The sequence below is a fragment of the Elgaria multicarinata genome, chromosome 7, assembly GCF_023053635.1.
Source record: "Elgaria multicarinata webbii isolate HBS135686 ecotype San Diego chromosome 7, rElgMul1.1.pri, whole genome shotgun sequence".
NCBI classification, from domain to species: Eukaryota; Metazoa; Chordata; class Lepidosauria; order Squamata; family Anguidae; genus Elgaria; species Elgaria multicarinata.
In genome coordinates, this window is record NC_086177.1 from 7871479 (window position 1) to 8015126 (window position 143648).

General features: G+C 49.7%; 1 protein-coding gene across 1 annotated transcript; it reads right to left on the reverse strand.

Moving 5' to 3' along the window:
* Window positions 1-87903: 87903 nt before the first annotated feature.
* LOC134401336 (uncharacterized) lies at window positions 87904-91639 on the reverse strand. Its single transcript, XM_063130179.1, has 5 exons — window positions 90689-91639; window positions 89903-90562; window positions 88408-88566; window positions 88067-88144; window positions 87904-87985 (listed from the first exon to the last, which is right to left on the reverse strand). The coding sequence occupies exons 1-4, from the start codon at window positions 91268-91270 to the stop codon at window positions 88121-88123; spliced, it is 1425 nt and encodes a 474-aa protein (XP_062986249.1). The 5' UTR covers window positions 91271-91639; the 3' UTR covers window positions 87904-87985; window positions 88067-88120.
* Window positions 91640-143648: the final 52009 nt, after the last annotated feature.

Genomic DNA, 143648 nt, shown 5'->3' on the forward strand with positions numbered 1-143648 from the left:
AGCCCGGGATACCCTGTACATCATCTGGATGCACAGGGACGAGCCCGGGCCTCGCACCGGGCTAAAGCTTCATCTAGCAAGGCCCTAAGTCAGCAACAAAAAGTATTTCTTTAGATATGTGAGTAGTAAAAGACAGAGGAAAGAAATGGTGGTTCAACTGCTTAATGAGGAGGGCAAATTGATAACAGATGACAAAGAAAAGGCTGAAGTGCTCAATTCCTACTTTGCCCCAGTCTTCTCCCAAAAATGGATCTATGACCCCCCTGGAAAAAGTGAAGTGCAAGCTGAAAGGGCAAGATTGTAGTTTGAGATTGATAAACAAATGGTCAAGGAACATCTAATTTCTTTGAACGAGTTCAAATCTCTAGGGCCCGATGAACTGCATCCTAGAGTACTAAAAGAGCTAGTGGAAGAACTCTCAGAAACACTGTCTATTATCTTTGCGAAATCATGGAAGACGGGTGAGGTGCTGGATGACGGGAGGAGGGCTAACGTTGTCCCTGTCTTCAAACAGGGCAAAAAGGAGAAACCTGGGAACTACAGACAAGTCAGTCTGACACCCATCCCTGGGAAATTTTTGGAGCAGATTATAAAGACAATCTGTAAGCACTTTGAAAACTAGGGGTGTGATCCTCTTCTCTTAGGATCGAAGAAGCAACAGCGAATTGGGGTGATCTGCCTTTGCCTGAGTCGGAGGAGAAGTGAGTCGGGGGGCTGGAGAAGCATGGTGAACAGAAGCGACCATAGGCAGAGCACTCCACTTTTCGCGGAGCGATCCGCCCGCCATTTTGGATTTTTTCGCCCATAGGACTGCATTGCAGAAAAGATTAGTGGATAACTTTTTTGTTTTTAAAGCTATCTATTTGAAACTTGGTGTGCTTAGAGAGTCGCGGGTGGGGGGTCATTTTGAGCCTATTTTCAGCACTCTGCGTGATGCAGTTTGCTTGCTATTTTTTTTAAAAAATAGGGTAAAAAAAGCGGGAGGGGTAAGGGTTTTTTTTTAAGCGATGACAGGCAGATTCAACTCCCAATCCTGATGAGAAGTGATCACCTCATGAAGCATCCTCCAATCCCAACGTTGGAGGGGGGACTAAGGCAGAGCCACCCTGACACCTTTCTTCTTTCTGTCTCTTTGTGGGTTTGGTGTTCGTGGAGAGAGGAGTTAGTTAGTTGCTGCTGCTGTGTTTGGAGTTGGAGGAGATAGGTTAGGATTTAGATTGGGGTGTGTGTGTGTGTGTGTGTGTTTGTTTCTGACTGTTTGCTTAGTTTGCTCTGTTTTTTTCCCTTACTTTGATTTTATATAAACTTTATTTTTCATTTTTGGAGTGTTTGTTTGGTTGGTTGGTTTCCCACCCCCCACCCCCACCCCCTTCCCCCTCTTAAAGCCTTGTTCTGTGACTGTGTTTCATCTTCCTTCTTTCTTCTATATAAAATAAAAAATACAAAAAATACAAAAAATATATATCCTCTGTGTGTGTGTGTGTGTGTGTGTGTGTGTGTGTGTGTTACTTGGACTGTGTGTGTGTTATTGTGTGAGTGTGCTGTGTGCACTGCTTGTGAAGTGCAAAAAAGCCAATAAAGTTTGAGCATTTCTTCAAATCCAGTTTGGGCAAAGCATACACACTTGTCCCATTTCCCCAAATATATATTAGTATTAGATTATTATTATTATTATTATTATTATTATTATTATTATTATTGCTATTATTATTATTATCATCATCATCATCATCATCATCATCATCATGAGAAGAGAGAGCAGGCGCATGTCTGTGGCTGGGCGTGCTGAAAGCAGTGGTGGTCAAGGGAAGGCTCAGGCTGGCACCAGTAAGCAGGCAGCCTCTCCTGCTGTGAAAATAAAATGGGCAAGTCCTTGGCTGGCTGCTCCTCAACAGAAGCAGGAGAAGCAGCAGGCAGAGGCACTCTCTTCTCCAACTTGTGCCCGGCGTTCTCTTTTTGAGGGTGGGAAAAGTGCCCCTTTGCAAGAGGCAGGCGGCAGCAGTGCCATTAGAGGAGGAGGAGGAGGAGTATCCCCAACTCCTTCATTATTGTTGAGGCCACGAGCCCGCTGATGGACCTGTCTCCAGACCTGATAGACGAGGTCCTCAGCACAGTGGAGGGGCAGGAGGAGGAGGAGGCGGTCCTCCAGGATGTGGGGGCTGAGGAGGAGCAGCAGCAGGCCGAGGCTCTCTCCTCAGTCTCATCCCACCCCTCTTCCACTGTAACCCCTGTTTCTGTGGCGACACCAGAGAGCTCAGCAGGCAATTGGTGTCGCCACAGAAGCGAAAGACCAGCATAGTGTGGGACCACTATGAGGTGGGAGTGGATCCCCGCTTTGCTGTCTGTCGCCACTGCAAAGTCACCCTAAGCAGGGGTTCAGCTACAGGGCATTATGGAACCAGAAGCATGAAGATGCATCTGCAGAGGCAGCACCAGTCGATCTCGCTGGGGAAAGAGGTGGGCACTTCCAAGGCGACTGGTTCCAGGGGAAAGCCGAAGGCTTCTGTTGCTGCTACTGCTGCTGCTGCCACTGCCACTGCCACTCTAAGCTCTCCATCTCCCATCCCCACGAGGGTTAGGCAGGCAACCCTGCAGGACATGGGGTGGGGGAAGTATGGACCCACAAGATGGCGTTTTCCAACGCCCACCCAGATCACCACGTGCATCAGTGAGATGGTGGCGTTGGACGACCAGCCATTCAGCCTCGTCGACAACACAGGCTTCAAGAGGCTGATGGCGCTTGTGGTACCATACTATAAGCTGCCGTGTCGCACCACCCTTAGCAGGCGGGTGGTGCCTTCCCTGTACCATTCCTGCAGGGAGTTAGTGCTGGGTCGTCTGTGCCAGGCAGAGGCACGGATGGTGCACTTCACCTCAGACATTTGGTCCAGCGAGGGCGGAGTGCACGTTTACCTGTCCCTGACGGCTCACTGGTGGGCAGCCGTGGGGCAGGAAGCATCCAGCACTACAGGGACTGGCAAGGACGGCTACTGCTGGGCCCTCCTCCACACGCAAGTGATGGACCAGTCCCACATGGCAGGGGAGATTACGGAGGCCATGAACCGCATGGTGGGTGGGTGGCTAGCTGGGCAGAAGGTCACCTGCGGTTACATGGTCACGGACGGGGGAGCCAACATGATGAAGGCGGTGCGCGATGGCAGATTTGAGGGTGTCTGCTGCATCGCACATGTCTTGAACCTGGTGGTGAGGGATGGCCTTGGAACGGGCAGCAAGGCCATCCTCGGTCCACTGGCCGGTATCCGTAACCTCCTGGAGAGCTGCAGAAAGGTGGCAGGGCATTTCCACCACAGTGTCAAGGGCAGTCGCTTGCTGTGGGAGAAGCAGGAGGAGTTGAATTTCCCGTAGCACAGGCTAGTGCAAGACGTGGTGACACGCTGGAACTCCACCTACCTCATGCTGGAGCGTATGGTGGAGCAACAGCGTGCCATCCACGACTTGTTCAGGGTCAGGGACATGGGCGTCCACCCAGCCCTGGGCAAGCAGCAGTGGGACGCCATGTCCAAGCTGGTGGTGGTCCTCCAGCTGTTCCTTAAGGCCACCGAGACCCTGAGCACTAGCTCTGCCCTCCTCAGCCAGGTGATCCCTGTATGCAGGCATCTCCAGAAACAGATGGGGTACAAGGAGTACAAGGATCCCGTCACCGGCAGGCGCTTCGAGCCCAAGGTACGCGAAGTGGTGACTAGGCTGAGGGATGGCCTGACGCGGAGGCTGGAGCCCATCCAAACAGACAGGGTCCACATGTTGGCAGCCATGTGTGACCCTCGTGTGAAGGATGGGCTTTGTGGGCCAAATACCAGGCAGCACTGGGTGGAAATGCTCGTGGGCGAAGTGCGGGCGGCACGGGCCAAGAGGGTGGGGCAGAGAGAGGCAGAGGAGCAGGCCACTGCGGCGTTACACCCCACAAGTCAATTCCAAATGTATGTCTGCAGTGTGTAAGTCTGCGGTTTTTAGAATGTTGGCCTGAGTGGACGGAGTTAGAATGTCTTGGGAGGGGGGAGGAGTGATATATAAGGAATGACTGAGGGGTTGAAAAAACTTTTCGGGGGGACTTGTTAGGTACTCTTAGAGTCTGTAGTGCTCTCTGTGTTTATGGTACTTAAGTTCTGGGAAATTTGAGGGTCAGTGTAGTGAGTGGTGTCTTTAGAGTGTGGTGTGCACGTAGTGGATGTATGTTAATCAATACTGAGAATAAAGAAAGTTCAAGAGTGATTGTGTGAGAAAAAGGAAAGCGCGTAGGTGAATGAGTGACAGGATTGTATGAAAGGTTTCAAAAAGATTTTAAAATGTTGTTAGTTGAAACAAAGCTTGTGAAATAAATTTTGATTGTTTGTTTTAAAACTACCACAAAAATCCCACGTGTCTGTTTGGCATTTATCATCTTAAGTTTACACATTCAGCACCCACTCTGACAATCATTCACCTAAGCAGATATAACTCACAGCGCATTATTATATATATTAAAATCCTTCTCCATTTTAAACCCCTTTCTCCACATAGTTTGGAGGAAGGTGGTTTTTATCCCTTGCCTCAGGCGTATCAAGCGGTGGTGCTTGGCTTGAGCAGGGAGTAGCCTCAGCCGGGTCTGGTGTTCAGAGCCTGTGTCGTGGCAGCCACCACTCCCCGCAACAGCAGCAGCAGCAGCCGCCTCACCTACATCCCTCCCAGCAGCAGCACAGGCCAGGGGTATTGGGAAGAGGCTCTGCACGCCGTGGTTGGGCAGAGACCCTCCCCAGCCACCGGCCAGGATGACGCTGCAACCGCCGTGCAGCGTTACCTGGCAGAGCCCATGGAGGAGTGCACCATGGACCCCCTGGCCTACTGGTCATCCTGCCGCCAGATTTGGCCGGACCTGGCGCGGGTGGCCATGGATCGACTCAGCTGCCCACCCACCAGTGTTCCAAGCGAGAGGGTCTTCTCTATGGCGGGCGACATAGTGACCCCTCACCGCTCTCGCTTGGAGCCGGACTTGGTGGAGCAGCTGGTCTTTCTGAAGAGCAATCTGCCCCTGCTGGGATACCCCATCCTCAAGCCCTCGTGGGAGTGACAGGCAGGCTCCCCTCCCTTTAATTCCACCCCTCCTTCGGTTGGCAGGCAGACTACAGTTCTCCGTGAGCCCCTGCCAAAGGAAGAGAGGCAGGTGGCTACTAGGAGGAGGGCTTTCTCCACTGTGGCACCCTGGTTGTGGAATGAGCTCCCCAGAGAGGTTCGCCTGGCGCCTACATTGTACTCCTTTCCTCGCCAGCTGAAGACCTTTTTATTCACTCAGTATTTTAACACTTAATTTTAACTTAAATTTAAATTATACTGTTTTAACTCTGTATTTTAACCTTATATCAATTTTGCTGCGTGGTTTTATCCTGGTTGTGCTTTTTATACTGTATTTTGTATTTGTGTTTTTAACCTGTTGGTTGTTTTATTATGGTTTAATTTTTGTGAACCGCCCAGAGAGCTTCAGCTATTGGGCGGTATAGAAATGTAATAAATAAATAAATAAATACAGTTCAGGCAGGCAGGCTTTTTTATCCTTTGCATTTTATTATTTAGTGGCTGCATTTCAGTTCACAAAATCAACTCTGAATCATTTGATTCTTCTTTCAGTAAGGTGATGCCTTCTTCGTCTTACAGGCAGGCAGGCAGGCTGTTATAGTACTGCTTATACAATTCAGTCTGTCTCTTCCTTACTACCACAGTAGTCGTAGCAGGCACTGGCAGGCTGAATCTTTCCCTAAAGGAGCATACTTCATGCCTGGTGGGCATCAGCATCACCATGAGCCTCTGCAAAAGCTGTAGGCAGAGTTTGTCACTGTGTGTGAGAGAGAGAGAAACTGTGTTTGCTTTGCTCACATGCCCGTCTGTGTTTGGGTGAGGTGCAAGCAGGGGGCAAGGCAATGCCTGGCACCACCACCAGTAGCTAGGCTGCCTCTCCCGCTGTGAAAATCAAACTTGCTAGTCCTCGGCTCACTCACCACAATGAGTTTCCAGAAGTGTTGGCTTTGAGAAGCTACCTCACACTGCAACTCATGGCAGTCATTGACTCCACCACAGCCACTACTTTGGAGGCGGTGGTCCTCCAGGATGTGGGTGATGAGGAGCAGCAGCTGGCCGAGGCTCTCTCTGCAGTCTCATCCAACCCCTCTTCCTCTGTAACGTTCATGGCTATGAGAAGCAACCGGACACTTCAATTCATTGACTTCACCTGTAGCAGTCCACAGGTTGCCCTTTGGAGCGCTCTCTTGATAGAAGATGAAGTGCACGTGATCCAGATAGATGCCTTTGAGAAGCAACCTGTCACTTCAATTCATTTTCTTCACCTGTGAGAAGGAGCTAAACTCCAGCAGTCTGCGGGTCGCCCTTTGGAGACCTCTCTTGACAGAAGATGAAGTGCATGTGAACCAGGTTCATGGCTTTGAGAAGCAACCTGACACTTCAATTCATTGACTTCACCTGTGAGAAGGAGCTAAACTCCAGCAGTCCACTGGTTGCCCTTTGGAGAGCTCTCTTACCAGAAGATGAAGTGCTTGTGATGCAGGTTCATGGCTTTGAGAAGCAACCTGACACTTCAATTCATGCAACCCATTGACTTCACTTGTGCTTTGGCAGTGGGCTGCTTCACCTGTATCCCTCCCAGCAGGAGCACAGGCCAGGGGTATTGGTCACAGGCTCTGTCTGCACGCCATGGTTGGGCAGAGACCCGCCCCAGCCACCGGGAACAGGAGGCAAACTCCAGCAGTCCACTAGTTGCCCTTTGGAGGGTGCTGGCTGAGGATTGATTTTTCCAGGTCATCCGACACTTCCACTTTGCACATTACTGCAATGCTATACACTTACAGGTGGATCATCCAGCAACGTTAATGCTCTGCCTGCCTGCCTGCCTGCCTGCCTGCCTGCCAGCCCAAGCCCGCCTGCCCGCCTGCCCATGCCCGCCTGCCTGGGAGCCGTCCTTATGAGGTAGCTGGAACTGCTGGGACTGACTCCCCCAGAGATCTATGGCTTACTTGTACAAGGTACCAGCTCCTCTGTGCCCACCGGCCCATGCCCGCCTCTCTGCCTGCCTGCCTGCCTGCCTGCCCATGCCCGCCTGCCTTCCTGCCCGCATGCCCATGCCCGCCTGCCTGGGAGCCGTCCTTGTGAGGTAGCTGGAACTGCTGGGACTGACTCCCCCAGAGATCTATGGCTTACTTGTACAAGGTACCAGCTCCTCTGTGCCCACCGGCCCATGCCCGCCTGCCTGCCTGCCCGCATGCCCATGCCCGCCTGCCTGGGAGCCATCCTTGTGAGGTAGCTGGATCTGCTGGGACTGACTCCCCCAGAGATCTATGGCTTACTTGTACAAGGTACCAGCTCCTCTGTGCCCACCGGCCCATGCCTGCCTTTCTGCCTGCCTGCCTGCCTGCCCATCTGCCCATGCCCGCCTGCCTGGGAGCCATCCTTGTGAGGTAGCTGGATCTGCTGGGACTGACTCCCCCAGAGATCTATGGCTTACTTGTACATGGTACCAGCTCCTTTGTGCCCACCGGCCCACGCCCGCCTCTCTGCCTGCCTGCCTGTCTGCCTGCCCGCCAGCCCATGCCCGCCTGCCTGGGAACTGTCCTTGTGAGGTAGCTGGATCTGCTGGGACTGACTCCCCCAGAGATCTATGGCTTACTTGTACAAGGTACCAGCTCCTCTGTGCCCACCGGCCCATGCCTGCCTTTCTGCCTGCCTGCCTGCTTCCCAGCCAGCCCATGCCCACCTATCTGCCTGCCCACCTGCCCATGCCCGCCTGCCTGGGAGCCGTCCTTGTGAGGTAGCTGGATCTGCCGGGACTGACTCCCCCATAGATCTATGGCATATCTCTGCCTGCCTCTCTGCCCGCCTGGTGCCTGGGAGCTGCACTACATGATGGGCTTTGTGTTTCATGCCCACCAGCCTCCGGCATGCTTGCTCCCAGTCCTCCTCCTCTGTGCCCGCCTCGCAGGGATGGTTTGTGTATGTCTTGCTTTGACTCAGGGGATAAGTCCTTCCTGCGCTCACTTAGAGATTTTGAAGTTCCTAATAATTTTTTCAAGTGTGGAAGAAAATTCATATTTAGGTTTATCTACTCCCCAGTTCATGGCATGTTGGGATTTCCTTTGAAATGGCCATGAATAAAGCCCATTGAGCTGTCTGCAGCTTTAAAAATCCCCGAGATACTGGGGTGTCTGATTTTCAAAAATTCCCCAAAAATCAAGGGAGGCTTGGATTTGCTTGAGGCTTGGCATGCATGTGTATACATGCATCAGGTGTCATGGTGCCTAATTTGACATTTCTAACATGAAAATTGACAGAGTTCTAGCATGGGACTTGAATTGGGGTGAGTTAAAAGGTTAAACCCCCGCCAAAAATCAGGGGATGATGGGATTTGCTTGAAACTTGCCATGAATGTGGATCTAGATGGCATCTGTGAGGATGCCTGCTTCAAAGTTTTTTATCTGTCAAAATGGAGAAAAACCCATGTCTGAAAATGGGGTGTACGATTTTCAAAAATTCCCCCAAAATCAGGGGAGCCTTGGATTTGCTTGAGGCTTGGCATGCATGTGTATACATGCATCAGGTGTCATGGTGCCAAATTTGACATTTCTAACATGAAAATTGACGGAGATATCAAAAGGGGTGTGAATTGGGGTTAGGGATGATACTTTAGGTTAAAGCCCCGCCAAAAATCAGGGGATGATGGGATTTGCTTGAAACTTGCCATGAATGTGGATCTAGATGGCATCTGTGAGGGTGCCTGCTTCAAAGTTTTTATCTGTCAAAATGTCGGAGTACATCCCATGTCTGAAAATGGGGTGTCCGATTTTCAAAAATTCCCCGAAAATCAGGAGATGCCTGGATTTGCTTGAGGCTTGGCATGCATGTGTATACATGGATAAGCTATCATGGTGCCGAGTTTGAGGTTTCTAACGTTAACAGAAAAAATGTTGTAGGCTTTTTTGGATTTTAATGCAAGCCTATGGGGGGGAAGCGGAGCTCCAATCCGGATCCGGAGTTTCGCAGCGAAGTGGAGCGTACCGTAGGCGGATCGGAGTGGATCTGATCTGGAAGTTGCGAATCTGGAAGAGAAGTGGATCGGGGGGGTCCGTGCTCACCCCTACCATTTACACAGACCATTTTTAAAAAATTTCCATGAAGCAGGTCAATAATTTAAAGGAGTGTGTACATCAGTGGATATTAAAGACTGTTCCAGTTCAATTTTTTTCTGTGAAATAACCTCCCCGCACCAAAAAAGAAGTGACTACTGGACATTGCGAATATGTTTAAAAGAAGCATTAGCTGTATTGCACCACCAGCAATTAGCTGAATTAGAGCTCCATCCAACGAGCGTTTTACTGCATGCTCTTTACTGGGCACTCACAAATTGCTCACATGACATCGTCTGCCTCTCACAAATCTTCCGCCCCTTCTGGCCTTTGTTGCACCGCAAACCCCCCCAGAGAAAATCCGGTAGCTTCTCTCTCCTACTGGATTAAATGGGGCTAATTACTTCCTGTTTTCAGTAAATTTACTCTGGAGCGACAACAGAGAAGGGAGAGGAGCTGCATGTTTGACCTAGATGTGATCCCTTATTCAATCCATTACTATAGAGACATTGTGGTGACCAATAGACACGAACCAATGGTTTTTTTTTCTGAATAAGACACAGCCAAACATCCATAGACACAAAAAGTAGACAACAAAGTGGCATCCCATTGACTAGGCATTTTATGGAGGTGGCCACAGCAGTATCTCAAATTCCCAAATGCTCACATGGGCTCAAAATGGTTGGGGACTCATGGCTTAGGATGTGGCATGCCAAGTGATGAACCAATGTTCATTCATACTGAAGTATCCCAGGGTGCAGGACACGGAATTATGGGCTCAAGTTACAGGAAGCTAGATTCCGGCTGGACATCAGGAAAAACTTCCTGACTGTTAGAGCAGTACGACAATGGAAAATTCCTCAGCCATCTGGGCCCCATAGAAATCTCAAAATTTCTGGGACTTTAGGTTTACCATTTAGGTAAAACTTGATGGCATCCTAGGGATATATGGCACTTTCTTGAGGTGCTCTTTTGCCAGCCTTATTGAAATGCTCTTGGCATCTTTCACAACTGAGCATATATATTTTTTTCCCAGAGCAGGACCTCCAAATTCATTTTGAATTTCACTCTATATAAAACGTTAGAGGCAATTCTTTCCTTTTTTTTCTTTGTTCCTTCTGCCCATAGTAGATCCCTGCTCGTGATCAATGAGCCATCCCACACATTTGACACAAGCAGACCCTGTACTTTTGCATGCCACAGTTCAACAACATTGAGGTGGTTTGCAGGGATGTGGGAAAACATTGCAGGTTCCTCTTCAGTGGACCAAGTCAAATGACCTGTTCACCAAAAGCAAGAAGCTTCCACAGGCAAAAGGGAAAAAAATACAGACTCCAAGAAGCAGACAGGTTGCATGCAACAGAACTGGGTGATTATACATCTTTTACTGGCTGCATCACTTGATATCCTCTTAAAGCTAGACATGCTACCATGTGAGATTTAGGGCCTTGCTAGACCAGGTGTTAGCCTGGTGTGAGGACCGTGCTCATCCCTGTGCGTCCAAACGACGCACAGGGGATCCCGGCCTCAGGCAGGGGTCACACCGCCCTGGCACCGCGCTAACGGGAACTGCTGGTAGCGTGGTTCTTCCCGTGGTCCCGACCTCAGGTTGGGCTGAGGCTGGGACCGCGGGCGTGTAGCCAGGTCCGCCGCTTTTCCCAGCTCCACAGGACCGCTGCGGCCATCAAGGCTACGGTGGGGACATCGGGGGGGATCGGACTTTGCAGGGGTGGGGGTGGACGGGAACGGAGAATGGGGCCTGGGGGGGCGGGCGGGGATAGGACTTTGTGGGTGGGGGTGGGGGGACGGAGAATTAAAGAAATAAAAACCCGTACTTAACTTTTGTGGCTCCTGCCGCTTGAAAAATAATAATAATGGCGGCCGTGACGGCTCTCCTCCAGAGCTCGTCGCGGCTCCCATCTGAATAAGAGCGAGACCTCGGGTTATTCCTAACGCGAGATCTCCCCTCCTCTCCTCCAGATTGTTACACAGGTCTAGCAAGGTCCTTAGAAGACTCACCAGCCAGGAAGCAAGACAAGAACCTCTTCTTAAACAAGAACAAACACATGAAACTCCCGAGTCCACCCAGGTACAACTGAGTTCAGTGGCAACTAGTAACTAAATTTATTTGTTTATTTATTAGATTTATCGACTGCCCGATTGACAAACGCTTTGCAATTACAAAAACACAAAACAGTAAAATAATGACCAGCGCAGTAATACAGCCAATGACAATATATAAAAGAAGAAGACATGAAAAGCCTTAAGAGTGCAGTCATACGGGATCCCCACTCTATAGATGGTTCTGAGACCAGAAGCCTCCATCTAGCCCTGGCAGTCAGGGCGAGGGGCGGGAGGGAGGCATTTTTGCCTCCCTTTCTTGCTTTTTCGCATTCTTAGCTGGACGGGCCTCTGCGCCTCTCAGAGACTCTTGTGGACCAGGGAGATTCATGTCTCCCTTCTCCCCTTCCTTCCCTGCCTACCACCACACTCCCTTTCCTCCTCGGGACAACTTCCATGGTCACGGCTGTGGCTTCAGAAAAGGAGCCACCACGTTGGGGGGTCTCTAGTTAACAGAGCCGGGGAAGATCCCCGCTCAGACCCCCCTCCCGCCACATAGAGATGACAGTTCTGTCTATGGCCTGTGGGGGGAGCTGTCTGTAATATCTTATGGCTCATCAGACTGAAGAGCTGTAGGATTGCGCTGCAAAGAGTAAGCAGTAAACCTGTAATAAAGGCAGCAAATTGAAGATCAAATGCCTGGCAGAAGAGGAAGGTCTCATCCTAGCGTCTAGATGCATAGTAAAGATGCCAGGCAGATCTCCCTAGGGTGGGCGTTCCACAGATGGGGTGGGTGGGGGCTACCACAGAAAAGGATCTTTCCCTGGTAGCCACCTGTCACATCATTGTGCGCAGTGACACCCAGAGAAGAGCTTTCGAAGATCATCTTAGCGGTCAGGCAGGAACATTTGGGAGAAAGTGCTCCTTCAGGTAGACTGGTTTAAGGGCTTGGAAACCTACTGGGTTGAAGATCTACCCCAAGCAGGATAGAACACTTTGAAAATGGTATGAAAACCGTATATGGAGTGTGTGTGTCCCAACAGTTGTCAAAACCGTTTGAAACTGTTTTAAAGTAGGAGTGTGTCGATCCCGCCTGTGCAACCAGTGCAGTTAACGCAGCGCTGGAATAAGAGGTTCAAAACGGCCAGTCCCAATCGGCAGCTTTGTTGCTCTGTTCTACATTAACTGACGTTTCTGGCCCAGCGTCAGAGCGAGCCCCATGTTCCGTGCACTGCAATAATCCAGGCGAGCGGTTGCAGCTGGTATGTGATAAGGCTCGGGCAGTAGCTGATCCATGAGCCGAAACGGATCAGAGGCACTTCGTACCACGGTGGCTATTTGTGCCTCAAGTGACAGAGCTGGATCTCTGAGCATCCCCAGACTACAAATCTGCCTGTGGCATTACCCCACAGTTCTGTTCCCTTAGGTGTGTCTGTGGCTTTGTAGGTCTAGTGAGTGCAGAATGTGGGACTGAGTGGGTGGGGCTGATGATGCGGTGAAAGGGGGCGGAGTATCAATGGGGGTCCGTTGGTTAGGAGTGGGGAGTGTCCGTTAGGGGTGTCAGTGGTGTGGAGAGTGAAAGGAGATGAGATTTTAAGAGACTTAAGATGACTGTTTTTATTAAAACTAGTAGTTTAAGCAGGTTAACTTGAATTCGAAGTAACTAAGATCTGGTAAACAAAAATAAACATTTTTATCTTTTGTTACCTCAAACCACGTGTCTGCTTGGCTTTATCACCTGCTCTACAGTTACTATCATAAACACCTTATATAAAACCTTCAGCTTATTATCAGGGAGGATCTCTTCTCGATCCTCCCAGAGTGCAGGACACAGAATAACGGGCTCAAGTGAAAGGAAGCCAGATTCCAGCTGGACATCAGGAAAAACATCCTGACTGTTAGAGCAGTACGACAATGGAATCCGTTACCTGGGGAGGTGGTGGGCTCTCCCACACTAGAGGCCTTCAAGAGGCAGCTGGACAACCATCGGTCAGGGATGCTTTAGAGTGGATTCCTGCGCTGAGCAGGGGGCTGGACTCGATGGCCTTGTAGGCCCCTTCCAACTCTGCTAGTCTATGATTCGATGCCATACACAGTAAAACCTTTCCAGATTCTAGCCTTGACCCTCTATGAGGGAAAGGTTGGTGTTTTACCCTCCCCTCAGGTTGTTCAAGTGGTGGCGCTTGGCTGGAGGAGGGTTTGTGTGCAACAAGACCTGGGCTGTGAGGCCTGTGTCGTGACACTGCCCTTTCTAGCAGAGAGCAATCCCATTTAAAGCAGTTTGAACATGATGGAACTGGAGAGATGAACTGCTCACTAACGGAACCTTTGTCTTGTCTGAAACCTTTCACCATTTCCCCCTTATCTATACAGCCTCTTTTGCCACCCAATCTTGGGGGCCTGCAGAAGGGGGGGGCTGCATAAGGATGAGGAAATCAACAAAGTTGCCTCCCCCGTTTCCACCAGCAGGTTCCGGCATCAGATTGCTATCCATTGGCAAAAGAAAAAAGAAAAGAGAAAAGGGAGGCATATTTTGTGCATACAAATATTTATTTTTTTACTTGGGGCGTTACTAGACGAGGCTCTAGCGCGCGTTACCTTCCGCAGTCATGTCGAGGCTTCCAGATGACGTTCACGAGGATCCGCCGTTATCCTGCGGCGAAGCCTCTTTCTCCCGACTTTAAAAAAGTGAGTTTTAGGGCGCCTTTTCCTGCCGTCCCGCGGTAATTTGGAGTACGTGTGGGAGGATGTGAGGTCACTGCGGTCCGCACTGGGCAGGAAAAGGCGTGCTAAGGGGGAGTGGTCAGCGGCTTCGGTCAAGCCGCCTCCGCCATTTGCGCGCAGTCTGCCAGCTGGGGCAGCGCGGCGGAGCGTCTTTTTTTTTTTACTCACCCACTGATAGTTTGCGCAGGAACGGAGGAACGGAAAAGTGGCTAGTGTGCTGCTGGGGTGTGTGGGGGATGGGTGGGGGATGTGCGCCTGTTCTAGTGGTTTTTTTTTATTTCCCCAGTGACAGTTTGCGCAGGACCGGAGGACCGGAAAAGTGGCTGGTGACTCCTTGCGGTGGGCAGCTACCGTGGCCGCATAATGGCGGTGCTGTACGCTGCCTGTTAGTGTGGGTACCAGGCTGGCAGAGGGCAGAGCTGTTTGTGGGCTGCTGCCATGGCTACGGCCAGATGTGGGTTGGCTCCTTGGGATGGGGCACAGGGCACAGAGGCGGTCATCGCCGCCGACACCTCAGAGGCATGATGGGAGATGTAGGCACAGAGTGGCCATGCAGACGATTGACCTCGGGTCATATGACACCCGCCACGACCCCCATCAGGAAGTGAGCGCATCAATGTTGACCCTCAACAGCACCAGCAGCACTTCAGCTGGCACTGGCACTGCCGCCGCTGCCACCGCCAGGGCCGGCGGCGGCATCGCTGACGGCTGCGCAAGTTTGCGGTCTTTCGGACGTGCGCAAACCGTGCAGCGAGCGAAAAAAAAAGCCGTGGCAATCAGGCCGGTGTGGCTGCGCAACCGTGCTCGCGGCGGCAGCAGCACAACCGGCGCAAACTTCCGCCACAAATCGAAGGCAGGTGTGGAGCATGAGGCGTCACGGCTGAACGGGAAAAGCCGCTTTCACCGCTCCTCAACGACAGAACACCCGGTAGGTCTAGCAACGCCCTTGGTGTGATTGGAGAAAGTGGTTTTAAACCGGCTGAATACCTTCCAAATGACATTATTTGCATATTCAGCAACAGGACATCTTCAGCATTACCCTCCAACCTAATGAACTCAGCATGGGAGGCGTTTGGCGAGAGGTGGGTAGCATTTCCCCTTGAATCTCCAAGGAATTTTCCTAATCAGAACCATCTTTTTTCCTTCTAAGCACTATTCATTTTTTCCCAGTTCTTCTAATAATTATTCATGTCTTCCTGGAGCTACATGTAGACGGCAAGACGAGCTGCAAGGCTGGCGTGTTTATTTGTGTGTTTGCTTTGGAGTGATGATTATGTGTCTAGTGAGGGCATAAAACAGGCAGAATTCCTCTCTTTTCCGTACATTATGGGTAGTTGGAGGGGTGACCATGTGCATGGCTGTTGGGGATGGAAGAGATAAGGGGGCAGGCTGTGGTTTTGCCGTCTTGCTTGCTTCGAACAGGCTAGCTACAGGCCACAGGTACTAATTTGTCTAGACATTAAAGCCTGTGAGACTTTCCCACTTCCTTGGGCTCCTCTCATGGCCAAACTCTGAGCTCCATCACACGGGGAGGAAACACGCTCCCTACCATCGCTTCTCCACCCATGTTTTTGTGGCTCAGTTGTTGTTGTTGTTGTTGTTGTTGTTATTTACTACATTTATATACCACCCCATAGCCGAAGGTCTTTGCGCAGTTTACAAAAGTTTAAGAAGAGTGAACATTAAAAGCAAATATACAATATTTAAAACCGTGAAAAGCATAAAATACAAACAAAAACAGATCATATCCGTTCAAAACAACTATTCTGGGGTCAGATATAAAACTCAGCATATGCTGTTCGATGCCTGGTTCTGAGATCCTCCCCCTGGTTCCACACGACTGCCCCACGTCCAGGGACAGCACAGGCACCTTTTTCTGTTTTGAAGCGGCAGGGCAAGTCCCACAAGAGTGAGGCCCCACTCCGTTAGAAATGTGTAGGGCCTCACCCCCTGCCCCTCCCTGCCATCCCAGGGCTGGTGAAATTGCTGCCTCCCCTGATGGGCACAGAGCCGTGCGGCATCCCTCTGTACCATTTCTGGGGCTGCACTTACTTGCAAGTAAGCGTGGCACCAGGCAGGACGGGGGCCCACACCTCCCCTGGTCACAGGACGATCCTGAAACTATGGGAAGAATCGGGTTTTCCCAGGGTTTCTTTATCCCTGGGAAAACCCATTCCCATCCCCCCTTTCACCTGGGAGTCCCTGTGCATCATTTGGACACACAGGGACTCAGCCATGACCAGCCACCAATTGGGCTGGTGTAGAAATGGCCCGAGTCATCACTGTCTTCTCCCAAGAGGCTTAGATACCTGCAACAGGGAGGGGAGATGTTTAAAGAACTAGAAGAAGGATATAGCTCACCGTGAATCCTTAAGCCATAAGTTGTGGCCTTTTGTTTCATCCCCCAAATGTGTCTATTCTGTCTACATCCCTGTGCCTGCATGAGAAGCTGCAAGCAGTTTAACAGAAGCAACTAGGGATGTGGAAACCAGAAAAACCCGAGTTTACCCAGGTTTTCTGAATCCCACCTTGACTCGTGGGGCTCCATCCGACGAGCGCGTTACTGGGCACTCACAGATTTTTCGCAGGTACCACACGTGACGTCGGCTGCCTCCCATGCCCCTTCCGGCCTTCCTTGCAGGACAAAAAAAAAAAAAAAATCCCTCTGGGATGAATTACAGATCCTAGCACTGTTTTTCATCTATTAGCCGATATTGAAGCAAATATCTTGTAATCTATAGGAGTCGGGATTGGTTGGATCCTTGTTAGGTTTAAATAATAATAATAATAATAATAATAATAATAATAATAATAATAATAATAATAAATTTATTTGTTACGCGCCTCTCCCTCCAGATCGAGGCACGGTACAACATAAATGCAAATGCTATAAAATACATATAATTAAAACATTTAAGACTAATTCATTATTAAAAGCAGCACATTATTAAAAGGCATCTTAAAATTCCAGCTAAAATAAAGGGTTCCCCACTCCCCCCTGCCCCCGATTCCACCCCACAATGTCTGATACCCCCTGCTGGCCCCCTTGCTTGCCAGCTCGCTCCATCACTCGCTACCCTTTTGCTCGCCCGCCCATCCGCTCGCCATGTCTGATGCCCCCTCCACCAGCACCCCGGCCGCCATCTCCCCACCCTGGCTCCACTCTCCCTCCCATCTCTCCTGCTGGGTCCGCTCTTCCCCCCCTGGCCCCCATCTCTCTCCCCCCCCTGCGTGATTCTCTTGCCCCCGGCTCGATGGGCAGCTTCTCCCAGCTACTCGTGAGTAAGCCGCGTAGTTGGGAAAAGCCGCGGAACCAGCTAGACTTTCCACAGCCCCGGGCTCAGCAAGTGGATCCGGTTAACCTGGGTCAAGGGAGGGTTTAGCCCGGCCTGACCCCGGGATCCCGTGTGCGTCATCTGCACGCACAGGGGTGAGCCCGGGTTTCAGCCCGGGCTGAACTCTCATCTAGCAACAGCCCAAGTATTGGGTAGGGAGGTTCCATTCAGAATAAGTGGGAAGGGGGGCTTACCTGGGGGGAGGGGGGCTTACTTGGCTCCGTCGTCTACCACAGTCCATGCAGCGGTGGGCAGCGGAGCCAGGGAAGAAAGCCATAAAGACTAATCTCTTCCGGCAGGCCTACCCAGCTGAATTTTAAGATGCCTTTTTTAATGGTGTGCTACTTTTAATGATGCACTGGTTTTAAACGTTTGAATTAGTTGTATGTATTTTATGGTGTTTTTATTTGTGTTGTACCCCACCTAGATCCAGAGGGAGAGGCAGGAAACAAATAAATAAATAAATAAATTATTATTATTATTATTCGGCCCCCAATTTTGTCCCCCTTTCCCCATTTACCTGCCTCCGCCGTCTGCTGTGGAGGCAAGTAAGTGGGGAAGGAGGGGCAAAATGGGGCCGAATATCAATCCAGACCTCCGGATCTCACTCGGGATCTGGTTCCGGAGCGGATCGGGGGAGGTCCAGATCGACCCGAACTGGTTCAGGCCCAATCTGGAAGGTCTGGGTTGGGAACCAAACCGGTTCGGGGGCCCTGTGCACAGCCCCATTTGAAACTAAGAACAAATCCCAACCAATCAAAATTAAAACCAGCAGCACGTTCCCTTTTCCACCTCCTCGCTGCCTTTGCGGGGGGGGGGCATTCCGTTCCATCGCTTTCTAGAGCGATAGCTTGCACCTCAATTTAACAAATTGCTACCCGCCAATAATAAAGTATAATGACTGTTTTTAGTAATAACATTCTCTTTCTGTCCGGGGGTGGACAGTCACACCTATGTGTAGTAATACCTATGTCGACCACGTGAGATGAGATTCTTTCACAGCCTTACTACATTTTCTTCACATACTGTTTTGGCCCTCTTAAATGATTGGCATAACAATAGACTTAGGGCGTGGCTAGGTGGGGGGATTTCCCGGGGATTTTCCCTGGGCATTTACATGATGCACAGGGGATCCCGGGAGCGGGGAGGGCTGAACCCTCCCTTGGCCTGGGATATCGCCTTACCCTTTTCACCCGCTTTTTCCACGGTCTTGGGATGATCCTGACACGGCCGAACGTGTGGCCGGGTGTCGTGGGTTGTCCCGGCTCTTCATGCGTAATCGCGAAGAGCCGAGACCTGGGCATGGGGCACAGATCTCCTTTGGAGCTTTGTGCCCATTTGGGGTGGGATGGGGGAGCAGGGAAATGTATTTCTAAAAAAACATTACATTTTGCGTTTGTGTGCTCGTGCGCTCCTTCTCCTTTAAAAAACAAAACAAAATGGTGGGTGCAACGTCCTCTCCCTCCTGGGACATCATGTGCCACGCGTAGACAGAGGGGGAGATCTCACAATAACCATATCGCGAGAACCTCCCCCCTCCATCACGCTAGACCCGGTCGGTCTAACCATGGCCTCAGATTGTTTCTGTTACTATCCTTCTACGTGAAGGAGAAGTCCAAATAAAAGTGCTTAAAAACAGTCTACGCTTAATGTTCTATATGTCGGCTCATATTACGTCATGTCTCCTTAGCTTTTTTGCCCATTCATCTTCATCTATTTGGTAAGGATCCCAGCACAAGGGTTGAGCCCTCCAGTATTGGTCCTCTATCCCTGGGTCTTTGGTTGCGCCTCCTGTGCATGATTTCCCGGCTTCCTTCGTCTTCAGACTCCTCCCCATCCTCTTCTCTGTCTGCATCTTCAACGGAGACCCCTTCCGGGAGTTCTAGTCTCAGATCTTTCCATATTCAAGCCACTTCTTGCTTGCTTGTCGCTATTGGTGTGATCCCTTCATTTGGCACCATCAGATGGAAGGAACCACCACCACCCCAGCAAATATCTGTAGTCTGCCTTTTGCAGTTTGAAGGCGTCGGGTCTCAGTTGCCGCCGTCACGGCAGTATCTCCAGCACCAAGTCTTGCAATATCATTACAGCTGCACCATTCTGCAGGGTTTCCTTCAGTTCCCTCCGTCTTTGCTGCAGGATCTCTTGCAAAGCGCACAATTCCGTCTCTAGGAGAGTTTGCAGCCTTCCTCCTCGGCCCCAGAGCTCTGTGAGCACTTCCAAAGGCATCTGGTGCTGTTGGGAAATCCGGGACCATGGAAGAAAAGCCGTTTTGCTAACAGGTCTTTCATGTTGTCTCCTTCTGCATCTTCTGCAAGGCCACGCAGGCGCAGGTTACATCTGTGACCTTGGTTCTCCGTTTCTTCCAGTTTGTATTTTGTTTCTGCATTTTGCTTTCTAAGATTCTCCTCAGGCTGTGTGATCTTTATTACTGCTGTTGTTTTTCACTTGTTCTATCGTTGTGTGTAAAGTCCCCAGTTGAGTTTCCAAAATCGTTGTCCACGTCTCCTTCCGTTCTTGCTTAAAAGCAGTAAGGGGCTAATCTATTTCCTCCTTAAGAGCTTTTGCCCAGACATCTCGCCCTCAAAGGTCCTCAATGATGACGGCCTCTGGATGAAAGGGAAGAAAAGAAGAGCTTCAGAGCCTGAAAGCAAGGGGAACTGCAGAGGTCGCACTCAGAAGCGACAGTCCTTGGGGGTGTTTTAGTGAGATTGGGGAAAGAGGTTGTTCAGCCTCCTTGGGGGAATCTCTCTCCTCAAAACTGGAGGCTGTGGGGTGCTAGGGGCAAATACTGATGAACTGTCTTGGGACAGGGAAGGCTACGGTTCCTTCTTTCCTTCTGGACCTCAGGTAGCCTAGCACAGAGCCTCTTTCGTGCCCCTGCCCTGCATCTCCTCCTCCTCTGATGCCAACTTACCCCTTTGGCGATGGAGGAGCTCTTGATAGGCCAGGAGGGCTTCTCTGGCCTGCTGACGGATCTCCTCCCTCTCGTGAGAGAGCAGCCCTCCAACTTCCCCCAGGAGCCTGCGAATGGTGGATTCTTCTCCCGACATCTAGGGGGAAAAAAACAAGACAGATCTCTACCCACACTTCTCTCGCGGGTGGACCCTTGGCCTCACGGGGCCTCTGTAGGACAAGCCCTCCATGGGAGCTGTCATGGGACCTGGCATTGGGATGGGGGGTTAACCCTTTGCCCCTGACAGTGGCCCTGGTTTGGTGGCCCCCACCCTTGCTCCTTCCATGGAGGAGACAGCTCCCTTTCCTCCAAGAGCAGCTTGGGTCCACTGCTTTGGAGTCTCCTCCGGTCCCAGTCCAGGGCTCCAGCCATGCCCGCAAGTATTGCTACTCACATCCAGGTTCTGTATCTTCTGGGCAAATTGGAGGAGGGCTGTCCCACAGCTCAGGGCCCTCCACCTTTCCACGTCATCCACAGACTGGGCCCAGTAATGGATGTGCTGTGGAGAGAAGCAGGAGCTCAGAATCCAGGCCGGACCTTCCCATTTGCATTGGGGGCTTTGAGTTGGGCATCCTCACATGCCTTGCGAGCCAAATCAAAGTCCTCCTGCAACCCCACTCACCTCCAGAATGAAGAGCAAATGGCCGACGGTTGGCTCTCCGGTCAGCAAGCCCCTCAGCATGAACTCCGCGGTTTCAAATCCGTACGATTTGAAGAGGCGCTGAAAGGAAAGCGAGCGTTAGACCAGAGTGCCGGCACTGAAGCCCCTGCCTGCCATTCGCCCATGAGTCTCCCTCCTTCCGGGTCAAGGGAGCCATGCTATGCCTTCGTCTTTAACAGAGGTGGGCGAAAGCGCGCCCTGCTGGAAAAGGGCCCGAGAGAGGAAGAAGCTCACGCCACACCAAGGAACTTTGGGGCACGAAGGTCTCCTCCCTCCCTCCTCCCTCCTCCCTCCTTTTCCCCTCTCTCTGGAGGTCAAGGAGGGCGACGGAGACACAACATCATCAGAGGGGCCTGCAGGCCTGAAGGTTTTGCCTCCCCCCAGGCCGCAGAAAGCCCTGTGACTCCGCTTCGCCAAGGAACCCGCCTTCCTCTAACAGTTCCCTGGGCATATGCTGCAGCTAAGGAACACGGGTGCCCTTCCCGCCTTCCCTCCGGAACAGACACCTGCCCCCGAGCCTATAGCAGACGGCCACAACTTCTGGTCCAGAGGGGAGCCAAAGCTCCGGAAACCGCCTCTGCCCATCACCAAAGCCTTTGGGGAGGATTTACCTGTTGCCGAGGGGCTGCTCCAGGCCTTGGATGGTTGAGGACCTCATGGAGAACCAACCGCAAGACGTGGGACTCCAGCTCCCGGTTGAAGGCTCCCCAGGTTTGGCTGGGAGGAGAAAAGAGAAAGGAATTGGCTGTTATTCAGGCTTGTCCAAGGACCGTCGGCTGGCTATCCCCCCAGCCCCACTCACGCACACAGCCCTGTCCTTCGGAGAGGCCTTCCGTGCTGGCAGAGAGCACTGCCTAGAAAGCTCTCCTCCCTCCTTGACCAAAGCCGCCAGAGGGGTGAGGGTGAAGAGACCAATCCGTGTCCCCCTGCAGACCCCATCAGCCATCGTCGTACCTGAGCCCGTAAATGGCCTTCATGGCACATGCCAGGAGGCAGTGTGGCAGAGACTGTCCCGGCCTGGTTTCCATGGCCACCTGGGGGAGATGGCGACAGGGAGAAGGCAAACGATGAGATTCAAGGCCCTCTCAAGGCCCAGCCTGCCCCAGGAGGGAGATTTCACCAGCCTTCCCAATGGCGGGCAGGGGCTGCAGCGCACTCACCGCTATGGCCTCCACCAGTTCCTCCGCGGAGCAGGGGAACGCCTGGGCCCTCCCCCTGCTCTTCCGGGTGGCTGTGCACGCTGCGATGACGGCCCGGAGGAAGAGGAATTTCGCCTTGCAGTCAAAATGCTGGAAATTATAAGGAAAGGATTGCTAGTAAAACTCTGCCCCCCTCCCCCCTCCGTCCCCCCCCTCACAACGTTGTTCGCAGGCATCTCACAGGTCATGGAGGCGGAGGAGAAGAGGAGATGAGCTGGGCTCCATCCCCCTCCCCGAGCGTGACCAGGCCCTCTGCCCTGCCAGTCCTGGAGGCCCCAGCCACCACGGGCCCTAAGTGACCTGTACCTTTTCTCCAGCTTGGACCTGCTGTGCAAAGGCGAAGATGGTGTCCATCAGGCCAGCGAGATCTTCCTCCGTACGGGTCTGCGGCAAAGAGGTGGTGGAATCCAAGCCTGCCGTAGAGTCAACAGAGGGAGGTCAGGGCTGGAGGAAGGGCTGTGTCCTTCCCCCTTCCAAAGACAGGCTGCTGCCTTCCTGTGAGGCCTTGGGCCTCCGGACAGGCCTCCCCCCAGCCCTCCCCCCAAGCCCTGGCCATCACCTCACCTGATCCCTCCGATGCGGCCTGCTGGTCCACTTCCAGGGCCTCCAGCCTCCGGCGCAGGGTGCACAGGTCCAGGGCCTTCCTCCGCGCCGGAGGTTTCAGCCCCAGTGGGTGGACTTGGATCGTCTTACAGCAGCAGAACTGCCTCCAGAAGGGCCTTGGAGGGGCTGCAGGCGATGCCAACCCTTTCTTGAAGCTGCTGCCTTCCTCTGGGTGTACTTTATTGCGCTGAAAAAGGGTTCGCAGCTTCTTCAGCCTAAAACAGAGAAGGCGGAAAGTGAGAAATGGGGAGTGCAGGTCCTAAGCCCCAGGCAAGACTGCTCTGAGTGGAGGCCGAAACACCTGGAGACCACATTGGGTCACATGAGGTTTCTTCAGAATGGCCATAAGAAAACAATGGGCCTCTCTGGCAGCCCCAGAAAATCATGGGGAGCCCCAAAATTCTCGTAGAGGCTTGCAATAAGGCCCTAAGCATGCTAAGAGTTTTTGCTGCAGGCGTGCTCCATGGAACGGCCCCTATGCTGCGCACAGGTACATGGGGTTTCTTCAGAATGGCCATAGGAAAGCATGGCGCTATCTGGCAGCTCCAGAAAATCAGGGGGAGCCCCAAAATTCTCGTAGAGGCTTGCAATAAGGCCCTAAGCATGCTAAGAGTTTTTGCTGCAGGCGTGCTCTAGTATGCTTAGGGTCTCTTTACAAGTGTCTATGAGAATTTTGGGGCTCCCCCTGATTTTCTGGGGCTGCCAGAGAGGCCCATTGCTTTCTTACGGCTATTCTGAAGAAACCTCATGTGTCCTTGCGCAATGTGGGGCCCATTCCAATGGAGCACGCCTCCAACAAAAACTCTTAGCATGCTTAGGGTCTTATTACAATTCTCTATAAGAATTTTGGGGCTCCTCCTGGTTTTCTGGGGCTGCCAGATAGGCTCATTGTTTTCTAACGGCCATTCTGAAGAAACCTCGTGTGCCCGTGCGCAGCTTAGGGGCCGTTCCAATGGAGCATGCTTGCAGCAAAAACTCTTAGGATGCTTAGTGTGTTATTACAAGCCTCTTTGAGAATTTTGGGGCTCCCCCTGTTTTTCTGGGGATGCCTGACAGCCGATTGCTTTCCTATGGCCATACTGAAGGAACCTAATGGGCCCATGCGCAATGTGGGGGCCATTCCAGTGGAGCATGTCTCCAGCAGCAACTCTTTGGATCCTTAGGGTCTTAGTTCAAATCTCCATGAGCATTTTGGGGCTCCCCCTCTTTTCTCTGTGCCTGCTTGTGACAGCCTAAAGCAGTGGTTCTCAACCTTCCTAATGCCGCAACCCTTTAATACAGTTCCTCATGTTGTGGTGACCCCCAACCATAAAATTATTTTCGTTCTTCTCTACACAATCCATTGTCATGGGATGGTTTGCTAATGAAAATAATACATAACAATAGCTTTAATAATACAAAAGATGATACATGACATAGTTCAGTCAATACAGTTTCCTAAGACCATCGGAAATATGTGTTTTCCAATGGTCTTAGGCGACCCCTGTGAAAGGGTCATTCGACCCCCAAAGGGGTCTCGACCCACAGGTTGAGAACCGCTGGCCTAAAGCTTTCCTATGGCCATTCTGAATGACACCCCATATTCTGGCTATGCGCAGGGGGGGGCAAGTTCAATGCAACATGGATCAGGCACAGAGTCTTAGGATGCTTGGGTTGCTAATGTCAACCTCCTCAGGGATTTTCAGCTTCATCTGGTTCTTAAGGGGCTTAAACTCTTTGGATCCTTAGGGTCTTAGTTCAAATCTCCATGAGCATTTTGGGGCTCCCTCTCTTTTCTCTGTGCCTGCTTGTGACAGCCTAATGCTTTCCTATGGCCGTTCTGAATGACACCCCATATCATGGCTATGCGCAGGGTGGGGGGCAAGTTCAATGCAACATGTAGCAAGCACAGAGTCTTAGGATGCTTGGGTTGCTAATGTCAACCTCCTCAGGGATTTTCAGCTTCATCTGGTTCTTAAGGGGCTTGTGGTATCATTCCCATGTACCCCTATGGCTACTTTGAAATGCAGGCCTGCATTGTTGTGAGGAGAGGGTGCTGGAGGGGGGGGGGCATATGTAAACATGGTAATAATCTGTGGCAGTTTTTGGCAACCCCTCCTCCGCTTATTTTGGCCTTTTTGAACTGGTGGCTCTGAAGCATTGCATGAAACTGCAGGCACCTTCCCTTTATTGTATTCGGTTTTCTTTTTATGTTTGGAGATGATCCCTAGAAACCACTGTGTTGGGGGTCATAGGAATTGTTCCCCAAAACCACTTTGTTAGTTTGTATTTTGATTCTGTGTGGTTTTCTATGAAAACTAAATGTTTAACTCCTTTAAGTTATTTATTTATTTATTTATTTATTACATTTATATACCGCCCTATAGCCAAAGCTCTCTGGGCGGTTTACAAAAGTTAAAAACAGTAAACATTTTAAAAAGTTTGTTAGCTGATAGCATGATGCTAGGTTTGAGGAATGCAGCCATTTTTATTTTTATGTCTATTCTTTGTTCATTATTAATATTTGACAGTCGTATAAAGAAAAAATAGTTTCAGTTGAACCTGTTGGCAAATTGTTTAGAAAAGAGTAGTTGGCATATTCAGGTATTTTCCCATGTAGTTTTTTCTTCCTATTAAGTTTTCTAAGCTCTTCAGAACGGCCTTAAATGTTGTAGTCCCAACAAAAACTCAAGTGTTCTTCTTCAATTCACCGAGAATACTCTCTGTTCTCTTTGTTCCCAATACCAAGAGGAGGCTCTCTCTTCACTGATTTTAATTTGAAGATGATCCCTAAGCTCCTTCAATGGTTTCCTATGGCCATTCGGAATGACACAATGCATTTCAATGGCCATTCGGTGTCCTTCGGTTTAGTATGTCCCCGGAATCCCCCCACATACCTAGCATCATTTGAGGGTGTGGCGGGGGGGGGGATACCGCTAAGCCCTCCCCTAAATGCCGAGGACAATTTGGAGAAAATTCTGCCAAGTGTCCTTTTTGTTGTTGTTCTTATTGTATTTCGACAGTGCCCCAAAGCCCAAACTCTCTGGGCCAATTACAGGGTTCAACAGTGGGTACCCTGGGGAAGGGGTCTCAGGTAAGATTAAGAAACCACCCCCCAAAACCCTTCCAGCCCCACCCTAGGTCAGCAGTAGGACAGGCCTTGGACCTCAAGCATTTATAACACAGAGAGAGCGAGAGAGAGAGAGAGATTTTGACCTGGCCATGAGAGAGAGGTGGGAGAGCCCCCCTAGGGTGAGAAGGAGACTCTAAATAAGTACTCACATCTTTGAGGATTCAGTGTCTCCGTCTAGCTCCGAAACCTCCCTCTCTCAGCTGCCTCTAACTATCTAGAAACTGGAGTTCTAACTCTATCTGATGGTTTCAACAATCCCAATGTCACTGACTCTCTAAGCTGTCTCTACCACCCTCTACCGCTCTCCACCACCTTCTCCCACACTCTCTAGCTCTCTCTAACTGCCAAACGCGCTCCCACTCTCTCCTCCGCTCCCTCTCGCTCTCTCCTCACTACCCACAAAGACCTCCTCCTCCCCAGGCCTCCTGCAGCCCTTCCAGCTGGGGGTCGTGTCACAATGGAAGACATGCCGCCATCACTTAGCAACCGTGCTCAGCCATGGCCAGTGTTCCGCTCAGTACTGGTGGGTTTAGTGGGGGGCTAGGGCCTGTGGTTTACAAGGGTGCCCAACATTGGCCTGGCCTCCCTAGCCAGGCCCGTTTTGTGGCCACCCGAGTTCTGCCCCTCTCTTCCAGGCACATGGGTGCCCCTGCAGACTCCTGGATGCGTTGTCTGCTCAGAGGGAGCGTCACCACGGGAAACCCTCCAGCCAGCTAAGGAGCAGACTGGGGGCCTTCCTTGCAGGGGAGGTGGCCACGTGGCTTATGGGAATATGACTATGAGGGGATGAATTTTACAACTTCCTCCTTAGGTTTCTGACACTTAGGACCTCTTCATATGATTAGCTGCAGGAAGATTCTGTCTTTACACTTCTGTTTCTTTCAGTCCTTCCAAACTGTCATCAAGCACTTTGGAAACCCCCAAAATAAATATTAATTTTCCCGGCAGGAGAGGCGGGGGAGAAGAATGGGGACGGGCATGGCGGATGGGGACAGGGCCTGGTGGATGGGGGGGGAAGGAGGACGGGGACAGGCATGGTGGACGGGGTGAAGAAGGACGGGGACAGGCATGGCGGACAGGGACGGGCATGGCAGACGGGGGACAGGCATGGCGGATGGGGACGGGGGCTGGGTGAGCGAGTGGGCAGGGGGGGTTCAGGCATGGTGGCGGGGGAAATCAGGGGCAGGGGGAGCAGGGAACCATTTATTTTTTAAAAAAAAAATCCGGTTCCGTTGGTGCGCTCCTGCGCACATGGCCCTTTAAGGGAGGAAAAAAATAGAGGACGCGACGGGGCTCCCCTCGGCCCCGTCGTGTCTTGCGTGTGGACGGGGCCTACAGGCCGCGCTACTTTTAGCACGGCCTGGCCCCTCCTCCCACACGGATTATTTGGTAGGTCTAGCAAGGCCCCCAGTATCCCAAGTTACAAAGTATCCTGTTTTGCTTATTCTCCCCCTCCAACATTGGGATTGGAGGATACTTCTTCAGGTGATCATGACTGGGAGTTGAATCTGCCTCTCATTGCTTCAAAAAACCTTACCCCTCCCACTTTTAGCCATTCTAAACAAATTAATAGCAAGCAAACCGCAGGACAAAAAAGTCTGAACATCTCCACAAATGACCCCCAACCACTACTCTCTATGCACAGTAAGTTTCAGGGATGTGGGTTTCAAAACAAAAAAGTTATACTCTAATCTTTTCGGCAATGCAATCCTTTGGGGGGGAAATATCCAAAATGGCGGGCGGAGCACTTTGCTAGGCTGACCATATGAAAAGGAGGACAGGGCTCATGTATCTTTAAGAGTTGTATTGAAAAGGGAATTTCAGCAGGTGTCATTTGTATATATGGGGAACCTGGTGAAATTCCCTCTTCATCACAACAGTTGAAGCTGCAGGTGCCCTGCCCTCTTTTAAATCTGGTCACTCTAGTATAGCTCCTGCAGCTTTAACTGCTGTGATGAAGAGGACATTTCACCAGGTTCCCCATATATACAAACGATACCTGCTGAAATTCCCTTTTCTATGCAACTGTTAAAGATACAGGAGCCCTGTCCTCCTTTTCATATGGTCAGCCTAACTTTGCAAAAAGTGGATCGGTTTGCTTGTGGTCACTTCTCTTTGCTATGCTTCGCTAGCCCCCGACTCGCTTCTCCTCCACCTATGACGGGTGTGAAGCTCCCCGCTTTGCTATCACTTCTAAGAACCAAAGAGAAGTGGAGCACAGCCCTAGTTAAAATCACTGAAATAAAGAACAAGTGAGACATTCAATGTATCTGAAATTAACTTCACTCACTCCGACTTTGAAGTTTTTGCTATAAAAGCAAAACCGCTTGGAGAGATCATCCGGAGGCATGGGGCAGGGTGCTATCAGTATGCTGATGACACCCAAATATATTTCTCTATGGCCTCGACAACAGCGTCAACTAAGGATAGTGTTTCTCCTCTGAATGAATGCTTGGAAGCGGTAACGGGCTGGATGAGGAAAAACAAACTGAAGCTGAATCCAGAAAAGATGGAGGTGCTCACTGTCAAAGGCCACAACCTGGGTTTGGAGGTGTGTCAACCAGTTCTGGATGGGGTTACGCTCCCCCTGAAAGACTGTGTTCGCAGCTTAGGGGGTGCTTCTGGATCCGTCGCTCCAAATGACAGCCCAGATAGATGCGACGGCCAGGCTTTAGCTGATACGCCAGCTGCGCCCCTTCCTAGAGTTAGAAGACCTGAAGACGGTAGTGCACACACTGGTAACTTTGAGGCTCAACTTCTGCAATGTGCTTTACATAGGGCTATCTTTGTGCCTTGTCCGGAAACTTCAACTAGTTCAAAATATGGCAGCCAGGTTGGTCGCTGGTACATCTAGGGGTGATCACCAGTCTAAAAATCTCATCACTGGCTGCCAATTAGTTTCCGGGCAAGGTATAAAGTGTTGGTTATTTTATTTATTTATTTATTTATTTATTTATTTATTTATTTATTTATTACATTTTTATACCGCCCAATAGCCGAAGCTCTTATTACCTTTAAAGCTCTACATGGTTTGGGCCCAGGTTACCTGCGGGATTGCCTTCTCCCGTACAATCCGCCCTGCACACTCAGGTCCTCTGGGAAGAATCTACTTCAGTCAGCAAAGACTAGGCTGACAACCGTTACCCAGAGGACCTTTCTTCTGCCATTCCCAGACTGGAATAGCCTGTCGGAGGAGACACGTCAGCTTGACAGTCTTTCAGCATTCAAGAAAGCTATCAAGACTGATCTCTTCCAGCAAGCCTATCCAGTAGAATTTTAGGGTACTTTTAGGAGGCTTTTAACAGTGTATGCTATGTTTTTAAAAAGTATTTTATGTATTTTATGATTGCTGTTGTTCCCCTCCTCGATCCAATCGGAGAGGTGGATAAGAAATATTATATTATATTATATTATTATTATTATTATTATTATTATTATTATTATTATTATTCTAAGTGATATGTTCTCCCCTTCCCTCAAATATCTTTTCTGACTGTATCCTCACTCCACTGCAAGCTGATGCTATTGTTAATGGGGTAGTTTGCAGGCCGGCAAGCTTGCTTTTTCATTTTTAAATGTCAATTTTTTAAAAAAACTTGTGTACGATTGTCACAAGTTTCTATACTCTAACGTTAGGGTGGGTGTTGTGGGAGGCTCTTACTTCATAGAATCCTAGAATCCTAGAATAGCAGAGTTGGAAGGGGCCTACAAGGCCATCGAATCCAACCCCCTGCTCAATGCAGGAATCCACCCTAAAGCATCCCCGACAGATGCTTGTCCAGCTGCCTCTTGAAGGCCTCTAGTGTGGGAGAGCCCACAACCTCCCTAGGTAACTGATTCCATTGTCGCACTGCTCTAACAGTCAATGCCCGGGATGGGGCGGCATTGCCCGGGCAAGCGCTGCTCGGCTGCTTGCTCGGGCGGCGGCGGCGCGATCGCACCCGCCCTCCCCCCGTGCCACCCACCCTCCCATCCTTTGCCCCCCCTCTCTTCCCCCCCCCCCGCCGATGGGCACAGTGCTCCTATGAGCGCTGTGCCAGGTCCGCGGCTTTTCGCGGCTCCTCGCGAGTAAGCGAGGAGCCGCAAAAAGCCGCGGAAGTCTCCAAACTTCCCCCAGCCCCGGCCTGAGGCCGGAGCTGGGGAAAAAGCGCGCCATAAGTGCATTCGCTTATGGCGCGCTAGACCGGGCATCACTGCGGCCTGCCGCCGGATTCCCCTGTGCGTCATCTGGACGCACAGCGAGGAAACCGGGTTGGAAGGCGTGCTAAGGCCTGGTCTAGCAAGGCCCTCAGTCTCTCTTCATAGGGCTTTGTTTCCAGACCCCTGATCATCCTGGTTGCCCTCCTCTGAACACGCTCCAGCTTGTCTGCGTCCTTCTTGAATTGTGGAGCCCAGAAGTGGACGCAATACTCTAGATGAGGCCTAACCAGGGCCGAATAGAGAGGAACCAGGACCTCACGTGATTTGGAAGCTATACTTCTATTAACGCAGCCCAAAATAGCATTTGCCTTTCTTGCAGCCATATCGCACTGTTGGCTCATATTCAGCTTGCAATCTACAACAATTCCAAGATCCTTCTCGTTTGTAGTATTGCTGAGCCAAGTATCCCCCATCTTGTAACTGTGCCTTTGGTTTCTATTTCCTAAATGTAGAACTTGGCATTTATCCCTATTAAATTTCATCCTGTTGTTTTCAGCCCAGCACTCCAGCCTATCAAGATCACTTTGAAGTTTGTTTCTGTCTTCCAGGGTATTAGCTATCCCACCCAATTTTGTGTCATCTGCAAATCTGATCAGCGTTCCCTGCACCTCCTCGTCCAAATCATTAATAAAAATGTTGAAGAGCACTGGGCCCAGGACTGAGCCCTGCGGTACCCCACTTGTTGCGTCTCCCCAGTTTGAGAAGGTTCCATTGATAAGTACTCTTTGAGTCCGATTCTGTAGCCAACTGTGAATCCACCTAATAGTTGTTCCATCTAGCCCCCTTTTAGCTAGTTTGTTAATCAGAATGTCATGTGATACTTTGTCAAAAGCTTTGCTGAAGTCAAGATATATGATGTCCACAGCGTTCCCACGGTCCACAAGGGAGTTTACCTTATCAAAAAAATGAGATCAAATTTGTCTGACAGGACTTGTTCTTGACAAATCCATGTTGGCTTCTAGTGATCACCACATTGATTTCAAGGTGTTTACAGATTGACTTCTTTATAATCTGCTCCAGAATTTTCCCAGGGATGGATGTCAGACTGACTGGTCTGTAGTTCCCAGGTTCTTCCTTTTTGCCCTTTTTGAAGATAGGGACAACGTTAGCCCTCCTCCAGTCGTCCGGCACCTCACCCGTCTTCCATGATTTTGCAAAGATAATAGACAAAGGTTCTGAGAGTTCTTCCGCTAGCTCCTTCATTCCTCTAGGATGCAGTTCATCGGGCCCTGGAGATTTGAACTCATTCAAGGAAATTAGGTGTTCTTTGACCATTTGTTTATCAATCTCAAACTGTAATCCTGCCCCCTCAACTTCTGCTTCACTTTTTCCAGGGGGGTCATAGACCCGCTTTTGGGAGAAGGCTGAGGCAAAGTAGGAATTGAGCACTTCAGCCTTTTCTTTGTCATCTGTTATCAATTTGCCATCCTCCACCATTTCTTTCCTCAGTCTTTTACTACTCACATATCTGAAGAAAGCCTTTTTATTGCTTTTAGCATCCCTCGCTAATCTCAGCTCATTCTGAGCTTTAGCCTTCCTGACGCCATTTTGGCACTTCTGCGCCACTTGTCTGTACTCTTCTTTTGTAGCCTGGCCTTCCTTCCACTTCCTATATGTATCCCTTTTTGTTTTCAGGTCATCTCTAAGCTTTTTGTGGAGCCACATTGGTTTCCTCTGTTGTCTTCTATCTTTTCTCCTTGTTGGAATTGTTTGTAACTGTGCCTTTAAAATTTCCTTTTTTAAATACTCCCACCCATCCTGCACTCCTTTTCTCATTAGGCTCATTTGCCATGGGACCTTACTTATCATAGTTCTTAGTTTATTAAAATCAGCTTTCCTAAAATCCAGAGTACGTGTATGGCTACGCTCAAATTTTGTCTCCTTCATAATCAAGAATTCAAGTATGATGTGGTCACTTTCCCCCAGAGTTCCCATAACTGCCACTTTATCCACTAAGTCATCCCTATTGGTCAATATCAAGTCAAGGATTGCCGATCCTCTAGTTCCTTCCTCCACTTTTTGTAGAAGAAAGTTATCACCCACACTTCAGCTTGATCACATTTTGTATTGACTTTGGTAAATATATCCCTAAATATTTTATATTTTTGGCATTTGTTGGGATACCAGTAGTTTTCATGAGCTTATCTTTAGTTTTTAGTTTTTTTGATAGATTCAGGCCATAGCTAGACCTAAGGTTTATCCCTGGATCATCCAGGAGTCAAACCTGTTCATCTAGGTGACACACAGGGGATCCAGTGCTCAGGCAGGGGCGAACCCTGGATGATCCCAGGATAAACCTTAGGTCTAGCCGTGGCCTCAGAGACCATATATTAGATTTTTTTTTTATTGATTGTCAGCCCTGACACGCCACCATATTCAGTAGTGATTTTCAATATTCTCTGTAAGTCCCTTAATGGGTTTGACAAGGTTAGGCCCAAATCTTCTGCATATAAATTAGTAAATCTCTTTCCTCCCTTAAACTTGATTCCTTCAATTGAGTTACCATTTCTTATAAGTTTTGCCAGTGGTTCTATGGATAAAGCAAATAAGAGAGGTGATAAAGGTCATCCCAGCTTGGTGCCTTGATATATTGAGGTCAATGGTGAATCCAAATGGTTTGTTCTAATCACAGGGAGCTCACATGACTAGGGTGACCATATTTTGGAAACCAAAAAGGAGGACAACACAGCCGCCCAAAGGGGGCGTGTCCACCAACATGTCCAGCCCCCAAGGGGGCATGCTCACCAACATGTCCAGCCCCCAAGGGGACATGCCCACCAACATGTCCAGCCCCCAAAGGGGCATGCCCACCCAAACATGGCCTTGGTCACAGGTCAGATTTCACAGCACAAAATTGAGACAAACCTGTTCTACATAACATCTTAATGTTAAAATCACTGGAATAGAGAACAAGTGAGACATTCAGTGTATCTGAAATTAACTTCACTCATTCCTACTTCTGTAGCTTTTGCTGTACATTGAAGCTTTAGCTATACGCTGTGTGATACAGCCTCCCCTTCCCTCAAATATCTTTTCTGACTGCAAATCCTTCACTGGATGACCATAGTCTCACCTTTCCTAACATTTAACACCCTTTCCCCATCACCTTTCTTATATCCATACTCACAGATTCAGCATACTGCTACCACTGAACAAATGAAGCAGTTGACAAGTACAGAAAAATCTAGTACAACAAACAAGCAACGAATCATTCAGAAAGAGTATAAACTACTACTAGCCTGCAAACGTTAGCCATGGGACAAAATGGACTAAAAGCTAGCACCTCTTAACTTGTTTCAACTTCAACCAGACATAACAGTCAAAAACAACCAAGAAAAACACAACTGCCTTATTGACACAGCAATACCTAATGACAAAAGGAAGAGGAAAAGAGAGAGAAATATACACCACTGGCTATGGAAGTTAAAGAACTATAGCAACAGGAAAAAGTTACAATTATTCCGTTAGTCACATCAGTCACCAGCATCACATCATTTTATTTTTAAAGAAAACCTTCAGAAATTAGGCCTACCAAAATACATGCACACCAACATCCAGAAAGCAGTCATACCGAAAACATGTTCAATAGTCAGGACATTTCTGAATCCGTAAAAGACCGCATGACTTGGCAAAGCCCATCATGTTCACCTAGGAAAACCACCACGAGCAAGAAAAGAGAGATAAATGACGACGACGACGATGATGATGACGATGATGATGATGGCGGCAACCCTGTTAATTTTTGAAAGATTTTTAAGAAGGATGGACAGTTATCAGCATTTTTTACAAAATATACGTCATGCCAATTATATCAAACAAATTGGATAGGAAGGTCTATGGGTCAAAATGCATTATTTCATAAGAATATCACCTCCAAATCATCCCCCCGACATGCAGAAAAGTACAGCCCTCCCACACACACTGCCAGCACACACACATCCATTCAACCAGGCACCCTATTCACCCATACACTTTCACACACCCACACACCCACACACCCCTTTGTCTTACTTCTACTTGCTCCTTCTCTTGCTGCTGCTGCTGCTTCCGCCTCTTCTTCCTCCTCCTCTTCTTCTTCTTTCTCAACGCAGGGGGGGCTGGAGGGCGGGTTTCCAGAAGGGAGGGAGCGCGGCCCCCAGCCCATTGCCTCACGTTGATCCAGGGCTCTCCTTGGTCGCCGCTGTGATGTCACTGCAGCGACCAAGGAGAGCCCCAGATGGAAACAAGGGGGGCCTTAAACGGCACATTTCTTTAGTTTAGCCAGTGGTGCATATTTTCCTCTCTTTTCCTCTTCCTTTTCTGCAACATTTTTGTCATTAGGTATTGCAATTTCAATGTAGGTGTGTTTTTCTCGGTTGTTTTTGACTGTTATGCCTGGTTGAAGTTGAAACAAGCTAAGAGGTGGTAGCCTTTAGTCCATTTTGTTCCATGGCTAACGTTTGCAGGCTAATAGTAGTTTATACTCTTTCTGAATGCTTGGTTGTTTGGTTGTTGTATACTTGTCAATTGCTTCACATATTCAGTGGTAACAGTATGCAGTAAGGTGATGGGGAAACAGTGGGCCTTGCTAGACCTGCCGGGATAAGCCGGCAGGGAGGCGGGGCGACGGCGTGCTAAGTTTAACGCGCGCCGCCCAGCCTCCTAGACGGCCGACCCGCAGGGACGACGGAAGCCCTGCAGCGTCGGCCATGTTTTTTTTTTTTTAAAGGGGCCATGTGGGGCCCGAAGCCGCCGGAGAAGGTAAGGGTTTTTTTTTAATTTAATCCCCCCCATCCGCCCCCCTCGCCGTCTCCTTCGTCGCCCTCCGCCCCCCCACCATCTCCTTTGTCGCCCTCCGCCCCCCCCACCATCTCCTTCGTCGCCCTCCGCCCCCCCACCATCTCCTTCGTCGCCCTCCGCCCCCCCACCATCTCCTTCGTCGCCCTCCGCCCCCCCACCATCTCCTTCGTCGCCCTCCGCCCCCCCACCATCTCCTTCGTCGCCCTCCGCCCCCCCCACCATCTCCTTCGTCGCCCTCCGCCCCCCCACCATCTCCTTCGTCGCCCTCCGCCCCCCCACCATCTCCTTCGTCGCCCTCCGCCCCCCCACCATCTCCTTTGTCGCCCTCCGCCCCCCCACCATCTCCTTCGTCGCCCTCCGCCCCCCCACCATCTCCTTTGTCGCCCTCCGCCCCCCCCACCATCTCCTTCGTCGCCCTCCGCCCCCCCACCATCTCCTTCGTCGCCCTCCGCCCCCCCACCATCTCCTTCGTCGCCCTCCGCCCCCCCACCATCTCCTTCGTCGCCCTCCGCCCCCCCCACCATCTCCTTCGTCGCCCTCCGCCCCCCCACCATCTCCTTCGTCGCCCTCTGCCATCACCTCATCGTCTCCTTCGTCGCCCTCCGCCCCCCCCAACATCTCCTTCGTCGCCCTCTGCCATCACCTCGCTGTCTCCTTCGTCGCCCTCTGCCATCACCTCGCTGTCTCCTTCGTCGCCCTCCGCCATCACCTCGCTGTCTCCTTCGTCGCCCTCTGCCATCACCTCGCTGTCTCCTTCGTCGCCCTCTGCCATCTTCCCCCCCCCCGATCACCCACCTCCTGGCACGATGGGCACAGCGCATCGTGCCAGGTCCGTGGCTTTTCGCGGCTCCTCGCGAGTAAGCGAGGAGCCGCGAAAAGCCGCGGAACTCTCCACACTTTCCCCAGCTCCGGCCTGAGGCCGGAGCTGGGGAAAAGGCGCGCCATAAGCGACTTCGCTTATGGCGGGTAAGACCAGGCCTCAGCGCGGCCTGTCTGCGGATTCCCCTGTGCGTCATCTGGACGCACAGCAGGGAAGCCGGGACAGAATGCGCGCTAAGGCCTCGTCTAGGAAGGCCCAGTGTTAAATGTTAGGAAAGGTTAGACTGTGGTCATCCAGTGAAGGATTTGCAGTCAGAAAAGATATCTGAGGGAAGGGAAGACTGTATCACACACAGGGCTCATCTACACCAAGCAGGACATTCCACTTTGAAAGCGGTAGAGAAAAGCCAGGAGCCACACTACTGCTTTATAGCAGTACTGAAGTGCACTGACAACTGTTGGGGCCCATGACACATACCATATGCCACTTTCATACCACTTTCATAGTGTTATATCCTGCTTGGTGTAGATGTGTCCTGGGCCCCAACAGTTGTCAGTGCACCTCAGTACCACTATAAAGCAGTAGTGCAGATCCTGCAGTGCACTCCAATGTTGCTATAAAGCAGTAGTGTGGCTCCTGCCTTTTATATACCGCTTTCATAGTGGAATACCCTGCTTGGTGTAGCTGAGCACACAGTATACCAAAAGCTTCAACGTACAGCAAAAGCTACAGAAATAGGAATGAGTGAAGTTAATTTCAGATACACAGAATGTCTCACTTATACTTTATTCCAGTGATTTTAACATTAAGATGTTATGTAGAACAGGTTTGTCTTAATTGTGTGCTGTGAAATCAGACCTGTGACCAAGGCCATGTTTGGGTGGGCACGCCCCCTTGGGGGCTGGACATGTTGGTGGGCACGCCCCCTATAGGGCTGGACATGTTGGTGAGCACCCCCCTATAGGGCGGCCATGTTGTCCTCCTTTTTGGTTTCCAAAATATGGTCACCCTAAGCAAGATAATGAGCTCCAGTACCCTCAAATGGATTGCATGTGATGCCCAAGCATGGGTGTGGAAAACATCTGTGAGAGATGTCACAAACCGCAAATCTCCTTCCATTTCCCTTGGAAAATTCCTCAGCCATCTGGGCCCCATAGAAATCTCAACATTTCTGGGACTTCAGGTTTACCATTTCGGTAAAACTTGATGGCATCCTAGGGATATATGGCACTTTCTTGAGGTGCTCTTTTGCCAGCCTTATTGAAATGCTCTTGGCATCTTTCACAACTGAGCATATATATTTTTTCCCTGAGCAGGACCTCCAAATTCATTTTGAATTTCACTCTATATAAAATGTTAGAGGCAATTCTTTCCTTTTTTTTCTTTGTTCCTTCTGCCCATAGTAGATCCCTGCTCGTGATCAATGAGCCATCCCACACATTTGAGACAAGCAGACCCTGTACTTTTGCATGCCACAGTTCAACAACATTGAGGTGGTTTGCAGGGACGTGGGAAAACATTGCAGGTTCCTCTTCAGTGGACCAAGTCAAATGACCTGTTCACCAAAAGCAAGAAGCTTCCATAGGCAAAAGGAGAAAAATACAGACTCCAAGAAGCAGACAGGTTGCATGCAACAGAACTGGGTGATTATACATCTTTTACTGGCTGCATCACTTGATATCCTCTTAAAGCTAGACATGCTACCATGTGAGATTTAGGGCCTTGCTAGACCAGGTGTTAGCCTGGTGTGAGGACCGTGCTCATCCCTGTGAGTCCAAACGACGCACAGGGGATCCCGGCCTCAGGCAGGGGTCACACCGCCCTGGCACCGCGCTAACGGGAACTGCTGGTAGCGTGGTTCTTCCCGTGGTCCCGACCTCAGGTTGGGCTGAGGCTGGGACCGCGGGCGTGTAGCCAGGTGCGCCGCTTTTCCCAGCTCCACAGGACCGCTTCGGCCATCAGGGCTACGGTGGGGACATCGGGGGACATCGGACTTTGCGGGGGTGGGGGTGGATGGGAACGGAGAACGGGGCCTGGGGGGCGGGCGGGGGATAGGACTTTGTGGGTGGGGGTGGGGGGAACGGAGAATTAAAGAAACAAAAACCCGTACTTAACTTTTGTGGCTCCTGCCGCTTGAAAAATAATAATAATGGCGGCCGCGACGGCTCTCCTCCAGAGCTTGTCGCAGCTCCCGTCTGAATAAGAGCGAGACCTCGCGTTATTCCTAACGCGAGATCTCCCCTCCTCTCCTCCAGATTGTTACACAGGTCTAGCAAGGTCCTTAGAAGACTCACCAGCCAGGAAGCAAGACAAGAACCTCTTCTTAAACAAGAACAAACACATGAAACTCCCGAGTCCACCCAGGTACAACTGAGTTCAGTGGACAACTAGTAACTAAATTTATTTGTTTATTTATTAGATTTATCGACTGCCCGATTGACAAACGCTTTGCAATTATAAAAACACAAAACAGTAAAATAATGACCAGCGCAGTAATACAGCCAATGACAATATATAAAAGAAGAAGACATGAAAAGCCTTAAGAGTGCAGTCATACGGGATCCCCACTCTATAGATGGTTCTGAGACCAGAAGCCTCCATCTAGCCCTGGCAGTCAGGGCGAGGGGCGGGAGGGAGGCATTTTTGCCTCCCTTTCTTGCTTTTTCGCATTCTTAGCTGGACGGGCCTCTGCGCCTCTCAGAGACTCTTGTGGACCAGGGAGATTCATGTCTCCCTTCTCCCCTTCCTTCCCTGCCTACCACCACACTCCCTTTCCTCCTCCGGGACAACTTCCATGGTCACGGCTGTGGCTTCAGAAAAGGAGCCACCACGTTGGGGGGTCCCTAGTTAACAGAGCCGGGGAAGATCCCCGCTCAGACCCCCCTCCCGCCACATAGAGATGATAGTTCTGTCTATGGCCTGTGGGGGGAGCTGTCTGTAATATCTTATGGCTCATCAGACTGAAGAGCTGTAGGATTGCGCTGCAAAGAGTAAGCAGTAAACCTGTAATAAAGGCAGCAAATTGAAGATCAAATGCCTGGCAGAAGAGGAAGGTCTCATCCTAGCGTCTAGATGCATAGTAAAGATGCCAGGCAGATCTCCCTAGGGTGGGCGTTCCACAGATGGGGTGGGTGGGGGCTACCACAGAAAAGGATCTTTCCCTGGTAGCCACCTGTCACATCATTGTGCGCAGTGACACCCAGAGAAGAGCTTTCGAAGATCATCTTAGCGGTCAGGCAGGAACATTTGGGAGAAAGTGCTCCTTCAGGTAGACTGGTTTAAGGGCTTGGAAACCTACTGGGTTGAAGATCTACCCCAAGCAGGATAGAACACTTTGAAAATGGTATGAAAACCGTATATGGAGTGTGTCCCAACAGTTGTCAAAACCGTTTGAAACTGTTTTAAAGTAGGAGTGTGTAGATCCTGCCTGGGCAACCAGTGCAGTTAACGCAGCGCTGGAATAATAGGTTCAAAACGGCCAGTCCCAATCGGCAGCTTTGTTGCTCTGTTCTACTGTTAGCAGGACCACCTCCATTTTTAACAGGAAACTGTAAAATCTCCATTGCACACCAAGCAAAATGTCATAATGCCCTGTATGAGAATGTCTCCTTGTGTGCGTCCTTGCATCCTTGATTACTAATATAAACAAGAGTCCTGGCTCCAGCTGTCTGTGTCGAAGTTAACTCTCTGTAACTTACTGTCAGGCCAAAGGTATTGTTTACAGGACTGTTTAGCATAATTAGCTATGCCTCAGTGTTATGTTCTGATTAGTTAATGCTGCTACTGGGCCCTGCCCCTTGAAAGCTTTAATACTGTACCATATTCCCTATGTCTTTTGTCTGATTGCTCCCTTTGAAGAGACCAGGCCTTGATTACTAATCAATAAAGCGCTTTTGAACCCTCTGTCGCTGGAATGGTGGAGTCGTGCTTAAGGGCTGTTTGGATCTCGTCCTTGGGTGAAAAGAACATTGATCTAACAAATGGCGCCTGACTCAGATCTACCCCAAGACAGATTCATGCCTGCCAGTGGAGCCTAGATTGAGAAGCGATCGCCAAGAGAGATTTCTCTTGCCTCAAGTAGGTTAACATGCACTGTGCAGACATGGAGACCGAATTGACGGGACCATTCGAGCCAAGGTTACAAAATCGACTCCACCCGACAGATGGAAGGGAACAGGCAACAACAATTTGCAATCAGACGTGATTAGAAAGGGCGAAGACGGGAGACGGCTATTTGGTGAGTGAAACCTTTAATCCCATGGACCCTGACGGGAAATGGAGGGAGTGGGTGTTCACAATTGACCTCAGAAATGGGAAGCTTATAGTTCGTATTGGAAAAGAGTCCCCGAGCCCTTTGGTTAAAGTTGTTGTCTTTGGAAAAGCTTTCAGTGAAATTGAAAAAGGGATTTTGAAACTGTAACAGTGTAACAATGAGTTAAAAATGTTTGTGACTGTGAATGGATGTCTTTTTTATGTTAGATTGCCCCTTGTGGATTTTTTTGAACTTGATCCAAAGTTAATTTCAGCTGTGTCATTGGAATCAATTTGCAAACATAGAAATGTAATTGAGTAAATGTACCTCTCAAAGGATCGCCCTTTGGTGTTGGAATGTGAATTACAGAAAAGTTGGTGTTGTGTTAAAGTGAAAGGGAAAAAAATTGTCAGTTTGTGTTTTCCACCCGGCCCAAGTGAAAGAAATTTGAAGTTTTTGTTTTCCTTCTCCTCCCTAGTGTTTTTTTGCTTCTCCTATGCTTTGCAGCTAGAGATAAGCAGTTTTATTTTCAGTGAAAGTTTTTGTTTTAGATTTTGAAGACTTTGTGTATTTTGTCTTTCACAAACCTCAGATAATTAGAAAATGTAGAACCCCATTTTCATGGAAGAAATGTCTTCCATAGCTTTGAAGATTCACTGCCTGAGTTGAAAAGCTCAAGTCCTTGTACAAATAGTTTTGCCAACCGTTTTGCCAAAATGAGAGAAAGGAAAAGTATGTTGTTAAAAGTGGATAAGAGAAATGTCTGAAAGAGAGAGAGAGAGAGAGAGAGAGAGAGAAGGCTGTGCAGAAGAGATAGTTTGAAAGACTTTTAAAAAGGTTGTTTTGGTTGTTTTGCAAAGATGTTGATTTGAAGTGAAGTTGATTTGAAGAAGAGTAAAGTATGTGAATAGCAGAGGTGAAGAAGATGAGAAGTTGAAACGTAGTGAAAAAGGAAAGTGTTTGAAGGTTAGTGTACGTGGCATGGTTTTTGACCAGAAGGAAAAGGGGGGTGAAGAAGCCCTGCCTTGAAAAAGTTAGTGAATGGACAATCTTGCATCCTCTGCTGACGAAGATTGGAAATACTGAATTGCTATATTTTTGTGTGTGTTTTGAACGTTGTGTTCTGAAAATTGCCCAGTGGTTCTTTTTTTGGGGGGCAGAGATATTCTAACTTTGGCCTAATAGAACTTTTGAAATGCTTTGAGCCCTGAGCCTGAGCCCTAAATGCAGCTACAATTGAAGCCTAAAAGCACCCCTGTGTTCTTGCATCAGTATCCTTTGAAATTAGAAGCCAGAAGAAGAATACAGCTATTGCTTTTTAAAAATGGACTTGTGAAATGATTAAAGCAATTAAAAACTCCAGCTTGCATTACTGTGTTTGCACTACCAGCCTCAAGTGTGCTGTGCCAAAAACGTGGCACAGACCAGTGGAGTACAGTGGAAGAAGCTAACACCTGAACCCTGCCTGCCAGTCCAGATGTGAGATCAACCTCCTCGTGGACCCAAGGCTTGCCTCATTGAATCCTGCCACGTTGATACCTGAACTACAAAGAAAAGAAGTTCCAGAGCATGAATGCCTTGAAGTCTTGCAACTTGGCACCAAACCTCGCCCAGACCTATAAGATGACCTCGAGTTGTTTACTGATGGATCCAGCTACAATTGTACAACAAGCAGCTGAACTCGTAGTATGCACAGAAGCCCTGATGCTTGTTTCAGGCAAAAGACTATATTTACTGATTCAAAATATCACATGGACAGATTTGGAAAGAAAGAAGATTTGTGACTGCCCATGGAGCAGTGACCCATGGAGAATTAACAGTTGATCTGTTAAAAGCCCTGATGTTGCCAAAAGAATTGGCTAATTTGTCTACAAGCGAGCTGCCATAATTGGAGCTAGCCCATTTCTCAGTATTTGAATCCACCTTATGAAAAAGAAGACTTGGAATTAGCACAATAACTCAAAGTTTTCAAGAACCCAGAAAGATGGGATTTGTTACCCCTGATGTGCCAAGAATCATCATGACCTCCCTGTTTAAAGACCAAGTGTTTAAAGACCTCACAAGATGGACATTGATCAGACTCTTCAATGACTGAAAGACTTTTTTGAGAACCATGATCAGCCAAGGAATATAAATGCTCAGTGAATTTGTGGGTGGGGGTGGGGGGAACGGAGAATTAAAGAAACAAAAACCCGTACTTAACTTTTGTGGCTCCTGCCGCTTGAAAAATAATAATAATGGCGGCCGCGACGGCTCTCCTCCAGAGCTTGTCGCAGCTCCCGTCTGAATAAGAGCGAGACCTCGCGTTATTCCTAACGCGAGATCTCCCCTCCTCTCCTCCAGATTGTTACACAGGTCTAGCAAGGTCCTTAGAAGACTCACCAGCCAGGAAGCAAGACAAGAACCTCTTCTTAAACAAGAACAAACACATGAAACTCCGAGTCCACCCAGGTACAACTGAGTTCAGTGGCAACTAGTAACTAAATTTGTTTATTTATTAGATTTATCGACTGCCCGATTGACAAACGCTTTGCAATTACAAAAACACAAAACAGTAAAATAATGACCAGCGCAGTAATGAAGCCAATGACAATATATAAAAGAAGAAGATATGAAAAACCTTACGAGTGCAGTCTTACGGGATCCCCACTCTATAGATGGTTCTGAGACCAGAAGCCTCCATCTAGCCCTGGCAGTCAGGGCGAGAGGCGGGAGGGAGGCATTTTTGCCTCCCTTTCTTGCTTTTTCGCATTCTTAGCTGGACGGGCCTCTGCGCCTCTCAGAGACTCTTGTGGACCAGGGAGATTCATGGCAGCTTTGTTGCTCTGTTCTACATTAACTGACATTTCTGGCCCAGCGTCAGAGCGAGCCCCATGTTCCGTGCACTGCAAGAATCCAGGCAAGCGGTTGCAGCTGGTATGTGGTAAGGCTCGGGCAGTAGCTGATCCATGAGCCGAAACGGATCAGAGGCACTTCGTACCACGGTGGCTATTTGTGCCTCAAGTGACAGAGCTGGATCTCTGAGCATCCCCAGACTACAAATCTGCCTGTGGCATTACCCCACAGTTCTGTTCCCTTAGGTGTGTCTGTGGCTTTGTAGGTCTAGTGAGTGCAGAATGTGGGACTGAGTGGGTGGGGCTGATGATGCGGTGAAAGGGGGGCGGAGTATCAATGGGGGTCCGTTGGTTAGGAGTGGGGAGTGTCCGTTAGGGGTGTCAGTGGTGTGGAGAGTGAAAGGAGATGAGATTTTAAGAGACTTAAGATGACTGTTTTCATTAAAACTAGTAGTTTAAGCAGGTTAACTTGAATTCGAAGTAACTAAGATCTGGTAAACAAAAATAAACATTTTTATCTTTTGTTACCTCAAACCACATGTCTGCTTGGCTTTATCACCTGCTCTACAGTTACTATCATAAACACCATATATAAAACCTTCAGTTTATTATCAGGGAGGATCTCTTCTCAATCCTCCCAGAGTGCAGGACACAGAATAACGGGCTCAAGTGAAAGGAAGCCAGATTCCAGCTGGACATCAGGAAAAACATCCTGACTGTTAGAGCAGTACGACAATGGAATCCGTTACCTGGGGAAGTGGTGGGCTCTCCCACACTAGAGGCCTTCAAGAGGCAGCTGGACAACCATCGGTCAGGGATGCTTTAGGGTGGATTCCTGCACTGAGCAGGGGGTTGGACTCGATGGCCTTGTAGGCCCCTTCCAACTCTGCTAGTCTATGATTCTATGCCATACACAGTAAAACCTTTCCAGATTCTAGCCTTGACCCTCTATGAGGGAAAGGTTGGTGTTTTACCCTCCCCTCAGGTTGTTCAAGTGGTGGCGCTTGGCTGGAGGAGGGTTTGTGTGCAACAAGACCTGGGCTGTGAGGCCTGTGTCGTGACACTGCCCTTTCTAGCAGAGAGCAATCCCATTTAAAGCAGTTTGAACATGATGGAACTGGAGAGATGAACTGCTCACTAACGGAACCTTTGTCTTGTCTGAAACCTTTCACCATTTCCCCCTTATCTATACAGCCTCTTTTGCCACCCAATCTTGGGGGCCTGCACAATGAGGGGGGGGGCTGCATAAGGATGAGGAAATCAACAAAGTTGCCTCCCCCATTTCCACCAGCAGGTTCCGGCATCAGATTGCTATCCATTGGCAAAAGAAAAAAGAAAAGAGAAAAGGGAGGCATATTTTGTGCATACAAATATTTATTTTTTTACTTGGTGTGATTGGAGAAAGTGGTTTTAAACCGGCTGCATACCTTCCAAATGACATTATTTGCATATTCAGCAACAGGACATCTTCAGCATTACCCTCCAACCTAATGAACTCAGCATGGGAGGCGTTTGGCGAGAGGTGGGTAGCATTTCCCCTTGAATCTCCAAGGAATTTTCCTAATCAGAACCATCTTTTTTCCTTCTAAGCACTATTCATTTTTTCCCAGTTCTTCTGATAATTATTCATGTCTTCCTGGAGCTACATGTAGACGGCAAGACGAGCTGCAAGGCTGGCGTGTTTATTTGTGTGTTTGCTTTGGAGTGATGATTATGTGTCTAGTGAGGGCATAAAACAGGCAGAATTCCTCTCTTTTCCGTACATTATGGGTAGATGGAGGGGTGACCATGTGCATGGCTGTTGGGGATGGAAGAGATGAGGGGGCAGGCTGTGGTTGTGCCGTCTTGCTTGCTTCGAACAGGCTAGCTACAGGCCACAGGTACTAATTTGTCTTGACATTAAAGCCTGTGAGACTTTCCCACTTCCTTGGGCTCCTCTCATGGCCAAACTCTGAGCTCCATCACACGGGGAGGAAACATGCTCCCTACCATCGCTTCTCCACCCATGTTTTTGTTGCTCAGTTGTTGTTGTTGTTGTTGTTGTTATTATTATTATTTACTACATTTATATACCACCCCATAGCCGAAGGTCTTTGCGCAGTTTACAAAAGTTTAAGAAGAGTGAACATTAAAAGCAAATATACAACATTTAAAACCGTGAAAAGCATAAAATACAAACAAAAACAGACCATATCCGTTTAAAACAACGATTCTGGGGTCAGATATAAAACTCAGCATATGCTGTTTGATGCCTGGTTCTTTTTTTTTTTTTTTTTTTTTTATTAAATTTTTATTCATTTTCAACACTATATAAACATAGATAAACATTACCAAAATATAACTGAAACAAAACACAATAAGAAAAAAAAAACATCAAATATCTGCTACATACATATTGAATGATTGTTGAGTACAAATATCAAAAACTATTACATATACCTTATCATACTACAACATCTTCGTTCTAAACATAAAAGTGCACCCCCCACCTCGGGATCATTCTTGAGTCCAAAATCTAATCGTTTCTTCTGCTGGTGGTTTCCCACTTCCCTTAGTAAACACAAACACTAGGAACTGTTTCCAAATTCCTTCGAACTCATTTATTTTAGTTACGCCTTTTCTCCACTTAATATTACATGTCAGTTTATCATTAATGGCTATGTCCCATACTTCTTTGTACCATTCCTCAATAGAATATTCCCCTTGGACCTTCCAGTTCCTAGCTACCATCAGTCGTGCTGCAACCAACAAATTCGATATCAGCTCTATAGTTCCTTTTCCACACTTTATATCTTCAAATAGTGACAGCAATGCTATTTTTGGTGTTTGTTCTATTTTCATTCCCACTATTTCTTCAATTTCTGAAAACACCATCTTCCATAATCTTTGTACATATTTGCATTGCCACCACATATGTAAATACGTTCCTTTTTCCCCACAACCTCTCCAACAATTTGCTGAATGTTGATCACTTATCTTATTCAATCTAACCGGGGTTAGGTACCACCTCCATAGGATTTTAAAATAATTCTCCTTTATTCTTACTGATAAACTTCTCAACACTCTTTGTTTCCATAGTCCCTCCCAGCTCTGTCGCCCTATTTGTATCTTCAAATCTGATTCCCAAACCATTTTCTCTGTATTCTCTCTAAACTCCTTCTCTAACAATATTTTATATATTTCACTCATTAATCCTTTTGAAACTATACTCCCTCCTTTCCCTTCCTCCTTACTTACTACTAATTCTTCAAACCTCGTCATCTTTCTGCACATTCTATTATCTTTAATCCACTTTTTATTCCATTGCTCTAATTGACCATATTCTAGCCAAGATAGCTTCTTCTCCTTTAACAAATTTTCCATATCCTCTCTTGTTTTAATATCTCTTACCCAATCCTTTAATCTTATTTTATTTTTCTCTTTTAATATTTTACATAATCTACCCTTTAGATCCTCTGGGAAATTCTTTAACATTATTATCGGTGCTAAGGGAGAGTTGCTCGGAAGCAGCTTCCCTTTAAATTTACTCCAAATTTCCCATTGAGTCCTCAGGAGTGGATTATCTATACTTCCAACCCACTTTCTTCCTCCGTCTTTAAAAAAAACATTCTCCAAATTCATCTCTACCTTATTTATGGTTTTTTCTTCCATCCAATATAAATCTCCTACTCCCATAATTGCTTCTACAACATGTCTTAATCTATTTGCTACGTAGTATAATTTTATGTTTGGGAGACCCATTCCCCCCTTTTTTTGGCTTAGGTACCAATTATTTTTATTCACTCTTGCTCTCTTTTCTCCATTACAATATTTATTAATAATATTTTGCCAACTTTTTATCTCGGTTTCTGATATTTTTATAGGTAACATTCTAAATACAAAATTAATTTTAGCTAATATCTTCATTTTTATTAAGGCTATTCTTCCGAACCAAGATAAATTTAATCTTTTATATTTCTCCAATTTCTCTAATACCTCTTTCTTTAACCTCGTTAAATTTTCCTTTTCAAGATTCTCTAAATTTTTTGTAATTTTAATTCCCAAATATTTAATCTCATTCTTAACTTTCAATTCCATTCCCTTAAATTCCCAATCCTTTTCTTCCTTCTTGGTATAGTTAAACAACATCATCTCTGATTTAGACCAATTTATTTTTAACCCTGTAATTTCCTCAAATTCCCTCAACTGATATTTAATTCTTTCTAATTTTCTTAATGGATTCTTAATGGTCAATAAAGTGTCATCCGCAAACATGTTTAACTTTATTTCCCTTACCTCTCCAATTCCTTCTAACTCTTCATCCTCCCTTAGTGCCTTCGCCAAAACCTCCATAACCATTACAAACAGGACCGGCGAGAGCGGACATCCTTGTCTTGTTCCTCTGGCTAGTCGTATCTTTTCAGTAAGTCCGTCATTTACCACCACTACCGCCGTATTTTGGGAATATAGCTGTTCTATTACATTTTTAAATTTATTTCCAAATCCCAATTTATCTATAATACTCTTTAGTGCCTGCCAGCTCACACAATCAAAAGCTTTAAAAATATCTAATGCCATAATACCTGCCTTAATATTTGCTTTTTTTATTACATTTATTACATTTAAAACTCTACCCACTAAATTATGCATATGCCTTCCTACCACAAACCCACATTGATCTGCTCCTATATATTCTGCCAAAAATTTATTTAGCCGTTTGGCCATAATAGATGTAAAAATTTTAGCATCCTGATTTATTAAAGAAATAGGTCTATAAGAATCGGGATTAGTCAAATCTTTATCTGGTTTTGGGATCAGAATTATCACTGAATGTTCCCATGATTCAGGTATCTTCTCTCCTGATAATATCCTATTATAAAGTTCCATTAATTTTGGAACTAAACAGTCTTTGAAGACCTTATAATATTCTGGACCCAAACCATCTGCTCCCGGTGATTTACCAACTTTTAACTTATCAATAACCTCTTCAACTTCTCTTTGAGTTATTACTGACTCCATTAACTCCTTATATTCTAATTTGATTCCCTTCTTTATAAACCTTCCAATATACTCCTCCACCTTTTCTTGTTGAATTTCTTTACCCTTATACAATTCCTGATAGAATTCCTGAAAAATTTTTATTTTAGCTTTCATTGCATGACAATAATTCCCTCGGCTATCTTTCAACGCTGTGGTTGTGCCGTCTTGCTTGCTTCGAACAGGCTAGCTACAGGCCACAGGTACTAATTTGTCTTGACATTAAAGCCTGTGAGACTTTCCCACTTCCTTGGGCTCCTCTCATGGCCAAACTCTGAGCTCCATCACACGGGGAGGAAACATGCTCCCTACCATCGCTTCTCCACCCATGTTTTTGTTGCTCAGTTGTTGTTGTTGTTGTTGTTATTATTATTATTTACTACATTTATATACCACCCCATAGCCGAAGGTCTTTGCGCAGTTTACAAAAGTTTAAGAAGAGTGAACATTAAAAGCAAATATACAACATTTAAAACCGTGAAAAGCATAAAATACAAACAAAAACAGACCATATCCGTTTAAAACAACGATTCTGGGGTCAGATATAAAACTCAGCATATGCTGTTTGATGCCTGGTTCTGAGATCCTCCCCCTGGTTCCACACAACTGCCCCACGTCCAGGGACAGCACAGGCACCTCTTTCTATTTTGAAGCGGCAGGGCAAGTCCCACAAGAGTGAGGCCCCACTCCGTTAGAAATGTGTAGGGCCTCACCCCCTGCCCCTCCCTGCCATCCCAGGGCTGGTGAAATTGCTGCCTCCCCTGATGGGCACAGAGCCGTGCGGCATCCCTCTGTACCATTTCTGGGGCTGCACTTACTTGCAAGTAAGCGTGGCACCAGGCAGGACGGGGGCCCACACCTCCCCTGGTCACAGGACGATCCTGAAACTATGGGAAGAATCGGGTTTTCCCAGGGTTTCTTTATCACTGGGAAAACCCATTCCCATCCCCCCTTTCACCTGGGAGTCCCTGTGCATCATTTGGACACACAGGGACTCAGCCATGACCAGCCACCAATTGGGCTGGTGTAGAAATGGCCCGAGTCATCACTGTCTTCTCCCAAGAGGCTTAGATACCTGCAACAGGGAGGGGAGATGTTTAAAGAACTAGAAGAAGGATATAGCTCACCGTGAATCCTTAAGCCATAAGTTGTGGCCTTTTGTTTCATCCCCCAAATGTGTCTATTCTGTCTACATCCCTGTGCCTGCATGAGAAGCTGCAAGCAGTTTAACAGAAGCAACTAGGGATGTGGAAACCAGAAAAAACCCGAGTTTACCCAGGTTTTCTGAATCCCACCTTGACTCGTGGGGCTCCATCCGACGAGCGCGTTACTGGGCCCTCACAGATTTTTCGCAGGTCCCACACGTGACGTCGGCTGCCTCCCATGCCCCTTCCGGCCTTCCTTGCAGGACAAAAAAAAAATCCCTCTGGGATGAATTACAGATCCTAGCACTGTTTTTCATCTATTAGACGATATTGAAGCAAATATCTTGTAATCTATAGGAGTCGGGATTGGTTGGATCCTTGTTAGGTTTAAATAATAATAATAATAATAATAATAATAATAATAATAATAATAATAATTTATTTGTTACGCGCCTCTCCCTCCAGATCGAGGCACGGTACAACATAAATGCAAATGCTATAAAATACATATAATTAAAACATTTAAGACTACTACATTATTAAAAGCAGCACATTATTAAAAGGCATCTTAAAATTCAACTGGGTAGCCCTGCTGGAAGACATCAGTCTTTATGGCTTTCTTAAAATCCGGAAGACTGTTAAGTTGACGAATCTCTCCTGGCAGGTCATTCCATAATCTGGTAACGGCAGAAGAAAAGGTCCTCTGGGTAATAGTTGTACTAGTACTTCTAGCGCGAGCTGTCCCTCCTTTCCACACGTCAGACGCGATGGGGAAAGGAAAGCCCCATCGCGTCCTCCATTTTTTTAAAAAAGGTAAAGGGGCCATGTGCGCAGGAGCGCACCAACGAAAAGGTAAGTTGTTTTTTAAAAAAAATAAAGGGTTCCCCACTCCCCCCTGCCCCCGATTCCACCCCACAATGTCTGATACCCCCTGCTGGCCCCCTTGCTTGCCCGCTCGCTCCATCACTCGCTACCCTTTTGCTCGCCCGCCCATCCGCTCGCCATGTCTGATGCCCCCTCCACCAGCACCCCGGCCGCCATCTCCCCACCCTGGCTCCACTCTCCCTCCCATCTCTCCTGCTGGGTCCGCTCTTCCCCCCCTGGCCCCCATCTCTCTCCCCCCCCCTGCGTGATTCTCTTGCCCCCGGCTCGATGGGCAGCTTCTCCCAGCTACTCGTGAGTAAGCCGCGTAGTTGGGAAAAGCCGCGGAACCAGCTAGACTTTCCACAGCCCCGGGCTCAGCAAGTGGATCCGGTTAACCCGGGTCAAGGGAGGGTTTAGCCCGGCCTGACCCCGGGATCCCGTGTGCGTCATCTGCACGCACAGGGGTGAGCCCGGGTTTCAGCCCGGGCTGAACTCTCATCTAGCAACAGCCCAAGTATTGGGTAGGGAGGTTCCATTCAGAATAAGTGGGAAGGGGGGCTTACCTGGGGGGAGGGGGGCTTACTTGGCTCCGTCGTCTACCACAGTCCATGCAGCGGTGGGCAGCGGAGCCAGGGAAGAAAGCCATAAAGACTAATCTCTTCCGGCAGGCCTACCCAGCTGAATTTTAAGATGCCTTTTTTAATGGTGTGCTACTTTTAATGATGCACTGGTTTTAAACGTTTGAATTAGTTGTATGTATTTTATGGTGTTTTTATATGTGTTGTACCCCACCTTGATCCAGAGGGAGAGGCAGGAAACAAATAAATAAATAAATAAATTATTATTATTATTATTCGGCCCCCAATTTTGTCCCCCTTTCCCCATTTACCTGCCTCCGCCGTCTGCTGTGGAGGCAAGTAAGTGGGGAAGGAGGGGCAAAATGGGGCCGAATATCAATCCAGACCTCCGGATCTCACTCCGGATCTGGTTCCGGAGCGGATCGGGGGAGGTCCAGATCGACCTGAACTGGTTCAGGCCCAATCTGGAAGGTCTGGGTTGGGAACCAAACCGGTTCGGGGGCCCTGTGCACAGCCCCATTTGAAACTAAGAACAAATCCCAACCAATCAAAATTAAAACCAGCAGCACGTTCCCTTTTCCACCTCCTCGCTGCCTTTGCGGGGGGGGGGGGCATTCCGTTCCATCGCTTTCTAGAGCGATAGCTTGCACCTCAATTTAACAAATTGCTACCCGCCAATAATAAAGCATAATGACTGTTTTTAGTAATAACATTCTCTTTCTGTCCGGGGGTGGACAGTCACACCTATGTGTAGTAATACCTATGTCAACCACGTGAGATGAGATTCTTTCACAGCCTTACTACATTTTCTTCACATACTGTTTTGGCCCTCTTAAATGATTGGCATAACAATAGACTTAGGGCATGGCTAGGTGGGGGGATTTCCCAGGGATTTCCCTGGGCATTTACATGATGCACAGGGGATCCCAGGAGCAGGGAGGGCTGATCCCTCCCTTGGCCTGGGATATCGCCTTACCCTTTTCACCCGCTTTTCCCACGGTCTTGGGATGATCCTGACACGGCCGAACGTGTGGCCGGGTGTCGTGGGTTGTCCCGGCTCTTCATGCGTAATCGCGAAGAGCCGAGACCTGGGCATGGGGCACAGATCTCCTTTGGAGCTTTGTGCCCATTTGGGGTGGCATTTGGGGGAGCAGGGAAATGTATTTTTAAAAAAACATTACATTTTGCGTTTGTGTGCTCGTGCGCTCCTTCTCCTTTATAAAACAAAACAAAATGGTGGGTGCAACGTCCTCTCCCTCCTGGGACATCATGTGCCACGCGTAGACAGAGGGGGAGATCTCACAATAACCATATCGCGAGAACCTCCCCCCTCCGTCACGCTAGACCCGGTCGGTCTAACCATGGCCTCAGATTGTTTCTGTTACTATCCTTCTACGTGAAGAAGGCCAAATAAAAGTGCTTAAAAACAGTCTACGCTTAATGTTCTATATGTCGGCTCATATTACGTCATGTCTCCTTAGCTTTTTTGCCCATTCATCTTCATCTATTTGGTAAGGATCTCAGCACAAGGGTTGAGCCCTCCAGTATTGGTCCTCTATCCCTGGGTCTTTGGTTGCGCCTCCTGTGCATGATTTCCCGGCTTCCTTCGTCTTCAGACTCCTCCCCATCCTCTTCTCTGTCTGCATCTTCAACGGAGACCCCTTCCGGGAGTTCTAGTCTCAGATCTTTCCATATTCAAGCCACTTCTTGCTTGCTTGTCACTATTGGTGTGATCCCTTCATTTGGCACCATCAGATGGAAGGAACCACCACCACCCCAGCAAATATCTGTAGTCTGCCTTTTGCAGTTTGAAGGCGTCGGGTCTCAGTTGCCGCCGTCACGGCAGTATCTCCAGCACCAAGTCCTGCAATATCATTACAGCTGCACCATTCTGCAGGGTTTCCTTCAGTTCCCTCCGTCTTTGCTGCAGGATCTCTTGCAAAGCGCACAATTCCGTCTCTAGGAGAGTTTGCAGCCTTCCTCCTCGGCCCCAGAGCTCTGTGAGCACTTCCAAAGGCATCTGGGGCCGTTGGGAAATCCGGGACCATGGAAGAAAAGCCACTTTGCTAACAGGTCTTTCCTGTTGTCTCCTTCTGCATCTTCTGCAAGGCCACGCAGGCGCAGGTTACATCTGTGGCCTTGGTTCTCCGTTTCTTCCGTTTTGTATTTTGTTTCTGCATTTTGCTTTCTAAGATTCTCCTCAGGCTGTGTGATCTTTATTACTGCTGTTGTTTTTCACTTGTTCTATCGTTGTGTGTAAAGTCCCCAGTTGAGTTTCCAAAATCGCTGTCCGAGTTTCCTTCCGTTCTTGCTTAAAAGCAGTAAGGGGCTGATCTATTTCCTCCTTAAGAGCTTTTGCCCAGACATCTCGCCCTCAAAGGTCCTCAATGATGACGGCCTCTGGATGAAAGGGAAGAAAAGAAGAGCTTCAGAGCCTGAAAGCAAGGGGAACTGCAGAGGTCGCACTCAGAAGCGACAGTCCTTGGGGGTGTTTTAGTGAGATTGGGGAAAGAGGTTGTTCAGCCTCCTTGGGGGAATCTCTCTCCTCAAAACTGGAGGCTGTGGGGTGCTAGGGGCAAATACTGATGAGCTGTCTTGGGACAGGGAAGGCTACGGTTCCTTCTTTCCTTCTGGACCTCAGGTAGCCTAGCACAGAGCCTCTTTCGTGCCCCTGCCCTGCATCTCCTCCTCCTCTGATGCCAACTTACCCCTTTGGCGATGGAGGAGCTCTTGATAGGCCAGGAGGGCTTCTCTGGCCTGCTGACGGATCTCCTCCCTCTCGTGAGAGAGCAGCCCTCCAACTTCCCCCAGGAGCCTGCGAATGGTGGATTCTTCTCCCGACATCTAGGGGGAAAGAAAACAAGACAGATCTCTACCCACACTTCTCTCGCGGGTGGACCCTTGGCCTCACGGGGCCTCTGTAGGACAAGCCCTCCATGGGAGCTGTCATGGGACCTGGCATTGGGATGGGGGGTTAACCCTTTGCCCCTGACAGTGGCCCTGGTTTGGTGGCCCCCACCCTTGCTCCTTCCATGGAGGAGACAGCTCCCTTTCCTCCAAGAGCAGCTTGGGTCCACTGCTTTGGAGTCTCCTCCGGTCCCAGTCCAGGGCTCCAGCCATGCCCGCAAGTATTGCTACTCACATCCAGGTTCTGCATCTTCTGGGCAAATTGGAGGAGGGCTGTCCCACAGCTCAGGGCCCTCCACCTTTCCACGTCATCCACAGACTGGGCCCAGTAATGGATGTGCTGTGGAGAGAAGCAGGAGCTCAGAATCCAGGCCGGACCTTCCCATTTGCATTGGGGGCTTTGAGTTGGGCATCCTCACATGCCTTGCGAGCCAAATCAAAGTCCTCCTGCAACCCCACTCACCTCCAGAATGAAGAGCAAATGGCCGACGGTTGGCTCTCCGGTCAGCAAGCCCCTCAGCATGAACTCCGCGGTTTCAAATCCGTACGATTTGAAGAGGCGCTGAAAGGAAAGCGAGCGTTAGACCAGAGTGCCGGCACTGAAGCCCCTGCCTGCCATTCGCCCATGAGTCTCCCTCCTTCCGGGTCAAGGGAGCCATGCTATGCCTTCGTCTTTAACAGAGGTGGGCGAAAGCGCGCCCTGCTGGAAAAGGGCCCGAGAGAGGAAGAAGCTCACGCCACACCAAGGAACTTTGGGGCACGAAGGTCTCCTCCCTCCCTCCTCCCTCCTCCCTCCTTTTCCCCTCTCTCTGGAGGTCAAGGAGGGCGACGGAGACACAACATCATCAGAGGGGCCTGCAGGCCTGAAGGTTTTGCCTCCCCCCAGGCCGCAGAAAGCCCTGTGACTCCGCTTCGCCAAGGAACCCGCCTTCCTCTAACAGTTCCCTGGGCATATGCTGCAGCTAAGGAACACGGGTGCCCTTCCCGCCTTCCCTCCGGAACAGACACCTGCCCCCGAGCCTATAGCAGACGGCCACAACTTCTGGTCCAGAGGGGAGCCAAAGCTCCGGAAACCGCCTCTGCCCATCACCAAAGCCTTTGGGGAGGATTTACCTGTTGCCGAGGGGCTGCTCCAGGCCTTGGATGGTTGAGGACCTCATGGAGAACCAACCGCAAGACGTGGGACTCCAGCTCCCGGTTGAAGGCTCCCCAGGTTTGGCTGGGAGGAGAAAAGAGAAAGGAATTGGCTGTTATTCAGGCTTGTCCAAGGACCGTCGGCTGGCTATCCCCCCAGCCCCACTCACGCACACAGCCCTGTCCTTCGGAGAGGCCTTCCGTGCTGGCAGAGAGCACTGCCTAGAAAGCTCTCCTCCCTCCTTGACCAAAGCCGCCAGAGGGGTGAGGGTGAAGAGACCAATCCGTGTCCCCCTGCAGACCCCATCAGCCATCGTCGTACCTGAGCCCGTAAATGGCCTTCATGGCACATGCCAGGAGGCAGTGTGGCAGAGACTGTCCCGGCCTGGTTTCCATGGCCACCTGGGGGAGATGGCGACAGGGAGAAGGCAAACGATGAGATTCAAGGCCCTCTCAAGGCCCAGCCTGCCCCAGGAGGGAGATTTCACCAGCCTTCCCAATGGCGGGCAGGGGCTGCAGCGCACTCACCGCTATGGCCTCCACCAGTTCCTCCGCGGAGCAGGGGAACGCCAGGGCCCTCCCCCTGCTCTTCCGGGTGGCTGTGCACGCTGCGATGACGGCCCGGAGGAAGAGGAATTTCGTCTTGCAGTCAAAATGCTGGAAATTATAAGGAAAGGATTGCTAGTAAAACTCTGCCCCCCTCCCCCCTCCGTCCCCCCCCTCACAACGTTGTTCGCAGGCATCTCACAGGTCATGGAGGCGGAGGAGAAGAGGAGATGAGCTGGGCTCCATCCCCCTCCCCGAGCATGACCAGGCCCTCTGCCCTGCCAGTCCTGGAGGCCCCAGCCACCACGGGCCCTAAGTGACCTGTACCTTTTCTCCAGCTTGGACCTGCTGTGCAAAGGCGATGATGGTGTCCATCAGGCCAGCGAGATCTTCCTCCGTACGGGTCTGCGGCAAAGAGGTGGTGGAATCCAAGCCTGCCGTAGAGTCAACAGAGGGAGGTCAGGGCTGGAGGAAGGGCTGTGTCCTTCCCCCTTCCAAAGACAGGCTGCTGCCTTCCTGTGAGGCCTTGGGCCTCCGGACAGGCCTCCCCCCAGCCCTCCCCCCAAGCCCTGGCCATCACCTCACCTGATCCCTCCGATGCGGCCTGCTGGTCCACTTCCAGGGCCTCCAGCCTCCGGCGCAGGGTGCACAGGTCCAGGGCCTTCCTCCGCGCCGGAGGTTTCAGCCCCAGTGGGTGGACTTGGATCGTCTTACAGCAGCAGAACTGCCTCCAGAAGGGCCTTGGAGGGGCTGCAGGCGATGCCAACCCTTTCTTGAAGCTGCTGCCTTCCTCTGGGTGCACTTTATTGCGCTGAAAAAGGGTTCGCAGCTTCTTCAGCCTAAAACAGAGAAGGCGGAAAGTGAGAAATGGGGAGTGCAGGTCCTAAGCCCCAGGCAAGACTGCTCTGAGTGGAGGCCGAAACACCTGGAGACCACATTGGGTCACATGAGGTTTCTTCAGAATGGCCATAAGAAAACAATGGGCCTCTCTGGCAGCCCCAGAAAATCATGGGGAGCCCCAAAATTCTCGTAGAGGCTTGCAATAAGGCCCTAAGCATGCTAAGAGTTTTTGCTGCAGGCGTGCTCCATGGAACGGCCCCTATGCTGCGCACAGGTACATGGGGTTTCTTCAGAATGGCCATAGGAAAGCATGGCGCTATCTGGCAGCTCCAGAAAATCAGGGGGAGCCCCAAAATTCTCGTAGAGGCTTGCAATAAGGCCCTAAGCATGCTAAGAGTTTTTGCTGCAGGCGTGCTCTAGTATGCTTAGGGTCTCTTTACAAGTGTCTATGAGAATTTTGGGGCTCCCCCTGATTTTCTGGGGCTGCCAGAGAGGCCCATTGCTTTCTTACGGCTATTCTGAAGAAACCTCATGTGTCCTTGCGCAATGTGGGGCCCATTCCAATGGAGCACGCCTCCAACAAAAACTCTTAGCATGCTTAGGGTCTTATTACAATTCTCTATAAGAATTTTGGGGCTCCTCCTGGTTTTCTGGGGCTGCCAGATAGGCTCATTGTTTTCTAACGGCCATTCTGAAGAAACCTCGTGTGCCCGTGCGCAGCTTAGGGGCCGTTCCAATGGAGCATGCTTGCAGCAAAAACTCTTAGGATGCTTAGTGTGTTATTACAAGCCTCTTTGAGAATTTTGGGGCTCCCCCTGTTTTTCTGGGGATGCCTGACAGCCGATTGCTTTCCTATGGCCATACTGAAGGAACCTAATGGGCCCATGCGCAATGTGGGGGCCATTCCAGTGGAGCATGTCTCCAGCAGCAACTCTTTGGATCCTTAGGGTCTTAGTTCAAATCTCCATGAGCATTTTGGGGCTCCCCCTCTTTTCTCTGTGCCTGCTTGTGACAGCCTAAAGCAGTGGTTCTCAACCTTCCTAATGCCGCAACCCTTTAATACAGTTCCTCATGTTGTGGTGACCCCCAACCATAAAATTATTTTCGTTCTTCTCTACACAATCCATTGTCATGGGATGGTTTGCTAATGAAAATAATACATAACAATAGCTTTAATAATACAAAAGATGATACATGACATAGTTCAGTCAATACAGTTTCCTAAGACCATCGGAAATATGTGTTTTCCAATGGTCTTAGGCGACCCCTGTGAAAGGGTCATTCGACCCCCAAAGGGGTCTCGACCCACAGGTTGAGAACCGCTGGCCTAAAGCTTTCCTATGGCCATTCTGAATGACACCCCATATTCTGGCTTTGCGCACGGGGGGGCAAGTTCAATGCAACATGGATCAGGCACAGAGTCTTAGGATGCTTGGGTTGCTAATGTCAACCTCCTCAGGGATTTTCAGCTTCATCTGGTTCTTAAGGGGCTTAAACTCTTTGGATCCTTAGGGTCTTAGTTCAAATCTCCATGAGCATTTTGGGGCTCCCTCTCTTTTCTCTGTGCCTGCTTGTGACAGCCTAATGCTTTCCTATGGCCGTTCTGAATGACACCCCATATCATGGCTATGCGCAGGGTGGGGGGCAAGTTCAATGCAACATGTAGCAAGCACAGAGTCTTAGGATGCTTGGGTTGCTAATGTCAACCTCCTCAGGGATTTTCAGCTTCATCTGGTTCTTAAGGGGCTTGTGGTATCATTCCCATGTACCCCTATGGCTACTTTGAAATGCAGGCCTGCATTGTTGTGAGGAGAGGGTGCTGGAGGGGGGGGGGCATATGTAAACATGGTAATAATCTGTGGCAGTTTTTGGCAACCCCTCCTCCACTTATTTTGGCCTTTTTGAACTGGTGGCTCTGAAGCATTGCATGAAACTGCAGGCACCTTCTCTTTATTGTATTCGGTTTTCTTTTTATGTTTGGAGATGATCCCTAGAAACCACTGTGTTGGGGGTCATAGGAATTGTTCCCCAAAACCACTTTGTTAGTTTGTATTTTGATTCTGTGTGGTTTTCTATGAAAACTAAATGTTTAACTCCTTTAAGTTATTTATTTATTTATTTATTTATTACATTTATATACCGCCCTATAGCCAAAGCTCTCTGGGCGGTTTACAAAAGTTAAAAACAGTAAACATTTTAAAAAGTTTGTTAGCTGATAGCATGATGCTAGGTTTGAGGAATGCAGCCATTTTTATTTTTATGTCTATTCTTTGTTCATTATTAATATTTGACAGTCGTATAAAGAAAAAATAGTTTCAGTTGAACCTGTTGGCAAATTGTTTAGAAAAGAGTAGTTGGCATATTCAGGTATTTTCCCATGTAGTTTTTTCTTCCTATTAAGCTTTCTAAGCTCTTCAGAACGGCCTTAAATGTTGTAATCCCAACAAAAACTCAAGTGTTCTTCTTCAATTCACCGAGAATATTCTCTGTTCTCTTTGTTCCCAATACCAAGAGGAGGCTCTCTCTTCACTGATTTTAATTTGAAGATGATCCCTAAACTCCTTCAATGGTTTCCTATGGCCATTCGGAATGACACAATGCATTTCAATGGTCATTCGGTGTCCTTCGGTTTAGTATGTCCCCGGAATCCCCCCACATACCTAGCATCATTTGAGGGTGTGGCAGGGGGGGGGGATACCGCTAAGCCCCCCCCTAAATGCCGAGGACAATTTGGAGAAAATTCTGCCAAGTGTCCTTTTTGTTGTTGTTCTTATTGTATTTCGACAGTGCCCCAAAGCCCAAACTCTCTGGGCCAATTACAGGGTTCAACAGTGGGTACCCTGGGGAAGGGGTCTCAGGTAAGATTAAGAAACCACCCCCCAAAACCCTTCCAGCCCCACCCTAGGTCAGCAGTAGGACAGGCCTTGGACCTCAAGCATTTATAACACACACACACACACACACACACACACACACACACACAGATTTTGACCTGGCCATGAGAGAGAGGTGGGAGAGCCCCCCTAGGGTGAGAAGGAGACTCTAAAGAAGTACTCACATCTTTGAGGATTCAGTGTCTCCGTCTAGCTCCGAAACCTCCCTCTCTCAACTGCCTCTAACTATGTAGAAACTAGAGTTCTAACTCTATCTGATGGTTTCAATAATCCCAATGTCACTGACTCTCTCAGCTGCCTCTACCACCCTCTACCGCTCTCCACCACCTTCTCCCACACTCTCTAGCTCTCTCTAACTGCCAAACGCGCTCCCACTCTCTCCTCCGCTCCCTCTCGCTCTCTCCTCACTACCCACAAAGACCTCCTCCCCCCCAGGCCTCCTGCAGCCCTTCCAGCTGGGGGTCGTGTCACAATGGAAGACATGCCGCCATCACTTAGCAACCGTGCTCAGCCATGGCCAGTGTTCCGCTCAGTACTGGTGGGTTTAGTGGGGGGCTAGGGCCTGTGGTTTACAAGGGTGCCCAACATTGGGCTGGCCTCCCTAGCCAGGCCCGTTTTGTGGCCACCCGAGTTCTGCCCCTCTCTTCCAGGCACATGGGTGCCCCTGCAGACTCCTGGATGCGTTGTCTGCTCAGAGGGAGCGTCACCACGGGAAACCCTCCAGCCAGCTAAGGAGCAGACTGGGGGCCTTCCTTGCAGGGGAGGTGGCCACGTGGCTTATGGGAATATGACTATGAGGGGATGAATTTCACAACTTCCTCCTTAGGTTTCTGACACTTAGGACCTCTTCATATGATTAGCTGCAGGAAGATTCTGTCTTTACACTTCTGTTTCTTTCAGTCCTTCCAAACTGTCATCAAGCACTTTGGAAACCCCCAAAATAAATATTAATTTTCCCGGCAGGAGAGGCGGGGGAGAAGAACGGGGACGGGCATGGCGGATGGGTACAGGGCCTGGTGGATGGGGGGGGAAGGAGGACGGGGACAGGCATGGTGGACGGGGTGAAGAAGGACGGGGACAGGCATGGCGGACAGGGACGGGCATGGCAGACGGGGGACAGGCATGGCGGATGGGGACGGGGGCTGGGTGAGCGAGTGGGCAGGGGGGGTTCAGGCATGGTGGTGGGGGAAATCAGGGGCAGGGGGAGCAGGGAACCATTTATTTTTTTAAAAAAAAATACGGTTCTGTTGGTGCGCTCCTGCGCACATGGCCCTTTAAGGGAGGAAAAAAATAGAGGACGCGACGGGGCCCAGAACTGGACGCAATACTCTAGATGAGGCCTAACCAGGGCCGAATAGAGAGGAACCAGTACCTCACGTGATTTGGAAGCTATACTTCTATTAACGCAGCCCAAAATAGCATTTGCCTTTCTTGCAGCCATATCGCACTGTTGGCTCATATTCAGCTTGCAATCTACAACAATTCCAAGATCCTTCTCGTTTGTAGTATTGCTGAGCCAAGTATCCCCCATCTTGTAACTGTGCCTTTGGTTTCTATTTCCTAAATGTAGAACTTGGTATTTATCCCTATTAAATTTCATCCTGTTGTTTTCAGCCCAGCACTCCAGCCTATCAAGATCACTTTGAAGTTTGTTTCTGTCTTCCAGGGTATTAGCTATCCCACCCAATTTTGTGTCATCTGCAAATTTGATCAGCGTTCCCTGCACCTCCTCGTCCAAATCATTAATAAAAATGTTGAAGAGCACTGGGCCCAGGACTGAGCCCTGCGGTACCCCACTCGTTGCGTCTCCCCAGTTTGAGAAGGTTCCATTGATAAGTACTCTTTGAGTCCGATTCTGTAGCCAATTGTGAATCCACCTAATAGTTGTTCCATCTAGCCCCCTTTTAGCTAGTTTGTTAATCAGAATGTCATGTGGTACTTTGTCAAAAGCTTTGCTGAAGTCAAGATATATGACGTCCACAGCGTTCCCACGGTCCACAAGGGAGGTTACCTTATCAAAAAATGAGATCAAATTTGTCTGACAGGACTTGTTCTTGACAAATCCATGTTGGCTTCTAGTGATCACCGCATTGATTTCAAGGTGTTTACAGATTGACTTCTTTATAATCTGCTCCAGAATTTTCCCAGGGATGGATGTCAGACTGACTGGTCTGTAGTTCCCAGGTTCTTCCTTTTTGCCCTTTTTGAAGATAGGGACAACGTTAGCCCTCCTCCAGTCGTCCGGCACCTCACCCGTCTTCCATGATTTTGCAAAGATAATAGACAAAGGTTCTGAGAGTTCTTCCGCTAGCTCCTTCATTCCTCTAGGATGCAGTTCATCGGGCCCTGGAGATTTGAACTCATTCAAGGAAATTAGGTGTTCTTTGACCATTTGTTTATCAATCTCAAACTGTAATCTTGCCCCCTCAACTTCTGCTTCACTTTTTCCAGGGGGGTCATAGACCCGCTTTTGGGAGAAGGCTGAGGCAAAGTAGGAATTGAGCACTTCAGCCTTTTCTTTGTCATCTGTTATCAATTTGCCATCCTCATTAAGAAGTTGAACCACCATTTCTTTCCTCGGTCTTTTACTACTCACATATCTGAAGAAAGCCTTTTTATTGCTTTTAGCATCCCTCGCTAATCTCAGCTCATTTTGAGCTTTAGCCTTCCTGACGCCATTTTGGCACTTCTGCGCCACTTGTCTGTACTCTTCTTTTGTAGCCTGGCCTTCCTTCCACTTCCTATATGTATCCCTTTTTGTTTTCAGGTCATCTCTAAGCTTTTTGTGGAGCCACATTGGTTTCCTCTGTTGTCTTCTATCTTTTCTCCTTGTTGGAATTGTTTGTAACTGTGCCTTTAAAATTTCCTTTTTTAAATACTCCCACCCATCCTGCACTCCTTTTCTCATTAGGCTCATTTGCCATGGGACCTTACTTATCATAGTTCTTAGTTTATTAAAATCAGCTTTCCTAAAATCCAGAGTACGTGTATGGCTACGCTCAAATTTTGTCTCCTTCATAATCAAGAATTCAAGTATGATGTGGTCACTTTCCCCCAGAGTTCCCATAACCGCCACTTTATCCACTAAGTCATCCCTATTGGTCAATATCAAGTCAAGGATTGCCGACCCTCTAGTTCCTTCCTCCACTTTTTGTAGGAGAAAGTTATCACCCACACTTCAGCTTGATCACATTTTGTATTGACTTTGGTAAATATATCCCTAAATATTTTATATTTTTGGCATTTGTTGGGATACCAGTAGTTTTCATGAGCTTATCTTTAGTTTAGTTTTGTTTTTGATAGATTCAGGCCATAGCTAGACCTCAGGTTTATCCCTGGATCGTCCAGGAGTCAAACCTGTTCATCTAGGTGACACACAGGGGATCCAGTGCTCAGGCAGGGGCGAACCCTGGATGATCCCAGGATAAACCTTAGGTCTAGGCGTGGCCTCAGAGATCATATATTAGATTTTTTTTATTATTGATTGTCAGCCCTGACACGCCACCATATTCAGTAGTGATTTTCAATATTCTCTGTAAGTCCCTTAATGGGTTTGACAAGGTTAGGCCCAAATCTTCTGCATATAAATTAGTAAATCTCTTTCCTCCCTTAAACTTGATTCCTTCAATTGAGTTACCATTTTTTATAAGTTTCGCCAGTGGTTCCATGGATAAAGCAAATAAGAGAGGTGATAAAGGTCATCCCAGCTTGGTGCCTTGATATATTGAGGTCAATGGTGAATCCAAATGGTTTGTTCTGATCACAGGGAGCTCACATGACTAGGGTGACCATATTTTGGAAACCAAAAAGGAGGACAACACAGCCGCCCAAAGGGGGCGTGTCCACCAACATGTCCAGCCCCCAAGGGGACATGCCCACCAACATGTCCAGCCCCCAAAGGGGCATGCCCACCCAAACATGGCCTTGGTCACAGGTCGGATTTCACAGCACAAAATTGAGACAAACCTGTTCTACATAACATCTTAATGTTAAAATCACTGGAATAGAGAACAAGTGAGACATTCAATGTATCTGAAATTAACTTCACTCATTCCTACTTCTGTAGCTTTTGCTGTACTTTGAAGCTTTAGCTATACGCTGTGTGATACAGCCTCCCCTTCCCTCAAATATCTTTTCTGACTGCAAATCCTTCACTGGATGACCATAGTCTCACCTTTCCTAACATTTAACACCCTTTCCCCATCACCTTTCTTATATCCATACTCACAGATTCAGCATACTGCTACCACTGAACAAATGAAGCAGTTGACAAGTACAGAAAAATCTAGTACAACAAACAAGCAACGAATCATTCAGAAAGAGTATAAACTACTATTAGCCTGCAAACGTTAGCCATGGGACAAAATGGACTAAAAGCTAGCACCTCTTAACTTGTTTCAACTTCAACCAGACATAACAGTCAAAAACAACCAAGAAAAACACAACTGCCTTATTGACACAGCAATACCTAATGGCAAAAATGTTGCAGAAAAGGAAGAGGAAAAGAGAGAGAAATATACACCACTGGCTATGGAAGTTAAAGAACTATAGCAACAGGAAAAAGTTACAATTATTCCGTTAGTCACATGAGTCACCAGCATCACATCATTTTATTTTTAAAGAAAACCTTCAGAAATTAGGCCTACCAAAATACATGCACACCAACATCCAGAAAGCAGTCATACCTAAAACATGTTCAATAGTCAGGACATTTCTGAATCCGTAAAAGACCGCATGACTTGGCAAAGCCCATCATGTTCACCTAGGAAAACCACCACGAGCAAGAAAAGAGAGATAAATGACGATGATGATGATGATGATGATGATGATGGCGGCAACCCTGTTAATTTTTGAAAGATTTTTAAGAAGGATGGACAATTATCAGCATTTTTTACAAAATACACGTCATGCCAATTATATCAAACAAATTGGATAGGAAGGTCTATGGGTCAAAATGCATTATTTCATAAGAATATCACCTCCAAATCATCCCCCCGACATGCAGAAAAGTACAGCCCTCCCACACACACTGCCAACACACACACATCCATTCAACCAGGCACCCTATTCACCCATACACTTTCACACACACACACACACACACACACACACACCTTTGTCTTACTTCTACTTGCTTCTCTTGCTGCTGCTGCTGCTTCCGCCTCTTCTTCCTCCTCCTCTTCTTCTTCTTTCTCAACGCAGGGGGGGGGGGCTGGAGGGCGGGTTCCCAGAAGGGAGGGAGCGCGGCCCCCAGCCCATTGCCTCACGTTGATCCAGGGCTCTCCTTGGTCGCCGCTGTGATGTCACTGCAGCGACCAAGGAGAGCCCCAGATGGAAACAAGGGGGGGCCTTAAACTGCACATTTCTTTAGTTTAGCCAGTGGTGTATATTTTCCTCTCTTTTCCTCTTCCTTTTCTGCAACATTTTTGTCATTAGGTATTGCAATTTCAATGTAGGTGTGTTTTTCTCGGTTGTTTTTGACTGTTATGCCTGGTTGAAGTTGAAACAAGCTAAGAGGTGGTAGCCTTTAGTCCATTTTGTTCCATGGCTAACGTTTGCAGGCTAATAGTAGTTTATACTCTTTCTGAATGCTTGGTTGTTTGGTTGTTGTATACTTGTCAACTGCTTCATTTGTTCAGTGGTAGCAGTATGCAGTAAGGTGATGGGGAAACAGTGTTAAATGTTAGGAAAGGTTAGGCTGTGGTCATCCAGTGAAGGATTTGCAGTCAGAAAAGATATCTGAGGGAAGGGAAGACTGTATCACACACAGGGCTCATCTACACCAAGCAGGACATTCCACTTTGAAAGCGGTAGAGAAAAGCCAGGAGCCACACTACTGCTTTATAGCAGTACTGAAGTGCACTGACAACTGTTGGGGCCCATGACACATACCATATGCCACTTTCATACCACTTTCATAGTGTTATATCCTGCTTGGTGTAGATGTGTCCTGGGCCCCAACAGTTGTCAGTGCACCTCAGTATCACTATAAAGCAGTAGTGCAGATCCTGCAGTACACTCCAATGTTGCTATAAAGCAGTAGTGTGGCTCCTGCCTTTTATATACCGCTTTCATAGTGGAATACCCTGCTTGGTGTAGCTGAGCACACAGTATACCAAAAGCTTCAACGTACAGCAAAAGCTAAGAATGAGTGAAGTTAATTTCAGATACACAGAATGTCTCACTTATACTTTATTCCAGTGATTTTAACATTAAGATGTTATGTAGAACAGGTTTGTCTTAATTGTGTGCTGTGAAATCAGACCTGTGACCAAGGCCATGTTTGGGTGGGCACGCCCCCTTGGGGCTGGACATGTTGGTGGGCACCCCCCTATAGGGCGGCCATGTTGTCCTCCTTTTTGGTTTCCAAAATATGGTCACCCTAAGCAAGATAATGAGCTCCAGTACCCTCAAATGGATTGCATGTGATGCCCAAGCATGGGTGTGGAAAACATCTGTGAGAGATGTCACAAACCGCAAATCTCCTTCCATTTCCCTTGGAAAATTCCTCAGCCATCTGGGCCCCATAGAAATCTCAACATTTCTGGGACTTCAGGTTTACCATTTAGGTAAAACTTGATGGCATCCTAGGGATATATGGCACTTTCTTGAGGTGCTCTTTTGCCAGCCTTATTGAAATGCTCTTGGCATCTTTCACAACTGAGCATATATATTTTTCCCCTGAGCAGGACCTCCAAATTCATTTTGAATTTCACTCTATATAAAATGTTAGAGGCAATTCTTTCCTTTTTTTTCTTTGTTCCTTCTGCCCATAGTAGATCCCTGCTCGTGATCAATGAGCCATCCCACACATTTGAGACAAGCAGACCCTGTACTTTTGCATGCCACAGTTCAACAACATTGAGGTGGTTTGCAGGGACGTGGGAAAACATTGCAGGTTCCTCTTCAGTGGACCAAGTCAAATGACCTGTTCACCAAAAGCAAGAAGCTTCCATAGGCAAAAGGAGAAAAATACAGACTCCAAGAAGCAGACAGGTTGCATGCAACAGAACTGGGTGATTATACATCTTTTACTGGCTGCATCACTTGATATCCTCTTAAAGCTAGACATGCTACCATGTGAGATTTAGGGCCTTGCTAGACCAGGTGTTAGCCTGGTGTGAGGACCGTGCTCATCCCTGTGCGTCCAAACGACGCACAGGGGATCCCGGCCTCAGGCAGGGGTCACACCGCCCTGGCACCGCGCTAACGGGAACTGCTGGTAGCGTGGTTCTTCCCGTGGTCCCGACCTCAGGTTGGGCTGAGGCTGGGACCGCGGGCGTGTAGCCAGGTCCGCCGCTTTTCCCAGCTCCACAGGACCGCTGCGGCCATCAAGGCTACGGTGGGGACATCGGGGGGGATCGGACTTTGCAGGGGTGGGGGTGGACGGGAACGGAGAACGGGGCCTGGGGGGGCGGGCGGGGGATAGGACTTTGTGGGTGGGGGGTGGGGGGGATGGAGAATTAAAGAAACAAAAACCCGTACTTAACTTTTGTGGCTCCTGCCGTTTGAAAAATAATAATAATGGCGGCCGTGACGGCTCTCCTCCAGAGCTCGTCGCGGCTCCCGTCTGAATAAGAGCGAGACCTCGGGTTATTCCTAACGCGAGATCTCCCCTCCTCTCCTCCAGATTGTTACACAGGTCTAGCAAGGTCCTTAGAAGACTCACCAGCCAGGAAGCAAGACAAGAACCTCTTCTTAAACAAGAACAAACACATGAAACTCCCGAGTCCACCCAGGTACAACTGAGTTCAGTGGCAACTAGTAACTAAATTTATTTGTTTATTTATTAGATTTATCGACTGCCCGATTGACAAACGCTTTGCAATTATAAAAACACAAAACAGTAAAATAATGACCAGCGCAGTAATACAGCCAATGACAATATATAAAAGAAGAAGACATGAAAAGCCTTAAGAGTGCAGTCATACGGGATCCCCACTCTATAGATGGTTCTGAGACCAGAAGCCTCCATCTAGCCCTGGCAGTCAGGGCGAGGGGCGGGAGGGAGGCATTTTTGCCTCCCTTTCTTGCTTTTTCGCATTCTTAGCTGGACGGGCCTCTGCGCCTCTCAGAGACTCTTGTGGACCAGGGAGATTCATGTCTCCCTTCTCCCCTTCCTTCCCTGCCTACCACCACACTCCCTTTCCTCCTCGGGACAACTTCCATGGTCACGGCTGTGGCTTCAGAAAAGGAGCCACCACGTTGGGGGGTCTCTAGTTAACAGAGCCGGGGAAGATCCCCGCTCAGACCCCCCTCCCGCCACATAGAGATGATAGTTCTGTCTATGGCCTGTGGGGGGAGCTGTCTGTAATATCTTATGGCTCATCAGACTGAAGAGCTGTAGGATTGCGCTGCTAAGAGTAAGCAGTAAACCTGTAATAAAGGCAGCAAATTGAAGATCAAATGCCTGGCAGAAGAGGAAGGTCTCATCCTAGCGTCTAGATGCATAGTAAAGATGCCAGGCAGATCTCCCTAGGGTGGGCGTTCCACAGATGGGGTGGGTGGGGGCTACCACAGAAAAGGATCTTTCCCTGGTAGCCACCTGTCACATCATTGTGCGCAGTGACACCCAGAGAAGAGCTTTCGAAGATCATCTTAGCGGTCAGGCAGGAACATTTGGGAGAAAGTGCTCCTTCAGGTAGACTGGTTTAAGGGCTTGGAAACCTACTGGGTTGAAGATCTACCCCAAGCAGGATAGAACACTTTGAAAATAGTATGAAAACCGTATATGGAGTGTGTGTGTCCCAACAGTTGTCAAAACCGTTTGAAACTGTTTTAAAGTAGGAGTGTGTCGATCCCGCCTGGGCAACCAGTGCAGTTAACGCAGCGCTGGAATAAGAGGTTCAAAACGGCCAGTCCCAATCGGCAGCTTTGTTGCTCTGTTCTACATTAACTGACGTTTCTGGCCCAGCGTCAGAGCGAGCCCCATGTTCCGTTCACTGCAATAATCCAGGCGAGCGGTTGCAGCTGGTATGTGATAAGGCTCGGGCAGTAGCTGATCCATGAGCCGAAACGGATCAGAGGCACTTTGTACCACGGTGGCTATTTGTGCCTCAAGTGACAGAGCTGGATCTCTGAGCACCCCCAGACTACAAATCTGCCTGTGGCGAGAGGTGGGTAGCATTTCCCCTTGAATCTCCAAGGAATTTTCCTAATCAGAACCATCTTTTTTCCTTCTAAGCACTATTCATTTTTCCCCAGTTCTTCTAATAATTATTCATGTCTTCCTGGAGCTACATGTAGACGGCAAGACGAGCTGCAAGGCTGGCGTGTTTATTTGTGTGTTTGCTTTGGAGTGATGATTATGTGTCTAGTGAGGGCATAAAACAGGCAGAATTCCTCTCTTTTCCGTACATTATGGGTAGATGGAGGGGTGACCATGTGCATGGCTGTTGGGGATGGAAGAGGTAAGGGGGCAGGCTGTGGTTGTGCCGTCTTGCTTGCTTCGAACAGGCTAGCTACAGGCCACAGGTACTAATTTGTCTAGACATTAAAGCCTGTGAGACTTTCCCACTTCCTTGGGCTCCTCTCATGGCCAAACTCTGAGCTCCATCACACGGGGAGGAAACACGCTCCCTAACATCCCTTCTCCACCCATGTTTTTGTGGCTCAGTTGTTGTTGTTGTTGTTGTTGTTATTATTTACTACATTTATATACCACCCCATAGCCGAAGGTCTTTGCGCAGTTTACAAAAGTTTAAGAAGAGTGAACATTAAAAGCAAATATACAACATTTAAAACCGTGAAAAGCATAAAATACAAACAAAAACAGACCATATTCGTTCAAAACAACTATTCTGGGGTCAGATATAAAACTCAGCATATGCTGTTCGATGCCTGGTTCTGAGATCCTCCCCCTGGTTCCACACGACTGCCCCACGTCCAGGGACAGCACAGGCACCTTTTTCTGTTTTGAAGCGGCAGGGCAAGTCCCACAAGAGTGAGGCCCCACTCCGTTAGAAATGTGTAGGGCCTCACCCCCTGCCCCTCCCTGCCATCCCAGGGCTGGTGAAATTGCTGCCTCCCCTGATGGGCACGGAGCCGTGCGGCATCCCTCTGTACCATTTCTGGGGCTGCACTTACTTGCAAGTAAGCGTGGCACCAGGCAGGACGGGGGCCCACACCTCCCCTGGTCACAGGACGATCCTGAAACTATGGGAAGAATCGGGTTTTCCCAGGGTTTCTTTATCCCTGGGAAAACCCATTCCCATCCCCCCTTTCACCTGGGAGTCCCTGTGCATCATTTGGACACACAGGGACTCAGCCATGACCAGCCACCAATTGGGCTGGTGTAGAAATGGCCCGAGTCATCACTGTCTTCTCCCAAGAGGCTTAGATACCTGCAACAGGGAGGGGAGATGTTTAAAGAACTAGAAGAAGGATATAGCTCACCGTGAATCCTTAAACCATAAGTTGTGGCCTTTTGTTTCATCCCCCAAATGTGTCTATTCTGTCTACATCCCTGTGCCTGCATGAGAAGCTGCAAGCAGTTTAACAGAAGCAACTAGGGATGTGGAAACCAGAAAAACCCGAGTTTACCCAGGTTTTCTGAATCCCACCTTGACTCGTGGGGCTCCATCCGACGAGCGCGTTACTGGGCACTCACAGATTTTTCGCAGGTCCCACACGTGACGTCGGCTGCCTCCCATGCCCCTTCCGGCCTTCCTTGCAGGACAAAAAAAAAATCCCTCTGGGATGAATTACAGATCCTAGCACTGTTTTTCATCTATTAGCCGATATTGAAGCAAATATCTTGTAATCTATAGGAGTCGGGATTGGTTGGATCCTTGTTAGGTTTAAATAATAATAATAATAATAATAATAATAATAATAATAATAATAATAATAATTTATTTGTTACGCGCCTCTCCCTCCAGATCGAGGCAGGGTACAACATAAATGCAAATGCTATAAAAAACATATAATTAAAAGATTTAAGACTACTACATTATTAAAAGCAGCACATTATTAAAAGGCATCTTAAAATTCAACTGGGTAGCCCTGCTGGAAGACATCAGTCTTTATGGCTTTCTTAAAATCCGGAAGACTGTTAAGTTGACGAATCTCTCCTGGCAGGTCATTCCATAATCTGGTAACGGCAGAAGAAAAGGTCCTCTGGGTAATAGTTGTACTAGTACTTCTAGCGCGAGCTGTCCCTCCTTTCCACACGTCAGACGCGATGGGGAAAGGAAAGCCCCATCGTGTCCTCCATTTTTTTAAAAAAGGTAAAGGGGCCATGTGCGCAGGAGCGCACCAACGAAAAAGTAAGTTGTTTTTTTTAAAAAATAAAGGGTTCCCCACTCCCCCCTGCCCCCGATTCCACCCCACAATGTCTGATATCCCCTGCTGGCCCCCTTGCTTGCCCGCTCGCTCCATCACTCGCTACCCTTTTGCTCGCCCGCCCATTCGCTTGCCATGTCTGATGCCCCCTCCACCAGCACCCCGGCCGCCATCTCCCCACCCTGGCTCCACTCTCCCCCCCATCTCTCCTGCCGGGTCTGCTCTTCCCCCCCTGGCCCCCATCTCTCTCCCCCCCCTCCGTGATTCTCTTGCCCCCGGCTCGATGGGCAGCTTCTCCCAGCTACTTGTGAGTAAGCCGCGTAGTTGGGAAAAGCCGCGGAACCAGCTAGACTTTCCACAGCCCCGGGCTCAGCAAGTTGATCCGGTTAACCCGGGTCAAGGGAGGGTTTAGCCCGGCCTGACCCCGGGATCCCGTGTGCGTCATCTGCACGCACAGGGGTGAGCCCGGGTTTCAGCCCGGGCTGAACTCTCATCTAGCAACAGCCCAAGTATTGGGTAGGGAGGTTCCATTCAGAATAAGTGGGAAGAGGGGCTTACCTGGGGGGAGGGGGGCTTACTTGGCTCCGTCGTCTACCACAGTCCATGCAGCGGTGGGCAGCGGAGCCAGGGAAGAAAGCCATAAAGACTAATCTCTTCCGGCAGGCCTACCCAGCTGAATTTTAAGATGCCTTTTTTAATGGTGTGCTACTTTTAATGATGCACTGGTTTTAAACGTTTGAATTAGTTGTATGTATTTTATGGTGTTTTTATTTGTGTTGTACCCCACCTTGATCCAGAGGGAGAGGCAGGAAACAAATAAATAAATAAATAAATTATTATTATTATTATTCGGCCCCCAATTTTGTCCCCCTTTCCCCATTTACCTGCCTCCGCCGTCTGCTGTGGAGGCAAGTAAGTGGGGAAGCAGGGGCAAAATGGGGCCGAATATCAATCCAGACCTCCGGATCTCACTCCGGATCTGGTTCCGGAGCGGATCGGGGGAGGTCCAGATCGACCCGAACTGGTTCAGGCCCAATCTGGAAGGTCTGGGTTGGGAACCAAACCGGTTCGGGGGCCCTGTGCACAGCCCCATTTGAAACTAAGAACAAATCCCAACCAATCAAAATTAAAACCAGCAGCACGTTCCCTTTTCCACCTCCTCGCTGCCTTTGCGGGGGGGGGGGGGGCATTCCGTTCCATCGCTTTCTAGAGCGATAGCTTGCACCTCGATTTAACAAATTGCTACCCGCCAATAATAAAGTATAATGACTGTTTTTAGTAATAACATTCTCTTTCTGTCCGGGGGTGGACAGTCACACCTATGTGTAGTAATACCTATGTCGACCACGTGAGATGAGATTCTTTCACAGCCTTACTACATTTTCTTCACATACTGTTTTGGCCCTCTTAAATGATTGGCATAACAATAGACTTAGGGCGTGGCTAGGTGGGGGGATTTCCCGGGTATTTTCCCTGGGCATTTACATGATGCACAGGGGATCCCGGGAGCGGGGAGGGCTGATCCCTCCCTTGGCCTGGGATATCGCCTTACCCTTTTCACCCGCTTTTTCCACGGTCTTGGGATGATCCTGACACGGCCGAACGTGTGGCCGGGTGTCGTGGGTTGTCCCGGCTCTTCATGCGTAATCGCGAAGAGCCGAGACCTGGGCATGGGGCACAGATCTCCTTTGGAGCTTTGTGCCCATTTGGGGTGGGATGGGGGAGCAGGGAAATGTATTTCTAAAAAAACATTACATTTTGCGTTTGTGTGCTCGTGCGCTCCTTCTCCTTTATAAAACAAAACAAAATGGTGGGTGCAACGTCCTCTCCCTCCTGGGACATCATGTGCCACGCGTAGACAGAGGGGGAGATCTCACAATAACCATATCGCGAGAACCTCCCCCCTCCGTCACGCTAGACCCGGTCGGTCTAACCATGGCCTCAGATTGTTTCTGTTACTATCCTTCTACGTGAAGGAGAAGTCCAAATAAAAGTGCTTAAAAACAGTCTACGCTTAATGTTCTATATGTCGGCTCATATTACGTCATGTCTCCTTAGCTTTTTTGCCCATTCATCTTCATCTATTTGGTAAGGATCTCAGCACAAGGGTTGAGCCCTCCAGTATTGGTCCTCTATCCCTGGGTCTTTGGTTGCGCCTCCTGTGCATGATTTCCCGGCTTCCTTCGTCTTCAGACTCCTCCCCATCCTCTTCCCTGTCTGCATCTTCAACGGAGACCCCTTCCGGGAGTTCTAGTCTCAGATCTTTCCATATTCAAGCCACTTCTTGCTTGCTTGTCGCTATTGGTGTGATCCCTTCATTTGGCACCATCAGATGGAAGGAACCACCACCACCCCAGCAAATATCTGTAGTCTGCCTTTTGCAGTTTGAAGGCGTCGGGTCTCAGTTGCCGCCGTCACGGCAGTATCTCCAGCACCAAGTCTTGCAATATCATTACAGCTGCACCATTCTGCAGGGTTTCCTTCAGTTCCCTCCGTCTTTGCTGCAGGATCTCTTGCAAAGCGCACAATTCCGTCTCTAGGAGAGTTTGCAGCCTTCCTCCTCGGCCCCAGAGCTCTGTGAGCACTTCCAAAGGCATCTGGGGCCGTTGGGAAATCCGGGACCATGGAAGAAAAGCCATTTTGCTAACAGGTCTTTCATGTTGTCTCCTTCTGCATCTTCTGCAAGGCCACGCAGGCGCAGGTTACATCTGTGACCTTGGTTCTCCGTTTCTTCCGGTTTGTATTTTGTTTCTGCATTTTGCTTTCTAAGATTCTCCTCAGGCTGTGTGATCTTTATTACTGCTGTTGTTTTTCACTTGTTCTATCGTTGTGTGTAAAGTCCCCAGTTGAGTTTCCAAAATCACTGTCCGAGTTTCCTTCCGTTCTTGCTTAAAAGCAGTAAGGGGCTGATCTATTTCCTCCTTAAGAGCTTTTGCCCAGACATCTCGCCCTCAAAGGTCCTCAACGATGACGGCCTCTGGATGAAAGGGAAGAAAAGAAGAGCTTCAGAGCCTGAAAGCAAGGGGAACTGCAGAGGTCGCACTCAGAAGCGACAGTCCTTGGGGGTGTTTTAGTGAGATTGGGGAAAGAGGTTGTTCAGCCTCCTTGGGGGAATCTCTCTCCTCAAAACTGGAGGCTGTGGGGTGCTAGGGGCAAATACTGATGAACTGTCTTGGGACAGGGAAGGCTACGGTTCCTTCTTTCCTTCTGGACCTCAGGTAGCCTAGCACAGAGCCTCTTTCGTGCCCCTGCCCTGCATCTCCTCCTCCTCTGTTGCCAACTTACCCCTTTGGCGATGGAGGAGCTCTTGATAGGCCAGGAGGGCTTCTCTGGCCTGCTGACGGATCTCCTCCCTCTCGTGAGAGAGCAGCCCTCCAACTTCCCCCAGGAGCCTGCGAATGGTGGATTCTTCTCCCGACATCTAGGGGGAAAGAAAACAAGACAGATCTCTACCCACACTTCTCTCGCGGGTGGACCCTTGGCCTCACGGGGCCTCTGTAGGACAAGCCCTCCATGGGAGCTGTCATGGGACCTGGCATTGGGATGGGGGGTTAACCCTTTGCCCCTGACAGTGGCCCTGGTTTGGTGGCCCCCACCCTTGCTCCTTCCATGGAGGAGACAGCTCCCTTTCCTCCAAGAGCAGCTTGGGTCCACTGCTTTGGAGTCTCCTCCGGTCCCAGTCCAGGGCTCCAGCCATGCCCGCAAGTATTGCTACTCACATCCAGGTTCTGCATCTTCTGGGCAAATTGGAGGAGGGCTGTCCCACAGCTCAGGGCCCTCCACCTTTCCACGTCATCCACAGACTGGGCCCAGTAATGGATGTGCTGTGGAGAGAAGCAGGAGCTCAGAATCCAGGCCGGACCTTCCCATTTGCATTGGGGGCTTTGAGTTGGGCATCCTCACATGCCTTGCGAGCCAAATCAAAGTCCTCCTGCAACCCCACTCACCTCCAGAATGAAGAGCAAATGGCCGACGGTTGGCTCTCCGGTCAGCAAGCCCCTCAGCATGAACTCAGCTGTTTCGAATCCATACGATTTGAAGAGGCGCTGAAAGGAAAGCGAGCGTTAGACCAGAGTGCCGGCACTGAAGCCCCTGCCTGCCATTCGCCCATGAGTCTCCCTTCTTCCGGGTCAAGGGAGCCATGCTATGCCTTCGTCTTTAACAGAGGTGGGCGAAAGCGCGCCCTGCTGGAAAAGGGCCCGAGAGAGGAAGAAGCTCACGCCACACCAAGGAACTTTGGGGCACGAAGGTCTCCTCCCTCCCTCCTCCCTCCTTTTCCCCTCTCTCTGGAGGTCAAGGAGGGCGACGGAGACACAACATCATCAGAGGGGCCTGCAGGCCTGGAGGTTTTGCCTCCCCCCAGGCCGCAGAAAGCCCTGTGACTCCGCTTCGCCAAGGAACCCGCCTTCCTCTAACAGTTCCCTGGGCAGATGCTGCAGCTAAGGAACGGGGGCGCCCTTCCCGCCTTCCCTCCGGAACAGACACCTGCCCCCGAGCCTATAGCAGACGGCCACAACTTCTGGTCCAGAGGGGAGCCAAAGCTCCGAAAACGGCCTCTGCCCATCACCAAAACCTTTGGGGAGGATTTACCTGTTGCCGAGGGGCTGCTCCAGGCCTTGGATGGTTGAGGACCTCATGGAGAACCAACCGCAAGACGTGGGACTCCAGCTCCCGGTTGAAGGCTCCCCAGGTTTGGCTGGGAGGAGAAAAGAGAAAGGAATTGGCTGTTATTCAGGCTTGTCCAAGGACCGTCGGCTGGCTATCCCCCCAGCCCCACTCACGCACACAGCCCTGTCCTTTGGAGAGGCCTTCCGTGCTGGCAGAGAGCACTGCCTAGAAAGCTCTCCTCCCTCCTTGACCAAAGCCGCCAGAGGGGTGAGGGTGAAGAGACCAATCCGTGTCCCCCTGCAGACCCCATCAGCCATCGTCGTACCTGAGCCCGTAAATGGCCTTCATGGCACATGCCAGGAGGCAGTGTGGCAGAGACTGTCCCGGCCTGGTTTCCATGGCCACCTGGGGGAGATGGCGACAGGGAGAAGGCAAACGATGAGATTCAAGGCCCTCTCAAGGCCCAGCCTGCCCCAGGAGGGAGATTTCACCAGCCTTCCCAATGGCGGGCAGGGGCTGCAGCGCACTCACCGCTATGGCCTCCACCAGTTCCTCCGTGGAGCAGGGGAACGCCAGGGCCCTCCCCCTGCTCTTCCGGGTGGCTGTGCACGCTGCGATGACGGCCCGGAGGAAGAGGAACTTCGCCTTGCAGTCGAAATGCTGGAAATTATAAGGAAAGGATTGCTAGTACAACTCTGCCCCCCCTCCCCCCTCCGTCCCCCCCCTCACAACGTTGTTCGCAGGCATCTCACAGGTCATGGAGGCGGAGGAGAAGAGGAGACGAGCTGGGCTCCATCCCCCTCCCCGAGCGTGACCAGGCCCTCTGCCCTGCCAGTCCTGGAGGCCCCAGCCACCACGGGCCCTAAGTGACCTGTACCTTTTCTCCAGCTTGGACCTGCTGTGCAAAGGCGAAGATGGTGTCCATCAGGCCAGCGAGATCTTCCTCCGTACGGGTCTGCGGCAAAGAGGTGGTGGAATCCAAGCCTGCCGTAGAGTCAACAGAGGGAGGTCAGGGCTGGAGGAAGGGCTGTGTCCTTCCCCCTTCCAAAGACAGGCTGCTGCCTTCCTGTGAGGCCTTGGGCCTCCGGACAGGCCTCCCCCCAGCCCTCCCCCCAAGCCCTGGCCATCACCTCACCTGATCCCTCCGATGCGGCCTGCTGGTCCACTTCCAGGGCCTCCAGCCTCCGGCGCAGGGTGCACAGGTCCAGGGCCTTCCTCCGCGCCGGAGGTTTCAGCCCCAGTGGGTGGACTTGGATCGTCTTACAGCAGCAGAACTGCCTCCAGAAGGGCCTTGGAGGGGCTGCAGGCGATGCCAACCCTTTCTTGAAGCTGCTGCCTTCCTCTGGGTGCACTTTATTGCGCTGAAAAAGGGTTCGCAGCTTCTTCAGCCTAAAACAGAGAAGGCGGAAAGTGAGAAATGGGGAGTGCAGGTCCTAAGCCCCAGGCAAGACTGCTCTGAGTGGAGGCCGAAACACCTGGAGACCACATTGGGTCACATGAGGTTTCTTCAGAATGGCCATAAGAAAACAATGGGCCTCTCTGGCAGCCCCAGAAAATCATGGGGAGCCCCAAAATTCTCCAGATAGCGCCATGCTTTCCTATGGCCATTCTTAAGAAACCTCATGTGCCTGTGTGCAACGTGGAGGACATTCAAACGGAGCATTCCTGCAGCAAAAACATTTAGCATACTTAGGGTCTCATGACAAGCCTCTACGAGAATTTTGGGGCTCCCGCTGATTTTCTGGGGCTGCCAGAGAGGCCCATTGCTTTCTTACGGCCGTTCTGAAGAAACCTCAGGTGTCCTTGCGCAATGTGGGGCCCATTCCAATGGAGCACGCCTCCAACAAAAACTCTTAGCATGCTTAGGGTCTTATTACAATTCTCTATAAGAATTTTGGGGCTCCTCCTGGTTTTCTGGGGCTGCCAGATAGGCTCATTGTTTTCTAACGGCCATTCTGAAGAAACCTCGTGTGCCCGTGCGCAGCTTAGGGGCCGTTCCAATGGAGCATGCTTGCAGCAAAAACTCTTAGGATGCTTAGTGTGTTATTACAAGCCTCTTTGAGAATTTTGGGGCTCCCCCTGTTTTTCTGGGGATGCCTGACAGCCGATTGCTTTCCTATGGCCATACTGAAGGAACCTAATGGGCCCATGCGCAATGTGGGGGCCATTCCAGTGGAGCATGTCTCCAGCAGCAACTCTTTGGATCCTTAGGGTCTTAGTTCAAATCTCCATGAGCATTTTGGGGCTCCCCCTCTTTTCTCTGTGCCTGCTTGTGACAGCCTAAAGCAGTGGTTCTCAACCTTCCTATCATAGAATCATAGAATCATAGAATAGCAGAGTTGGAAGGGGCCTACAAGGCCATCGAGTCCAACCCCCTGCTCAATGCAGGAATCCACCCTAAAGCATCCCTGACAGATGGTTGTCCTAATGCCTAATGCCGCAACCCTTTAATACAGTTCCTCATGTTGTGGTGACCCCCAACCATAAAATTATTTTCGTTCTTCTCTACACAATCCATTGTCATGGGATGGTTTGCTAATGAAAATAATACATAACAATAGCTTTAATCATACAAAAGATGATACATGACATAGTTCAGTCAATACAGTTTCCTAAGACCATCGGAAATATGTGTTTTCCAATGGTCTTAGGCGACCCCTGTGAAAGGGTCATTCGACCCCCAAAGGGGTCTCGACCCACAGGTTGAGAACCGCTGGCCTAAAGCTTTCCTATGGCCATTCTGAATGACACCCCATATTCTGGCTATGCGCAGGGGGGGGGGCAAGTTCAATGCAACATGGATCAGGCACAGAGTCTTAGGATGCTTGGGTTGCTAATGTCAACCTCCTCAGAGATTTTCAGCTTCATCTGGTTCTTAAGGGGCTTAAACTCTTTGGATCCTTAGGGTCTTAGTTCAAATCTCCATGAGCATTTTGGGGCTCCCTCTCTTTTCTCTGTGCCTGCTTGTGACAGCCTAATGCTTTCCTATGGCCGTTCTGAATGAGGCCCCATATCATGGCTATGCCCAAGGGAGGGGGGCAAGTTCAATGCAACATGTAGCAAGCACAGAGTCTTAGGATGCTTGGGTTGCTAATGTCAACCTCCTCAGGGATTTTCAGCTTCATCTGGTTCTTAAGGGGCTTGTGGTATCATTCCCATGTATCCCTATGGCTACTTTGAAATGCAGGCCTGCATTGTTGTGAGGAGAGGGTGCTGGAGGGGGGAGGGATATGTAAACATGGTAATAATCTGTGGCAGTTTTTGGCAACCCCTCCTCCGCTTATTTTGGCCTTTTTGAACTGGTGGCTATGAAGCATTGCATGAAACTGCAGGCACCTCCTCTTTATTGTATTCGGTTTTCTTTTTATGTTTGAATATGATCCCTAGAAACCACTGTTTTGGGGGTCATAGGAATTGTTCCCCAAAACCACTTTGTTAGTTTGTATTTTGATTCTGTGTGGTTTTCTATGAAAACTAAATGTTTAACTCCTTTAAGTTATTTATTTATTTATCTATTTATTACATTTATATACCGCCCCATAGCCAAAGCTCTCTGGGCGGTTTACAAAAGTTAAAAACAGTAAACATTTTAAAAAGTTTGTTAGCTGACAGCATGATGCTAGGTTTGAGGAATGCAGCCATTTTTATTTTTATGTCTATTCTTTGTTCATTATTAATATTTGACAGTCGTATAAAGAAAAAATAGTTTCAGTTGAACCTGTTGGCAAATTGTTTAGAAAAGAGTAGTTGGCATATTCAGGTATTTTCCCATGTAGTTTTTTCTTCCTATTAAGCTTTCTAAGCTCTTCAGAACGGCCTTAAATGTTGTAGTCCCAACAAAAACTCAAGTGTTCTTCTTCAATTCACCGAGAATACTCTCTGTTCTCTTTGTTCCCAATACCAAGAGGAGGCTCTCTCTTCACTGATTTTAATTTGAAGATGATCCCTAAACTCCTTCAATGGTTTCCTATGGCCATTCGGAATGACACAATGCATTTCAATGGCCATTCGGTGTCCTTCGGTTTAGTATGTCCCCGGAATCCCCCCACATACCTAGCATCATTTGAGGGTGTGGCGGGGGGGGGGGGATACCGCTAAGCCCTCCCCTAAATGCCAAAGACAATTTGGAGAAAATTCTGTCAAGTGTCCTTTTTGTTGTTGTTCTTATTGTATTTCGACAGCGCCCCAAAGCCCAAACTCTCTGGGCCAATTACAGGGTTCGACAGTGGGTACCCTGGGGAAGGGGTCTCAGGTAAGATTAAGAAACCACCCCCCAAAACCCTTCCAGCCCCACCCTAGGTTAGCAGTAGGACAGGCCTTGGACCTCAAGCATTTATAACACAGAGAGAGAGAGAGAGAGATTTTGACCTGGCCATGAGAGAGAGGTGGGAGAGCCCCCCTAGGGTGAGAAGGAGACTATAAATAAGTACTCACATCTTTGAGGATTCAGTGTCTCCGTCTAGCTCCGAAACCTCCCTCTCTCAGCTGCCTCTAACTATCTAGAAACTGGAGTTCTAACTCTATCTGATGGTTTCAACAATCCCAATGTCACTGACTCTCTAAGCTGCCTCTACCACCCTCTACCGCTCTCCACCACCTTCTCCCACACTCTCTAGCTCTCTCTAACTGCCAAACGCGCTCCCACTCTCTCCTCCGCTCCCTCTCGCTCTCTCCTCACTACCCACAAAGACCTCCTCCCCCCCAGGCCTCCTGCAGCCCTTCCAGCTGGGGGTCGTGTCACAATGGAAGACATGCCGCCATCACTTAGCAACCGTGCTCAGCCATGGCCAGTGTTCCGCTCAGTACTGGTGGGTTTAGTGGGGGGCTAGGGCCTGTGGTTTACAAGGGTGCCCAACATTGGGCTGGCCTCCCTAGCCAGGCCCGTTTTGTGGCCACCCGAGTTCTGCCCCTCTCTTCCAGGCACATGGGTGCCCCTGCAGACTCCTGGATGCGTTGTCTGCTCAGAGGGAGCGTCACCACGGGAAACCCTCCAGCCAGCTAAGGAGCAGACTGGGGGCCTTCCTTGCAGGGGAGGTGGCCACGTGGCTTATGGGAATATGACTATGAGGGGATGAATTTTACAACTTCCTCCTTAGGTTTCTGACACTTAGGACCTCTTCATATGATTAGCTGCAGGAAGATTCTGTCTTTACACTTCTGTTTCTTTCAGTCCTTCCAAACTGTCATCAAGCACTTTGGAAACCCCCAAAATAAATATTAATTTTCCCGGCAGGAGAGGCGGGGGAGAAGAATGGGGACGGGCATGGCGGATGGGGACAGGGCCTGGTGGATGGGGGGAGGGAAGGAGGACGGGGACAGGCATGGTGGACGGGGTGAAGAAGGACGGGGACAGGCATGGCGGACAGGGACGGGCATGGCAGACGGGGGACAGGCATGGCGGATGGGGACGGGGGCTGGGTGAGCGAGTGGGCAGGGGGGGTTCAGGCATGGTGGCGGGGGAAATCAGGGGCAGGGGGAGCAGGGAACCATTTATTTTTTAAAAAAAAATATGGTTCCGTTGGTGCGCTCCTGCGCACATGGCCCTTTAAGGGAGGAAAAAAATAGAGGACGCGACGGGGCTCCCCTCGGCCCCGTTGTGTCTTGCGTGTGGACGGGGCCTACAGGCCGCGCTACTTCTACCACGGCCTGGCCCCTCCTCCCACACGGATTATCTGGTAGGTCTAGCAAGGCCCCCAGCATCCCAAGTTACAAAGTATCCCGTTTTGCTTATTCTCCCCCTCCAACATTGGGATTGGAGGATACTTCTTCAGGTGATCATGACTGGGAGTTGAATCTGCCTCTCATTGCTTCAAAAAACCTTACCCCTCCCACTTTTAGCCATTCTAAACAAATTAATAGCAAGCAAACCGCAAGACAAAAAAGTCTGAACATCTCCACAAATGACCCCCAACCACTACTCTCTATGCACAGTAAGTTTCAGGGATGTGAGTTTCAAAACAGAAAAGTTATATGCTAATCTTTTCGGCAATGCAATACTTTGGGGGGGAAATATCCAAAATGGCGGGCGGAGCACTTTGCAAAAAGTGGATCGGTTTGCTTGTGGTCACTTCTCTTTGCTATGCTTCGCTAGCCCCCGACTCGCTTCTCCTCCACCTATAACGGAGGTGAAGCCCCCTGCTTTGCTATCACTTCTAAGAACCAAAGAGAAGTGGAGCACAGCCCTAGTTAAAATCACTGAAATAAAGAACAAGTGAGACATTCAATGTATCTGAAATTAACTTCACTCACTCCGACTTTGAAGTTTTTGCTTGGAGAGATCATCCGGAGGCATGGGGCAGGGTGCTATCAGTATGCTGATGACACCCAAATATATTTCTCTATGGCCTCGACAACAGCGTCAACTAAGGATAGTGTTTCTCCTCTGAATGAATGCTTGGAAGCGGTAATGGGCTGGATGAGGAAAAACAAACTGAAGCTGAATCCAGAAAAGATGGAGGTGCTCACTGTCAAAGGCCACAACCTGGGTTTGGAGGTGTGTCAACCAGTTCTGGATGGGGTTACGCTCCCCCTGAAAGACTGTGTTCGCAGCTTAGGGGGTGCTTCTGGATCCGTCGCTCCAAATGACAGCCCAGATAGATGCGACGGCCAGGCTTTAGCTGATACGCCAGCTGCGCCCCTTCCTAGAGTTAGAAGACCTGAAGACGGTAGTGCACACGCTGGTAACTTTGAGGCTCAACTTCTGCAATGTGCTTTACATAGGGCTATCTTTGTGCCTTGTCCGGAAACTTCAACTAGTTCAAAATATGGCAGCCAGGTTGGTCGCTGGTACATCTAGGGGTGATCACCAGTCTAAAAATCTCATCACTGGCTGCCAATTAGTTTCCGGGCAAGGTATAAAGTGTTGGTTATTTTATTTATTTATTTATTTATTTATTTATTACATTTTTATACCGCCCAATAGCCGAAGCTCTTATTACCTTTAAAGCTCTACATGGTTTGGGCCCAGGTTACCTGTGGGATTGCCTTCTCCCGTACAATCCGCCCTGCACACTCAGGTCCTCTGGGAAGAATCTACTTCAGTCAGCAAAGACTAGGCTGACAACCGTTACCCAGAGGACCTTTCTTCTGCCATTCCCAGACTGGAATAGCCTGTCGGAGGAGACACGTCAGCTTGACAGTCTTTTAGCATTCAAGAAAGCTATCAAGACTGATCTCTTCCAGCAAGCCTATCCAGTAGAATTTTAGGGTACTTTTAGGAGGCTTTTAACAGTGTATGCTATGTTTTTAATAAGTATTTTATGTATTTTATGATTGCTGTTGTTCCCCTCCTCGATCCAATCGGAGAGGTGGATAAGAAATATTATTATTATTATTATTATTATTATTATTATTATTATTATTATTCTATGTGATATGTTCTCCCCTTCCCTCAAATATCTTTTCTGACTGTATCCTCACTCCACTGCAAGCTGATGCTATTGTTAATGGGGTAGTTTGCAGGCCGGCAGGCTTGCTTTTTCATTTTTAAATGTCAATTTTTTTAAAAAAACTTGTGTACGATTGTCACAAGTTTCTATACTCTAACGTTAGGGTGGGTGTTGTGGGAGGCTCTTACTTCATAGAATCATAGAATCCTAGAATAGCAGAGTTGGAAGGGGCCTACAAGGCCATCGAATCCAACCCCCTGCTCAATGCAGGAATCCACCCTAAAGCATCCCCGACAGATGCTTGTCCAGCTGCCTCTTGAAAGGCTCTATTGTGGGAGAGCCCACAACCTCCCTAGGTAACTGATTCCATTGTCGCACTGTTCTAACAGTCAGGAAGTTTTTCCTGATGTGCAGCTGGAATCTGGCTTCCTTTAACTTGAGTCCATTATTCCGTGTCCTGCACTCTGGGAGGATCGAGAAGAGATCCTGGCCCTCCTCTGTGTGACAACTTTTTAAGTATTTGAAGAGTGCTCTCATGTCTCCCCTCAATCTTCTCTTCTCCAGGATAAACATGCCCAGTTCTTTCAGTCTCTCTTAGGGCTTTGTTTCCAGACCCCTGATCATCCTGGTTGCCCTCCTCTGAACACGCTCCAGCTTGTCTGCGTCCTTCTTGAATTGTGGAGCCCAGAAGTGGACGCAATACTCTAGATGAGGCCTAACCTGGGCCGAATAGAGAGGAACCAGGACCTCACGTGATTTGGAAGCTATACTTCTATTAACGCAGCCCAAAATAGCATTTGCCTTTCTTGCAGCCATATCGCACTGTTGGCTCATATTCAGCTTGCAATCTACAACAATTCCAAGATCCTTCTTGTTTGTAGTATTGCTGAGCCAAGTATCCCCCATCTTGTAACTGTGCCTTTGGTTTCTATTTCCTAAATGTAGAACTTGGCATTTATCCCTATTAAATTTCATCCTGTTGTTTTCAGCCCAGCACTCCAGCCTATCAAGATCACTTTGAAGTTTGTTTCTGTCTTCCAGGGTATTAGCTATCCCACCCAATTTTGTGTCATCTGCAAATTTGATCAGCGTTCCCTGCACCTCCTCGTCCAAATCATTAATAAAAATGTTGAAGAGCACTGGGCCCAGGACTGAGCCCTGCGGTACCCCACTCGTTGCGTCTCCCCAGTTTGAGAAGGTTCCATTGATAAGTACTCTTTGAGTCCGATTCTGTTGCCAACTGTGAATCCACCTAATAGTTGTTCCATCTAGCCCCCTTTTAGCTAGTTTGTTAATCAGAATGTCATGGGGTACTTTGTCAAAAGCTTTGCTGAAGTCAAGATATATGACGTCCACAGCGTTCCCACGGTCCACAAGGGAGGTTACCTTATCAAAAAATGAGATCAAATTTGTCTGACAGGACTTGTTCTTGACAAATCCATGTTGGCTTCTAGTGATCACCGCATTGATTTCAAGGTGTTTACAGATTGACTTCTTTATAATCTGCTCCAGAATTTTCCCAGGGATGGATGTCAGACTGACTGGTCTGTAGTTCCCAGGTTCTTCCTTTTTTCCCTTTTTGAAGATAGGGACAACGTTAGCCCTCCTCCAGTCGTCCGGCACCTCACCCGTCTTCCATGATTTTGCAAAGATAATAGACAAAGGTTCTGAGAGTTCTTCTGCTAGCTCCTTCATTCCTCTAGGATGCAGTTCATCGGGCCATGGAGATTTGAACTCATTCAAGGAAATTAGGTGTTCTTTGACCATTTGTTTATCAATCTCAAACTGTAATCCTGCCCCCTCAACTTCTGCTTCACTTTTTCCAAGGGGGGTCATAGACCCGCTTTTGGGAGAAGACATTGGGCGTTACTAGACGAGGCTCTAGCGCGCGTTACCTTCCGCAGCCACGTCGAGGCTTCCAGATGACGTTCACGAGGATCCGCCGTTATCCCGCGGTGAAGCCTCTTTCTCCCGACTTTAAAAAAGTGAGTTGTAGTGCGCCTTTTCCTGCTGTCCCGCGGTAATTCGGAGTACGTGTGGGAGGATGTGAGGTCACTGCGGTCGGCACTGGTCAGGAAAAGGCGTGCTAAGGGGAGTGGTCAGCGGCTTCGGTCAAGCCGCCTCCGCCATTTGCGCGCAGTCCGCCAGCTGGGGCAGCGCGGCGGAGCGGCTTTTTTTTTTTATTTCCCCAGTGACAGTTTGCGCAGGAACGGAGGACCGGAAAAGTGGCTGGTGACTCCTTGCGGTGGGCAGCTACCGTGGCCGCATAATGGCGGTGCTGTACGCTGCCTGTTAGTGTGGGTACCAGGCTGGCAGAGGGCAGAGCTGTTTGTGGGCTGCTGCCATGGCTACGGCCAGATGTGGGTTGGCTCCTTGGGATGGGGCACAGGGCACAGAGGCGGTCATCGCCGCCGACACCTCAGAGGCATGATGGGAGATGTAGGCACAGAGTGGCCATGCAGAGTGCCCATGCAGATGTAGGGTCAGGAAAAGGCGTGCTTAGGGGAGTGGCCAGCGGCTTCGGTCAAGCCGCCTCCACCATTTGCGCGCAGTCCGCCAGCTGGGGCAGCGCGGCGGAGCGGCTATTTTATTCCCATAACTACATTTCGCGCAGGACCGGAGGACCGGAAAAGTGGCTGGTGAGCTACTGTGGGTGTGGGTGGGCAGCCAGCTGGAGGGAACCGGCTGCCAGAGGGCAGCAAGCGAGGGTGGGCGGTCATCTTCCAGCGGCCACCCGGCAGCAGGTGAGGGAAGCCCCTTTAAAATGGTTCACTGCACTCCCCTGCCCTTCCGATGCGGAAAGTAACGAGCCCCCGTTCTCTCTGCTTAGCCCCTGAATAGGTATCAGGCATGGGGCCAAAAGGGCGGGGCGTGACATGGAGACACCATGAGATCCTAGATGTGCTGGACATTTGGGGAGAAGAAAGGATTCAGCAGCAGCTGAGGGCTAGCCACCGCAACTTTAATGTGTTTGAAGAAGTGGCACGGGAGATGGCCAGGAGAGGCCATAACCGAACCGCCAAAGAGTGTCGCACTAAAACCAAGAGCTTGCGGTCAGAGTACCGGCGTGTAAGGAACCATAATGAGAGGTCAGGCAACAATGCCACCACGTGCCCCTACTATGAGAAATTACATTCCATTCTCCGTGGGGATACCACGACGCGCCCCAAACGCGTGGCAGGCAGTCTGACAATTACTCGGACACAGTCCACACGTGTAACTTCCCGAGCCACTCAGCCACCACCCTCTCTTCCTGTGGGCTCCCAGGACATGTGTGAGGACGCCAGCGAAACCACCTCACTCAGCAGGGATGTGGACGAAGACACATCAGCTGGTGAGTGTGCCCGTCTGCCTCCCCAAGCCCACCCCTACACCTCCCCACCAACTTCGGCAATGGGACTGCAGAGCCACCCCAAAGGCTTGCTGGTAGGGGGCGGGAGGTGGGGGCACCAGCACAGCATCCCATGCCAGTGGGAATCCTCTCTTCTCCACGCAAAATGCCTGGAGGAGGGGGGCCTGGAAGGGCTGCATTTGAGGCCCCTGCATCTCTGGGGAGGGGAAGCTGCCCTTCCCCCTACCTCCAATGCTTTCTCCTACATGCCACCAGATGATGAAGAATCCGGTAATGTAGCTGCAGACTCTGACAGCGAAGCAGGTGAAGGCACCAGCAGGCAGACTGGACTGAACTGTGAGTATGTGCCCACCATACAGCATCCCCACAACCATGGGCATTGATCCTTGGTAGAGGGTGGACTGGCAAATGGTGAGGTATGAGTGTGACATAGGCCTGACTTTGCCTTGACAGGCCCCCCACAACCCACTGAAGGTGGCTCCAGGGACAGCCCAGATAGAGGACGTGCTCCTGGTGAGTACTCTGCACTCCTCAGGTGTGCATGTGTGCTCCTGCAACCACTCAGACATGCTGGGGACATGGCAGCACTAACACACAGGTGTGTGGCCAGATGTAGGTAGGCAAGGATCTACACGGCACCCTGGCAGGTGCCCTGTGCTGAATGCCCTGAATGGGGGAAGGTGCAGTTAGTGTGGTGGGTGGGTGTGATTGAACTGCCTTCAGTCCATCACACCAACAGGAGGGGAGCAGTGGGGGAAGATCTTGGGAAGGAGCCTGCAATTCCCCAGATGCACCAAGGTCGATGCTGTGGGAGTGGGAGTGGGAGTCAGCATTCCTCAGCCATGGGAACGGCTCTCACAGATAACAGAACAGCAGAAGTCTGGGGCTGGAATGCAATGTTGTGAGTTAGCCACCCACCAGCACCACTGCCAGCTGCTTAGTTGCTAAGGGCAGTTCTAGGCGCACAACCACACCCTTTCGCTGCCAGGCAGGAAGGGGCACTTCACCTGCTGTGCCCTCTTGTGCAATTGGGCGGCTAGATGTGCAGCAGTGTGCTTGCCTAAGGTGGTGGTGTATCTGTATGGCACTGCACACTCCACCTGATCCTCACCTCCCCTGTTCAGTGCTGCCGCATGTGTCTGAATAGCCAACCTTCTCCACACAGATCCAGGGGTGGCAAACCCCAGGGCCACCCTGTCACCTGCCTCTCGCCTTGCAGAGATTCGCAACCGTCGCTCCCAGAGGAGAGGAGGAGATGCTGCTCTGGAGATCATGCGCCAGGCAGCAGCAGACAACGCCCGCATCCTCCAAATCCTTGAGCGTGACTCTGACAACTTCAGCGAATATCTGGACATCGCAAGGCAGCAACTCCAAGTAGATGCTGAAAATGCGGCAGCAATGGTGCGCTGTGTGGATAGGGTAGCCACCTGTCTGGAGGAGCTGGTCGGTGGCATGCGTGGTCTGAGGACTGGCCCCCCTAGGCATAGGGATCGCCCTGTGAGGGCACTGCCTCTTACTGGCCCACAAACTGGTGGAGTGAGAGGCAGGGACCCAGCGGAACACTTACTCCCTGGCCCACTCTGGGAGGAGGCTCCCGAACCCCCACCCCAGAGGGAGGAGACCCCATCCCCACCCCAGAGAGAGGAGACCCCATCCCCACCCCAGAGGGAGGATACCCCATCCCCACCCCAGAGGGAGGACACCCCATCCCCACCCCAGAGGGAGGACACCCCATCCCCACCCCAGAGGGAGGACACCCCATCCCCACCCCAGGAGCAACCTCTTTGTGCCCCATCCCAGGGGGGGAAAGGCAGGGCAAAAGGCAAGGCAGCCCCACCGGCTGGGGGGCCTGAGACCAGGGCCAAGGCAGCCCCACCGGCTGGGGGGGCTCAGACCAGGGCCAAGGCAGCCCCACCGGCTGGGGGGCCTGAGACCAGGGCCAAGGCAGCCCCACCGGCTGGGGGGGCTCAGACCAGGGCCAAGGCAGCCCCACCGGCTGGGGGGCCTGAGACCAGGGCCAAGGCAGCCCCACCGGCTGGGGGGGCTCACGGCAAGGGTAAGGCAGCCCCACCGGCTGGGGGGGCTCAGACCAGGGCCAAGGCAGCCCCACCGGCTGGGGGGGCTCAGACCAGGGCCAAGGCAGCCCCACCGGCTGTGGGGCCTGAGACCAGGGCCAAGGCAGCCCCACCGGCTGGGGGGACTCACGGCAAGGGTAAGGCAGCCCCACCGGCTGTGGGGCCTGAGACCAGGGCCAAGGCAGCCCCAGCAGCGGTGGGGGGGAATGGAAAGGCCAGGAGCAGGCACCTGGAGCCTGCAGCACCTCCCCCTGCAGTGCGTGGGGAACCACACAGCCCACCTGCCAAGCAGCAGCGCAGGGAGTGGCCGAAGCGTAATCCCAAGGAGCGCCAGCCCTACTCCCCATGAAGGGGGGAAGGTAGTATTGAGTGTGGGGTGGAGTGGGGTGGGGTGGCTCACCATTCCTCCTACTCCTGCCAGGGACCCTGGCCAAGCACTGCATAGAAGCGCACACACACCTTTAAGCAAAATATATTAGATTTATTTTTTTTTATAAACATTAGAAAATTTTTAATTTTTTATAACAACAACAAAGGAAAGCTTTATTTTAATGAAAACCATTACTTTCAAACACAGTAATAAAAAAATAAAAACGCCACAGTCAGGGGCCTTGCTGCTCGTGAGCATCCTGCCTGCAGGATGTCTTTATGGCCCGGACGTCCCGCTCCAGGCGGGTGACCCTCCGTTCCAAGGAGCGCACTGCGAAAGGAAAGATGGTATTAGTGATGTATGCTGCAGCACCCCCCCATGAGCACACCAAACACTAGAGTCACTACTTACTTGTTCTGCGCACCGCCCCCTCTAAGCGGCTGAAGGACCGCATGAGATCTGGCGTCACAGCCACAGCAGCTCCATCACCTGTCACAGAAAAGAAGGGGTGTTGAGGAGGTGAGGGATGGGAGTGGGGAGTGCACAACCAGAACTGTAGTGAGGGAGTGGGTGGGCAGGTGGAATGGTGCACAACCTGGCAGGGAGGAGGCCACATACGTGTTCATTTGGATGCCACTAGACTGATGTGCACCACTCCCTCTCCAATGAATGCAGCCTCTTCCCCAAGCCCCCAAACAGAAGGTGCGTGGAACCAGCACCAACCCCTGCTTGTGGTAGGGCTGTGGACTTACCAGGTGGTGCGGTGGGTGGGCTGCAGGGAGGTTGCTCTGGGGGGGCCGCCTCAGGAGGGGGGCCTCCCTCCCCACTGCCCTCCTCTGCTGGGTGCTGCTCCTCCTCAGCTGCAACAGGCTCCTCCTGGCACACAGCCCGGAGGCGGGCACGTTGAAGCCCTGTGAAGGTAATAGGCAGGTATGCATCAGTTAGTGGGCCAGGACATTCATTGCGCAATGAGATGCCACATTGGAACCCACATTACATGGGCATGGTAAGCAGTTCTAGGGGCCACTGCCTACATGGAACCAGGATGGGGGATGGGCTTTGCACCTGGCTGCCAACATGCATTATACATGGGCTGGGATGGAGAAATGACAAGTTGGCCAAGGCACTGGCATGAGGCTGAGTGCAACCACCACACAGAGGGGCAGGCAATGATTATAGCAGGTGGTGCAGGGCAGCTTCAGCATGGCTGCAGTGTTGGGGGATGGGGCACAGTGATACAAAGGGTACTTACTTGTTGGGCGGCGCTCCTCCCACGAGGGTCGCCCAGCCCGATCCCACAACTCGTGCAGGAGGGTGTAGAAGGGGGGCTGGGCTCTCCTAGGAGGGCTACCCCGGTAGCACTCCAGAGCCTCAAAGAAGGCCGCCTTTAGGCCTTTAAACTTGCTCCTGCACTGCTCAGCAGTGCGGGAGTAGCCCGCGATGGAGAGGCTCCTTGCAGCCCTCCTGAAAATATCAATAGTCTGGAGGCTGGAGCTCCTCATGAGGCGCTCCGACCTTCCAGACTGCAGGAGGAGCTCAAGGAGCATCTCCATCTCGGGCTCCTGCCAGTAGGCGACCCTCCGAGGCTCCATCTTGACCGGGGTAGGCCTGACGTACGCGCCCCCTGTTGACGTTTTTCGGAACTGCGTACATGCGCAAAGAAGCGGCCGATGCCAATAAGCACGGTTTGCCCTTCGGAGACATACGCTCCCCCTGTTGACGTTTTCCGAGATTGCGGACGTCCGCAAATAAGCGGACGATGGTGATAAGCACGGTTTGCCCTTCGGGCTACATTTAGGATGATTTCACGTTGCGCAGTTTGACTGGAGTTTATTATTATTACTAATTTATATAGCACCATCACTGTAGATGGTGCTGTACAGAGTAAACAGTAAATAACATGCATGTGGGCGTACATAGCATATATATTATTGCATACATGTGGGCGTACATAGCATATATATTATTGCATACATGTGGGCGTACATAGCATATATATTATTGCATACATGTGGGCGTACATAGCATATATATTATTGCATACATGTGGGCGTACATAGCATATATATTATTGCATACATGTGGGCGTACATAGCCTAGAGTTGATTGCACACAAGTGGGCATACGCCTGTTACTCTGGGGTAAAGGACTGGAAGGACTGCACAGGGGAAGAAGCACAGTCCAATTTTATGAGGCAGGCTGTCAGCGGCGGTTAGCCCACAGGAACTCTCTGACAGCATCCCGCACCTTGTGCCCTTCCCGGGTGTGGCGATTGGCCTCATTGACGTAGGGCTCGCCCAGAGTAGCCAGCTCAACAGAATTGTGCTCCGCCGCCTCCACGAGCATGGCGTGCCCCTTGGTTTCGCAGATGTTGTGCAGGATGACGCAAGCACTGATGACCGAAGGGATGTTTTCTTCGGCCAGCTCCAGGCGCACGCCTATGCTCCGCCACCTCCCCTTGAGGCGGCCGAACGCCTGCTCCACCACAAGGCGTGCTCGCCTAAGACAGCGGTTGAAGTGGGCTTGCTGTGGAGTGAGTGCCCCACCATAGGGTTTCATCAACCACTCACGCAAAGGGTACGCGCCATCCGCAATAATGAGGGGTGGAATCTGCTGGCCGTGCAATCTGATTGTTGGATGGGTAGGCACGAAGACACCTGCATCCATCGTCTCACAGAGGCCTGAGTTGGCAAAGACATAGGCATCATGGTTCTTGCCGCTCCATCCTATTTCCACATTGATGAACCGCCCCTTGTGGTCGCAGGTCCCCTGCAGAATCATGGAGTACTCATCCTTCCTGTTTATGTATTCTGAGGCTTGGTGTATCGGAGATTGGAGAGGAATATGGCTGCCATCCACCGCGCCCACACAATGAGGGAACCCCAGCTCCCCAAAACCATGCATGATCTGTGGGGCAGAAAACACAAAGGGCATATTAGTGACAGCGCCATTGTTCCGAAGTTGCGGACCTCCGCAAAAGTGAGTGCCTGTTCCCAGCGCATTCCCCCACCCCATCCCCCATCCCCCACTCACCTCTGCCACGTTCCCAATCTTGACTGTACGAGATAGGAGGGTCACTTCCATGGCAAAGCACACCTCCAGGACTATTTGTGCCGCCGTAGAGCAGCCTACCCCGAACTGCTCTGCTGTGGTCCTGTAGACGCAAGGGGTAGCCAGCCTCCATAGGGTGATGGCTAGGCGTTTCTCCACTGGGATAGGTCTACGCATGACAGTCAACCTCCTGTCCAGATGCGGCCGCAACTCCTCCACGATTTCAAAAAAGGTGCCCCTGCTCATGCGGAAATGGCTCAGCCATTGCTCATCGTCCCACTCCTTCAGGACAAAGTTCTCCCACCAGTCCTTGCTCCTCGGCCGGACCCAGAAGCGGCGGCGTGTCTCGCGGACGTAGTCGCCATACGCGGCCAGCATGGCTAGCCTCGTTCGGCAGAGGGCGGCCCGCAGCTTGCTGCGGCGGAGTAGCCACCTCCCCAGTTGTTCCCGCAACTGCCGCCGCCTGGCAGCCACCTGTGCACGGAGGCGCTGATACTCCGACAGAAGCAAGATCAGCATGGCTATGGCCGCGCAAAGATCGTCACGGTCCTCGTCAGGGAGCATAGTTGCCCTCTCTTGGCTATCGTTTCCCGCACAGACGCGCACACACAGCCACCTCTGCTGCCCTGATATGCTGCATCCGGACAATGCGCTTCCGCTGGCGCAGCTGTTTCTGCCAGATGTGGGTTGGCTCCTTGGGATGGGGCACAGGGCACAGAGGCGGTCATCGCCGCCGACACCTCAGAGGCATGATGGGAGATGTAGGCACAGAGTGGCCATGCAGACGATTGACCTCGGGTCATATGACACCCGCCACGACCCCCATCAGGAAGTGAGCGCATCAATGTTGACCCTCAACAGCACCAGCAGCACTTCAGCTGGCACTGGCACTGCCGCCGCTGCCGCCGCCAGGGCCGGCGGCGGCATCGCTGACGGCTGCGCAAGTTTGCGGTCTTTCGGACGTGCGCAAACCGTGCAGCGAGCGAAAAAAAAAACCGCGGCAATCAGGCCGGTGTGGCTGCGCAACCGTGCTCGCGGCGGCAGCAGCACAACCGGCGCAAACTTCCGCCACAAATCGAAGGCAGGTGTGGATCATGAGGCGTCACGGCTGAACGGGAAAAGCCGCTTTCACCGCTCCTCAACGACGGAACACCCGGTAGGTCTAGCAACGCCCTGAGGCAAAGTAGGAATTGAGCACTTCAGCCTTTTCTTTGTCATCTGTTATCAATTTGCCATCCTCATTAAGAAGTTGAACCACCATTTCTTTCCTCGGTCTTTTACTACTCACATATCTGAAGAAAGCCTTTTTATTGCTTTTAGCATCCCTCGCTAATCTCAGCTCATTTTGAGCTTTAGCCTTCCTGACGCCATTTTGGCACTTCTGCGCCACTTGTCTGTACTCTTCTTTTGTAGCCTGGCCTTCCTTCCACTTCCTATATGTATCCCTTTTTGTTTTCAGGTCATCTCTAAGCTTTTTGTGGAGCCACATTGGTTTCCTCTGTTGTCTTCTATCTTTTCTCCTTGTTGGAATTGTTTGTAACTGTGCCTTTAAAATTTCCTTTTTTAAATACTCCCACCCATCCTGCACTCCTTTTCTCATTAGGCTCATTTGCCATGGGACCTTACTTATCATAGTTCTTAGTTTATTAAAATCAGCTTTCCTAAAATCCAGAGTACGTGTATGGCTACGCTCAAATTTTGTCTCCTTCATAATCAAGAATTCAAGTATGATGTGGTCACTTTCCCCCAGAGTTCCCATAACTGCCACTTTATCCACTAAGTCATCCCTATTGGTCAATATCAAGTCAAGGATTGCCGATCCTCTAGTTCCTTCCTCCACTTTTTGTAGGAGAAAGTTATCACCCACACTTCAGCTTGATCACATTTTGTATTGACTTTGGTAAATATATCCCTAAATATTTTATATTTTTGGCATTTGTTGGGATACCAGTAGTTTTCATGAGCTTATCTTTAGTTTTTAGGTTTTTTGATAGATTCAGGCCATAGCTAGACCTCAGGTTTATCCCTGGATCGTCCAGGAGTCAAACCTGTTCATCTAGGGGCCTTGCTAGACCTGCCGGGATAAGCCGGCAGGGAGGCGGGGCGACGGCGTGCTAAGTTTAACGCGCGCCGCCCAGCCTCCTAGACGGCCGACCCGCAGGGACGACGGAAGCCCTGCAGCGTCGGCCATGTTTTTTTTTTTTTAAAGGGGCCATGTGGGGCCCGAAGCCGCCGGAGAAGGTAAGGGTTTTTTTTTAATTTAATCCCCCCCATCCGCCCCCCTCGCCGTCTCCTTCGTCGCCCTCCGCCCCCCCACCATCTCCTTTGTCGCCCTCCGCCCCCCCACCATCTCCTTCGTCGCCCTCCGCCCCCCCACCATCTCCTTCGTCGCCCTCCGCCCCCCCACCATCTCCTTTGTCGCCCTCCGCCCCCCCACCATCTCCTTCGTCGCCCTCTGCCATCACCTCATCGTCTCCTTCGTCGCCCTCCGCCCCCCCAACATCTCCTTCGTCGCCCTCTGCCATCACCTCGCTGTCTCCTTCGTCGCCCTCTGCCATCACCTCGCTGTCTCCTTCGTCGCCCTCCGCCATCACCTCGCTGTCTCCTTCGTCGCCCTCTGCCATCACCTCGCTGTCTCCTTCGTCGCCCTCTGCCATCTTCCCCCCCCCCCCGGATCACCCACCTCCTGGCACGATGGGCACAGCGCATCGTGCCAGGTCCGTGGCTTTTCGCGGCTCCTCGCGAGTAAGCGAGGAGCCGCGAAAAGCCGCGGAACTCTCCACACTTTCCCCAGCTCCGGCCTGAGGCCGGAGCTGGGGAAAAGGCGCGCCATAAGCGACTTCGCTTATGGCGGGTAAGACCAGGCCTCAGCGCGGCCTGTCTGCGGATTCCCCTGTGCGTCATCTGGACGCACAGCAGGGAAGCCGGGACAGAATGCGCGCTAAGGCCTCGTCTAGGAAGGCCCTAGGTGACACACAGGGGATCCAGTGCTCAGGCAGGGGCGAACCCTGGATGATCCCAGGATAAACCTTAGGTCTAGGCGTGGCCTCAGAGATCATATATTAGATTTTTTTTATTATTGATTGTCAGCCCTGACACGCCACCATATTCAGTAGTGATTTTCAATATTCTCTGTAAGTCCCTTAATGGGTTTGACAAGGTTAGGCCCAAATCTTCTGCATATAAATTAGTAAATCTCTTTCCTCCCTTAAACTTGATTCCTTCAATTGAGTTACCATTTTTTATAAGTTTCGCCAGTGGTTCCATGGATAAAGCAAATAAGAGAGGTGATAAAGGTCATCCCAGCTTGGTGCCTTGATATATTGAGGTCAATGGTGAATCCAAATGGTTTGTTCTGATCACAGGGAGCTCACATGACTAGGGTGACCATATTTTGGAAACCAAAAAGGAGGACAACACAGCCGCCCAAATGGGGCGTGTCCACCAACATGTCCAGCCCCCAAGGGGACATGCCCACCAACATGTGCAGCCCCCAAAGGGGCATGCCCACCCAAACATGGCCTTGGTCACAGGTCGGATTTCACAGCACAAAATTGAGACAAACCTGTTCTACATAACATACAGAAAAATCTAGTACAACAAACAAGCAACGAATCATTCAGAAAGAGTATAAACTACTATTAGCCTGCAAACGTTAGCCATGGGACAAAATGGACTAAAAGCTAGCACCTCTTAACTTGTTTCAACTTCAACCAGACATAACAGTCAAAAACAACCAAGAAAAACACAATTACCTTATTGACACAGCAATACCTAATGACAAAAATGTTGCAGAAAAGGAAGAGGAAAAGAGAGAGAAATATACACCACTGGCTATGGAAGTTAAAGAACTATAGCAACAGGAAAAAGTTACAATTATTCCGTTAGTCACATCAGTCACCAGCATCACATCATTTTATTTTTAAAGAAAACCTTCAGAAATTAGGCCTACCAAAATACATGCACACCAACATCCAGAAAGCAGTCATACCTAAAACATGTTCAATAGTCAGGACATTTCTGAATCCGTAAAAGACCGCATGACTTGGCAAAGCCCATCATGTTCACCTAGGAAAACCACCACGAGCAAGAAAAGAGAGATAAATGACGATGACGATGATGACGATGATGATGATGGCGGCAACCCTGTTAATTTTTGAAAGATTTTTAAGAAGGATGGACAATTATCAGCATTTTTTACAAAATATACGTCATGCCAATTATATCAAACAAATTGGATAGGAAGGTCTATGGGTCAAAATGCATTATTTCATAAGAATATCACCTCCAAATCATCCCCCAACATGCAGAAAAGTACAGCCCTCCCACACACACTGCCAACACAAACACATCCATTCAACCAGGCACCCTATTCACCCACACACTTTCACACACACACACACACACACACACACACACACACACACACACCTTTGTCTTACTTCTACTTGCTTCTCTTGCTGCTGCTGCTGCTTCCGCCTCTTCTTCCTCCTCCTCTTCTTCTTCTTTCTCAACGCAGGGGGGGGGCTGGAGGGCGGGTTCCCAGAAGGGAGGGAGCGCGGCCCCCAGCCCATTGCCTCACGTTGATCCAGGGCTCTCCTTGGTCGCCGCTGTGATGTCACTGCAGCGACCAAGGAGAGCCCCAGATGGAAACAAGGGGGGCCTTAAACGGCACATTTCTTTAGTTTAGCCAGTGGTGCATATTTTCCTCTCTTTTCCTCTTCCTTTTCTGCAACATTTTTGTCATTAGGTATTGCAATTTCAATGTAGGTGTGTTTTCCTCGGTTGTTTTTGACTGTTATGCCTGGTTGACGTTGAAACAAGCTAAGAGGTGGTAGCCTTTAGTCCATTTTGTTCCATGGCTAACGTTTGCAGGCTAATAGTAGTTTATACTCTTTCTGAATGCTTGGTTGTTTGGTTGTTGTATACTTGTCAACTGCTTCACATATTCAGTGGTAACAGTATGCAGTAAGGTGATGGGGAAACAGTGTTAAATGTTAGGAAAGGTTAGGCTGTGGTCATCCAGTGAAGGATTTGCAGTCAGAAAAGATATCTGAGGGAAGGGAAGACTGTATCACACACAGGGCTCATCTACACCAAGCAGGACATTCCACTTTGAAAGCGGTAGAGAAAAGCCAGGAGCCACACTACTGCTTTATAGCAGTACTGAAGTGCACTGACAACTGTTGGGGCCCATGACACATACCATATGCCACTTTCATACCACTTTCATAGTGTTATATCCTGCTTGGTGTAGATGTGTCCTGGGCCCCAACAGTTGTCAGTGCACCTCAGTACCACTATAAAGCAGTAGTGCAGATCCTGCAGTGCACTCCAATGTTGCTATAAAGCAGTAGTGTGGCTCCTGCCTTTTATATACCGCTTTCATAGTGGAATACCCTGCTTGGTGTAGCTGAGCACACAGTATACCAAAAGCTTCAACGTACAGCAAAAGCTAAGAATGAGTGAAGTTAATTTCAGATACACAGAATGTCTCACTTATACTTTATTCCAGTGATTTTAACATTAAGATGTTATGTAGAACAGGTTTGTCTTAATTGTGTGCTGTGAAATCAGACCTGTGACCAAGGCCATGTTTGGGTGGGCACGCCCCCTTGGGGGCTGGACATGTTGGTGGGCACCCCCCTATAGGGCGGCCATGTTGTCCTCCTTTTTGGTTTCCAAAATATGGTCACCCTAAGCAAGATAATGAGCTCCAGTACCCTCAAATGGATTGCATGTGATGCCCAAGCATGGGTGTGGAAAACATCTGTGAGAGATGTCACAAACCGCAAATCTCCTTCCATTTCCCTTGGAAAATTCCTCAGCCATCTGGGCCCCATAGAAATCTCAACATTTCTGGGACTTCAGGTTTACCATTTAGGTAAAACTTGATGGCATCCTAGGGATATATGGCACTTTCTTGAGGTGCTCTTTTGCCAGCCTTATTGAAATGCTCTTGGCATCTTTCACAACTGAGCATATATATTTTTCCCCTGAGCAGGACCTCCAAATTCATTTTGAATTTCACTCTATATAAAATGTTAGAGGCAATTCTTTCCTTTTTTTCTTTGTTCCTTCTGCCCATAGTAGATCCCTGCTCGTGATCAATGAGCCATCCCACACATTTGAGACAAGCAGACCCTGTACTTTTGCATGCCACAGTTCAACAACATTGAGGTGGTTTGCAGGGACGTGGGAAAACATTGCAGGTTCCTCTTCAGTGGACCAAGTCAAATGACCTGTTCACCAAAAGCAAGAAGCTTCCATAGGCAAAAGGAGAAAAATACAGACTCCAAGAAGCAGACAGGTTGCATGCAACAGAACTGGGTGATTATACATCTTTTACTGGCTGCATCACTTGATATCCTCTTAAAGCTAGACATGCTACCATGTGAGATTTAGGGCCTTGCTAGACCAGGTGTTAGCCTGGTGTGAGGACCGTGCTCATCCCTGTGCGTCCAAACGACGCACAGGGGATCCCGGCCTCAGGCAGGGGTCACACCGCCCTGGCACCGCGCTAACGGGAACTGCTGGTAGCGTGGTTCTTCCCGTGGTCCCGACCTCAGGTTGGGCTGAGGCTGGGACCGCGGGCGTGTAGCCAGGTCTGCCGCTTTTCCCAGCTCCACAGGACCGCTGCAGCCATCAGGGCTACGGTGGGGACATCGGGGGACATCGGACTTTGCGGGGGTGGGGGTGGACGGGAACAGAGAACGGGGCCTGGGGGGCGGGCGGGGGATAGGACTTTGTGGGTGGGGGTGGGGGGAACGGAGAATTAAAGAAACAAAAACCCGTACTTAACTTTTGTGGCTCCTGCCGCTTGAAAAATAATAATAATGGCGGCCGCGACGGCTCTCCTCCAGAGCTTGTCGCGGCTCCCGTCTGAATAAGAGCGAGACCTCGCGTTATTCCTAATGCGAGATCTCCCCTCCTCTCCTCCAGATTGTTACACAGGTCTAGCAAGGTCCTTAGAAGACTCACCAGCCAGGAAGCAAGACAAGAACCTCTTCTTAAACAAGAACAAACACATGAAACTCCCGAGTCCACCCAGGTACAACTGAGTTCAGTGGCAACTAGTAACTAAATTTATTTGTTTATTTATTAGATTTATCGACTGCCCGATTGACAAACGCTTTGCAATTACAAAAACACAAAACAGTAAAATAATGACCAGCGCAGTAATGAAGCCAATGACAATATATAAAAGAAGAAGATATGAAAAGCCTTACGAGTGCAGTCATACGGGATCCCCACTCTATAGATGGTTCTGAGACCAGAAGCCTCCATCTAGCCCTGGCAGTCAGGGCGAGGGGCGGGAGGGAGGCATTTTTGCCTCCCTTTCTTGCTTTTTCGCATTCTTAGCTGGACGGGCCTCTGCGCCTCTCAGAGACTCTTGTGGACCAGGGAGATTCATGTCTCCCTTCTCCCCTTCCTTCCCTGCCTACCACCACACTCCCTTTCCTCCTCCGGGACAACTTCCATGGTCACGGCTGTGGCTTCAGAAAAGGAGCCACCATGTTGGGGGGTCCCTAGTTAACAGAGCCGGGGAAGATCCCCGCTCAGACCCCCCTCCCGCCACATAGAGATGATAGTTCTGTCTATGGCCTGTGGGGGGAGCTGTCTGTAATATCTTATGGCTCATCAGACTGAAGAGCTGTAGGATTGCGCTGCAAAGAGTAAGCAGTAAACCTGTAATAAAGGCAGCAAATTGAAGATCAAATGCCTGGCAGAAGAGGAAGGTCTCATCCTAGCGTCTCGATGCATAGTAAAGATGCCAGGCAGATCTCCCTAGGGTGGGCATTCCACAGATGGGGTGGGTGGGGGCTACCACAGAAAAGGATCTTTCCCTGGTAGCCACCTGTCACATCGTTGTGCGCAGTGACACCCAGAGAAGAGCTTTCGAAGATCATCTTAGCGGTCAGGCAGGAACATTTGGGAGAAAGTGCTCCTTCAGGTAGACTGGTTTAAGGGCTTGGAAACCTACTGGGTTGAAGATCTACCCCAAGCAGGATAGAACACTTTGAAAATGGTATGAAAACCGTATATGGAGTGTGTCCCAACAGTTGTCAAAACCGTTTGAAACTGTTTTAAAGTAGGAGTGTGTAGAGCCTGCCTGGGCAACCAGTGCAGTTAACGCAGCGCTGGAATAAGAGGTTCAAAATGGCCAGTCCCAATAGGCAGCTCTGTTCCACATTAACTGACATTTCTGGCCCAGCGTCAGAGCGAGCCCCATGTTCCGTGCACTGCAATAATCCAGGCGAGTGGTTGCAGCTGGTATGTGATAAGGCTCGGGCAGTAGCTGATCCATGAGCCGAAACGGATCAGAGGCACTTCGTACCACGGTGGCTATTTGTGCCTCAAGTGACAGAGCTGGATCTCTGAGCACCCCCAGACTACAAATCTGCCTGTGGCATTACCCCACAGTTCTGTTCCCTTAGGTGTGTCTGTGGCTTTGTAGGTCTAGTGAGTGCAGAATGTGGGACTGAGTGGGTGGGGCTGATGATGCGGTGAAAGGGGGGCGGAGTATCAATGGGGGTCCGTTGGTTAGGAGTGGGGAGTGTCCGTTAGGGGTGTCAGTGGTGTGGAGAGTGAAAGGAGATGAGATTTTAAGAGACTTAAGATGACTGTTTTTATTAAAACTAGTAGTTTAAGCAGGTTAACTTGAATTCGAAGTAACTAAGATCTGGTAAACAAAAATAAACATTTTAATCTTTTGTTACCTCAAACCACATGTCTGCTTGGCTTTATCACCTGCTCTACAGTTACTATCATAAACACCTTATATAAAACCTTCAGCTTATTATCAGGGAGGATCTCTTCTCGATCCTCCCAGAGTGCAGGACACAGAATAACGGGCTCAAGTGAAAGGAAGCCAGATTCCAGCTGGACATCAGGAAAAACTTCCTGACTGTTAGAGCAGTACGACAATGGAATCCGTTACCTGGGGAAGTGGTGGGCTCTCCCACACTAGAGGCCTTCAAGAGGCAGCTGGACAACCACCTGTCAGGGATGCTTTAGGGTGGATTCCTGCATTGAGCAGGGGGTTGGACTCGATGGCCTTGTAGGCCCCTTCCAACTCTGCTAGTCTATGATTCGATGCCATACACAGTAAAACCTTTCCAGATTCAAGCCTTGACCCTCTATGAGGGAAAGGTTGGTGTTTTACCCTCCCCTCAGGTTGTTCAAGTGGTGGCGCTTGGCTGGAGGAGGGTTTGTGTGCAACAAGACCTGGGCTGTGAGGCCTGTGTCGTGACACTGCCCTTTCTAGCAGAGAGCAATCCCATTTAAAGCAGTTTGAACATGATGGAACTGGAGAGATGAACTGCTCACTAACGGAACCTTTGTCTTGTCTGAAACCTTTCACCATTTCCCCCTTATCTATACAGCCTCTTTTGCCACCCAATCTTGGGGGCCTGCACAATGAGGGGGGGGCTGCATAAGGATGAGGAAATCAACAAAGTTGCCTCCCCCTTTTCCACCAGCAGGTTCCGGCATCAGGTTGCTATCCATTGGCAAAAGAAAAAAGAAAAGAGAAAAGGGAGGCATATTTTGTGCATACAAATATTTATTTTTTTACTTGGTGTGATTGGAGAAAGTGGTTTTAAACCGGCTGAATACCTTCCAAATGACATTATTTGCATATTCAGCAACAGGACATCTTCAGCATTACCCTCCAACCTAATGAACTCAGCATGGGAGGCGTTTGGCGAGAGGTGGGTAGCATTTCCCCTTGAATCTCCAAGGAATTTTCCTAATCAGAACCATCTTTTTTCCTTCTAAGCACTATTCATTTTTTCCCAGTTCTTCTAATAATTATTCATGTCTTCCTGGAGCTACATGTAGACGGCAAGACGAGCTGCAAGGCTGGCGTGTTTATTTGTGTGTTTGCTTTGGAGTGATGATTATGTGTCTAGTGAGGGCATAAAACAGCCAGAATTCCTCTCTTTTCCGTACATTATGGGTAGATGGAGGGGTGACCATGTGCATGGCTGTTGGGGATGGAAGAGATGAGGGGGCAGGCTGTGGTTGTGCCGTCTTGCTTGCTTCGAACAGGCTAGCTACAGGCCACAGGTACTAATTTGTCTAGACATTAAAGCCTGTGAGACTTTCCCACTTCCTTGGGCTCCTCTCATGGCCAAACTCTGAGCTCCATCACACGGGGAGGAAACACGCTCCCTACCATCGCTTCTCCACCCATGTTTTTGTGGCTCAGTTGTTGTTGTTGTTGTTGTTGTTGTTATTATTATTTACTACATTTATATACCACCCCATAGCCGAAGGTCTTTGCGCAGTTTACAAAAGTTTAAGAAGAGTGAACATTAAAAGCAAATATACAACATTTAAAACCGTGAAAAGCATAAAATACAAACAAAAACAGACCATATCCGTTTAAAACAACTATTCTGGGGTCAGATATAAAACTCAGCATATGCTGTTCGATGCCTGGTTCTGAGATCCTCCCCCTGGTTCCACACAACTGCCCCACGTCCAGGGACAGCACAGACACCTCTTTCTGTTTTGAAGCGGCAGGGCAAGTCCCACAAGAGTGAGGCCCCACTCCGTTAGAAATGTGTAGGGCCTCACCCCCTGCCCCTCCCTGCCATCCCAGGGCTGGTGAAATTGCTGCCTCCCCTGATGGGCACAGAGCCGTGCGGCATCCCTCTGTACCATTTCTGGGGCTGCACTTACTTGCAAGTAAGCGTGGCACCAGGCAGGACGGGGGCCCACACCTCCCCTGGTCACAGGACGATCCTGAAACTATGGGAAGAATCGGGTTTTCCCAGGGTTTCTTTATCCCTGGGAAAACCCATTCCCATCCCCCCTTTCCCCTGGGAGTCCCTGTGCATCATTTGGACACACAGGGACTCAGCCATGACCAGCCACCAATTGGGCTGGTGTAGAAATGGCCCGAGTCATCACTGTCTTCTCCCAAGAGGCTTAGATACCTGCAACAGGGAGGGGAGATGTTTAAAGAACTAGAAGAAGGATATAGCTCACCGTGAATCCTTAAGCCATAAGTTGTGGCCTTTTGTTTCATCCCCCAAATGTGTCTATTCTGTCTACATCCCTGTGCCTGCATGAGAAGCTGCAAGCAGTTTAACAGAAGCAACTAAGGATGTGGAAACCAGAAAAACCCGAGTTTACCCAGGTTTTCTGAATCCCACCTTGACTTGTGGGGCTCCATCCGACGAGCGCGTTACTGGGCACTCACAGATTTTTCGCAGGTCCCACACGTGACGTCGGCTGCCTCCCATGCCCCTTCCGGCCTTCCTTGCAGGACAAAAAAAAAATCCCTCTGGGATGAATTACAGATCCTAGCACTGTTTTTCATCTATTAGACGATATTGAAGCAAATATCTTGTAATCTATAGGAGTCGGGATTGGTTGGATCCTTGTTAGGTTTAAATAATAATAATAATAATAATAATAATAATAATAATAATAATAATAATTTATTTGTTACGCGCCTCTCCCTCCAGATCGAGGCACGGTACAACATAAATGCAAATGCTATAAAATACATATAATTAAAACATTTAAGACTAATACATTATTAAAAGCAGCACATTATTAAAAGGCATCTTAAAATTCAACTGGGTAGCCCTGCTGGAAGACATCAGTCTTTATGGCTTTCTTAAAATTCGGAAGACTGTTAAGTTGACGAATCTCTCCTGGCAGGTCATTCCATAATCTGGTAACGGCAGAAGAAAAGGTCCTCTGGGTAATAGTTATACTAGTACTTCTAGCGCGGGCTGTCCCTCCTTTCCACACGTCAGACGCGATGGGGAAAGGAAAGCCCCATCGCGTCCTGCATTTTTTTTAAAAAAGGTAAAGGGGCCATGTGCGCAGGAGCGCACCAACGAAAAGGTAAGTTGTTTTTTTAAAAAAAATAAAGGGTTCCCCACTCCCCCCTGCCCCCGATTCCACCCCACAATGTCTGATACCCCCTGCAGGCCCCCTTGCTTGCCCGCTCGCTCCATCACTCGCTACCCTTTTGCTCGCCCGCCCATCCGCTCGCCATGTCTGATGCCCCCTCCACCAGCACCCCGGCCGCCATCTCCCCCCCCTGGCTCCACTCTCCCCCCATCTCTCCTGCCGGGTCCGCTCTTCCCCCCCTGGCCCCCATCTCTCTCCCCCCCCCCGCGTGATTCTCTTGCCCCCGGCTCGATGGGCAGCTTCTCCCAGCTACTCGTGAGTAAGCCGCGTAGTTGGGAAAAGCCGTGGAACCAGCTAGACTTTCCACAGCCCCGGGCTCAGCAAGTGGATCCGGTTAACCCGGGTCAAGGGAGGGTTTAGCCCGGCCTGACCCCGGGATCCCGTGTGCATCATCTGCACGCACAGGGGTGAGCCCGGGTTTCAGCCCGGGCTGAACTCTCATCTAGCAACAGCCCAAGTATTGGGTAGGGAGGTTCCATTCAGAATAAGTGGGAAGGGGGGCTTACTTGGCTCCGTTGTCTACCACAGTCCATGCAGCGGTGGGCAGCGGAGCCAGGGAAGAAAGCCATAAACACTAATCTCTTCCGGCAGGCCTACCCAGCTGAATTTTAAGATGCCTTTTTTAATGGTGTGCTACTTTTAATGATGCACTGGTTTTAAACGTTTGAATTAGTTGTATGTATTTTATGGTGTTTTTATTTGTGTTGTACCCCACCTTGATCCAGAGGGAGAGGCAGGAAACAAACAAATAAATAAATAAATAAATTATTATTATTATTATTCGGCCCCCAATTTTGTCCCCCTTTCCCCATTTACCTGCCTCCGCCGTCTGCTGTGGAGGCAAGTAAGTGGGGAAGGAGGGGCAAAATGGGGCCGAATATCAATCCAGACCTCCGGATCTCACTCCGGATCTGGTTCCGGAGCGGATCGGGGGAGGTCCAGATCGACCCGAACTGGTTCAGGCCCAATCTGGAAGGTCTGGGTTGGGAACCAAACCGGTTCGGGGGCCCTGTGCACAGCCCCATTTGAAACTAAGAACAAATCCCAACCAATCAAAATTAAAACCAGCAGCACGTTCCCTTTTCCACCTCCTCGCTGCCTTTGCGGGGCGGGGGGGGGGCATTCCGTTCCATCGCTTTCTAGAGCGATAGCTTACACCTCAATTTAACAAATTGCTACCCGCCAATAATAAAGTATAATGACTGTTTTTAGTAATAACATTCTCTTTCTGTCCGGGGGTGGACAGTCACACCTATGTGTAGTAATACCTATGTCGACCACGTGAGATGAGATTCTTTCACAGCCTTACTACATTTTCTTCACATACTGTTTTGGCCCTCTTAAATGATTGGCATAACAATAGACTTAGGGCGTGGCTAGGTGGGGGGATTTCCCGGGGATTTCCCTGGGCATTTACATGATGCACAGGGGATCCCGGGAGCAGGGAGGGCTGATCCCTCCCTTGGCCTGGGATATCGCCTTACCCTTTTCACCCGCTTTTTCCACGGTCTTGGGATGATCCTGACACGGCCGAACGTGTGGCCGGGTGTCGTGGGTTGTCCCGGCTCTTCATGCGTAATCGCGAAGAGCCGAGACCTGGGCATGGGGCACAGATCTCCTTTGGAGCTTTGTGCCCATTTGGGGTGGGATGGGGGAGCAGGGAAATGTATTTCTAAAAAAACATTACATTTTGCGTTTGTGTGCTCGTGCGCTCCTTCTCCTTTAAAAAACAAAACAAAATGGTGGGTGCAACGTCCTCTCCCTCCTGGGACATCATGTGCCACGCGTAGACAGAGGGGGAGATCTCACAATAACCATATCGTGAGAACCTCCCCCCTCCGTCACGCTAGACCCGGTCGGTCTAACCATGGCCTCAGATTGTTTCTGTTACTATCCTTCTACGTGAAGGAGAAGTCCAAATAAAAGTGCTTAAAAACAGTCTACGCTTAATGTTCTATATGTCGGCTCATATTACGTCATGTCTCCTTAGCTTTTTTGCCCATTCATCTTCATCTATTTGGTAAGGATCTCAGCACAAGGGTTGAGCCCTCCAGTATTGGTCCTCTATCCCTGGGTCTTTGGTTGCGTCTCCTGTGCATGATTTCCCAGCTTCCTTCGTCTTCAGACTCCTCCCCATCCTCTTCTCTGTCTGCATCTTCAACGGAGACCCCTTCCGGGAGTTCTAGTCTCAGATCTTTCCACATTCAAGCCACTTCTTGCTTGCTTGTCGCTATTGGTGTGATCCCTTCATTTGGCACCATCAGATGGAAGGAGCCACCACCACCCCAGCAAATATCTGTAGTCTGCCTTTTGCAGTTTGAAGGCGTCGGGTCTCAGTTGCCGCCGTCACGGCAGTATCTCCAGCACCAAGTCTTGCAATATCATTACAGCTGCACCATTCTGCAGGGTTTCCTTCAGTTCCCTCCGTCTTTGCTGCAGGATCTCTTGCAAAGCGCACAATTCCGTCTCTAGGAGAGTTTGCAGCCTTCCTCCTCGGCCCCAGAGCTCTGTGAGCACTTCCAAAGGCATCTGGGGCCGTTGGGAAATCCGGGACCATGGAAGAAAAGCCACTTTGCTAACAGGTCTTTCCTGTTGTCTCCTTCTGCATCTTCTGCAAGGCCACGCAGGCGCAGGTTACATCTGTGACCTTGGTTCTCCGTTTCTTCCAGTTTGTATTTTGTTTCTGCATTTTGCTTTCTAAGATTCTCCTCAGGCTGTGTGATCTTTATTACTGCTGTTGTTTTTCACTTGTTCTATCGTTGTGTGTAAAGTCCCCAGTTGAGTTTCCAAAATCGCTGTCCGAGTTTCCTTCCGTTCTTGCTTAAAAGCAGTAAGGGGCTGATCTATTTCCTCCTTAAGAGCTTTTGCCCAGACATCTCGCCCTCAAAGGTCCTCAATGATGACGGCCTCTGGATGAAAGGGAAGAAAAGAAGAGCTTCAGAGCCTGAAAGCAAGGGGAACTGCAGAGGTCGCACTCAGAAGCGACAGTCCTTGGGGGTGTTTTAGTGAGATTGGGGAAAGAGGTGGTTCAGCCTCCTTGGGGGAATCTCTCTCCTCAAAACTGGAGGCTGTGGGGTGCTAGGGGCAAATACTGATGAACTGTCTTGGGACAGGGAAGGCTACGGTTCCTTCTTTCCTTCTGGACCTCAGGTAGCCTAGCACAGAGCCTCTTTCGTGCCCCTGCCCTGCATCTCCTCCTCCTCTGTTGCCAACTTACCCCTTTGGCGATGGAGGAGCTCTTGATAGGCCAGGAGGGCTTCTCTGGCCTGCTGACGGATCTCCTCCCTCTCGTGAGAGAGCAGCCCTCCAACTTCCCCCAGGAGCCTGCGAATGGTGGATTCTTCTCCCGACATCTAGGGGGAAAGAAAACAAGACAGATCTCTACCCACACTTCTCTCGCGGGTGGACCCTTGGCCTCACGGGGCCTCTGTAGGACAAGCCCTCCATGGGAGCTGTCATGGGACCTGGCATTGGGATGGGGGGTTAACCCTTTGCCCCTGACAGTGGCCCTGGTTTGGTGGCCCCCACCCTTGCTCCTTCCATGGAGGAGACAGCTCCCTTTCCTCCAAGAGCAGCTTGGGTCCACTGCTTTGGAGTCTCCTCCGGTCCCAGTCCAGGGCTCCAGCCATGCCCGCAAGTATTGCTACTCACATCCAGGTTCTGCATCTTCTGGGCAAATTGGAGGAGGGCTGTCCCACAGCTCAGGGCCCTCCACCTTTCCACGTCATCCACAGACTGGGCCCAGTAATGGATGTGCTGTGGAGAGAAGCAGGAGCTCAGAATCCAGGCCGGACCTTCCCATTTGCATTGGGGGCTTTGAGTTGGGCATCCTCACATGCCTTGCGAGCCAAATCAAAGTCCTCCTGCAACCCCACTCACCTCCAGAATGAAGAGCAAATGGCCGACGGTTGGCTCTCCGGTCAGCAAGCCCCTCAGCATGAACTCAGCTGTTTCGAATCCATACGATTTGAAGAGGCGCTGAAAGGAAAGTGAGCGTTAGACCAGAGTGCCGGCACTGAAGCCCCTGCCTGCCATTCGCCCATGAGTCTCCCTTCTTCCGGGTCAAGGGAGCCATGCTATGCCTTCGTCTTTAACAGAGGTGGGCGAAAGCGCGCCCTGCTGGAAAAGGGCCCGAGAGAGGAAGAAGCTCACGCCACACCAAGGAACTTTGGGGCACGAAGGTCTCCTCCCTCCCTCCTCCCTCCTTTTCCCCTCTCTCTGGAGGTCAAGGTGGGCGACGGAGACACAACATCATCAGAGGGGCCTGCAGGCCTGGAGGTTTTGCCTTCCCCCAGGCCGCAGAAAGCCCTGTGACTCCGCTTCGCCAAGGAACCCGCCTTCCTCTAACAGTTCCCTGGGCAGATGCTGCAGCTAAGGAACGGGGGCGCCCTTCCCGCCTTCCCTCCGGAACAGACACCTGCCCCCGAGCCTATAGCAGACGGCCACAACTTCTGGTCCAGAGGGGAGCCAAAGCTCCGGAAACCGCCTCTGCCCATCACCAAAGCCTTTGGGGAGGATTTACCTGTTGCCGAGGGGCTGCTCCAGGCCTTGGATGGTTGAGGACCTCATGGAGAACCAACCGCAAGACGTGGGACTCCAGCTCCCGGTTGAAGGCTCCCCAGGTTTGGCTGGGAGGAGAAAAGAGAAAGGAATTGGCTGTTACTCAGGCTTGTCCAAGGACCGTCGGCTGGATATCCCCCCAGCCCCACTCACGCACACATCCCTGTCCTTCGGAGAGGCCTTCCGTGCTGGCAGAGAGCACTGCCTAAAAGCTCTCCTCCCTCCTTGACCAAAGCCGCCAGAGGGGTGAGGGTGAAGAGACCAATCCGTGTCCCCCTGCAGACCCCATCAGCCATCGTCGTACCTGAGCCCGTAAATGGCCTTCATGGCACATGCCAGGAGGCAGTGTGGCAGAGACTGTCCCGGCCTGGTTTCCATGGCCACCTGGGGGAGATGGCGACAGGGAGAAGGCAAACGATGAGATTCAAGGCCCTCTCAAGGCCCAGCCTGCCCCAGGAGGGAGATTTCACCAGCCTTCCCAATGGCGGGCAGGGGCTGCAGCGCACTCACCGCTATGGCCTCCACCAGTTCCTCCGTGGAGCAGGGGAACGCCAGGGCCCTCCCCCTGCTCTTCCGGGTGGCTGTGCACGCTGCGATGACGGCCCGGAGGAAGAGGAACTTCGCCTTGCAGTCGAAATGCTGGAAATTATAAGGAAAGGATTGCTAGTACAACTCTGCCCCCCCTCCCCCCTCCGTCCCCCCCCCCCTCACAACGTTGTTCGCAGGCATCTCACAGGTCATGGAGGCGGAGGAGAAGAGGAGACGAGCTGGGCTCCATCCCCCTCCCCGAGCGTGACCAGGCCCTCTGCCCTGCCAGTCCTGGAGGCCCCAGCCACCACGGGCCCTAAGTGACCTGTACCTTTTCTCCAGCTTGGACCTGCTGTGCAAAGGCGAAGATGGTGTCCATCAGGCCAGCGAGATCTTCCTCCGTACGGGTCTGCGGCAAAGAGGTGGTGGAATCCAAGCCTGCCGTAGAGTCAACAGAGGGAGGTCAGGGCTGGAGGAAGGGCTGTGTCCTTCCCCCTTCCAAAGACAGGCTGCTGCCTTCCTGTGAGACCTTGGGCCTCCGGACAGGCCTCCCCCCAGCCCTCCCCCCAAGCCCTGGCCATCACCTCACCTGATCCCTCCGATGCGGCCTGCTGGTCCACTTCCAGGGCCTCCAGCCTCCGGCGCAGGGTGCACAGGTCCAGGGCCTTCCTCCGCGCCGGAGGTTTCAGCCCCAGTGGGTGGACTTGGATCGTCTTACAGCAGCAGAACTGCCTCCAGAAGGGCCTTGGAGGGGCTGCAGGCGATGCCAACCCTTTCTTGAAGCTGCTGCCTTCCTCTGGGTGCACTTTATTGCGCTGAAAAAGGGTTCGCAGCTTCTTCAGCCTAAAACAGAGAAGGCGGAAAGTGAGAAATGGGGAGTGCAGGTCCTAAGCCCCAGGCAAGACTGCTCTGAGTGGAGGCCGAAACACCTGGAGACCACATTGGGTCACATGAGGTTTCTTCAGAATGGCCATAAGAAAACAATGGGCCTCTCTGGCAGCCCCAGAAAATCATGGGGAGCCCCAAAATTCTCGTAGAGGCTTGCAATAAGGCCCTAAGCATGCTAAGAGTTTTTGCTTCAGGCGTGCTCCATGGAACGGCCCCTATGCTGCGCACAGGTACATGGGGTTTCTTCAGAATGGCCATAGGAAAGCATGGCGCTATCTGGCAGCTCCAGAAAATCAGGGGGAGCCCCAAAATTCTCGTAGAGGCTTGCAATAAGGCCCTAAGCATGCTAAGAGTTTTTGCTGCAGGCGTGCTCTAGTATGCTTAGGGTCTCTTTACAAGTGTCTATGAGAATTTTGGGGCTCCCCCTGATTTTCTGGGGCTGCCAGATAGCGCCATGCTTTCCTATGGCCATTCTTAAGAAACCTCATGTGCCTGTGTGCAACGTGGAGGACATTCAAACGGAGCATTCCTGCAGCAAAAACATTTAGCATACTTAGGGTCTCATTACAAGCCTCTACGAGAATTTTGGGGCTCCCGCTGATTTTCTGGGGCTGCTAGAGAGGCCCATTGCTTTCTTACGGCCATTCTGAAGAAACCTCATGTGTCCTTGCGCAATGTGGGGCCCATTCCAATGGAGCACGCCTCCAACAAAAACTCTTAGCATGCTTAGGGTCTTATTACAATTCTCTATAAGAATTTGGGGGCTCCTCCTGGTTTTCTGGGGCTGCCAGATAGGCTCATTGTTTTCTAACGGCCATTCTGAAGAAACCTCGTGTGCCCGTGCGCAGCTTAGGGGCCGTTCCAATGGAGCATGCTTGCAGCAAAAACTCTTAGGATGCTTAGTGTGTTATTACAAGCCTCTTTGAGAATTTTGGGGCTCCCCCTGTTTTTCTGGGGATGCCTGACAGCCGATTGCTTTCCTATGGCCATACTGAAGGAACCTAATGGGCCCATGCGCAATGTGGGGGCCATTCCAGTGGAGCATGTCTCCAGCAGCAACTCTTTGGATCCTTAGGGTCTTAGTTCAAATCTCCATGAGCATTTTGGGGCTCCCCCTCTTTTCTCTGTGCCTGCTTGTGACAGCCTAAAGCAGTGGTTCTCAACCTTCCTATCATAGAATCATAGAATCATAGAATAGCAGAGTTGGAAGGGGCCTACAAGGCCATCGAGTCCAACCCCCTGCTCAATGCAGGAATCCACCCTAAAGCATCCCTGACAGATGGTTGTCCTAATGCCTAATGCCGCAACCCTTTAATACAGTTCCTCATGTTGTGGTGACCCCCAACCATAAAATTATTTTCGTTCTTCTCTACACAATCCATTGTCATGGGATGGTTTGCTAATGAAAATAATACATAACAATAGCTTTAATCATACAAAAGATGATACATGACATAGTTCAGTCAATACAGTTTCCTAAGACCATCGGAAATATGTGTTTTCCAATGGTCTTAGGCGACCCCTGTGAAAGGGTCATTCGACCCCCAAAGGGGTCTCGACCCACAGGTTGAGAACCGCTGGCCTAAAGCTTTCCTATGGCCATTCTGAATGACACCCCATATTCTGGCTATGCGCAGGGGGGGGGCAAGTTCGATGCAACATGGATCAGGCACAGAGTCTTAGGATGCTTGGGTTGCTAATGTCAACCTCCTCAGGGATTTTCAGCTTCATCTGGTTCTTAAGGGGCTTAAACTCTTTGGATCCTTAGGGTCTTAGTTCAAATCTCCATGAGCATTTTGGGGCTCCCTCTCTTTTCTCTGTGCCTGCTTGTGACAGCCTAAAGCTTTCCTATGGCCATTCTGAATGACACCCCGTATTATGGCTATGCGCAGGGGGGGGGTGCAAGTTCAATGCAACATGGATCAGGCACAGAGTCTTAGGATGCTTGGGTTGCTAATGTCAACCTCCTCAGGGATTTTCAGCTTCATCTGGTTCTTAAGGGGCTTGTGGTATCATTCCCATGTATCCCTATGGCTACTTTGAAATGCAGGCCTGCATTGTTGTGAGGAGAGGGTGCTGGAGGGGGGGGGGGATATGTAAACATGGTAATAATCTGTGGCAGTTTTTGGCAACCCCTCCTCCACTTATTTTGGCCTTTTTGAACTGGTGGCTCTGAAGCATTGCATGAAACTGCAGTCACCTTCCCTTTATTGTATTCGGTTTTCTTTTTATGTTTGGAGATGATCCCTAGAAACCACTGTGTTGGGGGTCATAGGAATTGTTCCCCAAAACCACTTTGTTAGTTTGTATTTTGATTCTGTGTGGTTTTCTATGAAAACTAAATGTTTAACTCCTTTAAGTTATTTATTTATTTATTTATTACATTTATATACCGCCCCATAGCCAAAGCTCTCTGGGCGGTTTACAAAAGTTAAAAACAGTAAACATTTTAAAAAGTTTGTTAGCTGATAGCATGATGCTAGGTTTGAGGAATGCAGCCATTTTTATTTTTATGTCTATTCTTTGTTCATTATTAATATTTGACAGTCGTATAAAGAAAAAATAGTTTCAGTTGAACCTGTTGGCAAATTGTTTAGAAAAGAGTAGTTGGCATATTCAGGTATTTTCCCATGTAGTTTTTTCTTCCTATTAAGCTTTCTAAGCTCTTCAGAACGGCCTTAAATGTTGTAGTCCCAACAAAAACTCAAGTGTTCTTCTTCAATTCACCGAGAATACTCTCTGTTCTCTTTGTTCCCAATACCAAGAGGAGGCTCTCTCTTCACTGATTTTAATTTGAAGATGATCCCTAAACTCCTTCAATGGTTTCCTATGGCCATTCGGAATGACACAATGCATTTCAATGGCCATTCGGTGTCCTTCGGTTTAGTATGTCCCCGGAATCCCCCCACATACCTAGCATCATTTGAGGGTGTGGCGGGGGGGGATACCGCTAAGCCCTCCCCTAAATGCCGAGGACAATTTGGAGAAAATTCTGCCAAGTGTCCTTTTTGTTGTTGTTCTTATTGTATTTCGACAGTGCCCCAAAGCCCAAACTCTCTGGGCCAATTACAGGGTTCGACAGTGGGTACCCTGGGGAAGGGGTCTCAGGTAAGATTAAGAAACCACCCCCCAAAACCCTTCCAGCCCCACCCTAGGTCAGCAGTAGGACAGGCCTTGGACCTCAAGCATTTATAACACAGAGAGAGCGAGAGAGAGAGAGAGATTTTGACCTGGCCATGAGAGAGAGGTGGGAGAGCCCCCCTAGGGTGAGAAGGAGACTCTAAATAAGTACTCACATCTTTGAGGATTCAGTGTCTCCGTCTAGCTCCGAAACCTCCCTCTCTCAGCTGCCTCTAACTATCTAGAAACTGGAGTTCTAACTCTATCTGATGGTTTCAACAATCCCAATGTCACTGACTCTCTAAGCTGTCTCTACCACCCTCTACCGCTCTCCACCACCTTCTCCCACACTCTCTAGCTCTCTCTAACTGCCAAACGCGCTCCCACTCTCTCCTCCGCTCCCTCTCTCTCTCTCCTCACTACCCACAAAGACCTCCTCCCCCCCAGGCCTCCTGCAGCCCTTCCAGCTGGGGGTCGTGTCACAATGGAAGACATGCCGCCATCACTTAGCAACCGTGCTCAGCCATGGCCAGTGTTCCGCTCAGTACTGGTGGGTTTAGTGGGGGGCTAGGGCCTGTGGTTTACAAGGGTGCCCAACATTGGCCTGGCCTCCCTAGCCAGGCCCGTTTTGTGGCCACCCGAGTTCTGCCCCTCTCTTCCAGGCACATGGGTGCCCCTGCAGACTCCTGGATGCGTTGTCTCCTCAGAGGGAGCGTCACCACGGGAAACCCTCCAGCCAGCTAAGGAGCAGACTGGGGGCCTTCCTTGCAGGGGAGGTGGCCACGTGGCTTATGGGAATATGACTATGAGGGGATGAATTTCACAACTTCCTCCTTAGGTTTCTGACACTTAGGACCTCTTCATATGATTAGCTGCAGGAAGATTCTGTCTTTACACTTCTGTTTCTTTCAGTCCTTCCAAACTGTCATCAAGCACTTTGGAAACCCCCAAAATAAATATTAATTTTCCCGGCAGGAGAGGCGGGGGAGAAGAACGGGGACGGGCATGGCGGATGGGTACAGGGCCTGGTGGATGGGGGGGGAAGGAGGACGGGGACAGGCATGGTGGACAGGGTGAAGAAGGACGGGGACAGGCATGGCGGACAGGGACGGGCATGGCAGACGGGGGACAGGCATGGCGGATGGGGACGGGGGCTGGGTGAGCGACTGGGCAGGGGGGGTTCAGGCATGGTGGCGGGGGAAATCAGGGGCAGGGGGAGCAGGGAACCATTTATTTAAAAAAAAAAAAATACGGTTCCGTTGGTGCGCTCCTGCGCACATGGCCCTTTAAGGGAGGAAAAAAATAGAGGACGCGACGGGGCTCCCCTCGGCCCCGTCGTGTCTTGCGTGTGGACGGGGCCTACAGGCTGCGCTACTTTTAGCACGGCCTGGCCCCTCCTCCCACACGGATTATCTGGTAGGTCTAGCAAGGCCCCCAGCATCCCAAGTTACAAAGTATCCCGTTTTGCTTATTCTCCCCCTCCAACATTGGGATTGGAGGATACTTCTTCAGGTGATCATGACTGGGAGTTGAATCTGCCTCTCATTGCTTCAAAAAACCTTACCCCTCCCACTTTTAGCCATTCTAAACAAATGAATAGCAAGCAAACCGCAGGACAAAAAAGTCTGAACATCTCCACAAATGACCCCCAACCACTACTCTCTATGCACAGTAAGTTTCAGGGATGTGGGTTTCAAAACAAAAAAGTTATACTCTAATCTTTTCGGCAATGCAATCCTTTGGGGGGGAAATATCCAAAATGGCGGGCGGAGCACTTTGCTAGGCTGACCATATGAAAAGGAGGACAGGGCTCATGTATCTTTAAGAGTTGTATTGAAAAGGGAATTTCAGCAGGTGTCATTTGTATATATGGGGAACCTGGTGAAATTCCCTCTTCATCACAACAGTTGAAGCTGCAGGTGCCCTGCCCTCTTTTAAATCTGGTCACTCTAGTATAGCTCCTGCAGCTTTAACTGCTGTGATGAAGAGGACATTTCACCAGGTTCCCCATATATACAAACGATACCTGCTGAAATTCCCTTTTCTATGCAACTGTTAAAGATACAGGAGCCCTGTCCTCCTTTTCATATGGTCAGCCTAACTTTGCAAAAAGTGGATCGGTTTGCTTGTGGTCACTTCTCTTTGCTATGCTTCGCTAGCCCCCGACTCGCTTCTCCTCCACCTATGACGGGTGTGAAGCTCCCCGCTTTGCTATCACTTCTAAGAACCAAAGAGAAGTGGAGCACAGCCCTAGTTAAAATCACTGAAATAAAGAACAAGTGAGACATTCAATGTATCTGAAATTAACTTCACTCACTCCGACTTTGAAGTTTTTGCTATAAAAGCAAAACCGCTTGGAGAGATCATCCGGAGGCATGGGGCAGGGTGCTATCAGTATGCTGATGACACCCAAATATATTTCTCTATGGCCTCGACAACAGCGTCAACTAAGGATAGTGTTTCTCCTCTGAATGAATGCTTGGAAGCGGTAATGGGCTGGATGAGGAAAAACAAACTGAAGCTGAATCCAGAAAAGATGGAGGTGCTCACTGTCAAAGGCCACAACCTGGGTTTGGAGGTGTGTCAACCAGTTCTGGATGGGGTTACGCTCCCCCTGAAAGACTGTGTTCGCAGCTTAGGGGCTGCTTCTGGATCCGTCGCTCCAAATGACAGCCCAGATAGATGCGACGGCCAGGCTTTAGCTGATACGCCAGCTGCGCCCCTTCCTAGAGTTAGAAGACCTGAAGACGGTAGTGCACACGCTGGTAACTTTGAGGCTCAACTTCTGCAATGTGCTTTACATAGGGCTACCTTTGTGCCTTGTCCGGAAACTTCAACTAGTTCAAAATATGGCAGCCAGGTTGGTCGCTGGTACATCTAGGGGTGATCACCAGTCTAAAAATCTCATCACTGGCTGCCAATTAGTTTCCGGGCAAGGTATAAAGTGTTGGTTATTTTATTTATTTATTTATTACATTTTTATACCGCCCAATAGCCGAAGCTCTTATTACCTTTAAAGCTCTACATGGTTTGGGCCCAGGTTACCTGCGGGATTGCCTTCTCCCGTACAATCCGCCCTGCACACTCAGGTCCTCTGGGAAGAATCTACTTCAGTCAGCAAAGACTAGGCTGACAACCGTTACCCAGAGGACCTTTCTTCTGCCATTCCCAGACTGGAATAGCCTGTCGGAGGAGACACGTCAGCTTGACAGTCTTTCAGCATTCAAGAAAGCTATCAAGACTGATCTCTTCCAGCAAGCCTATCCAGTAGAATTTTAGGGTACTTTTAGGAGGCTTTTAACAGTGTATGCTATGTTTTTAATAAGTATTTTATGTATTTTATGATTGCTGTTGTTCCCCTCCTCGATCCAATCGGAGAGGTGGATAAGAAATATTATATTATTATTATTATTATTATTATTATTATTATTATTATTATTATTCTATGTGATATGTTCTCCCCTTCCCTCAAATATCTTTTCTGACTGTATCCTCACTCCACTGCAAGCTGATGCTATTGTTAATGGGGTAGTTTGCAGGCCGGCAAGCTTGCTTTTTCATTTTTAAATGTCAATTTTTTAAAAAAACTTGTGTACGATTGTCACAAGTTTCTATACTCTAACGTTAGGGTGGGTGTTGTGGGAGGCTCTTACTTCATAGAATCATAGAATCCTAGAATAGCAGAGTTGGAAGGGGCCTACAAGGCCATCGAATCCAACCCCCTGCTCAATGCAGGAATCCACCCTAAAGCATCCCCGACAGATGCTTGTCCAGCTGCCTCTTGAAGGCCTCTAGTGTGGGAGAGCCCACAACTTCCCTAGGTAACTGATTCCATTGTCGCACTGCTCTAACAGTCAATGCCCGGGATGGGGCGGCATTGCCCGGGCAAGCGCTGCTCGGCTGCTTGCTCGGGCGGCGGCGGCGCGATCGCACCCGCCCTCCCCCCGTGCCACCCACCCTCCCATCCTTTGCCCCCCCTCTCTTCCCCCCCCCCGCCGATGGGCACAGTGCTCCTATGAGCGCTGTGCCAGGTCCGCAGCTTTTCGCGGCTCCTCACGAGTAAGCGAGGAGCCGCAAAAAGCCGCGGAAGTCTCCAAACTTCCCCCAGCCCCGGCCTGAGGCCGGAGCTGGGGAAAAAGCGCGCCATAAGTGCATTCGCTTATGGCGCGCTAGACCGGGCCTCACTGCGGCCTGCCGCCGGATTCCCCTGTGCGTCATCTGGACGCACAGCGAGGAAACCGGGTTGGAAGGCGTGCTAAGGCCTGGTCTAGCAAGGCCCTCAGTCTCTCTTCATAGGGCTTTGTTTCCAGACCCCTGATCATCCTGGTTGCCCTCCTCTGAACACACTCCAGCTTGTCTGCGTCCTTCTTGAATTTTGGAGCCCAGAAGTGGACGCAATACTCTAGATGAGGCCTAACCAGGGCCGAATAGAGAGGAACCAGGACCTCACGTGATTTGGAAGCTATACTTCTATTAACGCAGCCCAAAATAGCATTTGCCTTTCTTGCAGCCATATCGCACTGTTGGCTCATATTCAGCTTGCAATCTACAACAATTCCAAGATCCTTCTCGTTTGTAGTATTGCTGAGCCAAGTATCCCCCATCTTGTAACTGTGCCTTTGGTTTCTATTTCCTAAATGTAGAACTTGGCATTTATCCCTATTAAATTTCATCCTGTTGTTTTCAGCCCAGCACTCCAGCCTATCAAGATCACTTTGAAGTTTGTTTCTGTCTTCCAGGGTATTAGCTATCCCACCCAATTTTGTGTCATCTGCAAATTTGATCAGCGTTCCCTGCACCTCCTCGTCCAAATCATTAATAAAAATGTTGAAGAGCACTGGGCCCAGGACTGAGCCCTGCGGTACCCCACTTGTTGCGTCTCCCCAGTTTGAGAAGGTTCCATTGATAAGTACTCTTTGAGTCCGATTCTGTAGCCAACTGTGAATCCACCTAATAGTTGTTCCATCTAGCCCCCTTTTAGCTAGTTTGTTAATCAGAATATCATGTGATACTTTGTCAAAAGCTTTGCTGAAGTCAAGATATATGACGTCCACAGCGTTCCCACGGTCCACAAGGGAGGTTACCTTATCAAAAAAATGAGATCAAATTTGTCTGACAGGACTTGTTCTTGACAAATCCATGTTGGCTTCTAGTGATCACCACATTGATTTCAAGGTGTTTACAGATTGACTTCTTTATAATCTGCTCCAGAATTTTCCCAGGGATGGATGTCAGACTGACTGGTCTGTAGTTCCCAGGTTCTTCCTTTTTGCCCTTTTTGAAGATAGGGACAACGTTAGCCCTCCTCCAGTCGTCCGGCACCTCACCCGTCTTCCATGATTTTGCAAAGATAATAGACAAAGGTTCTGAGAGTTCTTCCGCTAGCTCCTTCATTCCTCTAGGATGCAGTTCATCGGGCCCTGGAGATTTGAACTCATTCAAGGAAATTAGGTGTTCTTTGACCATTTGTTTATCAATCTCAAACTGTAATCCTGCCCCCTCAACTTCTGCTTCACTTTTTCCAGGGGGGTCATAGACCCGCTTTTGGGAGAAGACTGAGCCAAAGTAGGAATTGAGCACTTCAGCCTTTTCTTTGTCATCTGTTATCAATTTGCCATCCTCATTAAGAAGTTGAACCACCATTTCTTTCCTCGGTCTTTTACTACTCACATATCTGAAGAAAGCCTTTTTATTGCTTTTAGCATCCCTCGCTAATCTCAGCTCATTTTGAGCTTTAGCCTTCCTGACGCCATTTTGGCACTTCTGCGCCACTTCTCTGTACTCTTCTTTTGTAGCCTGGCCTTCCTTCCACTTCCTATATGTATCCCTTTTTGTTTTCAGGTCATCTCTAAGCTTTTTGTGGAGCCACATTGGTTTCCTCTGTTGTCTTCTATCTTTTCTCCTTGTTGGAATTGTTTGTAACTGTGCCTTTAAAATTTCCTTTTTTAAATACTCCCACCCATCCTGCACTCCTTTTCTCATTAGGCTCATTTGCCATGGGACCTTACTTATCATAGTTCTTAGTTTATTAAAATCAGCTTTCCTAAAATCCAGAGTACGTGTATGGCTACGCTCAAATTTTGTCTCCTTCATAATCAAGAATTCAAGTATGATGTGGTCACTTTCCCCCAGAGTTCCCATAACTGCCACTTTATCCACTAAGTCATCCCTATTGGTCAATATCAAGTCAAGGATTGCCGATCCTCTAGTTCCTTCCTCCACTTTTTGTAGGAGAAAGTTATCACCCACACTTCAGCTTGATCACATTTTGTATTGACTTTGGTAAATATATCCCTAAATATTTTATATTTTTGGCATTTGTTGGGATACCAGTAGTTTTCATGAGCTTATCTTTAGTTTTTAGGTTTTTTGATAGATTCAGGCCATAGCTAGACCTAAGGTTTATCCCTGGATCATCCAGGAGTCAAACCTGTTCATCTAGGTGACACACAGGGGATCCAGTGCTCAGGCAGGGGCGAACCCTGGATGATCCCAGGATAAACCTTAGGTCTAGCCGTGGCCTCAGAGACCATATATTAGATTTTTTTTTTTATTGATTGTCAGCCCTGACACGCCACCATATTCAGTAGTGATTTTCAATATTCTCTGTAAGTCCCTTAATGGGTTTGACAAGGTTAGGCCCAAATCTTCTGCATATAAATTAGTAAATCTCTTTCCTCCCTTAAACTTGATTCCTTCAATTGAGTTACCATTTCTTATAAGTTTTGCCAGTGGTTCTATGGATAAAGCAAATAAGAGAGGTGATAAAGGTCATCCCAGCTTGGTGCCTTGATATATTGAGGTCAATGGTGAATCCAAATGGTTTGTTCTAATCACAGGGAGCTCACATGACTAGGGTGACCATATTTTGGAAACCAAAAAGGAGGACAACACAGCCGCCCAAAGGGGGCGTGTCCACCAACATGTCCAGCCCCCAATGGGGCATGCTCACCAACATGTCCAGCCCCCAAGGGGACATGCCCACCAACATGTCCAGTCCCCAAAGGGGCATGCCCACCCAAACATGGCCTTGGTCACAGGTCAGATTTCACAGCACAAAATTGAGACAAACCTGTTCTACATAACATCTTAATGTTAAAATCACTGGAATAGAGAACAAGTGAGACATTCAGTGTATCTGAAATTAACTTCACTCATTCCTACTTCTGTAGCTTTTGCTGTACATTGAAGCTTTAGCTATACGCTGTGTGATACAGCCTCCCCTTCCCTCAAATATCTTTTCTGACTGCAAATCCTTCACTGGATGACCATAGTCTCACCTTTCCTAACATTTAACACCCTTTCCCCATCACCTTTCTTATATCCATACTCACAGATTCAGCATACTGCTACCACTGAACAAATGAAGCAGTTGACAAGTACAGAAAAATCTAGTACAACAAACAAGCAACGAATCATTCAGAAAGAATATAAACTACTACTAGCCTGCAAACGTTAGCCATGGGACAAAATGGACTAAAAGCTAGCACCTCTTAACTTGTTTCAACTTCAACCAGACATAACAGTCAAAAACAACCAAGAAAAACACAATTACCTTATTGACACAGCAATACCTAATGACAAAAATGTTGCAGAAAAGGAAGAGGAAAAGAGAGAGAAATATACACCACTGGCTATGGAAGTTAAAGAACTATAGCAACAGGAAAAAGTTACAATTATTCCGTTAGTCACATCAGTCACCAGCATCACATCATTTTATTTTTAAAGAAAACCTTCAGAAATTAGGCCTACCAAAATACATGCACACCAACATCCAGAAAGCAGTCATACCTAAAACATGTTCAATAGTCAGGACATTTCTGAATCCGTAAAAGACCGCATGACTTGGCAAAGCCCATCATGTTCACCTAGGAAAACCACCACGAGCAAGAAAAGAGAGATAAATGACGACGACGACGATGATGATGACGACGATGATGATGGCGGCAACCCTGTTAATTTTTGAAAGATTTTTAAGAAGGATGGACAATTATCAGCATTTTTTACAAAATATACGTCATGCCAATTATATCAAACAAATTGGATAGGAAGGTCTATGGGTCAAAATGCATTATTTCATAAGAATATCACCTCCAAATCATCCCCCCGACATGCAGAAAAGTACAGCCCTCCCACACACACTGCCAGCACACACACATCCATTCAACCAGGCACCCTATTCACCCACACACTTTCACACACACCCACACACCCACACACCCCTTTGTCTTACTTCTACTTGCTTCTTCTCTTGCTGCTGCTTCCGCCTCTTCTTCCTCCTCCTCTTCTTCTTCTTTCTCAACGCAGGGGGGGGGGGGCTGGAGGGCGGGTTGCCAGAAGGGAGGGAGCGCGGCCCCCAGCCCATTGCCTCACGTTGATCCAGGGCTCTCCTTGGTCGCCGCTGTGATGTCACTGCAGCGACCAAGGAGAGCCCCAGATGGAAACAAGGGGGGCCTTAAACGGCACATTTCTTTAGTTTAGCCAGTGGTGCATATTTTCCTCTCTTTTCCTCTTCCTTTTCTGCAACATTTTTGTCATTAGGTATTGCAATTTCAATGTAGGTGTGTTTTCCTCGGTTGTTTTTGACTGTTATGCCTGGTTGAAGTTGAAACAAGCTAAGAGGTGGTAGCCTTTAGTCCATTTTGTTCCATGGCTAACGTTTGCAGGCTAATAGTAGTTTATACTCTTTCTGAATGCTTGGTTGTTTGGTTGTTGTATACTTGTCAATTGCTTCACATATTCAGTGGTAACAGTATGCAGTAAGGTGATGGGGAAACAGTGTTAAATGTTAGGAAAGGTTAGGCTGTGGTCATCCAGTGAAGGATTTGCAGTCAGAAAAGATATCTGAGGGAAGGGAAGACTGTATCACACACAGGGCTCATCTACACCAAGCAGGACATTCCACTTTGAAAGCGGTAGAGAAAAGCCAGGAGCCACACTACTGCTTTATAGCAGTATTGAAGTGTACTGACAACTGTTGGGGCCCATGACACATACCATATGCCACTTTCATACCACTTTCATAGTGTTATATCCTGCTTGGTGTAGATGTGTCCTGGGCCCCAACAGTTGTCAGTGCACCTCAGTACCACTATAAAGCAGTAGTGCAGATCCTGCAGTGCACTCCAATGTTGCTATAAAGCAGTAGTGTGGCTCCTGCCTTTTATATACCGCTTTCATAGTGGAATACCCTGCTTGGTGTAGCTGAGCACACAGTATACCAAAAGCTTCAACGTACAGCAAAAGCTAAGAATGAGTGAAGTTAATTTCAGATACACAGAATGTCTCACTTATACTTTATTCCAGTGATTTTAACATTAAGATGTTATGTAGAACAGGTTTGTCTTAATTGTGTGCTGGGAAATCAGACCTGTGACCAAGGCCATGTTTGGGTGGGCACGCCCCCTTGGGGGCTGGACATGTTGGTGGGCACCCCCCTATAGGGCGGCCATGTTGTCCTCCTTTTTGGTTTCCAAAATATGGTCACCCTAAGCAAGATAATGAGCTCCAGTACCCTCAAATGGATTGCATGTGATGCCCAAGCATGGGTGTGGAAAACATCTGTGAAAGATGTCACAAACCGCAAATCTCCTTCCATTTCCCTTGGAAAATTCCTCAGCCATCTGGGCCCCATAGAAATCTCAACATTTCTGGGACTTCAGGTTTACCATTTAGGTAAAACTTGATGGCATCCTAGGGATATATGGCACTTTCTTGAGGTGCTCTTTTGCCAGCCTTATTGAAATGCTCTTGGCATCTTTCACAACTGAGCATATATATTTTTCCCCTGAGCAGGACCTCCAAATTCATTTTGAATTTCACTCTATATAAAATGTTAGAGGCAATTCTTTCCTTTTTTTTCTTTGTTCCTTCTGCCCATAGTAGATCCCTGCTCGTGATCAATGAGCCATCCCACACATTTGAGACAAGCAGACCCTGTACTTTTGCATGCCACAGTTCAACAACATTGAGGTGGTTTGCAGGGACGTGGGAAAACATTGCAGGTTCCTCTTCAGTGGACCAAGTCAAATGACCTGTTCACCAAAAGCAAGAAGCTTCCATAGGCAAAAGGAGAAAAATACAGACTCCAAGAAGCAGACAGGTTGCATGCAACAGAACTGGGTGATTATACATCTTTTACTGGCTGCATCACTTGATATCCTCTTAAAGCTAGACATGCTACCATGTGAGATTTAGGGCCTTGCTAGACCAGGTGTTAGCCTGGTGTGAGGACCGTGCTCATCCCTGTGCGTCCAAACGACGCACAGGGGATCCCGGCCTCAGGCAGGGGTCACACCGCCCTGGCACCGCGCTAACGGGAACTGCTGGTAGCGTGGTTCTTCCCGTGGTCCCGACCTCAGGTTGGGCTGAGGCTGGGACTGCGGGCGTGTAGCCAGGTCCGCCGCTTTTCCCAGCTCCACAGGACAGCTGCAGCCATCAGGGCTACGGTGGGGACATCGGGGGACATCGGACTTTGCGGGGGTGGGGGTGGACGGGAACGGAGAACGGGGCCTGGGGGGCGGGCGGAGGATAAGACTTTGTGGGTGGGGGGGGGAACGGAGAATTAAAGAAACAAAAACCCGTACTTAACTTTTGTGGCTCCTGCCGCTTGAAAAATAATAATAATGGCGGCCGCAACGGCTCTCCTCCAGAGCTTGTCGCGGCTCCCGTCTGAATAAGAGCGAGACCTTGCGTTATTCCTAACGCGAGATCTCCCCTCCTCTCCTCCAGATTGTTACACAGGTCTAGCAAGGTCCTTAGAAGACTCACCAGCCAGGAAGCAAGACAAGAACCTCTTCTTAAACAAGAACAAACACATGAAACTCCCGAGTCCACCCAGGTACAACTGAGTTCAGTGGCAACTAGTAACTAAATTTATTTGTTTATTTATTAGATTTATCGACTGCCCGATTGACAAACGCTTTGCAATTACAAAAACACAAAACAGTAAAATAATGACCAGCGCAGTAATGAAGCCAATGACAATATATAAAAGAAGAAGATATGAAAAACCTTACGAGTGCAGTCATACGGGATCCCCACTCTATAGATGGTTCTGAGACCAGAAGCCTCCATCTAGCCCTGGCAGTCAGGGCGAGGGGCGGGAGGGAGGCATTTTTGCCTCCCTTTCTTGCTTTTTCGCATTCTTAGCTGGACGGGCCTCTGCGCCTCTCAGAGACTCTTGTGGACCAGGGAGATTCATGTCTCCCTTCTCCCCTTCCTTCCCTGCCTACCACCACACTCCCTTTCCTCCTCCAGGACAACTTCCATGGTCACGGCTGTGGCTTCAGAAAAGGAGCCACCACGTTGGGGGGTCTCTAGTTAACAGAGCCGGGGAAGATCCCCGCTCAGACCCCCCTCCCGCCACATAGAGATGATAGTTCTGTCTATGGCCTGTGGGGGGAGCTGTCTGTAATATCTTATGGCTCATCAGACTGAAGAGCTGTAGGATTGCGCTGCTAAGAGTAAGCAGTAAACCTGTAATAAAGGCAGCAAATTGAAGATCAAATGCCTGGCAGAAGAGGAAGGTCTCATCCTAGCGTCTAGATGCATAGTAAAGATGCCAGGCAGATCTCCCTAGGGTGGGCGTTCCACAGATGGGGTGGGTGGGGGCTACCACAGAAAAGGATCTTTCCCTGGTAGCCACCTGTCACATCGTTGTGCGCAGTGACACCCAGAGAAGAGCTTTCGAAGATCATCTTAGCGGTCAGGCAGGAACATTTGGGAGAAAGTGCTCCTTCAGGTAGACTGGTTTAAGGGCTTGGAAACCTACTGGGTTGAAGATCTACCCCAAGCAGGATAGAACACTTTGAAAATGGTATGAAAACCGTATATGGAGTGTGTGTGTCCCAACAGTTGTCAAAACCGTTTGAAACTGTTTTAAAGTAGGAGTGTGTAGATCCTGCCTGGGCAACCAGTGCAGTTAACGCAGCGCTGGAATAAGAGGTTCAAAATGGCCAGTCCCAATCGGCAGCTTTGTTGCTCTGTTCTACATTAACTGACGTTTCTGGCCCAGCGTCAGAGCGAGCCCCATGTTCCGTGCACTGCAAGAATCCAGGCGAGCGGTTGCAGCTGGTATGTGATAAGGCTCGGGCAGTAGCTGATCCATGAGCCGAAACGGATCAGAGGCACTTCGTACCACGGTGGCTATTTGTGCCTCAAGTGATAGAGCTGGATCTCTGAGCACCCCCAGACTACAAATCTGCCTGTGGCATTACCCCACAGTTCTGTTCCCTTAGGTGTGTCTGTGGCTTTGTAGGTCTAGTGAGTGCAGAATGTGGGACTGAGTGGGTGGGGCTGATGATGCGGTGAAAGGGGGGCGGAGTATCAATGGGGGTCCGTTGGTTAGGAGTGGGGAGTGTCCGTTAGGGGTGTCAGTGGTGTGGAGAGTGAAAGGAGATGAGATTTTAAGAGACTTAAGATGACTGTTTTTATTAAAACTAGTAGTTTAAGCAGGTTAACTTGAATTCGAAGTAACTAAGATCTGGTAAACAAAAATAAACATTTTAATCTTTTGTTACCTCAAACCACGTGTCTGCTTGGCTTTATCACCTGCTCTACAGTTACTATCATAAACACCTTATATAAAACCTTCAGCTTATTATCAGGGAGGATCTCTTCTCGATCCTCCCAGAGTGCAGGACACAGAATAACGGGCTCAAGTGAAAGGAAGCCAGATTCCAGCTGGACATCAGGAAAAACATCCTGACTGTTAGAGCAGTACGACAATGGAATCCGTTACCTGGGGAAGTGGTGGGCTCTCCCACACTGGAGGCCTTCAAGAGGCAGGTGGACAACCATCGGTCAGGGATGCTTTAGGGTGGATTCCTGCATTGAGCAGGGGGTTGGACTCGATGGCCTTGTAGGCCCCTTCCAACTCTGCTAGTCTATGATTCGATGCCATACACAGTAAAACCTTTCCAGATTCTAGCCTTGACCCTCTATGAGGGAAAGGTTGGTGTTTTACCCTCCCCTCAGGTTGTTCAAGTGGTGGCGCTTGGCTGGAGGAGGGTTTGTGTGCAACAAGACCTGGGCTGTGAGGCCTGTGTCGTGACACTGCCCTTTCTAGCAGAGAGCAATCCCATTTAAAGCAGTTTGAACATGATGGAACTGGAGAGATGAACTGCTCACTAACGGAACCTTTGTCTTGTCTGAAACCTTTCACCATTTCCCCCTTATCTATACAGCCTCTTTTGCCACCCAATCTTGGGGGCCTGCACAATGAGGGGGGGGCTGCATAAGGATGAGGAAATCAACAAAGTTGCCTCCCCCTTTTCCACCAGCAGGTTCCGGCATCAGGTTGCTATCCATTGGCAAAAGAAAAAAGAAAAGAGAAAAGGGAGGCATATTTTGTGCATACAAATATTTATTTTTTTACTTGGTGTGATTGGAGGAAGTGGTTTTAAACCGGCTGAATACCTTCCAAATGACATTATTTGCATATTCAGCAACAGGACATCTTCAGCATTACCCTCCAACCTAATGAACTCAGCATGGGAGGCGTTTGGCGAGAGGTGGGTAGCATTTCCCCTTGAATCTCCAAGGAATTTTCCTAATCAGAACCATCTTTTTTCCTTCTAAGCACTATTCATTTTTTCCCAGTTCTTCTAATAATTATTCATGTCTTCCTGGAGCTACATGTAGACGGCAAGACGAGCTGCAAGGCTGGGGTGTTTATTTGTGTGTTTGCTTTGGAGTGATGATTATGTGTCTAGTGAGGGCATAAAACAGGCAGAATTCCTCTCTTTTCCGTACATTATGGGTAGATGGAGGGGTGACCATGTGCATGGCTGTTGGGGATGGAAGAGATAAGGGGGCAGGCTGTGGTTTTGCCGTCTTGCTTGCTTCGAACAGGCTAGCTACAGGCCACAGGTACTAATTTGTCTAGACATTAAAGCCTGTGAGACTTTCCCACTTCCTTGGGCTCCTCTCATGGCCAAACTCTGAGCTCCATCACACGGGGAGGAAACACGCTCCCTACCATCGCTTCTCCACCCATGTTTTTGTGGCTCAGTTGTTGTTGTTGTTGTTATTATTATTATTTACTACATTTATATACCACCCCATAGCCGAAGGTCTTTGCGCAGTTTACAAAAGTTTAAGAAGAGTGAACATTAAAAGCAAATATACAACATTTAAAACCGTGAAAAGCATAAAATACAAACAAAAACAGACCATATCCGTTCAAAACAACTATTCTGGGGTCAGATATAAAACTCAGCATATGCTGTTCGATGCCTGGTTCTGAGATCCTCCCCCTGGTTCCACACGACTGCCCCACGTCCAGGGACAGCACAGGCACCTTTTTCTGTTTTGAAGCAGCAGGGCAAGTCCCACAAGAGTGAGGCCCCACTCCGTTAGAAATGTGTAGGGCCTCACCCCCTGCCCCTCCCTGCCATCCCAGGGCTGGTGAAATTGCTGCCTCCCCTGATGTGCACAGAGCCGTGCGGCATCCCTCTGTACCATTTCTGGGGCTGCACTTACTTGCAAGTAAGCGTGGCACCAGGCAGGACGGGGGCCCACACCTCCCCTGGTCACAGGATGATCCTGAAACTATGGGAAGAATCGGGTTTTCCCAGGGTTTCTTTATCCCTGGGAAAACCCATTCCCATCCCCCCTTTCCCCTGGGAGTCCCTGTGCATCATTTGGACACACAGGGACTCAGCCATGACCAGCCACCAATTGGGCTGGTGTAGAAATGGCCCGAGTCATCACTGTCTTCTCCCAAGAGGCTTAGATACCTGCAACAGGGAGGGGAGATGTTTAAAGAACTAGAAGAAGGATATAGCTCACCGTGAATCCTTAAGCCATAAGTTGTGGCCTTTTGTTTCATCCCCCAAATGTGTCTATTCTGTCTACATCCCTGTGCCTGCATGAGAAGCTGCAAGCAGTTTAACAGAAGCAACTAGGGATGTGGAAACCAGAAAAACCCGAGTTTACCCAGGTTTTCTGAATCCCACCTTGACTCGTGGGGCTCCATCCGACGAGCGCGTTACTGGGCACTCACAGATTTTTCGCAGGTCCCACACGTGACGTCGGCTGCCTCCCATGCCCCTTCCGGCCTTCCTTGCAGGACAAAAAAAAATCCCTCTGGGATGAATTACAGATCCTAGCACTGTTTTTCATCTATTAGACGATATTGAAGCAAATATCTTGTAATCTATAGGAGTCGGGATTGGTTGGATCCTTGTTAGGTTTAAATAATAATAATAATAATAATAATAATAATAATAATAATAAATTTATTTGTTACGCGCCTCTCCCTCCAGATCGAGGCACGGTACAACATAAATGCAAATGCTATAAAATACATATAATTAAAACATTTAAGACTAATACATTATTAAAAGCAGCACATTATTAAAAGGCATCTTAAAATTCAACTGGGTAGCCCTGCTGGAAGACATCAGTCTTTATGGCTTTCTTAAAATTCGGAAGACTGTTAAGTTGACGAATCTCTCCTGGCAGGTCATTCCATAATCTGGTAACGGCAGAAGAAAAGGTCCTCTGGATAATAGTTATACTAGTACTTCTAGCGCGGGCTGTCCCTCCTTTCCACATGTCAGACGCGATGGGGAAAGGAAAGCCCCATCGCGTCCTCCATTTTTTAAAAAAAAGGTAAAGGGGCCATGTGCGCAGGAGCGCACCAACGAAAAGGTAAGTTGTTTTTTTAAAAAAATAAAGGGTTCCCCACTCCCCCTGCCCCCGATTCCACCCCACAATGTCTGATACCCCCTGCTGGCCCCCTTGCCCGCCCGCTCACTCCATCATTCGCTCGTCCCCTTGCTCGCCCGCTCGCTCCATCACTTGCTACCCTTTTGCTCGCCCGCCCATCCGCTCGCCATGTCTGATGCCCCCTCCACCAGCACCCCGGCCGCCATCTCCCCACCCTGGCTCCACTCTCCCCCCCATCTCTCCTGCCGGGTCTGCTCTTCCCCCCCTGGCCCCCATCTCTCTCCCCCCCCCGTGATTCTCTTGCCCCCGGCTCGATGGGCAGCTTCTCCCAGCTACTCGTGAGTAAGCCACGTAGTTGGGAAAAGCCGCGGAACCAGCTAGACTTTCCACAGCCCCGGGCTCAGCAAGTGGATCCGGTTAACCCGGGTCAAGGGAGGGTTTAGCCCGGCCTGACCCCGGGATCCCGTGTGCGTCATCTGCACGCACAGGGGTGAGCCCGGGTTTCAGCCCGGGCTGAACTCTCATCTAGCAACAGCCCAAGTATTGGGTAGGGAGGTTCCATTCAGAATAAGTGGGAAGGGGGGCTTACCTGGGGGGAGGGGGGCTTACTTGGCTCCGTCGTCTACCACAGTCCATGCAGCGGTGGGCAGCGGAGCCAGGGAAGAAAGCCATAAAGACTAATCTCTTCCGGCAGGCCTACCCAGCTGAATTTTAAGATGCCTTTTTTAATGGGGTGCTACTTTTAATGATGCACTGGTTTTAAACGTTTGAATTAGTTGTATGTATTTTATGGTGTTTTTATTTGTGTTGTACCCCACCTTGATCCAGAGGGAGAGGCAGGAAACAAATAAATAAATAAATAAATTATTATTATTATTATTATTCGGCCCCCAATTTTGTCCCCCTTTCCCCATTTACCTGCCTCCGCCGTCTGCTGTGGAGGCAAGTAAGTGGGGAAGGAGGGGCAAAATGGGGCCGAATATCAATCCAGACCTCCGGATCTCACTCCGGATCTGGTTCCGGAGCGGATCGGGGGAGGTCCAGATCGACCCGAACTGGTTCAGGCCCAATCTGGAAGGTCTGGGTTGGGAACCAAACCGGTTCGGGGGCCCTGTGCACAGCCCCATTTGAAACTAAGAACAAATCCCAACCAATCAAAATTAAAACCAGCAGCACGTTCCCTTTTCCACCTCCTCGCTGCCTTTGCGGGGGGGGGGGCATTCCGTTCCATCGCTTTCTAGAGCGATAGCTTGCACCTCAATTTAACAAATTGCTACCCGCCAATAATAAAGTATAATGACTGTTTTTAGTAATAACATTCTCTTTCTGTCTGGGGGTGGACAGTCACACCTATGTGTAGTAATACCTATGTCGACCACGTGAGATGACATTCTTTCACAGCCTTACTACATTTTCTTCACATACTGTTTTGGCCCTCTTAAATGATTGGCATAACAATAGACTTAGGGCGTGGCTAGGTGGGGGGATTTCCCGGGGATTTTCCCTGGGCATTTACATGATGCACAGGGGATCCCGGGAGCGGGGAGGGCTGATCCCTCCCTTGGCCTGGGATATCGCCTTACCCTTTTCACCCGCTTTTTCCACGGTCTTGGGATGATCCTGACACGGCCGAACGTGTGGCCGGGTGTCGTGGGTTGTCCCGGCTCTTCATGCGTAATCGCGAAGAGCCGAGACCTGGGCATGGGGCACAGATCTCCTTTGGAGCTTTGTGCCCATTTGGGGTGGGATGGGGGAGCAGGGAAATGTATTTCTAAAAAAACATTACATTTTGCGTTTGTGTGCTCGTGCGCTCCTTCTCCTTTAAAAAACAAAACAAAATGGTGGGTGCAACGTCCTCTCCCTCCTGGGACATCATGTGCCACGCGTAGACAGAGGGGGAGATCTCACAATAACCATATCGCGAGAACCTCCCCCCTCCGTCACGCTGGACCCAGTCGGTCTAACCATGGCCTCAGATTGTTTCTGTTACTATCCTTCTACGTGAAGGAGAAGTCCAAATAAAAGTGCTTAAAAACAGTCTACGCTTAATGTTCTATATGTCGGCTCATATTACGTCATGTCACCTTAGCTTTTTTGCCCATTCATCTTCATCTATTTGGTAAGGATCTCAGCACAAGGGTTGAGCCCTCCAGTATTGGTCCTCTATCCCTGGGTCTTTGGTTGCGCCTCCTGTGCATGATTTCCCGGCTTCCTTCGTCTTCAGACTCCTCCCCATCCTCTTCTCTGTCTGCATCTTCAATGGAGACCCCTTCCGGGAGTTCTAGTCTCCGATCTTTCCATATTCAAGCCACTTCTTGCTTGCTTGTCGCTATTGGTGTGATCCCTTCATTTGGCACCATCAGATGGAAGGAGCCACCACCACCCCAGCAAATATCTGTAGTCTGCCTTTTGCAGTTTGAAGGCGTCGGGTCTCAGTTGCCGCCGTCACGGCAGTATCTCCAGCACCAAGTCCTGCAATATCATTACAGCTGCACCATTCTGCAGGGTTTCCTTCAGTTCCCTCCGTCTTTGCTGCAGGATCTCTTGCAAAGCGCACAATTCCGTCTCTAGGAGAGTTTGCAGCCTTCTTCCTCGGCCCCAGAGCTCTGTGAGCACTTCCAAAGGCATCTGGGGCCGTTGGGAAATCCGGGACCATGGAAGAAAAGCCACTTTGCTAACAGGTCTTTCCTGTTGTCTCCTTCTGCATCTTCTGCAAGGCCACGCAGGCGCAGGTTACATCTGTGACCTTGGTTCTCCGTTTCTTCCATTTTGTATTTTGTTTCTGCATTTTGCTTTCTAAGATTCTCCTCAGGCTGTGTGATCTTTATTACTGCTGTTGTTTTTCACTTGTTCTATCGTTGTGTGTAAAGTCCCCAGTTGAGTTTCCAAAATCGTTGTCCGAGTTTCCTTCCGTTCTTGCTTAAAAGCAGTAAGGGGCTGATCTATTTCCTCCTTAAGAGCTTTTGCCCAGACATCTCGCCCTCAAAGGTCCTCAATGATGACGGCCTCTGGATGAAAGGGAAGAAAAGAAGAGCTTCAGAGCCTGAAAGCAAGGGGAACTGCAGAGGTCGCACTCAGAAGCGACAGTCCTTGGGGGTGTTTTAGTGAGATTGGGGAAAGAGGTTGTTCAGCCTCATTGGGGGAATCTCTCTCCTCAAAACTGGAGGCTGTGGGGTGCTAGGGGCAAATACTGATGAACTGTCTTGGGACAGGGAAGGCTACGGTTCCTTCTTTCCTTCTGGACCTCAGGTAGCCTAGCACAGAGCCTCTTTCGTGCCCCTGCCCTGCATCTCCTCCTCCTCTGATGCCAACTTACCCCTTTGGCGATGGAGGAGCTCTTGATAGGCCAGGAGGGCTTCTCTGGCCTGCTGACGGATCTCCTCCCTCTCGTGAGAGAGCAGCCCTCCAACTTCCCCCAGGAGCCTGCGAATGGTGGATTCTTCTCCCGACATCTAGGGGGAAAGAAAACAAGACAGATCTCTACCCACACTTCTCTCGCGGGTGGACCCTTGGCCTCACGGGGCCTCTGTAGGACAAGCCCTCCATGGGAGCTGTCATGGGACCTGGCATTGGGATGGGGGGTTAACCCTTTGCCCCTGACAGTGGCCCTGGTTTGGTGGCCCCCACCCTTGCTCCTTCCATGGAGGAGACAGCTCCCTTTCCTCCAAGAGCAGCTTGGGTCCACTGCTTTGGAGTCTCCTCCGGTCCCAGTCCAGGGCTCCAGCCATGCCCGCAAGTATTGCTACTCACATCCAGGTTCTGCATCTTCTGGGCAAATTGGAGGAGGGCTGTCCCACAGCTCAGGGCCCTCCACCTTTCCACGTCATCCACAGACTGGGCCCAGTAATGGATGTGCTGTGGAGAGAAGCAGGAGCTCAGAATCCAGGCCGGACCTTCCCATTTGCATTGGGGGCTTTGAGTTGGGCATCCTCACATGCCTTGCGAGCCAAATCAAAGACCTCCTGCAACCCCACTCACCTCCAGAATGAAGAGCAAATGGCCGACGGTTGGCTCTCCGGTCAGCAAGCCCCTCAGCATGAACTCAGCTGTTTCGAATCCATACGATTTGAAGAGGCGCTGAAAGGAAAGCGAGCGTTAGACCAGAGTGCCGGCACTGAAGCCCCTGCCTGCCATTCACCCATGAGTCTCCCTTCTTCCGGGTCAAGGGAGCCATGCTATGCCTTCGTCTTTAACAGAGGTGGGCGAAAGCGCGCCCTGCTGGAAAAGGGCCCGAGAGAGGAAGAAGCTCACGCCACACCAAGGAACTTTGGGGCACGAAGGTCTCCTCCCTCCCTCCTCCCTCCTTTTCCCCTCTCTCTGGAGGTCAAGGAGGGCGACGGAGACACAACATCATCAGAGGGGCCTGCAGGCCTGGAGGTTTTGCCTCCCCCCAGGCCGCAGAAAGCCCTGTGACTCCGCTTCGCCAAGGAACCCGCCTTCCTCTAACAGTTCCCTGGGCATATGCTGCAGCTAAGGAACACGGGTGCCCTTCCCGCCTTCCCTCCGGAACAGACACCTGCCCCCGAGCCTATAGCAGACGGCCACAACTTCTGGTCCAGAGGGGAGCCAAAGCTCCGGAAACCGCCTCTGCCCATCACCAAAGCCTTTGGGGAGGATTTACCTGTTGCCGAGGGGCTGCTCCAGGCCTTGGATGGTTGAGGACCTCATGGAGAACCAACCGCAAGACGTGGGACTCCAGCTCCCGGTTGAAGGCTCCCCAGGTTTGGCTGGGAGGAGAAAAGAGAAAGGAATTGGCTGTTATTCAGGCTTGTCCAAGGACCGTCGGCTGGCTATCCCCCCAGCCCCACTCACGCACACAGCCCTGTCCTTCGGAGAGGCCTTCCGTGCTGGCAGAGAGCACTGCCTAGAAAGCTCTCCTCCCTCCTTGACCAAAGCCGCCAGAGGGGTGAGGGTGAAGAGACCAATCCGTGTCCCCCTGCAGACCCCATCAGCCATCGTCGTACCTGAGCCCGTAAATGGCCTTCATGGCACATGCCAGGAGGCAGTGTGGCAGAGACTGTCCCGGCCTGGTTTCCATGGCCACCTGGGGGAGATGGCGACAGGGAGAAGGCAAACGATGAGATTCAAGGCCCTCTCAAGGCCCAGCCTGCCCCAGGAGGGAGATTTCACCAGCCTTCCCAATGGCGGGCAGGGGCTGCAGCGCACTCACCGCTATGGCCTCCACCAGTTCCTCCGCGGAGCAGGGGAACGCCAGGGCCCTCCCCCTGCTCTTCCGGGTGGCTGTGCACGCTGCGATGACGGCCCGGAGGAAGAGGAATTTCGCCTTGCAGTCAAAATGCTGGAAATTATAAGGAAAGGATTGCTAGTACAACTCTGCCCCCCTCCCCCCTCCGTCCCCCCCCCACAACATTGTTCGCAGGCATCTCACAGGTCATGGAGGCGGAGGAGAAGAGGAGACGAGCTGGGCTCCATCCCCCTCCCCGAGCGTGACCAGGCCCTCTGCCCTGTCAGTCCTGGAGGCCCCAGCCACCACGGGCCCTAAGTGACCTGTACCTTTTCTCCAGCTTGGACCTGCTGTGCAAAGGTGAAGATGGTGTCCATCAGGCCAGCGAGATCTTCCTCCGTACGGGTCTGCGGCAAAGAGGTGGTGGAATCCAAGCCTGCCGTAGAGTCAACAGAGGGAGGTCAGGGCTGGAGGAAGGGCTGTGTCCTTCCCCCTTCCAAAGACAGGCTGCTGCCTTCCTGTGAGACCTTGGGCCTCCGGACAGGCCTCCCCCCAGCCCTCCCCCCAAGCCCTGGCCATCACCTCACTTGATCCCTCCGATGCGGCCTGCTGGTCCACTTCCAGGGCCTCCAGCCTCCGGCGCAGGGTGCACAGGTCCAGGGCCTTCCTCCGCGCCGGAGGTTTCAGCCCCAGTGGGTGGACTTGGATCGTCTTACAGCAGCAGAACTGCCTCCAGAAGGGCCTTGGAGGGGCTGCAGGCGATGCCAACCCTTTCTTGAAGCTGCTGCCTTCCTCTGGGTGCACTTTATTGCGCTGAAAAAGGGTTCGCAGCTTCTTCAGCCTAAAACAGAGAAGGCGGAAAGTGAGAAATGGGGAGTGCAGGTCCTAAGCCCCAGGCAAGACTGCTCTGAGTGGAGGCCGAAACACCTGGAGACCACATTGGGTCACATGAGGTTTCTTCAGAATGGCCATAAGAAAACAATGGGCCTCTCTGGCAGCCCCAGAAAATCATGGGGAGCCCCAAAATTCTCGTAGAGGCTTGCAATAAGGCCCTAAGCATGCTAAGAGTTTTTGCTTCAGGCGTGCTCCATGGAACGGCCCCTATGCTGCGCACAGGTACATGGGGTTTCTTCAGAATGGCCATAGGAAAGCATGGCGCTATCTGGCAGCTCCAGAAAATCAGGGGGAGCCCCAAAATTCTCGTAGAGGCTTGCAATAAGGCCCTAAGCATGCTAAGAGTTTTTGCTGCAGGCGTGCTCTAGTATGCTTAGGGTCTCTTTACAAGTGTCTATGAGAATTTTGGGGCTCCCCCTGATTTTCTGGGGCTGCCAGATAGCGCCATGCTTTCCTATGGCCATTCTTAAGAAACCTCATGTGCCTGTGTGCAACGTGGAGGACATTCAAACGGAGCATTCCTGCAGCAAAAACATTTAGCATACTTAGGGTCTCATTACAAGCCTCTACGAGAATTTAGGGGCTCCCGCTGATTTTCTGGGGCTGCCAGAGAGGCCCATTGCTTTCTTACGGCCGTTCTGAAGAAACCTCATGTGTCCTTGCGCAATGTGGGGCCCATTCCAATGGAGCACGCCTCCAACAAAAACTCTTAGCATGCTTAGGGTCTTATTACAATTCTCTATAAGAATTTTGGGGCTCCTCCTGGTTTTCTGGGGCTGCCAGATAGGCTCATTGTTTTCTAACGGCCATTCTGAAGAAACCTCGTGTGCCCGTGCGCAGCTTAGGGGCCGTTCCAATGGAGCATGCTTGCAGCAAAAACTCTTAGGATGCTTAGTGTGTTATTACAAGCCTCTTTGAGAATTTTGGGGCTCCCCCTGTTTTTCTGGGGATGCCTGACAGCCGATTGCTTTCCTATGGCCATACTGAAGGAACCTAATGGGCCCATGCGCAATGTGGGGGCCATTCCAGTGGAGCATGTCTCCAGCAGCAACTCTTTGGATCCTTAGGGTCTTAGTTCAAATCTCCATGAGCATTTTGGGGCTCCCCCTCTTTTCTCTGTGCCTGCTTGTGACAGCCTAAAGCAGTGGTTCTCAACCTTCCTATCATAGAATCATAGAATCATAGAATAGCAGAGTTGGAAGGGGCCTACAAGGCCATCTAGTCCAACCCCCTGCTCAATGCAGGAATCCACCCTAAAGCATCCCTGACAGATGGTTGTCCTAATGCCTAATGCCGCAACCCTTTAATACAGTTCCTCATGTTGTGGTGACCCCCAACCATAAAATTATTTTCGTTCTTCTCTACACAATCCATTGTCATGGGATGGTTTGCTAATGAAAATAATACATAACAATAGCTTTAATAATACAAAAGATGATACATGACATAGTTCAGTCAATACAGTTTCCTAAGACCATCGGAAATATGTGTTTTCCAATGGTCTTAGGCGACCCCTGTGAAAGGGTCATTCGACCCCCAAAGGGGTCTCGACCCACAGGTTGAGAACCGCTGGCCTAAAGCTTTCCTATGGCCATTCTGAATGACACCCCATATTCTGGCTATGCGCAGGGGGGGGCAAGTTCGATGCAACATGGATCAGGCACAGAGTCTTAGGATGCTTGGGTTGCTAATGTCAACCTCCTCAGGGATTTTCAGCTTCATCTGGTTCTTAAGGGGCTCGTGGTATCATTCCCATGTATCCCTATGGCTACTTTGAAATGCAGGCCTGCATTGTTGTGAGGAGAGGGTGCTGGAGGGGGGGGCATATGTAAACATGGTAATAATCTGTGGCAGTTTTTGGCAACCCCTCCTCCACTTATTTTGGCCTTTTTGAACTGGTGGCGTGAAGCATTGCATGAAACTGCAGTAACCTTCTCTTTATTGTATTCGGTTTTCTTTTTATGTTTGGAGATGATCCCTAGAAACCACTGTGTTGGGGGTCATAGGAATTGTTCCCCAAAACCACTTTGTTAGTTTGTATTTTGATTCTGTGTGGTTTTCTATGAAAACTAAATGTTTAACTCCTTTAAGTTATTTATTTATTTATTTATTACATTTATATACCGCCCCATAGCCAAAGCTCTCTGGGCGGTTTACCAAAGTTAAAAACAGTAAACATTTTAAAAAGTTTGTTAGCTGATAGCATGATGCTAGGTTTGAGGAATGCAGCCATTTTTATTTTTATGTCTATTCTTTGTTCATTATTAATATTTGACAGTCGTATAAAGAAAAAATAGTTTCAGTTGAACCTGTTGGCAAATTGTTTAGAAAAGAGTAGTTGGCATATTCAGGTATTTTCCCATGTAGTTTTTTCTTCCTATTAAGCTTTCTAAGCTCTTCAGAACAGCCTTAAATGTTGTAGTCCCAACAAAAACTCAAGTGTTCTTCTTCAATTCACCGAGAATACTCTCTGTTCTCTTTGTTCCCAATACCAAGAGGAGGCTCTCTCTTCACTGATTTTAATTTGAAGATGATCCCTAAACTCCTTCAATGGTTTCCTATGGCCATTCGGAATGACACAATGCATTTCAATGGCCATTCGGTGTCCTTCGGTTTAGTATGTCCCCGGAATCCCCCCACATACCTAGCATCATTTGAGGGTGTGGCGGGGGGGGGGGGATACCGCTAAGCCCTCCCCTAAATGCCAAAGACAATTTGGAGAAAATTCTGCCAAGTGTCCTTTTTGTTGTTGTTCTTATTGTATTTCGACAGTGCCCCAAAGCCCAAACTCTCTGGGCCAATTACAGGGTTCAACAGTGGGTACCCTGGGGAAGGGGTCTCAGGTAAGATTAAGAAACCACCCCCCAAAACCCTTCCAGCCCCACCCTAGGTTAGCAGTAGGACAGGCCTTGGACCTCAAGCATTTATAACACAGAGAGAGAGAGAGAGAGATTTTGACCTGGCCATGAGAGAGAGGTGGGAGAGCCCCCCTAGGGTGAGAAGGAGACTCTAAATAAGTACTCACATCTTTGAGGATTCAGTGTCTCCGTCTAGCTCCGAAACCTCCCTCTCTCAGCTGCCTCTAACTATCTAGAAACTGGAGTTCTAACTCTATCTGATGGTTTCAACAATCCCAATGTCACTGACTCTCTAAGCTGCCTCTACCACCCTCTACCGCTCTCCACCACCTTCTCCCACACTCTCTAGCTCTCTCTAACTGCCAAACGCGCTCCCACTCTCTCCTCCGCTCCCTCTCGCTCTCTCCTCACTACCCACAAAGACCTCCTCCCCCCCAGGCCTCCTGAAGCCCTTCCAGCTGGGGGTCGTGTCACAATGGAAGACATGCCGCCATCACTTAGCAACCGTGCTCAGCCATGGCCAGTGTTCCGCTCAGTACTGGTGGGTTTAGTGGGGGGCTAGGGCCTGTGGTTTACAAGGGTGCCCAACATTGGCCTGGCCTCCCTAGCCAGGCCCGTTTTGTGGCCACCCGAGTTCTGCCCCTCTCTTCCAGGCACATGGGTGCCCCTGCAGACTCCTGGATGCGTTGTCTGCTCAGAGGGAGCGTCACCACGGGAAACCCTCCAGCCAGCTAAGGAGCAGACTGGGGGCCTTCCTTGCAGGGGAGGTGGCCACGTGGCTTATGGGAATATGATTATGAGGGGATGAATTTCACAACTTCCTCCTTAGGTTTCTGACACTTAGGACCTCTTCATATGATTAGCTGCAGGAAGATTCTGTCTTTACACTTCTGTTTCTTTCAGTCCTTCCAAACTGTCATCAAGCACTTTGGAAACCCCCAAAATAAATATTAATTTTCCCGGCAGGAGAGGCGGGGGAGAAGAACGGGGACGGGCATGGCGGATGAGGACAGGGCCTGGTGGATGGGGGGGGGGAAGGAGGACGGGGACAGGCATGGTGGACGGGGTGAAGAAGGACGGGGACAGGCATGGCGGACAGGGACGGGCATGGCAGACGGGGGACAGGCATGGCGGATGGGGACGGGGGCTGGGTGAGCGAGTGGGCAGGGGGGGTTCAGGCATGGTGGCGGGGGAAATCAGGGGCAGGGGGAGCAGGGAACCATGTATTTTTTAAAAAAATACGGTTCTGTTGGTGCGCTCCTGCGCACATGGCCCTTTAAGGGAGGAAAAAAATAGAGGACGCGACGGGGCTCCCCTCGGCCCCGTCGTGTCTTGCGTGTGGACGGGGCCTACAGGCCGCGCTACTTTTAGCACGGCCTGGCCCCTCCTCCCACACGGATTATCTGGTAGGTCTAGCAAGGCCCCCAGCATCCCAAGTTACAAAGTATCCCGTTTTGCTTATTCTCCCCCTCCAACATTGGGATTGGAGGATACTTCTTCAGGTGATCATGATTGGGAGTTGAATCTGCCTCTCATTGCTTCAAAAAACCTTACCCCTCCCACTTTTAGCCATTCTAAACAAATTAATAGCAAGCAAACCGCAAGACAAAAAAGTCTGAACATCTCCACAAATGACCCCCAACCACTACTCTCTATGCACAGTAAGTTTCAGGGATGTGAGTTTCAAAACAGAAAAGTTATATGCTAATCTTTTCGGCAATGCAATACTTTGGGGGGGGAAATATCCAAAATGGCGGGCGGAGCACTTTGCAAAAAGTGGATCGGTTTGCTTGTGGTCACTTCTCTTTGCTATGCTTCGCTAGCCCCCGACTCGCTTCTCCTCCACCTATAACGGAGGTGAAGCCCCCCGCTTTGCTATCACTTCTAAGAACCAAAGAGAAGTGGAGCACAGCCCTAGTTAAAATCACTGAAATAAAGAACAAGTGAGACATTCAATGTATCTGAAATTAACTTCACTCACTCCGACTTTGAAGTTTTTGCTTGGAGAGATCATCCGGAGGCATGGGGCAGGGTGCTATCAGTATGCTGATGACACCCAAATATATTTCTCTATGGCCTCGACAACAGCGTCAACTAAGGATAGTGTTTCTCCTCTGAATGAATGCTTGGAAGCGGTAATGGGCTGGATGAGGAAAAACAAACTGAAGCTGAATCTGTTACGGAAAAACTGGAGCCCACACGGAGAAACTGGAGTCCACACCAAAGTTCTTGTCCAAACAGATAGCTTTATTCGCTAGCGAAACAGCAGCCCGGGATGAGTCCACGGGCAGCTGCCCTGGGGACTGGGAGGAGGGGCTTTTTATACACGCCCCTCATGCAGAGGAAACGCCCACACTTTTACACAAAGGAATTGCGTGCGCATCTTGGCAGCATAGCACAACCGGTTCAAACCTGTTCGGTAGGAATGTCTGCCTCGGACTTCAGGCATGCGCAAAGAGCACGGCCTTCATTAAGGTCATAACCGGAAATGACAGCCAGTTCCCTCACATTCCCCCCTTTGATACACTCTTAGCGAAGGCACAGAGTGCTATCATTATCCCAGATTGTCATCATTGACAGGGACTGGCCTGTAATCCTGCAAGGCCATTAGATGCACTGCAGTACGTTTATCTGCAATTTGCTCTATCATGTCCTTCAAACTTTGTATAATCATTGGCATAAGACAGGGTTACAGCAAGCATAACATAATTCTTATAACAACAATACTGATAATCTCTTTTAGCCCACCAAACTAATTGAACCATGAGCCTAAGCCCTGGCCTGAAGTGAGCTTGGCCATGGGCGATTAGGAGGTATGACGGTTTGATTTGGTCAATAGGACAAGATAGTTTGGTTCAGCGTGGTAATGGTCTGACACGGGGTTTCTGATCTGATCTTGGGGCCCCCGGAAGATATTCTTTGGATGCACCACCTTCCAATTAGGGTGTTTGTCAGCATCCACTGACTATGGGGATTGGGGTCAGTGGTCTCATTATACGGCTGGCTGACGTATTCTTGGACTTCCTAAGGCCATTGGTCTCCTAGGTTGGTTCCTCCACATACATAACAATTAGATAAATTCAGAGTCGCAGCAACAGTTTCTGCAAAAGTGACAAAAAGGTTGCGCGCTATCTCTGGCACTTCAAAAGGCTGTTCGACTTCTTTCCAAAAGTCTTGGAAGAAGTGCTCTTGTATGGTGTGGCCTGTTTCTACAAACTGGGTGAGCTTCAGATAAATCCGCCCCAGGGGATCTGCTCCCCGTCCATGAATGCGGAGCCCGAATTGGTTCCCAAAAGTGGTCACAAACTGTTGTGGGTTAAAAACGGTAAAATTCACTAAGTTGCACTGTTGTGCTTTGCAGTTACTGAGGACTGGCACTTTGGTTAAAGAGGCGTGGATTTTACTAAAGGGGGGGTGTTGTTGGATAAGTGGCCCACCATACACAGTTCCAATAAGGACAGCTGTTATCGCAATTGGCTTGTTTGGGGATGGTAGACCGCATCGGGTCTGTGGAGGGACATATATATTTGTCTTCGTGCATGTATGTCTTCTCCCAGCTGAGATCCCCACACTGATCTGGCCAGTGGGAGATCTTGCAAGGGTCTATGATCACAGAAGCTGGAGAATTTGGGGTTCTAAGGGGTATTTTCTACAATAGTGTACCTTGCTGGTTAGCATCTCTGACCTCTAGGTGCCATTTAACAGGATTTTTCTCTGGGATCAAAACATGTGACTTTGTCATTAAGAGAACATGCTGAGAAAGAAACATTACGGAAAGTGCAAGACGTTTTGGTCTCAGTACACTGCAATTTACTCTGATATATAATAGTCTGTTTGATTTGGTTATGCAGTTTCACTGTTTGTATACAAGAGGAGCAGAGATCAAGTTTTGACTTCTGGGATGATATGCTCAGGGTCAGCAGGAAGAGCAAAATAGGCAAAACATGCTTCGGGCGGTGTCCACCTCTTCTTTCCAGGTTGAGAGGGGATGCAGCGCCCCCAGTTATTTCGCTCCCTCGGTTGCCGGTCCCGAGGAGTCTTCTCCCGTCGCGTCCAGCGGTGAGGGCTGTTTCCTCAGGGTGAGCTTTAGGCCCGCACCTTTCGTGGCCTGCCATCTCTCGGGTGCGGCTAATTTGGCTCGGCTCCAATGAATCCAACTGGAATTCCCTTGGACCTTTAAAGCAGTAGGCGTAGTCAGTATAATGGTGTATGGCCCGTCCCACGTCTTCCCTAACAGGCTTTCTTTGTAACTCTGCATAGACCGTGATCTTCTTTTCTCTTCCCCATTCTAGTGCAGCGATTAAAGCTAAGAGTTCAGCTTTCTGAGCGGATGTGCCAGGTGGAAGAGCTTCAGCAATTAGGACATCATCTTCTGTCACTACGGCGAAACCCGCCTTTTTGACACCATGCTGGACAAAACTGCTTCCATCAGTGAAAAGGACGATGCTGCCAGGCACAGGACTGTCTTTTAGGTCGGGTCTGCTAGAATGGACGGTGTCCATTATTTCTTGGCAATCATATATAACTGGCTCAGGCAAGCGCATCAGAGTCGCAGGGTTCAGGGCTACGCAGTCATTCACTTGCACGTTAGGGTTCTCACACAGCAGTGCTCGGTATTTGACAAGTCGGGAGTTGGTCATCCACTTTGGTCCGTGGGTTTCTAGCAGAGCTTTCATGGAGTGTGAGGCAGTGATTTCTATGTGCTGCCCATAGGTAAGTTTAATGGCTTCAGTTAAGAGCAGGCATGCGGCGGCGATACATCGGAGACATCCTGGCCAACCTCTGCTCACAGGATCAGTATTCTTGCTTAGGTATGCTACAGGCCGATTCCACGAACCCACTCTCTGGGTCAGAACGCCCACGGCTGTGCCCTTCTTTTCGTCTACATAGAGGTGGAAGGGCTTGCTGATATCAGGTAGTCCTAGAGCGGGTGGACTGGTAAGGGCTGATTTAAGATTCCGGAGGCTCTCTTTTGCTTTAGATGTCCAGTCTAGGGTCCCGGATTCAGGGACTTTCTGTTTCAAGAGTTCATAGAGGGACTGTGTCAGGGCGGCGTAGTTCAGGATCCAGATCTGGCAGTACCCTGCCATGCCCAGGAAAACTCGTAATTCTTTTTGTTCCGGGGCTGGGGTATACAATTGATTGCCTGGGTCCTGCTGGCAGCTAAAAGTCGAGTGTTCTTCTTGATGATAAAGCCCAGATATGTCACTTCTTGTTTGCAGATTTGGGCTTTGGCTTGACTAGCACGGTAACCTGCAGTCTCCAGATGTCTGAGCAGGGCGATGGTGTTCTGGATTCTTAAAAAAAAAAAAGATAACAAGTCCATGTCTGCAGGGGCTTTTCTTTTGATGCATTTACAAATGAAGCCAGTAAAAACAATTCACTGAGCATTTATATTCCTTGGCTGATCATGGTTCTCAAAAAAGTCTTTCAGTCATTGAAGAGTCTGATCAATGTCCATCTTGTGAGGTCTTTAAACACCTGGTCTTTAAACAGGGAGGTCATGATGATTCTTGGCACATCAGGGGTAACAAATCCCATCTTTCTGGGTTCTTGAAAACTTTGAGTTATTGTGCTAATTCCAAGTCTTCTTTTGCATAAGGTGGATTCAAATACTGAGAAATGGGCTAGCTCCAATTATGGCAGCTGTTTGTAGACAAATTAGCCAATTCTTTTGGCAACATCAGGGCTTCTAACAGATCAACTGTTAATTCTCCATGGGTCACTGCTCTATAGGCAGTCACAAATCTTCTTTCTTTCCAAATCTGTCCATGTGATATTTTGAATCAGTAAATATAGTCTTTTGCCTGAAACAAGCATCAGGGCTTCTGTGCATACTACGAGTTCAGCTGCTTGTTGTACAATTGTAGCTGGATCCATCAGTAAACAACTCGAGGTCATCGTATAGGTCTGGGCGAGGTTTGGTGCCAAGTTGCAAGACTTCAAGTCATGCTCTGGAACTTCTTCTTTGTAGTTCAGGTATCAACGTGGCAGGATTCAATGAGGCAAGCCTTGGGTCCACAAGGAGGTTGATCTCATATCTGGACTGGCAGGCAGGGTTCAGGTGTCAGCTTCTTCCACTGTACTCCACTGGTCTGTGCCACGTTTTTGGCACAGCACGCATGAGGCTGGTAGTGCAAACACAGTAATGCAAGCTGGAGTTTTTAATTGCTTTAATCATTTCACAAGTCCATTTTTAAAAAGCAATAGCTGTGTTCTTCTTCTGGCTTCTAATTTCAAAGGATACTGATGCAAGAACACAGGGGTGCTTTTAGGCTTCAATTGTAGTTGCATTTAGGGCTGGGCAATTTTCAGAACACAACGTTCAAAACACACAAAAATATAGCAATTCAGTATTTCCAATCTTCGTCAGCAGAGGACGCAAGATTGTCCATTCACTGACTTTTTCAAGGCAGGGGTCTTTTACCCCCCTTCTCCTTCTGGTCAAAAACCATGCCACGTACACTAACCTTCAAACACTTTCCTTTTTTTTTTTCTTCTCTTTTTCTTCCTCCCCTATGTTTCAACTTCTTATCTTCTTCACTACTTCTATTCATATACTTTACATACTTCTGACATTCAGCAACATACTTTCCCTTTCTCCCATCTTGGCACAACGGTTGGCAAAACTATTTGTGCTTACAAGGAGCTTTTTAACTCAGGCAGTGAATCTTCAAAGCTATGGAAGACATTTCTTCCGTGAAAATGGGGTTCTACATTTTCTAATTATCTGAGGTTAGTGAAAGACAAAATACAGAAAGTCTTCAAAATCTTTGGACTACTTCTACTGAGAACAAAACTTTTACTGAAACAAAACTGCTTATCTCTAGCTGCTAAGCATAGGAGAAGCAAAAAAAAAAAAAACACTAGGGAGGAGGAGGCTGCAAGGGGGATGTGTAGGAGGGAAACAAAAAAACATTCTCTTTTCACTTGGGCCGGGTGGAAAACATAAACTGACAATTTTTTTTTCTTTCACTTTAACACAACACCAACTTTTCTGTAGTAGCGGAACTGAACAGTGGGCATTGTTGGTGGGGGCCTCATCTGGGGCGCCGTAGGCGAAACATAAGGCGGCGGCAGTTCTTCCTGAGGACAAGGTATGATTGGTTTGTCCTTTGAAGCAGTGTAAGTGAGCTGCTTCAGGCGGTGGAGTTGGATTCTTTTATCTTTCTTCGCCTGGTTCATCATTATTAGGGCTGCCTTTTCAACCATCTTTTTCGCCCATGGTGGGGGGAGCTTAGCCACTTTCAGCCACCCTTCAATGTATGGGATATCTTCTGGAGTCAGAGGCCCCCCT

Coding starts and splice junctions, on each gene's coding strand:
- LOC134401336 (XM_063130179.1), bottom strand. CDS start 91,270: ATGCTCCCTGACGAGGACCGTGACGATCTTTGCGCGGCCATAGCCATG. Junction 90,563..90,688: donor AGATTGGGAACGTGGCAGAG/GTGAGTGGGGGA, acceptor TCTGCCCCACAG/ATCATGCATGGTTTTGGGGA. Junction 88,145..88,407: donor CCCACCCACCGCACCACCTG/GTAAGTCCACAG, acceptor TTTCTGTGACAG/GTGATGGAGCTGCTGTGGCT.